This window comes from Chlamydotis macqueenii, chromosome 19 (assembly GCF_036417535.1).
Source record: "Chlamydotis macqueenii isolate bChlMac1 chromosome 19, bChlMac1.mat, whole genome shotgun sequence".
NCBI classification, from domain to species: Eukaryota; Metazoa; Chordata; class Aves; order Otidiformes; family Otididae; genus Chlamydotis; species Chlamydotis macqueenii.
In genome coordinates, this window is record NC_141574.1 from 2,862,523 (window position 1) to 3,006,701 (window position 144,179).

The window sequence follows — 144,179 nt, forward strand, 5'->3', positions numbered from 1 at the left end:
ACCACATTTTTTACAAGAAAGGTGAAGTCTCAATGATTCAGATTCACCAACAGCTACTGCTCATGAAATTCCAGATTTCCTCTTCATGCTCAGAGAACTCAAATACTAAATGAAGAGCTCTTAGTGTGTTCTCTCACTCCGAAGGGCAGGTTTTCCGATCATCCAGTCACAAATCATTATATTAATCTGTGTTTTGAGTGTTTTAAGTTTCTTGGAAGCACTTCCCTCTCTGACTGCAGGGACAATTTCTACCAGGTCAGCTCATCCACAAACAGGATTTGAACCCAAGTCTCACCCTCACAAGCCTTACATCTTCCTTCTAAGAGCAACAGCTCAGCCTCCCAGCACAAAGAGCTGCGCCACCACCTTGACTTTGGCTGGGACTCTTACGCATTCGTACCGTGGAGTCAGACCCAGCCTGCCCTCATCCCCTCCTGCCTGCGCTGGTGGGGCGCAGAGGGGACTGCAGCCGGTCAACTGGAAGGTTGGGAGCAGCTCTGGACTTCCTCCCTTCAGCACATGGTAGGATCATTTGGCTCAGACACACACAAGCTTCTTTAGCCGTCACGTCAGTCCCTCCGAACTTCCCGTGAAGCCCTTTTGGTAGCAGCAGGCTAATGTCAGATCTCATGTGTTTCAGAAACCACGCTGCGGGGAACATCTCCAAAATTTTTACTACTGTGGCTCTCAAGGTCACAAAATAAGTTCAGTTTTCACTGCTTTTGATATTCCCTCTGGTTCTTACCTATTCTGTAGCTGTGGACACAATCGCAATCATTATGCCAGAAAAAACTAGCCCCGAGTTCAGTGATCTGCCATAGACTCCCTGCATAACTTTGAGCTTCTCTGACGAAGATCCGATTTAGGTTCAATGTCCAAAGGTCTTTATGTAAAACCCACCTACAGTGCAATTCCTTTCACAAATCCCCCTAGGTGCAAAGATGCCATCGAGAACTGATAACCAAGCACCTGTCAGGTAAGTTTCTTTAGGAAAAAAAAAATGAGATCATATGATGTCTGTCCTGCTTATTTGGATTACAAACTTTATAAGGAAAGGGAACGTCTTTCCCTGAGGCAGCCGCCACTTTCTATCACAAATAAAAACTTAGTTAACATGACTGGAGTGCAATTTATTACCACTTTAATAATGACAGATTGAAAGGTTTACAAAAGGAAAAAAAAAAAAAGAAAAAAAAACCCCAAAACCAAAACAAACCCAGGAATCCTGAATGTCAAGATCAACATTTCTAACCCTCAGATTTTTCAGTCCTAAATAGAGGGTTTCTAGCAGGCTTTTAGCTTTCCGAGAACTAAACAGTAATAGAGAAAAAAATTAATCAAAGAGCTTTGGTTCAGCTGCCCCACTGAAGACCATCCCCAGAAAAGAAAAAGAGAAAAGCCCGAGAGTAAAACGCCTTGCAGATGCCCTTGAAGGCTGACACCACCTGACACCGCCACGGTCACGCCCCCGTTTCTCTCTACGTGCTCAGCATGCACCTTGCTTAGATAGCTCCACCGAGACTGCCGAGCTAGGAAGTTCAAAAATGCAACAAATTCCCTTATTGTTCTCGTCACTGCAGTAGCTATTTATCTTAGCACCATGTGCTAGGCAAATCATCCTCTGTTCGTGCTTTAATCTGCCTAATCCAGGATGGAAAAACACTACCCAGCAGATCTTCATTGTTGGAACGTTATTTATAGCCATCCTTTTTATGAATAAAAGACTGGCTCAGAAGTCAGCCGTCAGATTTCCCACTGTTATCGCGGGTCCTGATCCCGTGCGACCCTACTACTGACAGTGGAGTGGCCATACTGTTCACCCGGGAGCCCGCAGCTCTTGGTAAAGGCAAGCAGCACTTTCTTGGCTCTTTTTTTTTCTTTTAATTCAGCCCTCGCCGATGGCCAGGCTTGCTCAGTGCAGCCAGGCTAACCCCACTTCACTCTACGCACCCCTTCACGAAGGAGCACTGGGTCAGCCACCCAGCTCCTCTTCTCGCACCCAGCCCAGTACAAGTGTTGTGTTCCCATGGACAGAGGGGTGTTTGGGGAAGGGGAAGGGGAAGAAGTTGCACTCCCTCTTTTTTTTTTTCCTAGGCTGTATCAAAACCCAACCCCAAATGAAAAAATGAAAATCTGTCTAGAATAGAGATCGTAGAGCAAAAAGCAGTAATGCCACTTTTCTGTACACACCTTTGTTTGTTGAACATAAAGCCTGAACTGTCATTGAATCTACTGAATTGCCACATGGAATTAAAGAATTCCGACAGGAAAGCAAAGGAAAGAAAAAAGATCTGCATATATTATATTATAGTACCAGGAGTAGGAAAGTTGAGACAAAGTATTATTAAAAAAAAAAGGACAAAATAACAAACAGACAAACAAGCAGTGCGCTCTCAGTTAATTCACTAAGCATGTATATGCAAAAGCACATATAAGTAAGGTGCTGGTACGCCACCTAATAAGTATTTGCCATTACTGCACGCAGAAGTCCCGGTTTCCAGCCTCACAAACGCACTCCAGTCCTGAGCAGCTCTCTGGAGGGCTGCAGGGTAGGGATGGGGGTGTAAGGGAGTTGGAGCTTTGTTTGTTTCTTCGGGGTTGCTTGAAATAAAACACTAACCTTAACGCACACAGTCACAGTTAATCAAATGTCATGTGGGCTGTCAGAAAAAAAAGCTACCAGTAAATAAAAATGTAGTGTTTTAGTGCTAGGTTACTAAAAGTGCCTGGGTTGCAAAGCATCAGTTACTCACTCTAGGCTACTTGCTTAGTGCTAGAAAGCCTTATTCCTTCTGCCATTCATCTTGGACAAACGAACAAATCTAGGCAAATCAGGAGTAGGGTAAATCTGGAGAAATTACAAAGGGGAGGAGTTCACCTTCCTGGCTATGGCTTTCAGGTCTGGCCAGGACTCCTTACTCCAGTATAAAACTGAGAGCAGAAATATGATCACATACTAAGAAGCCTTATCAATTCTGGTTTCGACACTGACCCTATTTAAAATAGATAATGGAATTGCTGTTCCTTGCGCTCTTCTCTCTGCACATTCTCAAGACAGAGGCAGTAGGTAAGTCCTTGCCTGCTCTTTCTAACCCCATGTATGAAGGTTACTCTTATTTGTATTTGTTTCTGAGTATCAGCACATACAGTACAGACTCTCTAATTCTTCTATATGACAAATGAAAAATGCTTTGTTTATTTCTCTGCCTTTTATTATTTGTGGTAAAATACCAAGTATAGACTTTTCTCATGAATGAATGTGTGTAGGGGGGTTTTCACCTTTAGAGATTCTAGTTGCCTTCCTCCTCCAAGAAAAATCAATGGGGTTTGACTTGCTCTCTATAGTTAATTATGTATGTAAATTTTTTAAATCATACATAATTTCTTTATCTGTAAACTTCTTAAAACTTCAAATAGCTTGTTGTCATTTTCTACTCATACTGCTTTGCCATTTATGATATAAGATGAAATCCTTATGGTTGCCTGCTGGGAGAGAAAGAACAGTGTGTCTTTTGCTGCATTAGCCCAGCAGATCCAGCTACTTCTGCCCTCTGTGCACTCTGTACATAAGTACACTATGCACTTACAATGACTAGATCAAATAGAGATCTATAATTAGTATTGAAAAATGTAGATGGTATTTTTATGCTTCTATTAGATCAGCAATGCTACAACATTAAAAAAATCACCTTTCCTGTGTAAATATCAGCACATAGCCTCAAAATTAAAGATAAACACTGCAGTTCTTAATAGTAATGAAGGGTCTATTGTTTGCACTAAAATAGGCTGGACTGCATTAAGGAAAAAAAAAAAAAAAGAGATACAATATTATCAGAGGTATCAGAGGGAAGCACTGCACCAAGAGCCTGTTAAAGGGACAAGGTTTTAAAGCAGATCAAGATTCAGCTGCCAGACTTAAAGTAACAGAGGTCTGAGGAGCTCAGAAAGCGCCCTAAGGAGCACAGCCTGAGCACTGGGGAAACAGGGGGGGTTTCCCACTTTGCATTTCTCTGTTCGTAATTAATTCTCTGTATCCATGACTCAGTAGCTTGCCTTTTCTAGATTCTTACCTGACAGTTTAAATACCTCCCCTCTTCTTTAGTCTGCATTTTGTAGGTATTCTGTCTCTGGAGGCTTCCCACATGGGGTACAGGTAAACAGAAACACAAAGAACCTTTGCTCTTCCAAAGTCTACAACTAGTGTTTGCTTGATATTGATTGCTGACTGATTAACACTTCGCTAAATTTACTGCTCTATTAAGGGATTTATTACAGGATCTTGAAAGACTATTTAGAAAACCCTTATGAGCTTTATTAGATTAGCGTTAGTAATTAGTGCTTTAGCAGATGGAAGAAAGATAGGGAATGCAAATAAGATTTTTTTGTGGCTATTTTCACGACCATGATTATTTCTACTTTATTCCCTGGGTGTAGAGGCAACCACACAACCATTAACGCATGAGAAACCTGCTCTGCTCCACCTTCTTTCCAAACCTTTTCCTGAGGTAGAAACATTAAGGATACATTATGCTCAGTTACAGGCTAAACATTTCAAGAAAACTCAAGTTTTGAGAGTGAGGCTAAATTATTTTTTTGTTATATTCAGAAGATGTCTTTTTTAAAAATAAGCATTTCATTTCTGTCTTATCACTTTTCAGAACTAGCCTGAGCGCTATCCCCTTATCAGCTCATTTAACATACCTCCTCCAGGGGTGTTTTTCTAATCTGGGCAGTGACATAATTCACCACACTTAGACAGTCAATATGACTGATCGCTAATCTTACAAATTGCTTTCAGCCTTGACCTGCCTTAATATCATAGCACCTATGTTTTTAAATTATTATTAATAGTCCTTACAGGGCTTTATAAAGAAGCAAGCGTCATTTTTCCCCTTCCACAAAAGGAAAACCGAGGCCCGTTGGTGCAGCCACCACCAGGAAGAGAAACCATCCAGCTTGAATATCTGTCCAGTATTTCATCCACTGATTTACGTGGGTCTCAGTCAGCATATTCCATTAATAGCTCCACTGATGCCCCTCAAGTAGCTTGCTTGATTCCTTTGAGAGATCAATGACCTTCTGGTACTGCTATTAGGCAGAAGAGAGGCAAACTGCCTGCAGTGTTCCAACAGGAATGCTCCAAGTCTTTTGAGAGAAAGGTTTTGTTAATGGTAGATTCAGTCTAGCCATCCGGAGAAGAACAATTGTAGGGGACCCTAATATACATCCATCTAGAAGATTTGTGGTGGGGTTACAGCAAGCTCCAAGTGTCACAGAAAAATAATTTTCTTTAAGAGGAATGGAATGAACCCCAGCATGTTTTAACCTTTTTCTTTATCACAGCCCAAGACTCAGCCATGTGAAGACATTCTCCCACAGTCCATGCTCTAGTGCTCCAAAAGATTGATACATGATAGAACACGATTCCTATAATTTTCTGTATTTCTACTTACATACTTCTAACTTTCACAAACATAAAATTTACATAACCATGCTGGCACTGACATTGTCAGCATTCTAGTCTGACGTTTCCTCAGGGCCATTCAAATACAAATATTTATACCTGGAATCTCTATAAACAGCATAAAAAGAGATGCTTTAACATCTTCCATGGTTTAGACTGCACGCATATTTGTAGGTCAAATCCACTTTAGAGTTGGCAAAATTGGGATGCTGCTGCACTTAAGTACACTCTGGAATGAAAAGTTGTGTTTTCAGTTGTTTAAGAAAGAAGAAGAACAACTGCAATGTGAGACTTAGAACACATAGAAAGGGCAGGAAGCCATAGGTGCTTTAGGCGGTACGGTCTGATTGAATTTCCCTCTCTCCACCCACCTAATCTAACACATGATTCAGTGTAACTAACAAGCTGTCACTGACATTATCTCAAAGTAGTTACTCGACTATCTCAGTGCAGACAGACTTCAGAGCTCAAGTTATGATCTTTACGCAGGACACATTGCTTAGAGCTTCCTTCTCTTTCTTCCTTGTAATGATTCAGGCTGCCAAAATAGATGTAAAGGTTTATCTGAGTCTGCCTACCATCATCCCTGCGTATCAGTGTACACCACCGTGTGCTTTCCCCTCTCCACATAGCTACACCCACTGCACAAGCAGCCTTCAGGTAGCAGAGAATTTTCCTGCTTTATCATCTGGGCTGAACCAGTAGCAGCACTTAGTACTTAATAGCTTTGAAACCCTGAAATTTTTTTTACTAATGAACTTTCCCATTAAACATGGATCCTGCAATTAAATTTCAGCGAATGAACTCTCTAAGAGGGACTGTTACGGGGAACAGAGGTTTAGCCACTGTCGTATTCATTGTCATATTTCGCTTACAATTGGAGGGGGTTTATGGCTGAGAGAAGAAGGGACACAGACTGCTGGTCCAGGATATCTAACAATGCAAACCCTGCAATCTCGAGAGTACACTTATTTCCTTCCACAGTTCATGACAAAGGCACAAAGTGGTAAGGCATTGTAACAATTACATTCTCACTCTCTCTTTGACACTAAAATTCAGCAAAAGATAGAAAAGTGCTTGTGGCAGAGCAGCAGATGAGACAATGGAGCCAGAACGTAGCTCTTCAGTTAGCTGGAACAGCCTGTTTATTTTTAGGGGGCAGAGAACCAAGCCCAGCAGGCAAGGAAAGAAGACTCTGTCACTGGAAGACTCCTGAAAGGCAGCTACAAGACAGTATTAGAGTCTGGAATAAACTTTGAAATGTTTTTAACTTCTTATATTTCTGTAGCCTGCCAGGCATGGCATTCAGATATATCTGCATTGCACAAATGAATAAATTTCTGTCAGAACAGGAATGCCGTGCTTCTCTTCACATTAGTCTGTATGTGAAGTTATTCAAGAATACGTGCTGTGCAGTCACACCTTGCTGTAACCTACATTCATCTGCAGAGCCTGACCGCTTCTTAAAGAATTAAACATGTAAGCATTATAAGATTGCCTCTGCTGTCTCTGTCACACCTGAATCCAAGAGCTGCCCCTCATCCCCACTGCTGAGAGTGACTGCATAGAGCATGCAGTGACGAATGACTGGTGTCACAGAAGAGATGAAGCCTGCTTTGTTTTATCTGTGCTGCACCTAAGGCAGCATACATCTATGTGATGTCTTCGTAAGCATCGAGGTTCTTGAGCAGATAGATTTTTTGCTAGGCTGACGCATCCAAGGTCACCACAGCTCCAAGTGCAGAAATCACTGGTCGCTAGTTTGCAGCCTGTTTCTGGTGACACGCAACGAGTGGGCAATTTTCCATGGAGCCAGTGGGCCCGATCACATTATTAATGCTCCATTTAAGGATCAGCCTGACTAGCTTGAGTACACTACATTGTCATCAATTTGCATTAGCTGACTGTTCAGCTGACCTCATGCAGAACTGCAATGTGCTGCATCATCCCGTCCTTCTCCAGCATCCCAGCCAGGGTGCTTTCCTGCTGCTTCACCTCAGCTCTGGAGGAAGGAAAGGAGCATGGTAGAAGCCACACATAGGAGCCGTAGGCAGGTGACAAATGACATTACTTCAGCTTAAAAATTACTCTCCTTTCCCCTATAGCACAAGGTATCAGCATAAGATACCAGCACAAACCTTTAAGTCTTCCAGACTTGCTGCAAGGTCCAGTTCCTCAGCTGTCGCCATGTGAACAGGCTTTTTTTCCTGTTGCAGGAGATGCTTTGCTATGCTGCAGAATATATCTGATGGCCTGTTATTAGATTTTTAGTCACATTTCTAGCCACAGGATCAGTTGTCATAGACCCAGCACAAAAGACCACAAAAGGACAGTAAAGCCACAATTTGCTCGAATTAATTTTAAAAATAATTCTTAAAAAAAGGATTTTTGAATTTTATTTGATGCTGCCTCTGTTGTAAACCAAGCAAGACAAAATATCCTACAGAAGCCAATCACCTTAGCCCTGGATACTCATTTTTTGTTCAAGGCCAGCTTCCGTCTTTGATACAGCAAATTTATGAGGACACACATACACGAGAGGCGACAACAGTATCATAGGTCATGGCTGAGAACATTTTCTCACTCTCTGACACAAAGGAAATAGTTTGCAAGTGTTTAGAGGGAATATCTAGAATTCTCCAATCTCTTTGGATTTTTCCTTTCATTTATATGTGTTACAGATTAAGATCTCACTGAGCATATGATTTATGTATACATGGGCAAATTATAAACACCGTGTCCAGATCAGATGTGGTTATTTGTAATGCTTCACTACTACAGTGAAGTTTATTTTCCAGGCTAACTCCCCATAATAGCTTGGAATGTGCGTACATACAGATGCGTATCATTCTGAAAAATAAAATTTCCGGGTAAAAGTGAATGTAAGAGAGATGAATGATTGCAAACATTTGTTTTCACATGGCTAGAGATACACAAATCTAGAAGTAAACATTTGGAACTGATTTTGCCTGTCAAAGTAGTTGATCGAGACTCCCTAAGGATGTCTAATACTTAAAAACATATAAATAGACATATGTATATATGCTTAGTTTGTGTTCAGCAATCTCATTAACTAGAAAGACAGATTCCAATTGCTTTTAGGTCCTTTGTACTAAAGATAAGAAGTTTCACAAAGCAAGCTAAAAATAGACCGAGTCCAACACAAATCAAAGCTAAAAATACACTGCATGCAAAACTAGCGTTTGTCATTTTTGCAGAATAGGCCAGCCTTCGCTGCGCTGCACAGCCGGCAGTTACCGCAGGCTTTAGGGATGGATTTGAACCGGTGGACGACAGAGCAGGAATGAGAACTGTGACACTGAGGGCAGCCTGGGCTTTCTGAAGAGCAGCAGTGCGGTGGGAGCACCATCAGCTGTGTGTCTCGGAAAACAACAAATTGTCAGTGAGGACACAGATGAAAGAGAGTGACAAGAGATCTAAAGGGACAAAAAAAGGAGTCGGTCAGGGAAAGAGAGAGAAGGGATTTTAGCTAAAAAGCGACAGAGGGTATTCTTACTGTCTCAGTACCTCAAGCTGTTAGAGCCATAAAGGTCATCCATGTGTCGAGAGATTAATAAAAATTAATAAAAATAGCTAACCGTCAACATATCAAATGAACAGATTTCCAACCATTTTATCCAGAAGGATAAAACCTGGGTTAGTAACTCTCTTGTGCGGATGGACAGATTGAAAGGGCAATTTTCAGCTCGCCTGAACACCACCTGCCTCACAGCACTGAGTCAGAGGACATGCGGGCTTCCGAGCGGCAGCTCAGCAGGTCCAAGTAGGGCAGCAAGCGGGGAACAGGCAGAACTAACTAATCTTTAGGAAATTTTATGGAATTCAGGCAGCCTGACCATGGTCCAAAGAGCTTAAGGGTCTTTTCCTAGATCACACAATAGCACACTGGCAAATTGCTAACAGCCTGGCCTCCAGCCAGAAGCACGGCTCTCCATCCAGCTGCCTAGGTGAACAGAAGAGGGAGTTCTCAACTGAAGGAATTTTTTTTTGCCTCAAGTTTCCAAGCTAGGCTTGATAGCTAAAACAATTGAAAACATTTACAATAAAATGAAAACAATACGTAATTGTATTGTTTTCCAGCTATTCTGGTGCCAAGAAACAGCTTTGGTCAGGAAACCAGTTGTAAATTTGACAAGGAAGAAACACAGATAAGTAGGACTGTTTGCCAAGAGAGACTCCCTAAACTTAACTGTCTTGAACTTTCTGAAGGAAGAGGAGGCCTTCAGCCCAGTTCAGACCTGCTCTAAATTAAAACCCAGCAAAGTCAAGGCGACGCCTCGATACGGGGCATTGCCACTTAAATCAAAACTCCGTAACAGTGTCAGAGCCAGATATAGTGAGTAATGTTGTAAGTCCAGGTGTGTATGTGTACTGAACGTGCGTGTATACTGAACGATATTACTTGCAACGGTGAAAACAGTGCAAATATCTCTGTTTAATGCAAACCAGGCAAGGAGGTTTTGGAAAGCTTGGCTATATCTAATACCATCCTGAGCAAAGTGTGGAAGCTCATGGCTTAACCCACCTGTACCAGCAAGGTAAGGGAGTAAGCTATGAAACCCTCCAGGGCAGCTCATATCACAGCAATGGTTTCAGCACCTCAACTACAAAAACAAACCAAAAAACCCAAACCACCAGCCCTCAGTACTGAGTCTCGAAGAAAAGGGCTTCAGAGAAGGAGAGACGAAAGACTTCTTTGAAGAGGAAATGCTGGAAAGGTGAAGGGCACAATGTCAAGAGATGGGACAAAGGATGGATGAAGCCAGAACAGGAATTACAGATTATGAAAGAACTATTTGAATGCTGTAAACACCAGGGAGGGAAAAGAATTGTTTAGGGTGGTTCAGTGTTATTTCTAGGAGTGATGGGATGCAGATAAGCAAGTGGAAAATGTCAGCTATTAAACAGGAAGCATTTCCTGACAGTGAAGGCTAATAGACAGTGGAAAAGTCTCCTAAGGGAAGCGGCAGGAGCCGCTCAGGCAATTAAAACTAGACTAGACAACATACCTCAGGGCATAATCATGGCTAAGACCACAGACAACTGACTGGATGCGACAAGTATCTTTCCTTCTTGCTTCAGAAATAAAGCAAAAAAAAAAAAAAAAAAAAAGGATATGCAAGGTCCCTATACGTAGGGAGGACTCATAGCTGCCTGAAATAAAGTCCAAATACAAATTTTCCTTGTTAGTGACACAGGATATGGCAGTTGGGTTCCTCCTAAGCAGTATCTACACAAAAGAATCTGTTCTCTAATGTTACGTTACTACCAAAAAAAAAAAAAAAAAATCTAATTCACAATAAACATGAATTCATTGTTTGCTCAGGCATTCTGCAGTGTTTAATTAGCTCATTGTTTAAGGTTTAACAGCTTTAAGGATCTTTTTCTTATGAATTGTTGAATTTATATCCTGTTCTTACGTACTTCATTGTATACTTACATACTTCTAACATGCTTCACTGATACCATCCAACTTTCTAAACCACAACTGTGATAAGTACTTGATAGAAAAACACTAATTCTTTGTTAGTTTGTAGACATTAGGGATTCTGCAGAAACCTTGCAAAAATGAGACACTAATTATTTGGTGTACATTGCATTCAAAAGAAGAAGGGAAGAGCAACCTGATCTGGTTGAAGATGAAGTCCCTGCTCCTTGCAGGGGGGCTGGACTTTAAAGGTCCCTTCCAACCCTAACGATTCTATGATTCTAAGAATACTCATGACTACCGGACATAAGGCAGCAGTAGTCACCTGAGGGCTGGATTTTTTTTTTATTTTAATTTTTTAAACTTTTTCTCCTCACTATTTTGATGTACAGGCTGAAAGATTTTTAGTCTGCTTATATGTCGATCTACTACGACATGATTGAAACCCACAAGCTTATTTGAGAGAACCTGCCAAACACCGATCAACTGGTAGAAAGTCAGTGGTTGCTTTGTTTGAGGAGGGTTGGACTCAGACTCAGCAATGAAAGGCTCCATAATCCACTTCCATTTCACAGAAACACCGTATCAGGGCCACTGACAATATGACTTGGTGATATTTACCTTCTCTCAGTGTTTCCTGTGGTTGTCCCTGATTTTTGTGGTTCTATGGTCATGGTCTAAAAGCTCCACAGCCTTGCACCCAATGAACAATTAGCTTGGTGCTCTTACTCCTAATTGTGAATCACATTGACTGTAAAATTTGATTTGCATTACAGTAATGCTTTGATGTCGAAGTCATGATCACACTCCCATTGTGCAAGGCACTATACAAACCCAGAACAGTAGACCTTGTTCCAAGAATTTATGGTAAACAGACCGGAATACCTCAACCAACCTTGATTTCTCACCCAGCAACTTCCTCTCACCCTTAACTCACATCCCAAAGAGTTTCAGACAAAAATCTCTGCAGGTAACTGTCCTCTTATGCCACATAGATGTTAGCAACTTTAAATATTTGTGTCCAGGTTATTCCCACAGTACAACATTTTTTTCTCCTGAAGGTTCGTGCACATGTAACTTCCAAAGTAAGACCACTCCCAACCAACAGCAGTTGTTAAAGCATATACTGACCGCTGGGCTAAAGCAGTCTGCAGTCACTCACCCATGCAAATGCTAACTAATGCTTGATTATATTTTGTATAGACTGCCTTACCTGGTATTAGCTAGGCATTTATTGATTAAAATAGTGATTAAGGCACTTGGTGACATTCTGTGCTTGGAACTTCTGGTTCTGCTGTTTGCCAGAGGAGATGGGAAATCGTTCAGCGCCGCTGGAGGTCTGGCTGCTGTCTTGTGTACTTGGGCCTGAAAAAATGCAACAACCAATTTTACAAATGGCAGGTTCTAAAGCTAAGGTTTGTGTGTGTTTAAAGGTGTGTAAAAAAATAAAACGTTGTTGAAACCAATTTTTTAATAATTGAAAAAAATTAATGGAACAACAGGGTATAAATTACTACAGTTCTTAAAATGTGAATGTTGCAATATTGTTTGCTTTTCTTCTCAATGTTAACTAAACATTTGTTAAACTAGAAAGTGAGTCAACATTATTTATAGTTTACAGCATGAATTTAAATGTTGTGAGAGATGAACTAAAACAGTATCATTTTTTCAAGATTATATTAATTGCCACAAGCTCATCCAAGCCTCCGTTTGTTGTTATAGCCAGCCACATTTTATATCAAGGCTCTATTTATAACTTCTTCTAAATACTTAATAGATGGACGGTATTGCTCTGCAACTGATTTGGAGATAAGGGTGTTAAAAGCAGTTATGAGCCTCCCAGCAGATGTGTTATAAAAGGGCACAAATTACGGTAATTCGCCATGTAATGACAGGACTCCTCCATAATAATCCCTAAAAATGAATTAGCCATTTATTAAAATGTCTATCATTGACTAATCATAGGCAAACAGCGACGATAGGATTAATCAGGATTATAAGAGGTTTTGAATTGCTATTGATGAAAGTTAAATAGCCAAAGAGAACAATTCCTGGTAAAGTCCATTTGATTTTATTGCTGTCATAAACACCCATTGAAGCATGCTGCAATAAACAAAACCGTCCTTGCTCTCCTGACTAGATCAACACACGCGTAAGTTAAACCAGCTCGCTTCCTCTGAATTTCATATTTCTTCTGGCAATGAAAAAGCAAGATTAAAATGTCCTGTTGAAAAATTTTTCAACTATCTCGGTGGGTTCACAGCTGAGTTAGAATGGGGATTCTTCATTTCTTTTGGGAAATGAGATAATTTGTTTCTTAAAATTCCTTATTGCACCACATAATCTTTAAAATAGTTCCTGGAATAGAGTGAGACAACTCAGCTTGCATAAGTGACTTTACGAGTATATGACGGGATGGCAAGCACGGAACTGATAAAAGGAACTTCATTTTAACACTACATGTAATCAGATGTGGGACTTCTGCCTCAAGAAGTTGCTGAAGCCAAAGTTTCAAAACCAAATTATTTAGAACTGCAGCCCATCCAGAGTTCTAATAGTTCATGCTAGCACAGTTTTTGGAAGGAATATTAACAGATGTAAACGGATCCATTAAAGACCAGGAGGAGATCTAGAGAGAGACAGAGCTGCTTACTGCAGGATTTTTATGCTCTCTCCTGAATCATTTGATACTAGAACCCAGCTAGACTCGCTGGAAGGTGTCTCCACACTTTACAGCTAAAGCACTCACTTCTTGCCAACCACTGTTGTTTATATTTTTAAGAAACGAAACATCTCACTCTAGTAGCATTGGGCAGACAAAAATAAGAAATTGTTAAAATGGTGTGGCCAGTCATCTCTCTCTGAGGATCACAGGTTGCAACTCCATGTCCCACCTCCTTTCTCAGGGGACAATTTGTACAGCTTTTCATCCCTCTAATTTTCAATATCTGATTGGTTTTTTTTCAGTTGGAGGCCATTGGTGCTACCAGTCACAGAAGTATGAACAGCCATACTGTGAAGGTACTGCTAAACAATTTATTTTTCCAATCGCATTAGTGATCGGGCCTCTTTACAGAAATAATGCAAAAATCCACACAACTCAGCATTTCATGCTGCACTATCATCTGACATGCAAACAGAAGTGCTACACTGGACACCTAAAGAAGAGTATTAAGATACCAATGTTTGTTCTAACTCTTCCTTTTGTTTCAACCAAGGATAATACTACAAATATCAAAAGAACTCTAAATGTTCCCCAGAGGTAATCACCCCAGCAGCCTGGCTATGGACAGCTATTTAAATTCTTAAGGACAGTTATGAAAAATCCCAATGCTCTACCTACAGCTGCCCCTTTTCTTTTACCAGCAGTGTCCGCCAAGGCTGCCTGCTCCCTTGCTCATCCCTGTGTCCTGCCCAGCTCTCCCTGGAGCTGACGATTCTGGAAAGGGCATCTCACCCCCAGGATCACCACCATCACCGCTTTTTTTTTGTTTGTTTTTGTTATAGTTTCCAAGTTTCTATAGTCCAGCCAACATCAGCAGTAGTTCACTTTCTATTTTACAGCCATTTGCATGTGCACATTTTCTTGTTAAGCTTAACAGGGGACATTTTAAAGGCATATTAATATTTTTAAACTACAAAAAATGACATGCTAAGAAAGTTCCTTTATTACATTTCAGCATCCAAAGACCTTTCTCTCATAGATTTTTCCAATTTCCCAAACAAGAATATATTGACTGTTGGGTGGTTTCATTTTATCAAGGATTTGCGGTCTACAGAAATAAGTTATTTTCTTAATCCTTAAATAGATCCCAGACAATGGCATATAACAGACGTCACTTGCAATGGAAACAAACAGTCACCTATCAATATCATCACCAAAAGCGTCGTTACCGACAAGAGCCTTAAGCCACTGAACTTTGAAGGATATGATGTGAAGGGGTCTTCAAAATGGAACTTAGAAAATAACGGACATACAGGCAAGTACTGCCAAATATGTTGTTATGGGATTTATTTGTTCCTTGTCTTGGAACCATCCACACACTTCTTCCATGTCCTGGACAAAGTGGTATATCACTACTGCTACTTAAAAGCAAGGAAGCAAAAATAAGATAGGACCCCTAGATTTCAGAAGCAAAACTTTCAGGACACCTGAACCAAGGCTTTCTGGGAACTTTGTGAGAATTATCTACTTTTTGGATTCTGGACATGGTTCTTGAGCGTCTCGGCAGAAATTGGTTCTGTGCATGTGCAGAAACAGAGCTCAAGGTGTCTAGGGAACCTCTAAATCGAACAACCCCTAGGACTAGGAGGCGGGTGGCTATAGGGGCTTAGGGTAACAGATTTGGCAGGGGTATGTAATGTCTGTTTGAATGCTCCTATACCCTTCAGTTCTGGGCTTGCCTTTTCTGACCCTCGCTTCTGCACAAAAAAGAATTCTGCTGAAGAACATAACCTGGGAAAGTAATTCAACTAGTGGGTCACAGTGCGTGTGTTTTACTGGTTCTTTAAATATTGAGCTGAAATCTCAGATTTCAACCTGCTTTCTCTGCACGCGGAAGTAATCTAATGTGAGCTTGTTATCAGCTACTGACTGATTCAGTAAACAGTGAATCAGTGATTCAGCACTGTTTCACTTCCTCCCCTTTTCTTCTCTAAAATTCATGGTAATGATAATGCGTCAACAATATCATGTTAAATTTCCTTAATTTTAAAACTAAATCTATTGTCTTTTCTTAAAAACAATCTATAGGTGTTCTTAAAATCTTAAATGAATTGTTTTAACTGCCAAATCCCTAAAATGGAAAGTTGCAAGTGGCAAATATTTTCCTAACTTAAAATGGAAAGGTAGGAAGGTAGACAGCTGGGTAGATTTTCACAGCCAGAGATTCTAGTTTAAAACATCAGTGTTTTGACAGATCATAAGAAAAAGACACGGTTTAATTTTTCACTAGTGTATGGGTTAATGACTTTCCTGTTACAAAATGATATTCTAGAATCTCCATAGAAATATCTTTCACACAAAAATTAATATTCATAATGATTAGTCAGAACTCTCGTATTTCCCAGCAATGCGAAAGGATTGGGTTTTTAATCTGAGCTTTAAAAATTTTTCCTTCCAAGAGTAACCAATTCCTGTGCTACAATGAGTACAACACTGGAATTGTTATTGCTGAAATTACATCTGCAATTAGAAGCTCTTCGTGAGATTAGACAATCATTATATGCGATGATGTGTAGATAGGAAAGGTCAGTGTCTCAAAGGTCCTACAATCGAAATTAAAAAAAGCCAAGGGAGATATGCTACTCATCCATTTAGAGATAAAAAAGCAAAATTACTCACGCAAGCTTCCAGTTCATTTGAAATTCAGAATAGAAATGAAATCTCTGGGGCTTCAATCCAGATCAGAAAAATCTTTCCTATGGAAAGAAAAGTACTATTCTTAACATAGAGGTCTTAAGTGCCTTTGAAAAATACATCCCAAATGTCTCAAGTGACGGTGATTTATAGATAGAAAAATATTCCCTAAGAAAATTCTGGTTTGCTGTTAACAACAGATCAAGCATCACATTAAATAGATACAATGACTTACATGCTTCGGCTTAAGTTGCAATACTATTCTAAATTAAAACATGATATCTTTAAACTCTGCCTAAAACAAACATTACAGTGCAGACAATGGGAGATAAAAACAATGCTTAAAAAACAATTAAGCTGTGATCAAGTTTACTTTTAAGAATCCTTCAAAAAGGTGTTCTCCTAGCCAAAAAAAAAAAAATGAAGGAAGATAGGGTCTTCCAAGAGGTATAAGTAGCTGTGACTCCTGGGGTTATAACGGCAGTAAACAAATCCCTACAAATCCCCGCAGTGCCATCGAGGAAAGGCAGTCCATTACCCTGCTTGCTTCAAAATGCAATTAACCAACGATACTCTAAAGGATATATCAATGGATGCCACAAAAGTCTGTAAGCCCCTTACCCCAGAACAATCCAAAGTGGTACTCTGTCCTTTTCCTCCATTTTAAACAGGGAAACATGTATTTTTTTATTATTATTTATTCAATTGAAGTTATTGGCAGCGCAGCACTCCAACAAGTGAGGCTCTACACGAGTCATTCGAGTTCACAGAGCAAGGTAGAAATGGGAGCAGAAGCTCCAAGGGCTGTGCCACAGACAGATGCCAGATGCTGTTGTATATTTTTGGGAAGTGGGCTAAGGTATTTTTCCCTTTCATTTCCAGTTAGCCTGAGCTAGCATTTGTTCAGCTTCTGCAGAGTTGAACTTCCAGAACACTTGGTATGAAAAACCAAGCCAGAACTTTAGGATAAATTTGAATTTCCAAAACATGCATCTCTCTACTTTCAACTACTATTAATGTACGATTTTCTTTTTAACTACTTATTTGTTTTCCCCAGTTAAAGTAACATTAAGCACATCCTCTAAAATTGGAGGTGGGGGTCTGGGAAGAAAATACAAGGCGATAGAATTTCATTTTCACTGGGGAGTCCAAGATGGGCAGCGTTACTTTCCCGGATCAGAGCACAGCATAGATGGAGAAAAACAAGCCATGGAGGTAGGTGAGACGCTTTGTGGATTACGGCTTTTACTCAAGAACTCTAGCTTTTTAAGACACTATTGCACAAAAACCGTGGGCTAGTTCTCCTGTGAAACCCCAGCAGTGGAAATAAAGAAGCGAGGACACGTTGTGCACTAACCAGAACACGCAGGAAAACACGCTGGTTTTGCATAGCAAAGGCACAGGACAGACCAAATCTGGAGCTGCATAGCCTTTGGGAGGAGAAACATCTCAATGTCTATACAGTCTGATTACACTCTCACACTGCTTATTCAGTGAAGAAAAATATACTCTTCAAGGCAAGACAAGTCACCAGTGCTGATACACACGGACTGGTGGAAGGAAACCACCCCTCTTTCAAACCCTGATGTAAAAATCCACAGGCTGAAAATAGAGGGCTGCAGCAATCCACAGAGCGCTTTCCTTTCTGGGGAGATGTATGAAACTACCATGATTGATGAATGAAGTTTCAAATTATAGTCCACTCACTGCAGAGTTCCTGCCTCAGGTCAAGGGCCTTGAGCGGCTCTGGCCCCACTGCAGAGTAGGTGCCGAGAAGCAGCCAGGCTGCATTTCCAACAACGAAGTGTAGAGGAGAATGAACAAATAATTGGCCTTGACTATTGTCTTACAGCTTCACATCGTCCACATAAGAGAAGACGTTTCGGATATAACAGAAGCGAAGAAAAATGCAGATGGTGTGGCTGTGTTAGCATTCTTTGTAAAGGTAGGTAGCAGCCAAATTTTTAATTGCCAATCTCAAACCTACCAGCAATTTGGCAGAGTAATCAGAGGTGTTAATGTTACAGTAGTCCAAGACCTAAGCCTCCCTATCTTCTGCAGGCACCCAGTGCCAGCACTTAGTTCCTTTGCCCTTTTCTATATTCTGCTTGCTGTTATCTTTCAGCCTTGTGGTTCTTCTCTGTTTTACTGACAATTAATTTAAAGCGACCTGTTGTTGAGAAATTAATGATTTGGAATCAAAGTATTTCCCTTTCAGGTTGAAGAAGAAAATAAAAACTATACCACTTTAATAAATGAATTAGAGAACATTAAACTCAAAGGTAAGACACTTGTGTTGGTCAAAACGTGACATATATTTATTTTGAGCACATATCCTGTAGTTCATGGTCCAGTCCTGTTCTAATACAGTAGAGATTGGATTGTTACTTGAAAGGCAAAGCCAAAAGATAGTTTGTTAAGCACTCAGAACAATGCAGGTGGGAGAAAATCTACTTCTCCATATTTGCAGTGAAGAACCCCCTCAGAACCAGAATGAATATTCCTGCTTCTGCAGGAGGAAGCAAAGTGAGAAGAAAAACACGCAGAGTGCTAACACCAGAGGTGTGCAGAACTTGTGCTCTGTGGGATGCTGTGGCTGGCGGTCAGGGATTTCACAAGCAGGGCAGGGTGGCTGTCCTGGTTAGCACGGGAAGCACGCGTGGGGATGAGGCTTCACAGAGCCACGAGCAGCACCCGCATTTGAAGACAAATGCGAACAACACCTGCAGCTGCGCTTATCACAAGCAATATTTCTACGTGGTTTGTCTAGGGCAATCAGTGCAGATGGAGCCTTTGCCGCTGAGCTCTCTTCTCCCACCTGAGGAAGACCTTGGAAGCTACTATCGGTATCAGGGCTCCCTCACCACTCCCGACTGCCATGAGGGTGTCATCTGGACGGTATTTGAGAAGCCGATTGAGCTCAGCCTGTCTCAGGTAAGTCACAGCGGGATGGCCCGAAAGGTCTGCTTATTCAGCCCCTCCAGTCGCCTGCTCGCTGACATGGTGTAACACAGGTTTGTTAGCTGCTCCGCTGCTTTGTTCCTACGACGCACACGCTCGCTTGGCATTGGCCTATACAGAGTCCCTAGTGCTCGATTTTGACTGTATTAAATCACCTCTCGGAAATGGCAGGAAAGGGGAAGGAAGGGGAAATGACAATGTGAAAACAAAGAAAAAAACCCCACAGGTAAACCCCTAGCTCAGCACTTCGTCAGCAGCATTTCCACTGCAGTCATCTGCTCACCCCAAATTGCACTGCTTTTCTCCTATTGCCATAAGTATTAGGATACTAGAACAGAATACTTCAAAATCCAAAGGTTGAGTCCATCAGCATCAGCTTTAAGCAACCCATTTTTGTCCTACAGAGCGGAACAGGAGACTGAACCATGGCTGCCTCTAAAACGCAGGTTGTTCAGCTGACCGAGTACATGATTAAGAAACTTGGATGTTCTGACCAGCACAGCCTGGCCGAGAGCCAGCGTCTGTGTTTTAGTTTCTTACCTGCAGTGTACTCATGATCACTTCAGTCACAGAACAATGCTCAGCCACCCACGGGTCCACACACCACAGTACACAGGAGGGAGCGTCTGCTTCCTCTGAGCCAGCTTCTTGCTGAAGCAATTAAAAATTTGAAGCGAGGAAAGAAATCCCAGTCCTTTTACTTCGTGTCACTGTGACGCGACGGACAAGGACAGGACGGTGTGCGTCAAGAGGACTGGTGTAACCAGGTCCTTGAGCTGGATAAAGCATTTGGCTCACACAGAAAGGAAGTCTCCATGATTTCCAAGGCTAAAAGAAGTCATCTGTTGGTGACCTCTGGCAGAAGCATCCATCACATTGTTTCCTGCAAGGTTTAGTGCATCCATACAGTTCAAAACAATGCACGGAGTAAGGCACTGCAGATTTATAACATCACAGTTTCCAGTGTTCCATGGAAAAAGAATTTAACTATCTGTTCTTTCTTCAATGTCCACAGATTGCTCAGTTCTCAACAGTTCACTTTGATGGGAAGAACTCAACATACATGACTGAAAATTTCCGTCCGGTGCAGTTTCTGAACGAACGAAAGGTGTACTGGTCCAGTGCCAGCATCCTCCTGCCTCCTGCTAGGGTTTTAGTGTTGGTCCTGACGCTTACGTACATCCTGAGCTCTCTTTTCCAATGAACACTTCTCACTTCATTCGAGGTTCTGGGCTTTTTGGAGGGGCTTTTTTATCGCTGTTTGGTTGGGGTTTTGTATCAAGTATTTGCTCTAACTACCAACTCATGAATCATATCTACAGAAAATGATACAAAATACAGAATTTAACCTTCTCCTCCAGAAACTAACCAAGGACTGCTGCTGCTGCTCTTATATAAAATGAAACCCATTGCACTAAATTACAATAATGCAAGGGAACAGTAAGACAAAGCTATGAAGATTTGAACTTAAAAAACACTTACAGGAAACATTAGGATGGATTATTTGCAAGCCCATAGTTTTAATACAACACTGGAAGGACACTTCACAAGCTATACAGAGGATCTACAGGAAGAATCTGTCCTTAAGTGCCTATGAAGGATTTTGCTTGGAATATGTTTACATTCAACACTGCAAATCAGGAAGACAGTAACACGTGGAGTAATTCTTATCATCCCTACATGAAGGTACAGCACAAAGCAAGGCAAAAATGCTCACACGCGACTGAGCAACATCTGGGTTATCCTATGTAGTGAAGGATATGTGACAAATTTTGTCTGTACTAACACAATTCCCTCCCCTGCCCTTCTTTCGGAATACCTGAAGTTAATTTTTAGATGAGGATACTGCGTTCCTTTCATCTAATCTGCTGATTCTGGATTTCAAGTTTCTCTATTAAGCCTATTTATTCAGCTTAGTACAGCGTGTTTCTCTGGATGTCCATGCCTGGTATGATGTGCTAAAGAGAAAAAGGAAAGCTCAACCACATGTATCAATTGCACATCTGCGGAAATTCCCTCTCTTCGGAGGGCTGCGTTCGAAGCATACAGCTTTGATGATCCTTTACAGTTTTCATTTGCCTAATAAAATGGGACAGCTCAAGAAATTACTCTTTCCAATATCACATATTAGAAGCTTTTAAATTTCAAATTGAACATTTCAGCGCAAACATTTCCCTACTAATTTTCCCCCTCCTTTATTTTTGTATAACAACATTCACATATGGTTAAGGTTCATAGTTTTTCCAAGATTATGGTGATTTGAACTGATTTCTTCAGATCTTACCTAATTACTTACAGAAAAGCTCAATAGATTGGGAAATGGGATTTCCGTATATTATTCCAGTTCTTTCTCTGAAGACAGATAACTGTTTTCTTTGGCTAATGCCATATAACATGTACAGCTTCTTTTAGAATTTTAGATTTTGGCCAAACCAAAATAGGATTTCATATTAGCACAGCTGTATTTTTTTCTTTAGGACAATGCTTGCAGAGATAAATTTACGCTACAGCTATAAGGCCATTTTCAAGAAAATCATGGCAGTGAGACTAACCACAGCTCACCAACGGAGAAAAAGCAGGGGGAAAATTATTTTAATACTTAACAATTAATAATACAAGCTTTAAAAAAATTCACATGGGAAAGCAAATCCACCTTTTGAAGTTTAGAGGAATGATTAAGACTTTAACTGTATTTTTAGCTAACTGAAAGACTTCCGAAAAGCAAACATAAATGAAAGATTAAAGTTGAACAGAGACCTATATTTTCATTGCCTTGAGTTTTTATTTCTTTCGTCCTTGCAGAAGGAGAATCCACACAACCCTCATTCAGAAAGGGAATGTGTCTTTTTTCCCCTCTTTTCTTCACAGTGTTTAGGGTTGGGCTTGCTTTTTTTTTTTTTTTTTTTTTTGTGGCGGGGGGAAGAAGGGAGGGATTTGCAGTACATTTGGACATTTCTGATATTAGGAGGCTTTTGGAGCTTTTATTTCACATGGGTCATCAGGGTCTTATTTACACATAGCAAAATTGCTTGGAGTCCGGCACCTTGCTCAGCAGAGCCGGTGCACACACCTAGCCCATCAGGTAGAGGAGAGGGAGATTTCTTACAAAGAAGGAAAGGGTTTACCATGGATTTACCCAGTGTAACTTCACCTCTGCACAAACCCTTGGCTAGTCAGCCAGGATAAGCGGTTGCCTGCTTACCCTTCTGCTGAACACCTCTGTGTTTGCTATTTCCATTACATCCCTCAACATCCCATAAGCAGGGAATGCATCAAGAAATTAAAAAGACAGACGTTTTGTTTTCAGGCTATTTTACAAGATGCAATAAATGGAATGATTCTGAAAAGGCTCACGTGTTATTGCTCTTCCAAGATTTACAGGCAATGTAGTAAACAGCACAATCACACACAAAAGTCCTGTAGGACTGGGAGCTCCCATTTTAAGGACCGACAATGCAAATACATCACACTAACAATGCCCTCCCCACACCCCCCCGCCACCTTCTCCCCGCATCTGCTGGGAATATGTATGAGAGCACACCACCCCTCTCCAATCAGATTGTTCACTGAATTCATGAAGTGATTCTCATTTCATAGGCAGCTTGCTTAAGGACGATTGGAAGAAACTATGGAGGATCTGTGTCAACTGTCAGTTACTGCTAGTGACAAATGATAAATCACAGGGGCAACTTTTCACTAGGTTGTGCCTCAGTTTACCATGTGGTTAGAGAGGAGCATTTGCAGCAATTAGTTATGATGTGGGAGGATCTTACTTACTATGAAATACATTAAAACATAACTAAGAGGAAGAAACAAAAAATTCTGAAAATATGGTTAAGTCCTCTGTAAGTACTATTCTGCACAAACCTCAGCATGAATAAAATCTGAATAGAGAAGTATGACCATTTTTACAGAGTGAATTTGAATTTTATGCCAGTGAGGAAAAGGGAAACGCTACAATCTGCCCCTGTGTCGATGATCTGGTTCAATCTGATCTTTGTCAGAGGCACCTCTTTGCAACCAGGCAGACACATTCTGTTCCAGTGCAGGACGTGACAATTAGCGGGCTAGTATTAATGCAGTAAATAAACACAAATCTACAGCAAAAGCTATTCAATTAAAAAAACAATAGAAGACAGGAAGGCTTGAAGTAGGACACTTGGTTTTCTTTTGGGAAGACAGTTACGGCAAAGTAATTTGCTATTCTACAGGTAGCTTCAGGCATGGATTTTCAAGAATTGTGTCTATGCTGCATTTGGCATGAAACTTCTCATATTGCGAAGGCGCTGGGCAACGACAGTCGCTCCTGAAGAACCAATAGCCAAGATGTGATAATACAGGAAAGGGTGGGGGAGAGAACAGAGGTCTTCAGAAAGACCCAGGAAGAACAGTATTTTCCCACGCACAGAAAAGTTAACACAGAGCTTTGCTAATACATTTTACATATGCTGGAACCTGAGCTGAAGACTGCTCAGCTTCTGCAACTGCAAACTGGAGTGCAATAGAAAACAAAACAACACTGGGAACTGAAATTCACTACAGATGCACTCCTCGGGTTTAAAACAAAAAAGACAAGCAGGGCCTCTGTCAGACTGAATCAAGTCAGAGGCAGACTAGCATTTGAATTGTAGAAAACCAGACGTATGAACTGATCGTGTTCAAGAGTGCAAAGACCAAAACATTCTGGGAGATTATCAAAGTTTGGATGTGGCTTTGTTTATGACAACTCTGTCCTTCGGAAGCAGCTTGCTTTTCGGTTTAGGGGTGTCGTGGTTTAGTAAGGGGCTAAACCATCACAAGGGGTCACCTCTACCGGCTGTGCTGGTACAGTGCTTTCCCCATAAGGTCGAACAGCAATTAGGGACTCACCAGACTTCAGTGGGTCCTTCCCATTTCTAAAAGTTCTAAAAATTCTAAAAAACCACCAAGCTGAGATTACAAGGTGTTGCGTAATGCATCCAAAAAGCAATCCTTTTCCAGTTTTGCACCAGAGCTTGATTTGAGTGCAAGCTTTTGGAGATCTGAGAGGTGAAGGAGCAGATCTGCCATAGGAACACAGGCCCAGCTTCACTCCTATCACAACCATCTCACAATCACCCGGGGGAGCCGGGGGGACAACAGGAGGAGGCAAGCACAAAAAAAAAAAATTCCTAATACAATATGTTTTCAGCAAAGCATTTTGTCAGGAAGCAGAAAGAGACAAGGAAATCTAGCGATTACTCACAAGAAATATATTTACATTATCCACAAAGAATTTCAACAAACTTGCCAGTTTCATTGTACGGTCAGCTCCTCCTGCTGACAAACACAAGCTCAAAATGCACTTTTCATCCATACAGAACTATTTTTCCATGACTGCTTGGAGAAAATGATAAAGCTTTTTACTTTTTCCTTTCCTCCCTTGCCCATCCAGAATTAGATTTCACAGGGAAGACAGCATTTGCCGGCGCAGTCAGAAGCCTTTCTGTTAAAGAGATATCATATACCAAATTCATATAAAATATCCCTCCGTTCACCTGTAGAAAAGGATACAGAGAAGCCTACCTAGATTCCAAGTCTTATTTTGGAGTTAGCACCAGGTGTAATGTCAGCCACCTCTGATCCAGAGACGGGGAGGCCCATTGCACAGGAGATGACACTCACCACAAAAATAATTATACTTTGAGACAAACGGCTCTTTTAAATAGAGTTTAAAGTGTGCTTGGTGATTTTCTTCCACTAAGCACTACAAATGACATGGGATTTAGAGATGTTTCAATGACAGAAGCAAATGTCATGGTAGCTCTGCGCAGGCAGAGGAGGCTGTGCAAAACATTTCATATAGGAGAAAATAATAAATAAATTAAAAAAAAAAGGAAATGTAGGATTTACTAGTAAATTAATGTTTATCTGTGGAAAAGCCAATAAAACTCTAGCTGAGATGTGTTGAAGAAATACATGAGGAAATCGAGACTGGTAGCTTCCTGCCATCCTGCCCAGCCTGACAGGCTGCTCCCCACAGACACATGGACAACAGGGCTGACCCAATCCTGCGGAATTCTCCCACAGGAACCATCTAAACCCCACTTCGTTCACACAACACATCTCTCACTTGCTGCTTTCAGAGCCTTATGAAAGTGTCTGTTTCAACACTAAGTGATGCACCCACAAAGGAAAGAGAAGAGGCACCTGGGGGGCCCATCTGAGGCGTCCCATACCTCGGGGCACCGCCCAGTTTGGCAAGTCTTTGTGCATCTTGTTTTTCCCAGTGTTATTTCTCTGTCTGTGATCTCCCTTACAGACAGGACAGACTCACCGTTTGGCCATTCACAGGTTGTGGGAAGCGGCAGCACGGCCGGGCCAGGGCCCCTCTGTGGTAGGCATGGCAGCAACATGGCGGGCGGGCTGCAGCACCCGCTGTCACCAAAGCCGGGTTTAAACGCCAGGCAGGACAGCCCTGACACTTAAATTTGAACTGAAAGGAAAAAAGCAGGGAGTGGGGAAGAAAAAAGAAGGGGAGAAAGGAGAAAAAGACCCTCTCAGCAGGGCAGGGGTGGCAGGCCAGGGGCTGGGCACCCGCAGACCTCACCTGCTGCTGGCCGCCATTTTGTGAGGGTCCCTTTCAGTCAGGCTGAGGGGAGCCCAACCGGCCCCGCAACCCCCTTGCTGCGGGCGCCTGCCAGGGGCTCGTCTCGGAGAACAAAACAGCCAGGTGCTGCATTCCCCAACGTGTTTCAGGTACCCCAGGGCTTCAGGTGGCAGAGAAACAGCAGTAAACGTGGCACCTGAAGAAAAACCCCCAGAAGCAGTGTTGCTTTGGGGTGACATGGAGGAGGAGGCCCAGACCTCAGGGCCACCGACGCAGAGTGGTGCCCATCGCAGGATAAGAAACAATCAAAGAATTTGGGAGCATGAGCAAGGGAGCAGTATCCTCATGGCCACAGTGACCTCCTCAGCCAGGCTGGATACAGCCAGGGAAGTTTTTCTTGACGCCCTCCAAACTCTTTCTGAACACAGACACAGCTCATTCAAGCCAACTGCCAAGAATGGGAACTCGCAGTTTTCATTATGAAGTTTAAATGTATTTCCTAAAAATAGCCTGCTGTTTGGGACTTTTAGTATCAGAAATAAATCCATATACACCCATAAAACCTGATTATAATTAGTCACACAAGTAAAATTATGAGTGTAATTAACTACAGCAATTAATTGAAATGCCTTTGGGACATTATTTCCCTTCTTGCAATTGGATGCAATTTGCATTTAAAGTTATATTAGAAAAGGTATAAGACTGCAGTAAATCTGGGCTATGTTTTTATCTTTTACCTATCAATATCTTCTGAAAAGATTTAGACATCTAATACTCAAACACAGTTCTGATAAAAAAAAAAAAGAAAACCAGCTGACACTATTTAAGTAACTATGGGTTTTGTTTTCTTATAATCTGCCTCCTCCTAGCTAAACTTTTCCATGCCCTTTCTTTTTATCGTATGAAGAGAACCTCGCAAAAATATATTATTCTCCACCTCCTGAAATTACCTTCATAATGTCAACACCCATTCCCTTCCCACGTTACCAAGACTACTCACTGTTCCCAGCACGTAGGAGAAAGATCTTGATTGATTAGTTTCCAGGTACATGTGGTTATGGAGAATTTATGAGAGAGAAAGGAAAGCAGAAGTTTTACATTTAGCTGATTGTGCTGATGTTGAGATTAAGCCCTAAATAAATCCTAGTTATTTTCTATCAAGAATGCTATATCTCTTGACAATCTAGAATAATTTGATTTTGTTGTACATGAAATGCTCAGCGTTACACAAAATGCGTTCTTACATGTGGTAAAACATAACGTTTTATGTCCTGGAACCCAATAGTCACTGCCGAACCTATGAATAATGCTGTGAGAAAAACAGTAGACTCTGTAAGGTAAAGGAAAGCTGCTGCTTGAAAGATCAGGATAAAAACACAAAGCCAGTCACCGAGGTGCTGAAGTTTTCCTCCAGCCCCTTCAGCTGAAATCCACTGCAACTGCCGGCTACTCGGCTTTCTGTGCAGCACTTCATCCCAAACACATACAAAGGGAAGATTCACCATTAATTTCCATCTCCTCAGAGAACGTCACTGCTCCAAATCATTGACGTAGCTCAAACATTTTGGGAACAGGGTGTAGGGGCAGTCCCAGTGCAAGGAGTGTGCCCTGCGCAGAGCGCTCCGATAAAGTCTGCAAAGCAGGTTGTAAGCGGAAAAACTGCCAAACTCCATTTACTTTAATGGTTTTACAACAGTTTGATTGGCAGAGAACACAGTGTATTATCAAGCACTGGAAAAAAGACTCCAGTGTCACTCATATTAAAAAAACCCGAAATGGGTTTCTATTGTCCTAGTTGTTAATATTGCGGTGCCAGAGCACAAACGGGAAGTTCAGGTTTATGATCCCACAGATATGAATGCACATGTTATGGAACAAGACTGATTTATTTTAAAAAACAGCTATTAAAGCTTATAAAACACAAATATTCCGATTACATGGAAATACATTTTAAAATTCAGTGCAATTTCTACTGCAACCGAGGGAATGTTCTGAGATCGTGACAGAGAAGAGCTGGTAGGACAACAGGTAATCCACAGCTCGTGATCTTCAAATGCCTCATATAAAGGTTATTAAAAAGAAAAATCACACCTGACCATTTCTCAGAGAGTACCGAAGGACCTCAGTAACAGATTCAGCCTCCAGAAAGAGATATCAGCGTGATGAAACCTGCTGGCTTGTTTTACCAGTACGAGGAAACAGACATCAGAAGTTTATGAAAGGGCTGTGCAAGAGAAGCATACACAGAAGCACCTCTGACAGTTAAAATTAATTTACAAAAGAAAAAGAGCCTGCACAGTAAGCTACAGAAGATGGAATTAACACTTCCAATAGCTCCTTTCTCCCACTTTAACTAAAACATATATGGCTAAGTTTTAACTTCTCCAGAAGACAGAGCTGCCTGGAGTTTTCAACTTTCTGGCTAAACAGTCTAAATAAAGGTTTAAGTAAAATAATAAAAACTGAGATAAGGGTAAAAAAAAGCCCAACACGTGAGAACGCAAAAGTTTACCATAGTTATTTTGTAACAGTTGCCCCCAGCAGAGCCTATAGAAGTGATAGTGTAACTTGCTTCTCATTTAGAAAATCAGGAAGAACAGTACAACAATAACATCTACCGGTCGCATGGGCAGCGGTGATAAAAACCTCAGTATCAGTGCCTGCTTCGCCGGAACTTGCTGCCAAGTTCCTGACAAGAAAGTTGAAATAGAATGATTAACACATCCTGTGCCCTCATTACGGAGCGTTCAATTATCCCAGTACAACGCTGCACCACGCTCTCTGCGCAGCACCCTCTGGAATAGCTTGGCCAGCGGCAGTCTGCTTTTCTGCACCTGATCCTAATCCTGGGGCTCTGTATGGTTGTTCTTCTTGTCCTCAAACTTACCTGAAAGGGAATAAGTGCTCTTGTACCCAGGTTCTTAACGCTCCTGGGTTAGAATTTGTATTTAGTAATTTTTATAAGACATTCAGCAGCACATTCTCGATCAAGAGCACCGTTTGTTCTTGTTAAGAGGAATTTGATTGTCACTGATGACTTCTAAGAGTACTCTACCATCAGTAACATTATTTCTAATACTGGGAGGACAGTAGTTTACTCTCCACCCATCCCTTGCTCCTTTTCTCCCTTTCATTTTTTAAAACCATCCCAGTATGATAAATGGCACCAAGCACAACGCACCATCACATATGAGTAAACCAGCACCATAAAACAATCTTTGACTCCTAGAATCATGCCTTTCCTGACCGGTTGGAGGCGTTACAGAAACCAAGATGACACGAACAATTGTAAGAGCCGAGATTTCTGTATGCACCTATGTACAGACACAGCCACACGTACAGACACGTCAGTGGAAGCAGTAACACGTGAAATCAAAGGAAATGGCAAGGACATTTCTAAAATGTGGAAGGATACAAGATATAGGGAGGATATTGTAATATACAGCTACATTGTACACAAGAAGGAAGGGTTGAGTTTTAGGAATAGGTAGCTACCTTCACCTACAGCTGCAAGACTCAATCACATATAAATAAGCTTTTAATAAAAGCATTTACTAGATGCAAAGTGTAAATCAGAATGCCAGCAGCACTCCACAACCCAGTCTGCTGCTCCTGCGCGCCATGTCACGTGGGTACAATAAAGTGCGTTCATCGTATGTCATTTTATTGACTCTCTGCAAGATGCTCTGGGACAGGGAGTTGGAGAAGTGGGGCAAAAATTGACCCAAATCAAAATTTTGTTCAAAAAGATGAAGATAAATAGCAACCCAGCCTAAAAGAAATTATCCTCTACACAAACTACTATAATAGCAAATTTTTAAACTGATCTGTAACAATTTCCAATAGAAATTATTTTAAGTTAATATTTAAGTTTCATTCTTCACTGGGGCAGAAGACAGGGAATCCAAACCCTCCCAGCTAGCGAGACTTACTGTTGTGATGGGAGTCTGACTTTTTTACCAGCATGTATTATTGCGCACTGGACTCCCGGCGGTGGGTTCCTAACACCTCTACCAGAGACTGGCAGAAAACCCAGGAATTCAAAGGCAGGTCTGTAAATCCCACCCAAAGGCACTGCTCCCCCCAGCCACCTCTTTTCTAGAAAGCTGCTGCCACCGTTCACGTTCCCAGCATCCTGCATTTGGGCTCAAGGCATCACCCCACTTTAACCCAGATCAGTCTGGAACACTGTTTGTTAAAACAGGATGGTTTTTAACAAATTAAGTCAGTGATTTATGGTGTGAATCTGCAGCCCTGGCAGGATTCTCTGTGTAAAGGCCAAAGGTCCAAAGCCGATAGACTGAAGCGCCCGGCCAGGGAATAACCTGCCACATGAGGCTCTCTCCAGCAGATAACTGCAAAGACTAGACTAAAAAACTAATATTCTGAAATAAAAGTTCTATTAGGGCCCTAACTAAAGAAATAAAGTCCCATACAGGGCACAGCACCCAGAAGTTAACACGGTCGTGTAGCAAGCGAATGGCATGAACTGCAAAGCAGAGAGCAGAGCTTTCCTGCCACCCTGCTAGCGACCGCATCGCGTGCTGTGACAGTTAAAATATCAAACGCATTTTTCAGACTGAACTTAAAACATTTATCAGAGTGCTCTGAGGAAAGACACAGGCGAATCGCAAGGCTTGCAGTCTAACCTTGAGAACAGATAGCACCAACCCTTTGAAGAACCCTGGCAGCAATAAAGGCTGGGAGGACGCCTGAAAACTGGTTCACTCGGAATCTATTCACCCCGAGCCAGGGTGTACAACTGTGGACGTGGAAAAACTGCAAATCATACCACTGACCTGCCCATAACACACTCTATTTTTGCTTTTTGTATCCCAATTATTTGGGGGATGTGAGTAGTAAAATTACTGGAAAAATATTTGGTACAGCTTGCACTGTCAGCATAAGTCAGCTCAGCGAGGGCAGGTATTCTACATTAAAAGTAATTGTGGTGAAGACAACTGTGAGCAGGTTGAAGGTCTCTGTAAATTGTGTGGATTGGTCTCTGGTCAACAGACCAGAGCAGCCAGCCAAAATAAATCTGGCCTCTCTCTGCAAGTGTTCTTCCTCAAATACCTTCCTTTGGAGTAATCTTTTATTTTAAGCAAAATACATAAACAAAAGAAAATAATGTCACTGTTTTACTATTGTACACATGAATCCGAAATACCCACTATAATCATCAACAAAATAAAAAAAAAAATATTGTACAAATCTGAAACGGTGGGGAAAGTCAGTTTTCCTTTCATTCAGATGGAGAACGTTTTCTAGCAGTGCATTCCTCTGCAACAGTATACACTTTCACAGATCCAGATAAAAGTTATCATATATTTTTTCATATCAAGGCTACGTCCATGACATTCAGTACTCTGGGAAACAGAAAAAGAGCCTGATGAGAATCTTAAATGATCATTTTTATGCAAGAAAAATAAGCAATTCCATTTCCAATGGCTCTTGCAAGAGCCCCCTAAAACAACAACTTTCCACAGATATCTGAAAACTAAATAGCAGGTATTTGTGCAAAGAATCTGTTTTAAGATTTGAATGGCTGTAGTCTCTTTCTGTAGGCTACTAACTCTGGGCAGCATTTTTTTCAGGAAGCAATTTACTTTCAGTAAGCTGAATTATAAGACAGAGAACTCAGCTAAGAAAACACTCCCCTGTCCCCCTTTTTCCTTCTTTTTTTTTTTTCCTTTTTTTTTTTTTTTTAACCACAGACCAAAGAAAAAGAAGGTTTGTTTAACGGACTGGAGCGATCTGAAAAATCAGAGCTCAGGTTGCGTACGTGTCAGCTTTTCCATCACTGATACTGTTTCCTTCAGCTATTCTGCATTTATTTTTAAAAGGTCATTAAGCAGGATACAAAAGGTGAAGTGCCACGTTACAGATTTATAACCTGCCTGAGCACTTGGTAGACAAAGGGTCAGTGCTGCCGTGAGCACAAAAGCGTAGGTAAAATCAGCGTCTGCTTCCTACCCTGAAACATCAAAGCCCAGCAAAACCAAACTCAGTTAAGAGGGAAAATATATTAGGAGGGGATATTCACATCTGTGTTTTATCCCGTACCTTCCTTTAATCAACTTTTAATATATTTTATTTATTTGAACTCTACCCTTCTTCACACTCAACTTGTCTTTCGCTGTATTAGACTGCCTGCCACTCACATGAAAGAGCAGGCAATTTTAAAATACAGCTAGCATTTTTGTCCCAGTTAAATCAAATAGGTTAAATGACAGTTCAAGTTTCTTTTCCCTACAGATTTTGTGCTAAAAGCTAATCATTCTTCAGGTCACTCCTAATTCTTACTACTTTAAACTGCTGCTAGTTTGCCTTGTGTCTGATTAAGCAGGCAAATCTCTGGATTATGCTAAAAGCAAAACTTCCTGACTTCTTTAATTGAGTCACTATTTGAAAATAACATAGCCACTGAAGGCAATCATACTCTAGCATCTATTTCATTCCTCATCATTTAAAGAAACATAATCAGAGGGAAAGGTAAGAAGTTTAAACACCCATTGTGACATCTTTGTTCACATCTCACGGTCAAATTTGTCCTCTGATATGCTGCCAATCTTTCATCAAAAAGCTTCCACTAAAATTCTCTTTGTTACAAGTTAAATGCTGGAGCTGCCTATGCTCTAAGAGGCTGCGGGCCCAAAGATTTATTCCCCTGCGTATGTCTTTTAAACAGGAACATTTTTATAATCACAACTGGAGATAAAAAGGCAAGACCTCACGGCAAGCAAACATTTACAATTCACTTGCTCGTGAGCAAGTCATAAACAGGAGCGTGCGCTAACGATCAGAGCACATCGTTTGGGCCTTCCTGTGTGGAATCCCTTCCTGCCCCTGGAAGAACGAGGCTGACACAACGTGAATGGTTTTGATTGAAAACCCTCCAACGGGGTTTTATTCCCTGTCAAGAGGAAAACATGACCTAACAAAAATTAATCTAACTTTCTGTTGTGTTTACTGGTGGATCACAAAAGAAAACCTCCACTATCTAGATGAAGCACTGAGCCATGATTTAAATTGCTGCACGACTATCTTGAACATCAGAGCTTTAAAATTCAGCCAGTACTACCCCTGTGAGTTTGGAAACCAGTTCAAATCATAGGAGAATTCAGGCTGGAAAGGCCCTCAGGTGTCCAGTCTGGCCTCCTGCTCAGAGCAGGGCCGCTGTGCAGTCAGACCAGGCAGCTGAGGGTTCTTGGAAACCTCCAGCGATGGAAATTCACTGCTGCTGTGTCAGCCTGTCCCGCTGCTGCACTGCCCTCTTGGTGAACAAGCCTGTCCTTGTATCAGGTCAGAACCGCTCTCGCTTAAACTTGTGTCTGCTGCCTCCATCCTCCTGTCTCACACCGCTGAAGGGGCTGCTGGCACCTCTGCCATCACCTCCTTGTCTGGCTGGCACCGGAGGGGCTCAGGGAAGCACGCGCTGGGCTCTAGATGTGGCCTGCCCAGTGCTGACCAGAGGGGGATAATCACTTCCCTCAATCCACTGGCCAGGCTCCTGCTAACGAGGCTCCAGGTGCTTTTCACCTTCCTTGCTGGCAGGACACACCGCTGGCTCCTGCCGAGCTTGCTGTCCCAATCTTTAGTTTAATTTGAGGCTGCATCGCATCAGTCACTCAGCTCTTCCTCCCTACTCATCCTCCCCACCTCGGGCGAGCCCTCACGCACAAATCCCGTGTACTTTGTTCTCCCCGTGCTGCGCTCCCGCACGGCGCTGGCACCGACCACCGCACACGGGGGCAATTGTCAGAACGTCGATGGAGCGCTTCGGAGGAGGGACCTAACAACGCAAGGGCCAGATCTCCGTAATCACAGTGTTCCTTGCATTGTCTCAGTACTCCAAACATCGTAATACAAACATCGTTTGTGAGGCTTGCTTAATTTGCCACTGGTGGTGTTGGATCCTGTTTCTGGCTCTGCAGCAGCAGTCTTCCTTTGTTGTTACCCAGTTCTCAACTAATGTGCGCTCTGCAGTTTTCCTGCAGTTTCTCATTCAGAAGCCAACGTTTATTTATAATACATATAAATATTTTCTCTATCAAAATGCTGCTATTAAGTGAAGGGACAATTTTTAAACTGCAAACCCTCTCTGCCATTGTATGCTAAACATAAAGAAGGTTTAGATGAATATTGTGCTTTCTAGATCATATTTCAGCAAATTTTAAAGATTACCCCTGTACCCAGAGCTACTGAAATACCTGGCCAAACTTCTTGATGTTGCGTTAAACCTGTTGCCTCAAACTATTTGACTCCAAACACAGCCAGCACATAATCCACCACCTTTCCAATTTCTTTGTCAGTCTAGTTCCTTTCTTCTACCTCCGTTTGACCAAAATATGCTCAAATGGATGCTGTAAAGACAATATGAGTTGCAAGATAATCTGAGGAAATAAAAAGCTGTAGAAGGGTCAGTAAGAAGACATGTATTTGCAGACAAGATCTGAAAGTCTAGGTAAGATGACCTCGCTGTTACAGAATACTGACAAAGCAAAGCAAAAAGAAGGTATTTCAGAAAATAAAATATCTTCATTTAACTTTTCTTTTAAAAAATTTCTTAAAATCAGCTGTATCTGCAAGCATTAGGGCATGCCCAACTTGAGGAACGACACTGCTTGAGCAGAAGGCTGGACTGGGAAGTTCCTTCCAACCTGAATTATTTTATGATTCAAAATTTGCAAAGTTATACACTGTGCTATTATTTAATTTGTATTAAGTGTGCTACACACTGTGGAAAAGGCAGATGGTATAAAACAACCCCGATCCCTTCAGTTTGAGTAAAAGGGAAATGCATCTGTTTCTTTCACGAGAGAAAATGAAATCTGCCTTGGTAAGGCCCCCAGGAGCTCCCCGCACTTCCCACTTTCTGGAAAAGGGAGAAGCGCGTTGTTTTAGCCTGTGACAGAGAACTGAGAAATGACTTACTGAGAAACGCTCAAAGCAGTAATGTGCAGAGCAGCTTGGCTATACTATTTCCAAAAATCCAGAAAGCACAGTCATCTCACCCAAGAGCTCTATGAGCTCTCTCATTTATACTTTGCGCCCAGTAAAAACCTAATGCTGAAAAAAGTTTCAGCAGTACAAAGATAAACAACATTGCTTCAGCGAGTACAAGGAGTCCTGTATTTTTGGAGCTCAGACAAACACTTATCGAAGGCTGTGAAGCATCTGCTGCTGTATTTATTTTTTTGCAGGGGATGGAACTACATGAACTCTGATAAACAAAAGCAGCATGCGACCCACCTAGGGACATCTGCTTGCTCTGCAGTCATGATTTTTAAATAGTGTTCAAAGTTAGACGGCGAGGTTCAGTACGTCAGGTGACGCGAGGCAGAAGACTCAGCTGCCCTGGCTCTGTTTTTACAGTTTTATATTGACAAGAGACATGAATGGCTGGAACCAGCACGGAGGCGATGGTTTATAGCTAAAGATTAAGGAGGACATCGGAACTGGAGAGTTTTCAAGAACTGCTGTTAGGGATCACACACAGCGCTAGCAGCCGGGAAAACCACACGCCGATCCTTGAAACCGCGTGATCCCTTTGTCTGGCCCCAGACGCTGACAGGAGAGCAAGGCAGGACTTTGTTGGGAGCCTATGCCATGGGAATGAGACTGGAAACCCGTGGTAGGATGGCAGCTTCAAATCCATCCAAAGGAAGCACTTAATTGTTAGAGATCTGTCTGGGATGATCCCAAGTGAAAACAAAAGTTGGATTTTGCCATTATTTTTCCTCGTTTGTTTTCTACGCTAACAATTAACAGAGAGAGCCTGCTGGATGTGCTTTTGTACAAACGGATGTTCTTCTCGTACTTGCTTGTTTATCTTTTTTTTCAGTTTTAAAATGAGTATCCATACATGCTTTTGTGGTATCTGCACCTCTCACAGACTGGAATAAACACAGGAAAGCAGCTTGGGTTGGTTTCACCCCTGTGCCTGTTCCGGGAGCATCACCAACCACGCTGCCACGCAAGATTCAAATGCTGCCAGCAACCAACTGCATTAAAGCACAACGATTACCTGCATATAGAAATTTTCCTTGTGATTTTCAGTCTCGAAGGCACATTTCATGAAATGTGAATAAAAGACTAAACTTGATTTTCCAGTATCTTTCAATTATGCCTTTAGATGAACAATTGCATGAGCCTACGACATTTCCTATGGACGGCCCGATGTCCTGCTCAGTTATCGTTCCTGAGAGCCTACCGGTTTTGTTTGCCCAGACAAAAGGACTAAATTGCAAAAGCTATGAAAACTGCTGAAGTCTGTCTCAATTATAAACATTACTTAATCCCCCAAAGTCAAGAATCTTGAATTTGTGTGTCTATATGATAAAATAGCCATCAGTTTTCCTTTCTTTGTGAGCTACCAAGACTTGTGAAGTGAGCAACCAGCAGCAAGAGCAGCATTTCTATGTTCTACAAATGTGCTCAGAAAATTTTGATTTATATTAAATCCAGAAGTATCCCAAATATATTTTCTAGTTAGTGGCTGATTTTGTGAAAGCGAAACATTGCTTTTAATTCTACCAAACAGGAAATCTTTTACACATGAACAAGGAAGTTGGAGGCTTGTCCCAAACAAAAGGCACAATCTTCCAAGCTTCTGTCAAGTTTTTATTTTCCTGAAACGATAAATCAGCAGGCATGGATGACCGCATTTTACTAACTTCTTGCTTCAATTTACTGGACCTAAGGGAAAAAGTGTAACAAAAGCTGCAATTAATACATACGCTGATCCTCCGGGCCCTGGGCCAGCCAGGGCAGCTGTGCCCGCAGTTCGTGTGCTTTCTCAGGGCGCTCAATGGCCCCGATCCATAGAGAAAGAGAGATACGGTCTGGTCATAATAGCACCTCCAGAACTGATGTAAAGAACAGGATGAAGATGAAAACTACTTTTGGATTTGGGCTTTTAAGATTTAAGGAGAAGTGACAGCGGCCAACTCCTTTTGGTAGCAGAGCATTTGCTGGAGTTGGTGCATCCATGCTTCCCATCCCGCTGGGGGAAATAAGAGTTTTTTGCATAAGACGGTACTTTCTCTGCTTTGTCTTTCCCTCCCAGGAGAAAGACCAAGCACCATTCGGTTGATGGATTTCAGGCAAGGTTTAAAGGAGGGCTACCGAAGCACCTTCAGTGTCATGCCATGTATTTTTAGCACTTCAGCCACACAGAAAGGTAGGTGGGCAAAATTCCAGCACAGCTCATTTCACAATTGCTCCTATCTTACAGAATGGGCTCTGCTCATTTCAGATAGTCCTCGTCCGAGACTGGTACAGTTCTGATCCAGGAAGTAAAAGGCATTCAACAGCAGAAAATGGCCACAGTTTTTCAGCAGTGATATGATCCCTTCATCTATTTAATAGCCCTTGGTACGCTGCTGAATCAATAAAAGCTTCACTACTGAAAACAGCACGTATGAACATCTTTGGTAACTAGAATTTTTAATTTTTTTAAATTGCACTTTCAATACCTAAAAGCCTTAACAGAGGGAATTCATTATAGGAACAACTATAGATCATGTTCTTTGATTAAAATTAAATTTTTAATATTGGAAATGCACAAATTACTTAAATGACTGGAATTATCTCACTCGTGAAGAACAACCACTGTGAATGCTCTAAAAATTTATCACTAGGCAGTAAAGATGACTGCACTGAGCAAGTGTCATCATTCATTGCTGCAGAAACACTCCAATGGCAGCTGATAAACATCACAAGAGATGACTTTATTTCCAGAGACACTAGCTTCTCTGGCATCAGCCTTGGTGACACGAATGCGTGCGAGTCTTTGGTTAAATATCCATTTAGTGTCTTCAAGGGCCATAAAATAAGAACAATAGTTCATTTTGAGCTACACATAACAACACTGTTTTTGGAAACATTCAAAAAACAAACAACCCCAAGCGATAGGCGACTCCTGATAGACTGGCTTACTGTGGACTTCGGTCCAGTTGCCAACTCAACCAGATTCACTTCCTTTTTGGAAAAAAAAGCATGATTGTCATAGCAGCGAGTCTCACAGTCAATGTCTGCTCAGAGGAAATGTCTCAACGCTATATACAATCACGAAAAAACTACGTGAGCAAGCACTCATAGATGCAGAAGCAGCAGGAACAGTATCAGTACACCAAGACTGTACGTAAAGTACCTTCAGATCCTCCTTTCAAAGGCACTGCCTCCAAGAGCAAAACCTTCATGTGCGTAAGGGAACACTTCACTTTTGAAACTGATTACATTCTAAAAATAAGTATCATTATTATTAATAGTAATACTGAACAAAGGATTCAACTGAAAATATCAAACTTACCTTTTGTGAACAATAGAAGAGTTTCAGATGAAAATATAGTTCAGGTACAGTCTGCTTATGAGAGCTGGAGTTACTGTTTCTTCTCAGAAATTCCATGAACAAACAACTGGATTCACCTTCTGAAGTTTTATTTTACTTCTAAACTGCAATCTATCTGCAAGTGCACATGTCCAAGCAACAGCAAGATCAATCTTACTCCTGTATGTTTGTCTCAGAGTTGTTTCCCCTCCAGTGACCAAGATTTTCACTTTTGACTTTCCACTTTGTTGGCCTTAAGCCTGGCATCAACTAAAACCTAGCAGTAGGACACATATAAAATACACTGGCATACGTTAAAATAATACCAACAAACATGCATCATGAGTGGAAAAGATTCCAGAAGAAATCTTATATTCAACTGTGGGTAAAAATCTGAAATATTTTCTCCACTAGAACATACTTTCTTCCTTTCCTTTTCAGATCTTGGTGTTACGACCTGACACACGCAGGGAGTGCTTCCTCTAGCAATAACGTATCAAACAAGCCAGATCTCCAGTAGAACTTACCTTGCTAAACTCAGTTTGTATCTTGTGCAAAATTTTCCCCAAGGGCTTTTTGCCATCAGCACTAATCTCACAGTTATTTGAATTCGTGATGAAGTGTATCTTCATAAAAAGCCATTCATGTCTCTGTTTATATGAAACTCCATCTTATTTCTGCAGGTAGTACCAGGAAGTGGGTTCAGGATGGCTTCAAGTTTTTTCCTCCCTGCTTAAAGAAATTCCTTGGAAAAGAAAGCAATCTAGTGATTAATTTACCTTCACTTGTAAAGAAAAATAAAATGTAACCGAACACATCACCCTCTGCATTGACCACCACAACACAGCGAACGGTTACAACACGTGAACTGAGGCATACTTTCAACAGTTAGATAGAATACCTCCTTTTTTTCCAGCCCAAGTTATTTTGTGATTTTACAGACTCAACAGGTTACAAAACAACATCAGAGGAAACTACGACGGCCTGTTCTATAGCCTGTGACTCTTCCTTTTGCTACAGAAAAGAATTTCCTTTGCTGGTGAATGCAGCAATTTCACTCTCCACCTTTTCAAACCGCTGTCTGGAGATGACCAGGCATCTCCACGGAAGCAGCACAGACACAATTTCTTGGCCTGTTATTATGAGCTATATTTATTTAACTTACATCTTTCTCTTTGCTTCTGTGTCTTTCACATGAATCATATGTTGAGAGAGCTGGTTCTAGCTGATGACAACAGATACTCTGTTTGACCTAAGACCAGAACAATTAAACAAATTCTTACGCACAGAATTACAAAGTGTCATTTACTTCAGATTCTATTAGAACACAAAAAATTTTAACTTCAGAAATTTCTCCCCCTGCTGATGCAAAACTCTGCGCTACTAAGCAATATGCTGAAGATGCCCACTGCAGGTAAGCTTTTATTTTCTCACTTGAACAGGTTAAAATCAAGTTATTTCGTGAGAGTGCATTACGACACGTGAACTGGGGCTCCTGCTGGAGAGCGGCCAGAGCAGGCGGCGCTGCCGCCGTGCGGCTGGGAGCACCCTTGCACTGCCCCAGGCCCAGCTGCAAGCAGGAATTCAGCACATGCTATTAAAAGATTTGCCTCATAACTTCCTATCAAACCCTCCCCAATGATGGAAAATGTTGCATGATTTTCTTAAAATCCCAGTATTTCTGGGACATTTCGAAGCAAAGCCTTATTTACCTACTTTTCTCTTCAATTCAAAAGCAGCTTTACTTACCACAGCATTATTCAGCTTGAATTTTAATTGCCCAAGTACACATACAAAAATTAATCAACTAAATATTAAAAAAAGACTTCTCTTTTTTTTTTTCTTTTCACTTTAAAACCTGCAGAAGGATTCTCAAGGCAGGTAAGTAGGAAACCCTGCGCAGCCACTGTGCTCTAAGTCAGCACTGATCTCACTTCAGACCTATCATAGTCACACTACAGAAAAACCTGAGAAGCATTGAATTTATGTGGTTCAGTGCACTAGTTCTTCAGACTGAGCTGCAAGAAGAAAAAGGTCTCACTCTCATGTATAGAGGCACACATTTTAAATAGGATTAAATGGACTAATTCTAAAAGACTGAACAGTATGTTCTCAAAAGGAAAACTAAAATAACTTAAAAACGAAACTTAGAAGAGTTGAAATATTTTGGTACTTACATCTAAGTCCTACGCTGGATAAAGTGCAAAGAATTGCCGTGTGCTTGCTCACATGTTTCAATTTTTTTGGACTGACAAATACATTTAAGCTTAATGAAAACAGTACAGAAGCTTCAAAGCAGGAAAACAGCTAACAAAAGTTATCTGACAAGAAGTGACACTTCATCTGCATCCACAGTATTTAATTTGTTTGAATAATATAGTTACAGATAAACAGGTTCACTCCATATACAATTACCGATACCTTTTTTTAATACAGCTCATATTCCAGTACATCAACACTATTTTATTTACAAGGTATTTATGTACATTAACATCTTTCTAAAGTCAGTGCATTGTCAATAAGTTTTATACAATAATTTACAAAGTGAATGTAGTTAATAGTTAACTTAATAAATTTACTGCTAATTTATGAATTAATTTAATTTAAAAAATTAATTACAACCAATGTAGCAAACACAGAAGATCAAATAACATTAGTAGATTGTGCTACCTGCTTAAATAAAACTTTTTAAAGTAAAGCAGTTGAAAATCTTTCACTTTTTAAGGAGTTTTCGTAGGGAGGAGTAGACAAATGGGTACTGAAATTCACAAGTCATGTTTGCTTTTCTCCAGTCTCAATGTTTAGACCACTTTAAAGATAAAAGACCATCTAGGATAGGGAGCAACGCTTTACAAGTCAGACAACACTTATTTTGGAACCGATCTGCTGTCCTCGAAGAGGCACATCCTCCAGCAAAGGCAGGGAGGTTTTTGCCTGAGTAAAGGCAGCAAGATCAGCTGATATAATTTCTTAAAGTGATAAAACTCAGATGTTCCTGGAAATTATAAACTTACTGGTAGGTTTGGCATTCTTGTAAAACATATTAAAATGAACCCAAACATTTATTTCAGAGATCAACCGTGTAAGTAGCAATTTTGTTAGTGAAGACAGAAAATCTAAAGAATTTGGAAGATGACACGTAAGAAAATTAGTAAGCTCCTTAGACTCAGTTGAAGAATAAAAGGCCAAAAGAGTGAAATTTTTATCTTCATTCAGATATGCAAACCATTTAACACTGAAAATGTTTAAAGAAATGCCTACTCAAAAAATAACCATCTTTTTTCCAGTCACTGCTGAGACTCAGTCATGCTTTCCTTCATGCAATAAGCCCGTTGACTGAAAAGAGCATGTTGCAAGGGCACGGAAAGCAATTCTGGTTTAATTGCAAGTATGTGTATAACCTGTTGCAAAAAAGAAAATTTGAAAAGGCAACCAAATTTTGAAAAAAAGAAACTCCATTAAATTATGAAACCAATAGAAAACCCATCCATGAATGCTACGATAGCTACCTGACAGCCACAGCTCCTTATTTGTTTGAAATACACAGTGGATAATTCACAGCCATTCACTCCAGAGCCCTTACAACAACAAAAACAAACTATGTTTTTGAATTTAACTATACAAAATTTTAAAAGTGCAAATTTAAAAGCAACACCAGTCATGAAACATAAGCTCAAGCATCTTTCCTTCCACAAGCTGGGAACATTTTGTGCAATGTGCACATTTTAAGATGCCATGTGTGTAATCACAACCATTCTCTTCAACCTGAAGTTTCTTCTGGAGGCATCTCAAAAGTTTGAGATAGCACTCTTCAGGCAGAAAAGCCATTCCTGAAACATGTTGATCTGCACAGCCATCACATGGAAAAAACACAATTATAATAAACCATTCAAGTGTAGAAATTAATCTCTTCTCAAATTATGTTTTGGTTGTGCTCCCAACATACAGAAAGAAAGCAACTGACACATATTAGTGGAGGCAAAACTAGAAACTTCTCTTACTCTTGATGATAATTCTTTAAATTTGTGCACTTTTCATTCGCTTGCTTTCCCTGTTTTGCCAATAAAATGCAATAAAATTGCAGGAAAAAGGAGGTAGCAATATCATGTTGTCTAAAGACAACACTACAATTTTTTTTCCCCATTATCTTAAACCTAGCCTTAGGGAGTTGTTAGAACGGTTGGTAAACTCTACACTACTTCGTTTAGCTCTTACGTGGACTATTTAATTTAGCTCTTATTTGGTCCTAGTCGGCTTTTCTCAAACCATTTTATTTAAAGGCCAATGGCAGTCTCAGTCTGATGTCTAACATCAGAAATGTTTAGAGCATGTAGTGAGATAACAGAACAAAACAATACTATCTTTATATTAACTGTTATTTAATTAGGGTTTTCTTTTTGTGCTTTCAGATCACAGGGTACAATAACTACACTTAGGTCATCTGCTTCAGTAACATTTTCGCCAAATGTAAGTTTCAGGATGTTATCCCTCACGTTCTCAAAACAGTCCATGGAAGATCACCTGCTTACTGTAAAACACAGTACTTCTTGTAATCTGACTCAAAATCTTCATCCATGCTGCTCGTGTCTGCCATCTTTTTGCCATCTATCTTTGGCAGAAATTGTGCATAGTCTACCCCCTGCTGCTCGTAGAAAAGAATGTAGGCAGAGTCGGTGTCGATCTCATCAGGATGCAATTCCTGCATAAGGGAAAAACATCGTCTGAAATACGCAGTGGGACAATTGTGTTACTGTCACTGAACTTAAAATGCATGCAATTGCCCTAGAAACAGTACTTTAAACTGTTTACAACAAGCAGAATCCCATTTTCTGTCTCCCTTTTTATAGTCACCAGGCTCCATTATTTACTTGAGAAGTATGACAAATCTTATAGTGATAATTGCAAATACTTAGAAACGTTGCAACGTCATTATTCAGTAATTGAGTGCAAAACTGCTAGCAGCACGAGAAAAATATTCTTGGGCTTCCATTTTTAGTAATTCTTCCATCTTTGTACAAAACAAGCATCTTTCTTTAGCCATGGTAGCAGCTGATGAACAGATGTTAACTTGAAAAAACCTCATGTATAATTTCAGTTAACAATTTTAATATTCATCTGATGCAACTTCTGAGAGGCTCATGATTTCCAAAAGCAGTTCTCATCAAATGTAAATTTATTGGCCTCTAGGTAATCCAGACAAAAAATTATTTACTACAAAAATAAATTATTTACCTTACAGCTACTGTCATTGTAGCAGTACCACTTGTTGTTCGGGTTTTTGGCATAAGTGACATAATGACCCCCTCCCATAATTCCTGAATGGCACTGAAGGAAAAGAAGAAGAAAATAAGTTCCCGATCAAATATCAGAATTCAGAGAATAAATGATTCACAAATTCATTATGTTTAAGTAAGTAACAACGGTTCATGACAATCTATACATCTGCAGCTGACTAAGCTTACACACTCCAGCAGAAAAAAACATTACGCAGAGATACACTTTTCAGTTGTACTCAGTTTTATGGCAGATTTGTTTTGCTGACAATGGCTCTACTTTGTTCTCCTTCTCAACAGATCCCTCCTTTTGTAATGAAAACAACAGAGGAAATACATTTAGTCAAAACAATGCCACATAAAGATGGTTTACTTATATTAAAAAACCCAACTTACCGAAATTGCATATAGATTGTAAATAGGGTTATCACACACGTCTTCTCTTTGGTCGTCTGCAATATCGTCCTCGCTGTGGTTATCAAGCTGACCGTTGATACTGCCATTGCTATAGGCATTCTGCTCACAGATGTATCCGTTGGCCAGAGCCATCTCATTGTCCTGAGCAGTATACAGTTCACTCTGGCTACCACCCAAAACCTGCCCTCTAGTAAGAGCATCACCTTGATCAGAAGTAAATCTCTGCTCCTGGTCAGTACCGTTCTCTTTACTTGCATCCAGATTTTCTTTGCTACTTGACAGTTTGTTTTTACCCAGTTGTGGTAGCCGCAGACGTCCTTTACCTCTTCCTAAAGTCCTTGGGCTACTATTTGGGCTACTGTTTTTACTTGAAGGACAGCTGGTTCCACTTTTCCTCCCCAAAGACGGAGACGCTAAAACAGAAAACAAGCGGACTACTAAGATAAGTAAACACATACTCTAGATTTTTTTTTTTTTAAAATAACCAAACATTAAAAAACACTGTTTCATTGCAACTAACGAGTAGTATATAAAACTACCTTTGTGCTCACACATACATGCACCTATAAACCGAAATATAGCTCTTTCATGCAGGAGCACATTCCTCACTCTTAATCCAGCCCACTTACACAAGTAGACAGTGCCAATATCTGTTGTCATTGAGTAACTTTTTTTCTTTTTTTTTTTGTCATGGTAAAGCTTCACTAAGCTTTCAAGGGAAAACAACAACAGAAATGAGTGCTTCAAATTAAGTGTAGTGCTTTGGCCAAAGAAACATTAACATTTTGTTCATAATATTTCTTTTTTCCCTCCTCCAAATACCAGCATTAACTGGACTTTTCCCTAATTAATACCTACCTTTGATATTATTCAGGACAGTCGTGTTAAGGGAGGATGGACTTCTGTTCAGTGTATCTCCTTCTCCTGGTGTACAAGTGATCTGCAGATCTGTTTTTCTGGACTCCCCTTGCAGAGTCCGTGGTTCAGGAAGGCTGTCAACCTGGAGCGTTAGCTGCTTTCTTTGAAAATTATTTGGATCCCTTTGTACCAAAAAGGCACTTGGGTCAAAATTTTCTCTGGGAAATTTAACAATTTTCTGAGATTTTATCCAGCGGCCATTTACGAACTGAAATCTTTTCAGGTGAATGATCTAAGGAGAAGCACGTTAAAGAAAATTAAAGGAGGACAAGTATAGTACAGTGAGCAATTTCACTGTTTAAAAATTGTTTTTCACAAAACAGACACATTTTATCATATGCTAATAAAAAACAGTAACAATGCTGTATATGACAATTTGGATTTTTGACATCTATGGTAAAATATGGAACTAATATTTTAATGAGGAACTGACAGAAAAGGTTGCTTCAATTCAGCGACCAGCACTGTGTGTTTTGAATAACCTACCCAATTTGAAAAGTGACAAATGCAGGTGTTACACAACCAGACAAAAGATCATGTTACTGGAAAGACTGCCTAAGCCTGAATGCTATGTCAGAACAGATGACACTGAATGCAAACCACCACCATTTCCTGCAATGTATCAGTTAAAAAGATTCAGAAGGATTTGAGGTTTATTTGCCTGCTTTACAGACGTGTATGAAGCAAACTAAGTAAATGTCCCTCCTGAGACTGTGAACAAAAGCAAATCTTCTTAGTCAGAGCAAGCAGACATACCTAGCCATTCAAATTAGTGATCAATGTACTTTGGTTTTGTTGCTGTAGAGGAAAATTACACAAGATCATACCAAAATGGGGGGAAGTCTCCAAAGATCCAGTTTTTTGGTGGCCAAACAATGGGTCTTGCATTTGGAACAGTAGTACATCTCATCCTCCCCCAGTTCTTCCTCACTGGTAAAGGCTCTAAGACAGCTATCCAGATTGATGGGCTCTGCTTGAGCTCGTCGGCTCTGTTCGACACTTTCATGTTCCTCTACAATCTAAAGTGAGATAAAACTGCATCTGACTTGGAAACACACACAAACTGCTCAGAGGAAGGCTCTAGTCACAGTATCACATAAATAACATCATGCAGTTATTTAGGATTAAAGAGAAAAACTTGATGTACTAAGCTTTAGCAGAAATTTTATTTCAAATGTGAAGAGGCAGACATAAAAATAATGCACTGTCCTTGAGTTCCGCTTACAAAATTATCCATAAAGCACAAGTTTATAGATTCAGTTCACAAGTTTGAACAGCTATTCTAGATTAAGTCAACTACAGGCTTACCTTCAAATGTGTTTTGTTGACTCAATGAGGAAAACAGGTTTACTCACATGCGTAACTGTTTATAGCATTGGTGTGCTCAGAAAATTTATCAAATTAACATATTTTGTAATATATTGTGGAGACTAGATCAAAAGCAACTCACAACAGACAGAAGATACACTGCTGTGATTTCTTAGAAGCTTACCTTCCACATTATGGTCATGTAAGAGGTTTAACATTAAGACATTAATTTATCCAAAATATACTGTTCAATGATTACTGACTTGAGTTTAACAGAAAATGGACTAAAGAAGCATAAAAAAAAATTGGTGAAATGGGTTGTGCTTCAAAGCTATTAACTGACAACAAAGGGTTGATATTTTACCCGTTCTTGCGACGTCTGGTAGCGCAGATGGAGTGCTGTTGGATCCCAGTCTACAGCAATGTAAGCATTCCCAACACAAGCTCTATCTTCTGTGCACTCAATTTTACAGCCACGGCAAAATCTAAATCAGAAAGTTAGATGTGGTATGTAAATTGTCCAATAACTCAGTTCTACGTTACTTCACACTCCAATTCTTCTCCTTGTTTTGTAACATATGCACTCTCGAAGTCTCAGGCCTTGCTTTCAGTGTAAAAGGGAGGCATTTTTATAAACCAATAAACAGTGTCAGTTTGCTGTTTTGCCACAAAACATTAATAAGAGATGAGAAATTGAAGCAGTTGGGTGAGCTCAACCATCTAACTGCATATAATGCTGACCAAGCCTACCTATGACACCAAAAAACTACAACGCTTTGTTTCCACAGGTATTTTACATGACAGCTAATGTACTTTACTCATCTAGCTGTAAGAGATTACTTTTTTAAAAATGAGTATATGGTCTGAATACCTTCCAGCAAGGGTCTGGAATTTTCATTAGCATGTCTTTGTTTAGGGAGAATTCCAAGCGTGCTTCCAGGGTGAATGTCTTATTGACTGTTTTAGTTCTTACTCTTCAAACGGCACAGGAGTTAGCGAGAGTAGATGATTTACATCTAAAAGCTTGACTTTGTATGAAACCCCCACAAATCATCCAAATATGTACACATATGTGTCTGCATATGCACATGCACACAGAATACTGTAAGGGGTTAAGAGGTTTTTGATAATCTCATGTCTGTCTCCTAATTTAAAGTTTCTATGTTAGCAGAGCTTTCAGCTCTCCACATCATAAAAGCTATTCTACAGTGAAAGTCTGCCATGTGAGAGTTTTGGTTAAATTAGATTCTAGATTCTTAGTGTTTTATATTCCCTCTGAAGTCTGAAATGTATCCAAATTTGTTACCACAAATCACCTTTCTGCTGGAGTGATTCCCTTCCTTAGAGCTAAAAAGGACAATTTACCTGTACCACGGACACCAGGCACAAGAATTTCCATCCTTCTGAACAACCCTTAAGGTGAATGGATACTGATATCCCATGCTATCATCACTGAAACAGAAGAGAATGGAACATGAAACACAAGCATCCACTCAGACTGCCAATTACCTTCCTTCACTATGCTTCCTAGTGAAAAAATTATAATCTTGATTAGATTAAGCTATTAAAACGAGACTCGCCTTTACATCGCCTAGACTTGTCAGATACAATTAATTACCAAACACTGGATGAGAACAAATCAATTTGTGTAAAGTCAACCTTCAAGAGCAGCTAGAAGGTATGCTACATTTAAGAGTATTAAAAAAGATTAGAAGTTATTTTTAAGCATTGCCATTATTAAACTGCAGGACTCTTATAAAAATAACCCACTAAATGGAATCTTCAGGCAGAAACCATTTGGGGTAGATGCGCACACAATTGTTCCTAAAGTTGTTGACATTTAAAGCTCAATTGCGCACAAAAAAGCCTGTGTTTATTCAACAGAAGTATTATGAGAAGTCAAAATCAATAAAGATGAGGATTAATATAGTTTTAAATCTTGCAAGCAAGTCTAAGCCACTATATTATATAATTCAAGCCGAAGACCGAGACGCCAAACTCACCAGTCCTGTGCATGATTACTGGCTTCCTGAGGTGGGAGAGGGCTAGCAAGCCTGGAAACCTGGATCCACACTGCATCATACAGGTCCTTTTTCCGTGTATGAACTGTACACGGAACAATCAGTGGCATTCCAAAGAGACTAGGACGATTCTTCTGAGATGAAAGAAAATATAATTCTGTCCGCATCTGCGTATTTAGAAAAAAAAAGGAATTACTCAGATAGAAGTATGCATTAACTCATGTGACCATAATTACCAGGATGCTGAACTTGTTACTTATTTCAGGCTTTGGCAATTAAAAAACCCCATTAATTTTATTAAAAGTATTCTATTTCAGCAATTTTTTCCAATATTAAATACTGTAAATTTTGATCATTGACTCAAAAACCTTTTTGTATTTTATGATATTATGGCAATGTTATTGAGGCATTAGACCACACCAAACACAAATCGGTATTTCAACCACGTACAATATTTTATATTTCATCTGATGTATATTTCCTACTTTTCCCACCATATGGTAATATTGTAATGCAGACATGCACTTAATGATGCTATTACCTGTCCCAAAACGACCTCTACGCTAAGCAAACTAATGTCTGCTAGAGAATGAAAACCTTGACATCTAAAGGAGGCACCACAGACTTGTACAGAACTTATTCCAAGCAGATAAACTGACCTTCATACTACATCTCTCATTTGTAAGAAAGATTTAGCACACTGACATAATGACACTGAGGTACAGCAGACTACCACCTTACTTAAGTTTTACACAATTAACCCTTTCCATTGATAAGATTTTTGACAACAAGTGTGGATTCCTGGAACAGCTTCCACAAACAACTTTTCTGGGTTTTTAAACTGTATAACTAGCAGCTTGTCACGGCTTAAATGCATTATACCAGTCACCTATGAGATTCTGCAAAATTTGAACCAAGGTAACAGTAATGACAGTGGTTAGCAGCCACTACCTGAGAGAATAAAGCAAAAAAGCCTCATACAAACACACAGTAACGGCCTCCTGGCCCACAGCCACCAGGCTCTAAACATCAACAGACTAAAGTCTGGACACTGCACACACAGAACACGTGGCTATTTCAGGTGTTCAGTCATCCAGCTCTGACATTTAGAGTTCAACTTCACTACAGATCCGTTTACAAAGAGTAGTTCACGCTAACAGGACAATCCAGGAATGAACTATGTATCTTCACTCTGTTTTCATATAAGAAACAAGCCTTCTCCATGTAATAGGAAAGAAATGCATTTCCAGTAGCTTGTTGTGGTTTTGTTTAGTGAGGGGGGGCCTAATTACGTTTTTTTCTTCTCAAAGAACCTGGAATGTTTAATCATGGAGTTAGCAAATGCCCAAGGATGCACTGCAGCATTAAAGAACTGGGAAGCATGCCAGTACTAGGGAAAGAAAAATAGACTGACATTAGACACTACGATTTAAATTTACAAGAGCTGTGTTTCTGTAGAGCTTCGTGCTCACTTAAGAGGGAAATGTATCCACGTTCCCTCTTCTTAAGAAATAAAGATTAATTTATCATTTGGACATCACTGACTCTCTCAAATGCAAAATCTACTAACCATTTTTCTGTGGACTGCAATTATATACCCTGTACACGGACTATCAGGAAGCAAGGGCACATGACCGTTGAGAGTCCAGTTGGCAAGGTTACGCTCCGTTCCGCATGGCACTACAGTATTTGGCATTCCGTTTGGAATTAGGGTTGGTTTAGGAAGGTCCCCGTTCATCATTATGTTGGGTGCTCCGTTAGCTGATGGCCCAGTTGAGACATCTGCAGATAGACAATTACATTCTCCATTATCTACAGTAACAAGAACTGATGACAAGGTTTTTATTCTTTACATTCTGTTCAATGCATTTCATGAAATTTCTTCTCCTCTCCTGAAGACCAACATCTAACCTTTTATTCGCCTACAACTTTGCAAAATTAGAGCATGCAAGAGCAAAGAATAACAGAGGTGTTTACAACCCAAACATGAAACCACAAACAATGAACCCAAAACCTAACACCGTGCTTCCCATTTTTTACACGTCCTGCCTTAGAGCCAATCCATAAGTAATAAAATATTTTGCTTGTTTCTTGTGTCTTTAACTAAAATAAGTATATAGTGACCTTCAGACTGCTGTCATGGGCACGATCCTAAAAAGGATCACAGGCCATCAGCAGACACTGAGACTGCTCACAGCTTCTTTGTGGATCAGATCTCTAACTTCTTTGTCTGTTCTTTAATCCTCACTTTTCAGTTAGTACTAAGAAGTAACGTTTTCTCTTTAATTTCTCCAGGACCTAAGCATTGTGTATTTTAAATGAACAGGGTAATACATATGTTTTCTTTTACCTGTCTGCACAGGACTTGATGCTGATGTAGGGGACCCTGGAATTGGTATTTCAAATGCACACAAAAACCCACTCACTGATAACCGGACTTTCTGGTTGTCCTGAGGAAAGTTCTTCAGTAAAAAAAGGGAAAGTTAGTCAGACATGTGTATACTTCTGTCTGTGACTCCGAACACGCTTTGTTCTTTTGAAAACAGTGTATCTATCAGCTCATCTCTCCCCTCCCATCAGCTTTCTTACACCTTTCTAGGAGCCAAAAAGGGAGCCAACAAGCACACTCCTTTGCAGAGCTCTGTGGCAAGACCCGGGAGGGTTATTAATGGTTCTCTGAACAGACCGAGAGCACCTAGTTTCAAGTAGTTTTAATCCTATTCAATGACAGCAAAATTAATTTATATCTATATATACACACATGTACATACACACTAAAGCCAGTCATTACTTACGCCTCCAACGTCTTGACAGTGTTTAAACTCAAAGCACTCTAACTTGAGATTTATTACCTCAAGATGATTTTATGTCTTTTTTTTTTCCTAAAAATATCATTAGTAATCACTTCAATTAAACTTCTGCAAGCTTCTACATCACTATTAATTTTGTTTACAAGTGGTTTATTTTGGTTCAGTTTACTCTGAATTTAAATCTATTTAAAGCAAGCCAAATTGTGCTTTAAGAACGAAATAGAAGTTCATACAGGGATATAACTAAGCTGACTTTTTTTACTACACGTTTAGTTAAATTATTTCATAGTTCTTGTAAGCAAAGCTTAACATCAAGATCTTAAGAAGTATGCTGCTGTACACAAATAACAAACAAAAATACCAAAAGTATGTTGCAGCAATGATTAACTTTTTTTTCTTCTTACCTTTATATTTGAGCTATGCACTTCAGCAAGTAGAATCTGTTCTGGTTTTAGCGCACAGAGTTCGCTTAACTGTTTTTTCAAACCTGTATACTTTTCATCCATGTTCAATCTCAGACCATATCGAACAGGAGTAGTACCATCTAATTTAATTACTTTAAAGGGGAAAAGAAACACATTGGTCAGAAAACCAGTGAAGTTTTGATGAGAATAATACATTACAGCTACATATTTATTAGAAAGTATGATTTTCCCCACTTGAAGATATAACACTTTTTTTTTTTTTTGCCAGCCAATTTTCAAGGTCTGCAGACAAATGTCAGAAAATCTCTTGCTGCATAGGCAGTAGAAAATGGTTTCAAAATTTGTTTCCCTTCTTTATCATTTTTCCTTTGGCCTCTTTTCCAACAATACATGGGTTCTTCATAGTATAGCTCATGACCCAGAAAGTATTTTTTTGTTTGTACACTACCCCCAATCCTTCTTTTTTGCTCTAGGCAGATTTAGGACAACCTCAGAATCTGCACTTTACATGGTTCTGTACTAAGTCTTTTAGTCAAGACTTAAACCAGGCCGTTTACACTCTGGTTTTAACGGTTTTATTTTGGTTTAACCGTATGCCAATGCCAATTCTTGCACTCTACTATACTAAAACTGTTCTACTACTTTTAAGCGTTAAGTGCTAACATGAAGAAAATGTGGATGTTTTACAGTTGTTGAAAATCTGTTCTGCATAAACAATTTTTATTTTAGCACTGACAAGTTGATAGGGAGTCAAATACTACTACTCACCTGTAATTTCTAGGTGCATGTAGCTATCCATTGGCAAAGGCAAGGATAAAAAATTAAAAGGGTCAAATCGAACACTTATATGTCCACAAGTTTTACATTTTACTTGTGACTTCAGCTGCCCATGAAATAAATCTACGACAATGGATCTGTTTCTTCGCAAATGGTTTTCCCAGGCCTAAAATGAAGTACAAAAAAGCAATATAAAGTTAGAAACTGAAGACTACTTGCTTGAATTACAGGAAGGAGGATATGCTGTAAGACTTCCAAAGTTTCATTGGCCTATGGAAGTCAAATTATTTCTACGAAAGTTGTTTAACAGTTTCTAATAAAAAGGAAGCACTTAGTTTCAACAGGAGCAAAAAAATGTTATTTCAATTAACACAATAATCAAGGTATGATATCATTTAAAGTACTTCTGAAAGGATCCTCAGGCATCTTGAAAATTTTTTATACTCCATATTCTGAGGAGCTGTTCAAAATGATTGTTAAGTATCATCTTTGTACATTTATTATAATACTTTAAAGTAATTTTCAGTTCAAAGGTAAAGTTGACTCCTTAAATCACACATCTAACAAGTTTCAAAAGATGGTACAGACCTGAAAGAGAATTGCCACAGTCAGCCTCATCAACAACTTAGCAGCTTAGTACTATAAGGAAAAAAAAACAACCAGCAAACAAACACACACCAAATAAAAAAATTTTAACCATACCTCTGCTGCAACTTCCCAGTCTGGTCGACCATCACTGTCTTTCAGTTCAACATATGGCTTATCATGAACTCTGTTCAAATCCTCATGAAGACCATCCAAAAGAAAAGCCAGAAGCTCCTGTGAGTCTTGCTGTTGAAAGCCATTAAATCTTGGAGCATATTTTGCTATTGTCCACTATAAAAAAAAACCAAAAAAAACCCCCAGAAAGTTATTTAACATCGTGTAACAAAAGTTGTAACAATAAATCAAAATACTGTTGACAAGATGCATTGGTCACTAGCTTCACAGACAACTTCTAACACTTGTAACATACGCCCACGTTTCCTTCCCTTTCTCTAGGGGAGGTACTGGTTTCAGTCCCAGAACCATTACAATACAGGTAGCGTCAGGAAAAAGTGCATTAGAAGATTTCTACTATCCAGCAAAGTTCTTGCTTCCTACCTCTAAACAACACTCAGACTCACCCGCAGCTTTAACGGTGCTATATTCTTCTGAGTTCCACTCCACAACTCCTGAACCAAATCCCCGTAGCACTTGGCCATGTGTCCTTTCATTCCTATCGGATTTGTCCTAGAAATCACAAAGCAATTAATACCATGCTAAAATTTAAACATGGGGATAAACAAGGAAGTGTAAAGGCTTCTTGCTGAACTGTTTTACCTCAGAAACAAAAGAGGTTATACTCCCATGTATCTAATCTGGTAACTGCTGTATAGCTGACGGTTGATAACACTGAACTTAAAAGGATTTATTCATACTGTCTGCTTCTGAAAGTTGAACTTCATTTTAAAGAAATGTTACAGCATCTAAAATGTCAATGGTCTCAAACAGAAAATTACCTGTTAAGTTCATAAAGATGTCTTCCTGAGATGAAATACCGTGTTAGAGGTTGTGTATTACTGACACACTGGATACTGGAGTTCATGAAGCATGTGTTACCCAGATTGCTTAATCCAGTAGCACCCTTTTCAGTAGGAACTGAGAAAAAGAAAATATCATTATACCAATTGTGCAGATATGAAAAATTCAGAATAGTGTACCAGTAAAGTTAAGAACATGACCTTTTCACAGTAACCAATTCAATTCAAGCTGCTGCCAATTATGAGACTGCAGCTAGCATAGATGCAACAGAGGACCAGCCTCTTCAAAACATCTGCTCTCCCAACTCTACTTAAGCTAACAGAAATGGAGGTATTTTGTTGGATCCGATCCACCACGGACATCAGTACAATCCATACAAACTAGGTAAATTTCTGGATTAATTTGTTAAAAACTTAACTATTCCTTACCTTAAAAAAATTCAAGATAACGAGCACAAAATCCAGAATTCATTATGTACAGCTACTGCTGCATCTGAACATCTACAAATTTATCTATCTATACATCCAACTCTCCTAATTTCCAGCGTCTAAGTTATAAAACAGAAAGAATCACCAAAGCAGCACAGGCATAAAAGACCTTTTCCAATGTTAAGAGCACTTACACTAAAAGGAATTGTATAGCCTCTTGGATTTTTCTTCTCATCATAATTCAGTCACCATGCTGAAACACTCACCTTTATGTCTGTCTATTTTACTGCTGTTTGCTATAAAAGACATCTCTTCTGGCCAGCTCATGTCTTTGTTTCGAACTAGAAAGAGATACGGTATAAAGATTTTTTTAAAAATTGTTACTTATTCAAGAGACCTTATACAGCTGAAGAGGTTTAATTAAATTTTTCTAATATTTAATTGAGATTAGAAATTTGCTTATGTTATTTTTGCTACTTTTCATTTCAATTTTTCCAATAATTATTGGAAATTATTCTAATACTGGCATCATTCCAACCATGCCAGTAACATCTTTAGAAAGCAGCCTTGAGATATCTTTCCTGTTGGTTAACGAATTTTACAGTACTTTTTTCTAATATTTAATAAGATCCTTCAGATTTGAACAAATCTGTTCACTTTGCAACCAACCACGAATATTTGTTGCTGTTGCAAACCACCAAAAGATTCAAATGTATTTCAGAACAGGGACAAATTACACATGTTTCAAGATAAAGCGTGACAAAATAATGCAAGTTCCTCAACTAGCTTTACCATCACCTCCCCACAGGACCCCTCTGTAAACCTGTAAACGGAACGACACCCTCGGGGTTCTGTTTCCCTCGCTACAGAAAGTTGCAGTCCCTCTCTTGTGTCTAGTGGTTAACAGCGAACTGCGTTAGTCACTCAGCCAATTTTAAACAGAATAAATAGGAGCTGAGTCAAGTGGCAAAAAGGATGAGTCCATCCAGCACACCACCCCGAGGTAAGGGAAACTCATACAGAAACAACGCAAGACCCAGATTTCGCCTCTGTGACATAACGACAAGAGCAGAGTGGATTAAGTATGTACACTTCTGTTTCTCATATTAAAAAATTAGCCAAAAAGGCCAAACTAGTTGAAAACTCAGCTGATCCACGCACCCTGAACCTTTAACAAAGGCTCCACTTATTTGTGACTGACAGCTCTGCCTAGCATAGCCGCGCACGGCAGGAGGATGAGACACAACGGACATAAATTGAAACAGGAAAGGTTGAGATTGATCGTGATGCCTTTTCACTGTCAAAGCAGTCAAGTCCAAATGTGCCAGGTTCTCTCCAGAAGTGTAAATAAAAGCAGCTTGTAATGAAAATCTTAGAAATGAACCTGACGTGGACCGAAATGTGCAGTTTTCTTCACCTTTTGCTTTGCAAGTAAGAATATGTGCATGCAAATATCATAACATGAACTCTTGTAAAATTAATGAAAGAAAAAACAGATAATGAAAAAGCCTCAGATGTCTCCCACTGTTTTTTTTTTTTTTTTAAATCTCTAGCATTTTAGTTAGTACTGTAGGGGCAGTGGATTATTTGAAGCTTTGGTATTACCCCCTGTATTTCTTTCAGTGTGTACATAAATAGAGACAGACATCTATTTACACAGGCTCTTCCTTCTCAAAACATTTCCAAAATTAACTATTTGGGCAGTAGGCTTGTATATTTGTGTAGTTTGCGCAGTTAGAGAAATGGATACTACACACATTTTATTAACCATATATACTTATACAAAACAATTCCGTTTTACTGTGTAAACAAATTACAGGCCCTTTTTTACCTTCTATTACTAAATGCTGCTCATCTTGGATTTTAAGATACTCCAGTCTGTGATCTTCATCATCCAGCAAAGTAAGGTAGTTCTGCAGAGAAAAAAAAACTTCATATATTTATTACTTCTAGATTTAACATTCTCTGAGGATATTTTAATCTCAAAGCAATGAAATTAAAACAGTATTAACAATTTCTTCACAAGAATGAGAGCACCAGTTTCCTACCTATGTTAATTAAATACAATAGTTCACTGATCTCCAGAAGCATCCAGTTCAATGCTTTAATTTTATGTGGCATTTCTTTAGAATGAGAGAATTACATGCACTTAATGATTTGGAGGAATACATTCTGCTTCTTCATTGTGCTTTGTTCACATACACATTTGAAAAGGATCCTGGATGGCTGCTGGCCTCTGTGCCAACAGAAGCCTACAGTATCACGCATGTCAATGAAAGAATATATTTGGATTTCCATTTAAAACAGTTTCTATAAAACTTCCTATCAAGCCTTTCAATAGGTCAATCAATTTTCATCTTTAAAATATATGACAGAATAATCTAATGTTTATCAGGCTACTAGGAAAACAGAAGCTTTCTAGGTCATCAACACCACAATCTAAATTTCACTGCCCGGAGTGCACAAAAAACCTCTACAAAATAAGTGGCAAGTGTTTTCCAACCTGGGCAGTTAAACTGCAAAGGAAACTTAGGTCCACTTTTTTTTTCCTGTGCATGTGTATTTAATAGTTTCTAGAAAAGAGTAAGATACACAATATCCAGCAGCTGATTAAAAAAAAAAAAAAAAAAAAAGATAAATAGAAAAAAAGACCAACATTACCTCACTATTGTATAACCACAGGCGCATATCTTCCTCTTTTATACGCAGCCTCTGGGAGAGATATTCATGTATCTCTTTAATTGTCTGCATTCGGCTAAAGCAGCCAGTGTAAGCCAACACCCTCTTTAACGGAGCATTCGGTGACGGTACGTTCCCTGGATTCACAATCACAAGGAAAGGGTAAGAGATAATGTATCTACCCACACGCCAACTGAAATCAGATTGAGAACTTAGCCACTGCATACACCGTAAGCACTTTTTTTGAAGAAGAAGTACACAGGTCTACTCCTTTTGTTTAGGGATAAAACAATGAGTTAGACTGAAAGCTGGTTGTTACTAACCCTCTGGGACAACACACTTGCTATCACAAAGCAGATAAATTTATCTCCCTTCTTACCAAAACCTATTAGAAAATTGCTCCCCTAAGATTCTCACAGGAAATAAATAATTTAAAAGAAGTTTTAGAAGACTGGACTATTCTTTTTTTTCTCTTAAGTACAGAGTATTGGAGACAATAATAATTTTCAAAATAAAAGACTCCAAAATTTCATCAGAATTTTATTTTTGAGAGAGCACTGTAAGTAAAAAAACAAGGTAAAAAAAATCAGTCTGACTATTTTTGGAAATAATATTACTTTCCTTCACCTCCTCTATGGAGATGAATGCTGATCTGTGAAGATGAAATCAGCCTTGCAAGTTCCATAATGAAAGCATTCTTAATAATTGCATTCCTCAAAACATCTTCTGTGAAGATGCCTAGGATTGTCACCAGAATTTCTCAACAATCTCATGTTTGCAACACAAATTAATTCTATCAGTTGAGAGTGTCACTCCCTTCTACAATATGAGCTCATCTTTAAAGAAAACATATGCACAAGAGAGGAGACCAATTTTACATGCTTTTTTTTTTTTTGAGCTTCTTGAGTTTAAACTTCGGAAGTTCCTCACTCTTTGCAGAGACAGGTCTGTAACATATTCATTAAAAGCTTTTATTTACAGTCAAACCCAACTGGGCAACTGCATTGCTTCAGTAACCAAAGAAGTGACATTGTTCTACTTTCACTGTCAAAAGACTAAAATAAATAGTATCACAATGAAAGACACAATATTAGATGCAATTTGACAAGAGAGTATAACTATCCTGTAATCATCTTATAAGTCAGCAAAGCATCAGTTTTGCTTCAGTATACCAAGCAAAGTACTCATTTTTTAAAAGAAAACGAAAAGGCATTTTCTGAGATTAGAGATCAGAGGATTAGTTGTAAGATTACAGCAAGAAAGCATATTCAAAAACTCAAAAAGATTAATAACTGATTGGACAAATGAATTAGTGCAGAGCAAAATAATTCCAAATCAAGATCAAATCTGCCACATCAGAAGATTGTCTTTACTTGAGTTTGGGTGTTTTAGGATGTTCAAACAGAGCAGTTTCCATTTTATTAGGTCAAGTAGGAAAAATGAATTTGGGTAGCAGGCAGTTTCTGTAGTGGAACTTGATCAAGCAGGCAGCCACTATCTACGTGTTAAGTTTGAGATTCTGCTAAAGCAGTGAAAAACTGAGCATCTGCATGAGACTTTTAAACACAGGCTAAGAATTGTACGGCTAAAGGATTTAATTTTCAGTAGCCAGGGGAGCCCATTTCTGGACCTGCTTTACTGTGGATGCGTATGTATATCTGTGTGCATCCAAACACACTTGCATGTGAACAGCAGGTATTTCTTGAAACCTATTGCTTACGTATATTTGATATATATGTAATATATTTGGCACATATATTTTGGTTGATGTTTACACTTTCTACGGCATTGTCTTTCTGAACTGCATCAAATAACAGCCTTCATATTCCATTAATCCAATCCCTCTCTAAAGAGTATTAAGATATTTCAGGCGTTAAAGTCTAGCTGCCCAAGTAACTCAGAATCAGTTCGCTCAACAATAATGTAATTTATTATACCACTGTACTGTGAGATACACACACCCATCCCAACGCACAGATGCATGTATTCTATAGCTACAAAATTAACTACCAACAGGCTTAACCAGATCTGCCCTTCTTTGCTGTCTAGCTTACGCAGTGCTCATTTCTCACTTCCATCTCACCAATCTATTTGCAGTAACTATGCGATTTAACCGACTTCACTGAAAACGCTCCCTCATGCCTCTTCCTTTCGAGAGAAGACAGGAGGAAAGCCTTTACATCTTTACCAAACGCTGATTGTGCCTTACAGTTGATTAGCTGGTGTACAAGCACAGTGGCAGCAAGCTTCTACAGCTGCGGTCTCGCTTTCTTAGAAACTGCGCGCTTGTATTCTTGCTGCATTCTTAAGTTACCTCTAGGTAAATGCTGAGGAAACATTCTCAGGCTCATCATACCCATATTCACCCAGATGTTTGACTGCTGCGTTCGCGTGGCGGGCTGCTGTCTCAGGAAGAGCAGATAGCGAGGAAATAACTCTAGTTCAGGCACATTTGTTTTGCTGTTTTTGATCACCTAGTAAAGACGTTTAAAATACATTTTAGAGACTGCTGTTCCAAACGTGTAGGAAATCCCAACAGGAAGAGGAAGCAATGATTAAAGCAGATGGTTACAAAATAAGCTATGTTTCACTAGGGGATGAGAAATCCTCTGAACTTCTTACGGGGTCTTAGGCAAATATCCACAAGAATAAGAATTTACGGATTTCTAAGCACTTTTTGAAACTTATCAGTTGCAGATTGTCAAAAGCACCTTATTTAGTGGAGCACAGCTTCCTGTACAACACCATGGAGAGAACATTTTTCTAATTCCTGAAATACATGTGAATTTACAATGAACCTGATTAATTCTACTCAGTGCATACTTCAACAGAAAAGTTTCACAACTGTTGAAAAAAAGCCTCACATATGCTGAAAAATACATTTGTTCTGCACTTTTTGAACGTTAGGGTTAATTAAAACCTTCATATTGTAAAAACAGACCGAAACTTACTTTTGATGCATTTCAATATGTTGACAGAAAAAGCTGAAATTACCCCAGAACATGAGTTGCAGCTTTTCAGTCACCATTTCTACAAAGATTTTGCTCTCTAGATCCACCCAAACGTAGACATACAGAAATGGCAGGAACGGTCACTAGTTTTGTGACCATGTGAAGCAGAAGATAATGCTCAGTCGAACTTGTGAGAAGCAAGATATTGCACTGAAGTGGCAGGGTATTAAACTTCAGTTAGATCAAAAACAGCAGTGATGCCATTTTCTGGAAAGAAAGCATAATAGTCCCTCCTGTGGGGTGGCAGACTGGGACTGTAAGTGTCTTTATACTGGCTTGCAAGTAATCAAAGGGTCTTCAAGAATTCAAGTGTTCCAATAACTAAGTGTTCAAAATATTCCTTAATTATGGACTGAAAAGCTGAAATTTATACATACATTATTTATACTGTTTTGCAGACAGGATACCCAAACGAAAACTCTCTCGTTCTGAAGAGAAGTCTCTTTTCTAATGACCCTATCACAAAAATACCAAGCACATTAGTTTGTGCTGTGTGTAAGTGATGTGGCCTTTTCTGGATCATGAAAGGTGTTTTGTTTCCATGGAGAATGTGTGGGAGAAGGGTAACAGAAGCCAGTGATTTTTCACTGAAAAGTAATTGCCAGTACTAGAGCTAACAGACCAAATCACCAAAAATCATACAGCCAATTCTCTCCCATTTGTGACACTGGATTTTTGTGACACCAGCCACGTAATCTCTATTGCTGCCATCACAAAAAAAAAAAAAAATCCCCTCACTTGCTTCTTAGGTGTAGCTCCTAGAAGACACTACCTGACACAGAATAAACCAACCACTATATGGAATAAATATACTCAACAGAAATTAAATAGAGTTTCCCATGACTCCAAGTGAACAGAGCAAATTACTTCAATTTATCTTGCCTCTACCATCAGCCTACCTTGGAATAAATTCAATATTAATAATTTAAGGCATGCCAGCTTTAGCTTCAAATGATTATGACCTGTTAATCATCTTGCAATATTACACACTGAGAAACAGAGCAATAGCTCAATAAATTGTGAGTATATTATATGATTTAACAATGACTATTGATATATAATTACTGCTCCTCTTTCAGAAATACTGTTGCTGTTTTAACTGCAACCAAAAAAACTTCATTGGAATAACACAGACTAATTATTAGTCCACTTGGCCAATTCCATTTAATATATAGCACTTTCACATTTGAAAATTATATTCTGCAATACATTCTGTATTGTGCCCAAAATTAAATTTAATTCAAGATATTACGGCTTTAATACAGAAAATACTAGTGTTAGTTACAGAAAGTGAATTTCAGTTATTCAAGGTTTTTTTTCTTTTAACAAAACTTTTATGCAAACAAGTACAACTATCACCTTTCCTTTGACAGGCTATTTCTGATTAGCTAATTTCATTTCCAGGTTTAAAGTGACTACAGGCAACTAGATAACAGTTGATACAAGAACACAGTTTGAAAATACATTTTTATTACACATTGGAAACACGTTAATTGTTTGTAAAACTATTTCACAATTTTATTGTGACTCATTGGCTTTTCTGCTTACTGTCAAATGTAAGAAAAACTCCCTACGTAGGAATTATTTGCTGGCAAATGAGTATTCCATACTTTTGGAGGAGTGTTACTGACTTTGTGCTGAAGAATGAGAATGATCATCACTTGCCTCACCAGTAAGATTTTTAGTTACTCATTAGAGAAAATAAACGCAATTATTGTAATACTAGAAGAATGACACAGAAGAACTATTTATGTTGAATGTGTGATCTGCTCAAAATAACAATTGGTACACCCACAGCCATGACACATAATACTTGCAACAAAAATCCAAACTGAAGAATTAAAACAAGAAGGGCCTGACCAGATGAGAGTATCAGGCGAGGTTACCGGTCTCTGCTTTTAGCACAGAACACGGTTAACCAGAATCATGCTGATTCAGCCTTAGACAGTAGATGCCAACTCAGTTTTAGCACCTATATCTTGAGCACTTGCTTACGATAAACGCTTTATTGAAAAACCTTTGACTAGAGGCTGAACACCTTAACCTGTCTGCGCATAGCAGAAAAGCTGATACGCCTACACGCAAATTCTCAGTAGGAATTCCTGCTCCTGCTGCTTTTTAGATATTCACCAAACCTTGAGCGTTGCATTTTCTATGATGCTGAACTTGAAGGACAGGAATTGTTACCTTCCCCTCACTTCACGAAATTGTAAGCTGCAGGTGTACCAGCTATCATTTTATTGGTTTTGCAGACCAGTTGAAAAATTATCTTGTCTTTTAAAGATGGGTGTTTTCATGCCAAATCTTTTTAACTGATCTCAAGTTTACTTTTGTCTGCTTTAGCAATCACAATCAGTTGAGCAGCACTTCTGCCCTTTTCCAGTATCTCCTGGGGTTTGTGCTGCAAACCTCCTCGTAAATATCCAAAACCTTCCATGCAAATCCATTTCCGAGACTGCTTTTTCCCCAGTTTGCTCTTCAAGACTTCTCACTTAAACTATCCCTTTGGGATGAAGTGGGACATGACCATAAAATATTATCTTATGCAACTGGCAGAAGGTTGGACACATTAGGTTGTTTGTATTATCTTGGTGGTTACGGCAGGTAAGCAGTGTCTATAATCACAACTTACCGGCCTGGGCAAGGACAGGTTTGCTCCATACCAATGGTAAAGTGCTCTCCAAACTGGTTCTGGTACCATTATGTAGTCCTTTCCTTCAATCAGTTGTGGAGATCGCTTTAATCTTCCACCCTCCATGGTTAACGATGCAGCCTTCAAACAAAAAGGGATTTTGTCAAGTCTCAAGTGGAAAAAATAGTATACAGCTACAACAATTTTAGTTGATTAACACAGAAGAATTTTTAATTATTAAAAAACTTTTAAATAGTAATCAGCAATTGCTTTTCATACTGAAAGATGGTATTTAAATATAACAATAATTAATGTTCAAGTTTCACTATATACTATTTCTCTAAAAGGCTGTCCAGTACAAAATTCATGTTTCTCTCGTGTCACCTACTCTGACAATTTCAGATATCATATAGAGAAATCCAATCCATGCTCATCACTGATGGTGCTAGTCTGTGTTTTACGTGTTGTTTGCATGAACAACCTGATCTAGTTGGGGATGTCCCTGCTCCTTGCAGGGGGGTTGGACTAGATGACCTTTGAAGGTCCCTTCCAACCCTAACCATTCTATGATTCTATAATACTGGAAGAACTGTCAGCTTTTTAGTTAACTATTTTCTGGTTTTATGCAACAGCAATAAACTCTTATATTTAGATTGAAAACACTCAATTATTTATTTAAATATTCTACACTTAATGCTGAAAGTTGCATTTTCATAAATGTCTTTTTAATTTGTAAGTTTTGTTTAAGAACATTTTGAACGTTTTTCTTCTCACAAAACACTCAATAGTAGCCTCAGAAGTAGAAATCATTTTTTTCCTCTTCAAATAAGAGTAAGAAAGCCAAATTTTTATATAACAAAGCAGTGTTAACTTAGAATTAAGCCATTAGCTGGAAAAAAACCAACACATAAAAAGCTGTGATAAAAGTATGCTAAACGATACTTTTCCTAGATTGACATGACTCATTTACCTTCACTGGTTCCTGTGTTACTAGGGGTTGGTTATCAATAGCTCCTGGCTTCTGAGGATTAAGCTGTAGCAAAGCATTGCCATTGGTTCCGAGGAAACACTGGTTATTATTGTCTGAAGTATTATGCTGCCTAGCAAAATACACATCAGTCCCTGGTGTACCAGGGTAAAGAGCATCTGTAACAGGAAAATAAAAATTAAAAAAAAAAAAAAAAAATCCAGTTTAGTTCATGAGTCCATATTATAAATAAACTAGTTAAAGTGTTGTCTCCTTTTTTGTTGTCGTTTTTAAAAAAGGTTGTTGAAGAAGTTTGCTATCCTTCGCACTTCCGGAATACATGCAACTCTTCCAAACTACAGAGTGACAAATATACTGGTACTTTCAAAAAGATAAAGTGGGTAAATGAGATCCAAACACCAAAGCAGACACTTACACAAATGCTATTTTGAAAATAGCCTAACTAGGTTTGCGTGAGCAAATGTGTTTGGCATTTGCTTATTATCTGGATGTTCAAATACCAAAGTCTGGAAAAATTTATATACAAAACTGAGTATATATGCAAATAATGCCTTTTTTAATTTTTTTCCTCTTAAAACAGCAAATATTTTTATTCTTACAGAACCTCCTTTTGTTATGTAGAACACCACATCTAAATTTCAGCTATAAAAAAAGAAAGAACATTTAAATCTAAAATTTGCCTCCCTTCCCATCCTTCCTCTATTCTCTAACCACCACCCCAAAAATGATCACAGGAATTTATCTGCTTTAAATTGAAGTTACAGTTTTAAGACACAGATTTTAAAATACCAGATGCAACATTCAGCTGTCTTATAAGGAAAAAAAATATAATCTCAAATTCTCACAAGAACTGACTAAAAATCATGAGTAAAATCTTTTCTTTCACAAAGATGGCTCCTAGAATCTGCATAAATTCACTTAAATCACATGCCCTGTAAAACTCAGTACGATTTTCCTTTTTTTTTTTTCTGCTCCTTCCCTGTTTGTAGTATCTGAGATCATCTCACTGCAAAACATAGAAACACACCAAGTAGGAATGAGCTAGAAACAACTCAATGTGAAGCGGGGGAAATCCGCTCAGAAAATAAGTGACAGGACAAAAACTATCTTGAAAACAATTCTGGACACTAATCTTAGCATAAAAGACAAACTGCTGTTTAAATAAGATTGTTTCTCATTTATCCACCGAGACTAAAAAATCCCAGTAATTCACCCGCATCCACAGGTAGGCCACCTCTGCAACTGAAACTGCGTTATCTTCTCGCCTGGAGGAATCCATGCGGCACCTTGTTTTCTCAAACCTGTTCTACATTAAACCTCCAAGGAAATAAGACGTTATGCTTACTGCTGCTAGTAGTCTCTGAGGCTTCTGATGCAGTAGAAATATTATCTGAAAACTTTTCTTCTGTTGCACTGAAGTAATTAAGACCTCCCATTTTGTCTTCTCCCTGTTCTGAAGTATTGGCTGCAGCAGCTACGAGTGCATTCTTACCTCCACTCAAGACAGATGAAGGCTCTATCACAACAGGGTTTGCATCCTAAAATTGGCAGGCAAGTAGAAAAGTTAACGACAAGCCAGTATCAAAGAAGTTTAGCATCAGCCAACTCAATCACCAAAATTAACACCTCCAGATCACTTTTGCGTATCACAATAAGCTTTATGGAAAAACAAAACTATGCAAAATCTGCAGAAACAGTCCAAATTGTTAAACCAAAGAAATAATCTCTTCTGCACAATATAAAAATTGTGAAATATCAGAATTATTTTCTCTATCTAGAAACATAAAATTTGACCATTTTGGACAGCTACAATTACAGACTACAAATATTTGCAGATTTGTCCTTATTGAACTTCATATAGTTAAATGAGAACAGAAAGCACAAGAACAAAACAACCATCCTTTCCTCAAACCTGCAACATTTTAGTCTTTCCTAACTTTGTTTTGAAACAAAGTTCTTCTCTTTCCTTTGGAGGAACAGCATTGCAAAGGCAATCTGGCTCACACTTAGGCAAGATAAAGGTGGAGAGAAAAAAAATTTGCATCCCCCCCAAAGCATAACTTGTCTGCCCAGTACAGACAAGATGTAAGAAGAATCCTACCCAATTTACAGCACCAATCACAACAAGAAATGGCAATAAATGAGAAAATAGGAAAAAAAAGGTAATTAATTGAGCCTTAAAGAAGAATGAACATCACTGTAACAACAGTGGAAAAAGAGGTATTGCCTGTTTTACTTTGTCCCCTATTTATCACATCACTAAACATAGTATCTTGTCAAATAACGGAACCGTGCAGTAAAGCTGAAAGGATGAAAATAAGACCAAAATGTATGTTGGAATTACAGTAATAATTTAGAGTTTCATGAAAATTCCAAGTGTTCTTTTCGCTCAAGAGGTAGACAGTGACTAATGGCACCGTGCTATTATGCAAAGGATTAGGTGGGAAATCGCGGCACGTCTGAGTACCTCCACTCTGACAAGGATCAAATTACCCAGCGTTTCAGGCATTTAAGCCATCATTTGTCCAATTCATTGTGCACAAAGAATAACTGTAATTACATGGTTAGTTAATGTATACTTGCAGTTTTCTGAGTGTTTTTAGTTATTTGCATTTATAAAACACTCAAATACTTGTACGATTACTTATCACTATATAAAACTCTTCTGAGAAATAGTTTATTTCACTTATTCTACATACTTGGTTCTGTAACCTGCAAACAGTATTTATCTCCACTTGAATTTAATTTTATTAAATTTAATTTTATTAAATATACTTTCTTTTGTAAAATTCATAGTGGTGCTTTAACTTGAATATTTTAGTTGGAGCGTATTAAAAGAGTACCCTGTAACTACAAGGTTTTAGCACTCCGACAAACGCCATCAGATACTGAACTACTTTTTGTCATTTCCTATCAATCAAATTATACCCATTCCCAACGTATTTGTCCAGAAAACACAGAGTGTATTTGTGGCCCAAGCAAAGTCAAAATCAAAACAGGCAGCTTTATTAGCAAATGGATCAAAAGACTTGAGGGAAGTACTATTGTGAGAGTGTGCTTTTATTCAAAGAAGTATTCTGACACTCAGGAATGATGAAACAAAGTACAGAAAGTGGTGACATCTTAAGGAAATTATAGTCAAAAGCTCACCATGTGACAATGATTCAGCACAACAATTACTTTCCACTAAGAGACAGAAGATGCTTAAGCTTCAAGCATTATTGGTTAAGCAGTCTCCCCAGTTTTTTTTCATCAACACATTCACAAATAAAAAGAATTAACTTATTTGGTACAGATCACTATTATACTTACGTATTTGACATATTCCTTCCACTGGTGCCACCATGGCATTGCAATAAGAAACCAGTTGTGCCCTGGCTGAAGGCCATACCTGCTTTCTCTTTCTAACCAGCCTCTGCATATAAAGAATGAACAACATGAAGTATTAGTTGAAAAGGGGTTATTGCAGTCCTTCTCCAGAAAATATTAAAAGGTGATTCTGTAACCCATTCAAGATTCTGAGCAAAACACACACCTAATAATCTGTCCTTCCTCTTCTGGAGTGGCAGGTCTGAGCCCCAAAACTATATGACACACCTGGAAAAATAAAGTAATTCTTATTAAGAACTACACCACTATGAAACAAGCATTGGGCAAACAAAACAAGAGAATAACTGTAATGGGAATTTTCAGAAAATTATTTTTAATTATGCAGCAAGATTACCTAAAAGAGGAAAAAAAAAAAATCACTAAAAAAAAATAAGTATTTTGAGCTATGAGATTCACAACCTGTTCCCACTGTTAAGACAGAGACACCAGGAATGTCAAATGCCCCAAGACAAATTAAGGTGAACAGAAAATGAATTTTCATTATTTTCATGTCTGAAGCACACACTACGGAAGAACACAGTAACTGAGATGCCTATGAAGATGTCTATATGTACTGGAGAGAAGGAATGAGGAATTGGGAGAATGCAAGTTGTTGGAAGAGGATAAGCTAAAGGTTAAAAAAAAAAAGGAAAAGGGAAAAACGGGGAGAAGTGGTTGTATAAAGGGACTGAAAGGAAAACGAGCACATGAAGAGACTGAAGGAGAAGCTTAAAGCAGTCCAACCAACCAGTTACCACTGAAAATGCTCTCAAAATTGAAGAACATTATCTGAATGTCTGATGCTTTTTTTTTTCCTTTTCGAAACAGACACAGAAGAAAACGGCACTATCCCCTAGCTGGCTGCCCGATTTGGGTGGGGTTTTATTCCGAGTACAAGACAGCAGTCCCAGATGGCTCATCTTTTACTCCTCTCTTCCCAGTAAAACCATCCCGGCCCTGGCTGCAGTGAGGGCTCTGGCTGGGTTCTCCCAGCAGCTCCCCAGGCACAGGGCACACAGCAGGGAGTCAGGAGCAGGGGGAACCTTTGTTTCCATCGCGGGGAGGAGGGTCAGCTGTCTCCTCTCCCAGGCGGTTTTCAAATTGGTTGCTACTCATAACATGATTTATAGTCTTTTCCTTACGTGTCTTTTGAGGCTATCAATTTGCATCTCAGCTGGAGATTTCTAATGACTGGTGAGATGTCTTATTTAAATATATATTACAGTGTGAGAGACCATTCCACATTCTGAATAAAACAAAGGCTGCTGGGAAGCAGCAGATTTTCCAGCACACACAACACAGCTGGCTCTGATGTTTCTTTTTAAACTCATGTAACACTGTGCTAGTATCAGATTCTTCATATAAACTAACCTCACTGCAAGGAAACCAATTTGTTGACAAGCTTTCTGAGGCGCTCCACTCAAGACTACTTAGCTTTTCTGCCCACAGAGGAGACACACAAGCTCATGACAGGTCAAATAAATGCCCAGACAAATCAATGGCAGACTCTGTTCTGTGCAAGTACACTGTTAAGCCTGCAGCATCGGATGAGGGTGCCTCATATGATAGTTATCAAAGGAAACAGAAATAAAAATCTAAACCAAAAACGTAGCAACCCTGTCAGGAGAAAAAAAATATTGTAAATGAGATCTCCAATGAGCAACGTGTAACAATGGTGTTGTGTAATAATCATCAAGACAAATATATTAAATGTTGATTCACTCTACTTCAATGCATAGGCATTTGTTAGTTAATCACTATTAAGTTATGATAGGATATTTGATGCTAGACAGTCCAAAAACAAAGACAGTCCTTCCTGAGAAGGTTGCAATGTAAGCAAAACCTGATGCAACTAGAGATAAAAAGAATTTGCAGAACTTTCTGATTTTATTCTTTTCAGCTGTGATATAGCTGACGGCCGACTACTCTCACTCAGTTGTCCTGAAGTTCTTGGAAAAGTACAGTTCAAAATACAATTTGTAAAGTAGTCGAGGGTCATAAAAACAGGAGAATCAGTAGTATGCTATTCAGGTAGCCTCTCACAATCTTTTTTTTTTTTTTAAAACCACACAGCTTCTCTCTGATTAAATATTTTTCTGTCACAATCTGACCCTGTAACTGATAGAGCTTCACCGGTAAGATGAGAACGGAGCCAACTGGTTCTCCCCGGCTCTCCCTGGAAGAGCTGAGACTGTCACATGGAGCTGGAGGTGAATAGTACATTAGGGAAAATCTTCAAGGCTCCATTAGGATTATCATTATTTTAAAAGTATCAACCTCTATGGAAAATGGGTGAAGAACAAACTGCAGTGAATGAAAATACTCTTGGGGGTTATTTCCTGCACAAGGTGAGCCAGTGCTAAAATATTACTGTTTTAAGGATTTATAAAAATCCAATTCAAACTCAATTAAAAACAAATTTCAGTACACACTTAATCCTCACCTTCTGCAACACAACAGTGATACGATATCACAGCTTTGAAGGACTGCTTCATTAAGAAAGCAATGAAAGGTTCCTTAGACAGCCTTAACAACAAATGTAAAGTGAAAGTGGTTGCAAAGAGTTAGCAATACCTTTTCTCATTTCCTGTGTCGCTTCCTTGGCCAACATTTGCAATAACAACTGTTTAAGAACATCGTCTTTTTCTAGTGGAAAATATAACTGCTGATATACTTGAAATGTATTTTCATTTTATAAACAGTACACTACCTTCACTTTAATAAATTATGCTTTAGGCATCTCCATACACTGAAAAGAATAATAATCAAATAGAGAAACATTCCGTGAAGGTAATGCACAATCACAAACACACGTAACATTGCAACAGACAAAACTAAACATGTTGGCACAAATGCTGATGCTGCACTTTGCGGCCATGCAAAATGCTCATGAGTTAATTACCATAATTTTCAAGTTAAAATTTCCTCTAAACATACCTGAAAAAGAAGATTTAAAAATTCATTGGCAAGTGCACTCTTCACGCTCCATATCTGGTAGTCCTCCAGAGTGAGATGTCCAAGCTTAGTTAAAGGGAGAAGGAAAGGGGAAGGAAAAAAAAAAAAATCATTGAACCGTTAACCTATTTCCATTAAAATGCTCATTAAATGTGTCATACAAGGCATGACAAAGCTAGTGATTTGACAAAAACCAGCATCTACCACTCTGATAAGAAAATTTGATCCCATGAAAGAGGAAAAATCCAGTTTTCACATAACATATGCAACCTAGAGAACCAAAAAGCTCTGGGAGTACAGAGGCCAAGCTATGCACAGCATGTAAACTTTGCTCCTGCTCTCCAGCACTCAGATTGAGTATTCATGCTCAACTGCAGTGGTTCCGCTTTATCAAACCATGAAACCAGCAGACACAGTATGCGACTGGTCAGGGCAATCACTCTGTAGGAAACAAAACAAGACTAAGAGGATCTAAGACTTTGATCATCCAAATAAGCCCTGCAGGTATAGATACTTGCACCCATTCAGAAACCCACCATCTTCCTTTGCGGGGTGGGAAAATCTATTTTGGATCATCAAACCCTTATGATCTTACCTTACAACACAAGTCCTATTAATTCTTAATCACTTCAAAGTTACAGTAGCATAACACTGACCAATGTTAGAGGACCTTCTGATTTTCATCGATCTGAATTTTTTATTTTGTAATACAATTCACAGCCATTTTTACAGCAGTGGCAGTTACTCCATCTCTTCTGACAAACCATTTTATCCAGAGTTCACAAAGGAGACAGCTAACGTATGAAAACGGGTTAAGTAATTTATGTAATTACTGCACCACCAGCTCTTTCCAGCACTACATTCATGCTCAACTATGAAAGGTATTTTGAAGGCAGTGTGGAAACGAGCCTGCTACACACTTGCTTATAAACTACCCTTTTAAGAAAGCACGCTGCAAAACCCTCAAAGGTTGAAAGAAAGAGCTCACTGAAGCTGTATTTTCTACTGCTTTGGTAATTAAAGAATTATTTTTAAAATATCTGCCTACCACTTTGTTGAAGTACAAGCAGGCAAGACAACTATTCAAGTAAGTAATTAAGCATTTCTAGACATTCTTTATAGTTTTTTTTAAATTATTTATAGTTTCTAGATACTCTTCCTAATTAGTGAAGCAAAGGAAGAAATATTGGAAACAACTTCCCCTATATTGTTCGCAGGTGACAGTGCCTATCTCGAAAAAGCAAGAACTTAATTAAAGATTTACACACAGCTAATTATAAGCACACTATAACCTATTAAGACTTATTGCTGTGTGTCATGACAGTCACGACAGATGCCTCCATATTTTCACAGATACTTAGCTCTGAAACAATACCGCTGTATATAGTTCACTGGTTGTATATAATGTTATTGCAAACAAAGTAGTTTGATAACGATAATGCGTAAGTTACTACTGAATTAACGTGGATCTCTTCCAGCATAGCAGGATAATGTATCTTTACATAGCATAAAATATAGGATACACTAACATCCCTTTTTTCCTAAGTTCATTTTTAACCTGAAACAAAAGAACAGTTTCTCCAGAACAAAAGCCAAGCATGAGATTTAAAACTGGTGTTAATTATACATAGTAAAGCCTTGCAAACAGTAGATGTTTCAAATTAATCTGGTTATGTATTTTTGGTTTAGTTTCATATATAAAAATTACTTAGAATATGTTTGAATTTTATTTCTCTCACAGAACAATGTGGAAAATTTTAAATGGAAACCTGACATTTTTTGAAAAAGATTCTTTTATTCACACATCTCTGCTTTAAAGAAAGCACAAGATTTTACTTCCTTTCTTATAAATAAACCAAAGATACTAGGGTATAAAAATGACAAGGAAAGAACAGCAAATTCCTACCTTTGTGGTATCATGCATATTCAAAATATCTTCTACAATTTCAGACAAATCCATGTCCAATTCCTTAACAAACAAAAGGATTAGAAAACAGTTAAATTCTCACAGCACCGCTGGAGCTGCACGTGTTCAGAATAAAAAACAGAATGGTAAGAAATGTTCATGAGAGCTCTATGTAATTCACAGCTGAGTGCTTCCAGAACGCTGTACTTTTGTACCTAAGGTTTCTTTAGGTGAAACAGCATACATTCTAGTCAAATCATCCTGCTTTGGTCAGTGGAAGTCAGAGTTACGCAAGGTAAGTTACTTCCAGTTATCAATACTCCTCGGCCAAAGGTAGTTCAAGGAAGCCTGTATTTTACTGAAACCATGTTCAAACAACATTCACATTCCCGCTTTTGAAGGATGACTTCAAGAAACAGGAGCAAACTAATCAAAACCCACATAGAACTTACGGGTATTTTATCAGTACGGTTATCTTTCCAGACCTCTAAAAGTGCAACCACCATTTCTTTAAGTTCAGTGCGAGACAACACACCATCCCGGTCAATGTCAAAAACCTTGAAGCAAACTGAGACAAAAGGAAATTACTTTTCTGTGTTAGAACTACTCAACTTTTTTTTTTTTTTTCCCTTGCAGAATGCAAGTCTGCAGAGTCACAAGAACATGAATTAGTGCTGACAGTTTTGATGAGGCAGGATGCATGGCTGGTAGAGAGGAAATGGAGCAGCTGTGTTTAATAAACCGAAATCTAGACTCCTGCAATTCTGTCCTGTGTTTTCTGATGTGACATAGCAGAGAACATATGTGCGTCCAGAAATCTCCAGTGAATGACAGCTTTTAAGTTGCACCAATACGGCTCTCGAAAAGTACTGAACAAAGGTACTTCAAAACACAAGAACCTTCCGGGGAAAGAGCTGAAAACTGGACAGTAAACAAGCCAGAAAGTGCTATTTACCACAAGACAATCAAATAGGACATTTGTTTTATATATTATGAATAGGTAAGTGGTTGTACTTTCTATCTTGAGATATACACTTCTGCATCATAATGCAGAACACTGCAAAACTTCTGAAATTTTTTTTCCCAAACAGCTGATATATGAAGCTATGGATAAGTTATAAAATACAAAGAATTATGTTTAACAATCCTTCATAAAAAGAAGCCTTGATATTTAAAATTCCTTTATTTTTTTTAACTTCTGAACTCTGTTACTTTTCACAGACACATGTGTTCAGTGGAAACAGCTAAACTTCATTGCTCAAACTGAAAAACTTCTCCAAAATTAATAGTTTGCATACTTACACTTCTGTCTTTCTGCCAAGGGTCCCCTGCAACATGCTGAGAGCCCACAGGAAATTTCTTTAAAATCTATGTGATTGTCTCGGTTTTCATCAAAAGCATTAAACAAACCTGCAAACCACAAAAGCATTTCCTGTTACAGCATCTAGCTGAAACAGCTGACAATCATACTTCACATTTGCATGAAGGTTTAATGGTTAACAACTGCAAGAAGTACAAAACACTTTTAACTAATTCCTACTAATTGTAATAAAAATAATTTAGCACTACTAAGACCATTTTAAAGGTGAATTAGATCACTCTTGTACGGCTAGACAAAGCTAGAGGTGGGGGGATCAAGAATTCTGAACAGCAGCCTTATTCTCAAGCCTTCCTTGTAATGATTCATTTCTAGAAGGACAAGTATTTTCACAAAAGCTAAAGGACCAATATAGTAAAGGTGCTCAGATGCAAAATACTTTGGCTTTTCCAAAGTGCCTGACAGAAACTCCTATGAAAATCACTGAATATCTTAGCAAGTTTGGCCCTAAGTGAGTCAGGAGTTTTAGGTGCTTGCTCTCAAAGGATTTAAGAGCTCTATTCGTTCAGCACAGGTCATTCTTTTTGTCCCATAAAAAATTTTTAGTGACAATGACTCTGTTGCACTAGCCACAGAAGACATAAAATGATCAGAAACCATTCAAGTTTCCCCATAGCAGCTGTGTAAATTTGTATCACTGAGTAGATAAAACACACTTAAAAGCAAAAGGATACGGGGATATATCCCTATTGGACTCAACAGAAGTTCTGGTGCTCTAACAGCTCGCATCCACTGCAGATAAATTTCCCATTTTCTACTTACTGCTGCCACTTGTCAGTAAAGCTGATCGTTTAGTGATAAAAAATTGCCACTCTAGGACTGCAGACAAAAACTAGCATTTTAGTAGAATGTTACTTAATGACCTTCCGTTGTGCAGTAAATGGCAATCAGAAAATCGCAACCTCCAGCTATTACTAGAGTGGCTTCAACTTGAAAGACCTGCTTGGTTACCAATGTGTCTGCATTGGAACATACAAACCTTCTGACCAAGTCTTCTGAACAAAATCTTCCTTAACTTACACTACCAGGGAAGACAGTTTCACCGATTGCATGGTACAACCTCTGACTTGCATGCTGAATTGTCATTTAACAGATGAAATTCACATTTGTCACTTAAAAAATGGCCTTCTGTTTTATCTCATTCAGGGACAGCAGTGTATTTTATCATCACAGAATCTTAAGGAACTCAACAAAAAAAATTTTAAGCAACTCCAAGGAAAATTATACCAAATGTTTGCCATATTTCCTGACATCTAATAAGAATGCAACCCACAGGAGCATCACTTCCTGTGTAACTCCAGATTTCCCAACAAAGAGATTTCTCAGGCATATTTTCTCAGTTTCAAACATCCAGAACTCAGTGGAATGAATCTCTGTAATTTAAGTTTAAAATACCTTTTAAAATAGGCTCCCCTTTAAAGCCCTAAAATCTGTACGTCAGTAGACCACCAGGTACTGAACACCACAGCAACATCACTTCCTTGCACATTTGACCCAAGTTCCATACCTTCACTCAGAGATGGATGAATAGGAGGGGAAACTAACGGGGCAAATGTTTCTAAATCAAAACGTCCAGTTCTTGATTGAGCTTTTAGCAGCCAGTATCGTTTTTCCAGATCGATGATGTCAGACTCTTCCACTGTAAAAACAACAAATATTAAAGAAATTTTTGGTAATATCTAGACCATGTTAGAATTCAGCACCAAATAAAAACACAGCATTATTTTGTCACAAAGAAAAATTATGTTAATTTTTTTATGACTGACCCCTGCATATAAAAATTAAAAATACAAGCAATAAAGAAATAAAGGTCCTATTTTACTTTCTTTATCTACAGAATCATCTTACCTATTCACCATCTAGGAGTTCAACATCAATAATACATCATCATAAGTGTTTAGAAACACAGAAATGAACTGCTAAAGGCTCCAGCAGTCTCTTCATTTTCACATATTTCCTCTCGGTGAACTGAACAGGTAGACTGTATGTGCAGTACCTTATTTTCCCACGGTATGCAGCACTTAAATCCTCTAAAAGAATGCGATGTAGCATTTAAAAAAAAATTCCAAAACTTTTATGGAAAGAAAAAAAAAATTAGTACTTGACTGCTCTTGAAAATTCCTACATGAAATTTTTAGCCTTCTTATACAGTAATAAGGCTAAAATTTAATGTGACATTTAAAACATTACCTCTGCATTAATTTTTCAAAATATAAAATACTTTGTTTCGCTCTATTATTTATACTATGGATGCACTTCGAAACCCAGTCAACATTGCAGAGTGATTATACAAACCTAGAAGATACTTCATATTGAGGAACTTACAAGTTAATTTAAAGATGATGAAAAAAAACCAAAACCTCAAAACCAAAAGTGAGTAAAACAAGGTGCTAGACAAAGACAGATAAAAATAGCTAGGGGAGGAACTTGTGTTTTCAAAACATTATACACAAATGTCAATCTCCTCGTGTTTTATCCTTGAAATTAAATATATACATAAAAATACTAAGTTTCTGCACAACAATACTTTTAACATTTTACATATGCAAGTGTGTCACAGCACTGCTTTAGGTCAGTGCAAATTAATTGGTTCTCAAAGAGATCTGTAATGACAAAGCTGTCTATATTAAGAACCACTACGCTGATCCCATTCCCAGATGGTTCTGAGCCTTTAAATCCACGCCAGCTTTCTAATAGGTTTAACTTGAGCTATTTGGCCTGGTTTAGTCTACAGAAACAATAATAATCCTGTAAGGCTTAAGAACAGAAGAGACCCAAAAAAAGTTACATGTCAAATTGAAATTTTATTGATTTGTTTCCCTATTTCTGTCATTAGGAGCAGTAGGTAACCTACCATACACGAGGCAGTTGTAACTATTCAGCAAGCACATCATACAATGCATCACAAACTACACAATATCTTACCCTGATCAGCAGAAAGTTGGGAAAAACTTTAACAAAATATTAATATCTGAGGTAGAGTTGGAGGAGTGGAAGGGGTTTGCATCTTCCTGTAAAGTATTTTTAGACAGCCTAACTAGAAAAGTACCACCAGTGAAAACATCTCCTCCTCCTCCGCACATTCAGGACAATCGCTACACAGACCATACACCGGCACGCGGAACAGCCACGCCTAAGCTGCAGCTCCTAGGTCACATTCAGCCCACGTAACTCCAGGCTGAACAGAGAAAGTTTACCTTCCCCCGTAACTCCGGGCACGTGCTGCAGCAGCCTTGCTTGCATTATCATTAGCTATCGTGTATTTACATAGTAAGTGAGAGAAGAAAATGGATTCAGAAGAAAAACTGAACTGATTTCCTTTCTCCTCTCCCCTGCGTTCCTGGATGAATCAATTCCCTTATCCCAGCTCTTGGCTGTGTTGTAATCATAGAATCAAACATTTTGGGTTGGAAGGGACCTGAAAGGCCACCCAGTCCAACCCCCCTGCCAGGAGCAGGGACATCTCCAACCAGATCAGGTTGCTCAGAGCCCCGTCCAACCTGACCTGGAATGTTTCCAGGGATGGGGCATCCACCGCCTCTCTGGGCAACCTGGGCCAGTGCTTCACCATCCTCAGTGTAAAAAATTTCTTCCTTACATGCTGTCTAAATCTCCCCTTTTTTGTTTAAAACCATTATCCCTTGTCCTCTCGCAACAGGTCCTATGAAACAGTCTGTCCCTAGGACATAAGGAAACAGTAGCCTGAACATGTAAAGGAACATTATCTACCAGAAATCAAGGAAGAGGAATAGAGCAGTTACTTTTTGAAGATCGGCATAGAGAAACGGCATAGATGCTTGGGACTGCCACAGATGTAAGCAGCTTCGTGATCGTAAGCAGAGCAGTCAGGTGATGTTGAACTGCACCTGGTATGTTCCAGGAAATACAGGGATGTTCCACAACAGTCAGCATATCAACAGATGAGGGAAAATCTACCAAATAAAATACACGTGCCCTCAAAATTGTTGCCCCTACAGTTATCAGGGGACTATAGTAGTGGTAACAAAGAGCTCGCAAGACTTGACATTAGGACTAGAGTACCATCATTCTGCAGAAATAATTAAAGTAGTATATTCATGGAGTTTCAAGAAGAGAAATAAACAAAAACTAAAGTAACAAATTAAAGGTAAAAGCCACTTCATGAGACAGAACCTTAAGTACACGAAGAGAATCACAGTCCTATTACACCACCTAACAGCTGCACGCAAAGGGCAAGTTCGTACTGTCATCTAGAAGAAGTGCACATCCAGATTACTGCTCTCATTAGCAAATACAAAAGCATTATGCTAACCCCCTTGGGCACGAGTATGTAAATCATTTTGTTTCCTTTTCATCTACATTTGCGACTAGGAAGAACACCAACCGTGCTAGTTGCACTTCATTTTTGAAATGGTGCCACACTAAGACTACCCAAAACACGTAAAGCAGCTCATGTAATCTTTACCAAAGAGTAAATCTGCAGAAATCTGCATGGTTGTTTAAAAGATAAAGGATTTTCAAATAATTATCTTCAAAAGAATAGCTGATAAGTATTAGCATATGTGCTACACTGATATTATAGCCTAGGCAGGTCCAGCGTGTTGACTTGTCACAGAGGAGCTGAACATTTTAGAAAGTAAAACTGACAAAGTAGTAAATAACGTTCTTTGTACTGATTACACTTACACAACTTACACCGAATACAAGTAAAAATATGACCAAAGAATATTTTTCATTCATAGTAACAACGAATTGTGGCCCGCTGCAGTAGTTTCAGTTACATAAAACACAGAAAGCTTTACTGGATTACAGCACACGTGAAAGTTTAACTCTGCGGTTGAAAAGCCAGCTGTTACATAATTTGATTTCTCCAGAGTGATTTTTCTGCACGTAATCTTGTAAATCAATCTCAGTACACACAGTGCACCATCTATTCCTCAATAAATGCAAACGAAAAGGAATCTCTTGCAATTTATGACATATAAACATATTTTTTACTGAAATTTAAATGAAGCATAATACAAGCAGACTGCACTCACTATCCAAACGTCCTAATGTTAATGAAGAAATGCCATCTTCTTCTAAAGAGGTTTTCTATGGATAAGGTATTGTACCTTCTCAAAGTATAAAATTGTGTTCCTAATGCCTGCTCAAATCACACCAGGAAGCGTGAACTGGACTTTCATTCAGTAGTGCAAATTTTAAATAACTTAAGATTATTTTTTCAAATTAACTTATAAATACAATATAGTCCAAAACATCAAAACAGACTGGCTTTCTAGGCCAAGTATTTGTTTTTCCTCAATCAAATCTAGGATACGGTTATTTGAGGTCACATGGATATATTATGCACACGTGAAATTTCAGCATATACTACCAGTTTACTACCATATGCTATTTAATGTCTCACTCAATATTTGTCCATTAAAAATAGGAAAGACTTTCAGATCTGTAAAATTATGAATAGTGTTTCATGGTTCAATTCTCTACAAATTAGACTGATAACGTCAAGCACACCTCAAGCCAGAGTCTTCATATAGTAAAGAAAGAACAGGTAACTAAAACATTTTCAGCAAAAATATGCATCTGAGAAACTGTAAATCTACTAAAATTGAGTTAATTTAAAGCCAGCTGCCACACCGTGATTGACAGTCAGGCTGCACAACTGTGATAAACACTAAAAAAAGCATCCTTCATTTTAATGCAATTTTCATTAAACGTGTGCCCTTCTTAAATATTACACAGGTAGCAAGCCATGCGTATTATTCTGTCTTAGATAAAAATTTAAAAACGTGTTTTCATTTCAGGCACTATTTATTAAACTCTTTATAGCACCCAAATTAACTACGTATTTCAATATATTTGAAAACTTTAATTTTTACCCACCTAGTGGTACAATCCTCGCTGGTTCACAGCAGTAGAAGCATACCATATTCCCAACATTTTAAATCAAACTTGGTTTGTTTTACTGTTTACCACGATATCCTCCACGCAAAACCCAGTCCCCAGTCGCAGAGAGAACTCTTCATGGCACAACGACCGAGTCAGAACCAAAGACCAAACACCAAAGAGCGCTCCTGACCAAACACGCTTGTTTGTCGCTCTCAAATTAACACTCTGAAGACTCTGGGACCTGGGCACAGAGCGCTGCGTTGCAAGACATAAAATAGCCTGGGAACTAAGAGGATAACAAAGTGACAAGATGCAGATTAGGTGACACTGAGGTTTTTTCTTATTGGCCTAGTCTGCTGTAATACTTTCATCTTTTTTTTTTCCTAATTAAAAACTGGACACACAGAGAAGGGAATATTGTAACTTTAACTAGGATCCCTGTGTGTGTCAGACACGACTGTCCAGGTGTTTATCCAGCAGAATATAGTGTATCACTGCCCTGAGGTGGGAACCCATACAGAAGAGGTGTTAAACATCACTTCTTCTCAAAGCGTAAGTGTTCACACATTTGGAAAAAAATAGCATGGAACGAAATATGCTCTTAAAGGCACTAAATCCAAAATCTTCAGAATTGTCTTCTGGTGGCCTTCCACACATCATCAGGAGACGGTGTCTCAAGAGTGGGTACCACAACTGAACTGGGCAAGCTACAGGACATGTATTTACATCCAGACAGCCTTTAATGGGAGCAAAGTTAAGTATAACTTCATTTCACTTTCCTTTTAAGAACTCCAATCTTCATCTTACCATAAAGCCCTACAGGATTATAGGCTCATCTCTGACAGAAGAGGTTACTTCCACAACATTCAGTTTCAATTTTATACTGTTTCAAAAACTCACTCTTCCATGTCACCCATGCCATCTGGTTATCCAGGGCTCCTCTCATTTATTACGTTAAATTAGCAGTAACTGCATGCTCCAAAATACCATTATTATACTGATTACACACTGTCTTGCTGTGTAAGAGCACGTAAGAGCTGTCAGAAAAAGCAGGAGCATTTTGATGACTTTTTCTGATGACAGAAGAGAGTCTCTTCAATCCAAAGGAGAATTAGGATGCTATTTAATAAGAACCAGATAACAAAAAAGTACAAATTACATGGTCTGTCAGTTTGAAACCAGTAACCCCTCTGATTAATGAGAATATTCTCCCCACAGAAAAGGACTGAAAATCTGAGTGTATAAGCACATCACATGACATTGAGAAACACCAAAAATGGCAGAGTCATGAAAAAGGCAACCATCATCTATGTTGCAGAAGAACTATTTCCAGCCAAGCGAAGGAAACCAATGAGGTCCCACCTGGAGTCAGTGTGACAGCAACGTACCGCGCAAGCCAGAGAGGGCACAATGGACGGAGCACCTGGTCTGAATCAGACCTGAACTGGGCTCATTTTACTCTGAAAACTTAACAGTCACTTGCATTTATACTGAATGGTAAAAAGGAAGGAGAGCAGAGACTGTCTGAAACCAAGGACAACGTTGACAGAAAATGCCCACAAATACATGCAGAAGATGTTCTGGAATAATTCTCCCCAGCTGGATAGAAAAAACCCAGACCAGTAAGCCTCAGTATCTTATGAAAGGAGTGACACAGTGACACCCAGGGTCTGCATGTGGTGGGACAGGAGACCCTTCCCTGTTTCTCAAGTTCCTGTACATCTGTGAAAGCTGCACTTTGCAGGCAGGATGGAGTCAGTTCCATTCTCATACTCACAAGAGTGCAAACCAGCCACAGCAGGCAACAAAACAACATCCTCCAGTGGCCCAGGACGGCTGTATTATTGAATTACTGCTTTTGGACTTAGAGTACCAGAGAAAATTACGTGTTTAATTTGTAATTACTAAGGATGTGCAATGATTTGGGGGAATATGCTGCTACAGAGAATTTTAGTGGTAGCAGTAGTCTCTGAAAGGATTTAGCTCTGATTTACATACTCCACTACAATGTTATTCAATATGACAGTTTAAAAAAAAAAAAAAAAAAAAAAAGAAGAAAAATCGAAATATACCGGACCATACTATGAAACTGAGAAAATCCAAACTACTGCTAGCTGGTGAGTACTCAGGTGTAGGAGAGAATCATACCCCTGAAACTCGTTTTTAGGAAATGTAAGTTGTTTTTGTAGCTTTCAAATGAAACGATTCATATTTATGATTTAAGTGAAATGGAACAAAATTTGATTAAAAGCAGCAAGTGTGTGCAAATTCACAAATTAGTTTTCATTTTACAGGAGACGACATTTTAAAGTCTTCACTCTTTCACTGTATTCTGCTAACAGTGTTTGCCTAAACATTATTTCAGTTACTTGTTCTCCCAAAAGGCAGCCATTATCCTCGGTAAAAGTACTAAAAAGAAGAAAGAAAAGGAACTGTCATAACAGGTCTGTTTTACACATTCAGCTGTGTTAACAATACTTCTGTACTAAATTTCTCGTTCTTTAGACTGACCTAATTAGACTGCAATTATTAAACTTAAAAAAAACCAAAAGAGCAAGGCCCCAAGTATTCATACTTTACTGCAACTACTTCCAAGTGCTCAGGCACTTGTATTTTCCTTACTTTTGTATGAGATCCTATACTGTCTCAAATCACAAGGGAAATCATCAGATACGTTGTAAAGAAAGTATTTCTCCAGACCTGGGGAAGCCTGGTTAGTTCACCAGTTCATCTTGCTGCTCTCTGAAACTCTTGACAGTTTTTCACGTCTGTCATTTGAAAGATAATGAGCTGCAGGCATTGTAACACAGCACAACTACTTTCTGTTTTTCTTATCACAACATTTAACTGAAAAATAACAAAAATACAGTAAAATGTAATTTTATCTAGAGGCCTAAACATAACTGTGGAAAACTTAACTTTTCACTGAGCTCCACCTTCATTATGCTCAGCCAATGGCTTATAAAAGTAAGCTCTCTGTAAAGAAACAGAGACCACCACCAACTACCAGAAAACGCCGAATTTCTCAGCAGTCTGACGCAATATATAGCAACAGAAATGGCCTTTTTTTTTTTTTTTAAGAAGTTACATTTTTTTCCCCTGAGAACACAGGTTGTGTTGAAACACCCAGCAGAGACCCAGAACTTGGCAAACATATTTCATGACGCTTTAAAAATCCGGTAACTTTTCTAACAGAACATGCAGCCATATGAACTAGCGCATGTAAAAAAGCAACTACGTACGCATTTTCCTAGAAAAGAAAGATGCCTAAAAACTTTCTTCTGGAATTCAGTGTACAGTATCAGATGCCACAATATACAAGAGTGTTACAAACTTATTACAAACCAACTTGACCACAGAAACATTAAAACCAAATACAGGAACATTACTTAAACTTTTAACTTTAAAATATGAGGAATTACAAGATACAGCTAAGAGGCAGAGTAAGTTGACTTTGGGACTGACATTTTCAACCAAGACGATGGCTACGCTGAGGTAGGATCACCGAGTCTACTACGAGAATTTAAACAGAGAGTTGCTTCGTGAAGGAGTCAGTCTACATAAGAGCAAATAAGCAAGATTTAAGATTGCAGAGTTGAAGATGTCAAAGGGGTAACTGGAAGTTAGATGGGACAATAGTAATTGAATGGAAAACAGATTAGACTCCTGCAAAAGCTGGGCTCAGGAAAGTACTGTAAGGCTGAAATGGCAGCAGAGACACCGGGATTATTCGATAGGTCCTGCAATCAAAAAGGCTCAAAAGAACACCGACGTACTTGAGGCAATTTGATTAGATAGAGAATGATTAAGTAACTGGGATTCTGTTAAGACAAAGGTTGAGAAATTTGAGATGAGAAAATGAAAATACTCTCTCCACAAAACAAAAAGAAGAAGTAGTAACTACTACAGTAGAAACAAATATGACATGAAAACACCTCAACATTTTTTTTCCAAGAATCAGAAGAGATTTCATCCTCATTCATTTTTTTCTAAGCTGCTTCTCATTCAGTGTCCTTAATTTTGTTTTTAGTTTCAGTACTTCAGTCTTAATTTCTCTAATACTTTGTTTAAAACTGAAAAAATCTCGTTGAAAAAAGAAAGGCTTTCCTCTTGATACCAGAACGTAGATGCGGGTTGGCTAAAGTAGAATATTATGCTCTTCAGATTCTTTCTTGAATCATTTATTTTGCACATCTGAAATAGCTGGGAATGCAGTTGAGGGCCTGGCTGCAGATGGTAACAATGACAGGTATATAAAAAAACAGAAGAAGTGAGAACAACATTAAATATTAAATAGAACCTATTAAAACAGTAGTTTTGAAAATTTTTTTTTTCATTATCAACCTCAGCTTCAGTAGAAATAAACTTTCCTCAGAAAGCATAGTAAAAATTGGTTGGAAAAAGTTTCAATTTTCAAAGCATGAAAAAAAATTTAAAAAATCGAAGTAAGCTCCAAGATAACATCCAGAGGCCTTGGGTAAAGCTTTCTTTGAACACTTAGGGCAAAGGAGACTTGACAAGGTTGGAGGCATGGTAGATCTCAGTTTGATACAGCTTGAGAGATTGTTCCCAGGGCTGAAGTCTATCGAATTCAAAGACGATGTTTTTTGGGTTTTTTTAAGCATACCTCTTTCTCTACTTTGTCTATTAGACCTCAGAGTATTTAGCGGTCTTCTGTAACCCCAATGTCTACTGCAGTCTCTCATGTAATGCAAATAAATTACCCGTCTATAAACTTCTAATTTTATTATGCATTTTCATTTCAGATGGTCAGAACAGAATTTTAGTGCCTATATTTAAAACCAAGAGAAAAAAGCTGTATATTCCTTTATTCAAGTAACGCACCCATTAAAGAGATTAAATGTCATGCTGACACCAACAAAGAAAATCTAGGAGAGTACATAAATCACAACCAGATTGCTCAAATCGCTGACATCTCAATAGCAAACACCTTTCTCCTAGGGATACCAAAGTCCCTTAGATGCTTTACTGTAATGTATGCTTACATTATACTTGCACATCAAGTATAATTTATCAGCCTTTTGTTTCTACATTTAATTTAAAAACCAGCTGCTCCTTCTTTCACATTAATACAGACATAAGGAAGCATTTGTTCTTTGGAGATTATTCCTAAAAGCAAATCCCAAAGAGGCTTCTCTTTAGTTAATTTAGTTCCCTGGCTACATCACATACCAGGAATATTACTTATTTTACTGCAGAAAGCAAATTAAGATGCAATACTTATTTTTGAAACAAGCATTATTTTCAGAACTCTCTCAATAGTTCTACAATCCGCTGTATCTGAAAGACCAAATATAAAACCAGTATTAACGTCAAGTCACTTCAGATAAACGTATTTGCCAGCGAGAAGATATTTTTATACTTTTTTACTTCTCCCAGTAGCAAACTTCTACTATAAGAAGTGTTGTAATCTCAGCATTGCTCTCTCAAAAATAATGACCCACAGTGTCCTCGTATATAACAATGTTCTACATGTCACAGTACCAAAAAAGCAGAGAACAAATTAGTACGGAGAAGAAATTTATCTCACTGAGCAGAACTGCGTGTATCTCCTCAGAGTAGTGAGATTTAATGAACAACTACAGCAAGGCAACAGTTCACACTTGTGAAGTTTTAAAAACTGTGCATAGTAACAAAGCATCATTTTCTTACAGTGTGTGACTCCAGCCAGGGTTTGGTAGAAGGTGGGGGTGTCACTGTCATCAGTGAGTGTCACGTACACACCTCCAGACAGCAGCCAACGGGAAAACGTGAAAGCATCTTTGTTGTGCAACAGCCAAACCCTGAACTTCTCATAGTTTACCTTTTCACTCTGTAAGAAAAATAAGAAAGTGTAAGCTGCTTTTCTTGGCTTTCTCAGTACAAGTAAACAGCAACCATCCAGCTATATGAACAAGACGAACAAGAATTAAGACAATCTCCTACAAAAATGAGTACTAAAATATTTTTTTCCTTTGGAGTCATGTCTGTTTTTCCATTTCATTCTGAAATACAGCACTGGGAGGGAAATTGGACTCCTCAGCACCCTCTGCATTTCAACCACCTACTCAACGTGGCCTTCGGAAAGTCATTTACTCTGAACCTCAGGTTAATGGGATTAGAAGAAAAATGGTTACTAACAACTCAAAATAACAGAAGTTATGTTTATGAATTTAAATTTATTATGATAGATAAAAGCTCCTATGTGCCAAGTAACAGGTGCTATAAAATCATAAACATTATGTCATATCTGCACAAGTATACAAACACTTAACATAGAAAAATTAGATTTGTGACTAACAGTATGATTAATCACTGCAGCAGCACGCCAATTTTTTGCCTCTAAGGACCAAGACCCACTTTAGAGCATACATGTAAACATGACATTCACAGCATCTCCTAACTCAGCCCCTTTTGCTGGATGTCTCATGGAACTGCCTGCTCAGGAATACAGAAAAACTATAGATTCACAGAGTTTAAATGCCGGAGAGGCTGTTTAAACCATTTATTTGAGTGGTTTCCAAGCTGAGGCCATGAAACCATAGGGCTCAGCAAACTAATTTCTTCTGGACCTACAAAACTAACTAAAAGAAAAGCAAACCTATTATCAGCAGACAAACTCATTACATGGAGATCCTAATCTCCATAGGAAATAAACAGGGTCTGCAAAGTGAAAGAGGTTTCAAGTCATTGATTATTTAAACTTCCCTAATATCATAGACCATTAAACTCCCCTGAACTACACCTCTGCAGAATCCACCAATGTGCATTTGGCCGTGGACTATCTGCAACTGCCAACTGCAGAAAACTCAAAATCCACTATTTCCTTTGCCAGGTTGCTCAAATGGTTAATCACCAGCAGTGCTAAAACATTCCCTTCATATTACAATTCTCATGGATGGTTTCAGGTTCCAGATGCTCACTGTTTTTATGCCTCTTTTTCCTAAAGAGTGTTACATTTTTCTCTAACAAATACATGCAGAAATACTCCAGTACTTACAGCTACTCTCACAGACCTCCACATGGTTAGAATTCAAGGAAGTCAAGAGGCTACATTGCTATTCCATCACCAGATTAATCTGTAGATATCCACACCACTGACTGACAGTACGTCCCAACCTTCCTCCTACCAACCCTGTTTCTGATCCTTCGTCCCTTCTCTTTTGCGACCGCAGTCACATTAGTGCGGTCACGTGGCAAAGCAGATCTAGCTGAAAAATAACCTACAGGATGAGGAGCTGCAGAAAAAGGGCTTACTTCTCAGCCAGATCAGTTTCCCAATCCAGTTCATCAAGGCACCATATAAACACTTGAGCCAGCACAAAGGTAGGAGAATGAACAACAGTCAGGAAAACGGTAACTTAACAACGTGAACTTTGCAGGATTTAACCCATTATGGAACCGCTTGCTTAAGTCAAAAAATTCTACTGTTGAGTTAACAGAGATGAGAAAAAAAGCAGCTCACAATTTATTTTTTTTTAATTTCTCTAACAGTCTGGATCAGAGACAAGACAATTTTCCAAGGAATAAGAGGGACAAGAAAACTTTGGATGGGGGGGAAAAAGCATTTGAAGTAATGTTTACAGCTGAGCCATGATGGAACTTGAGCAACTAGAGCAATACAGGTATCACTGAATGTGTTTCCTGTATTTCAGAAACAAGAGCGAGGAAAACTCGGATGTATTTTAAAGCTTATATTTCCAGATGAGCGCAGGCAATAATTTCGAAGAACAGAAGTGCCTATAAACATCATCCTTGAAAGCATAAACTCATCCGCCATACGGCAGGAAGGAAGGCCCAGAGCAGGAACAGTAAGCTTTCTCACTCTCCAGCAGTGACCTAGTATGATTAACAGGCCAGTAAATACTGCTGAGTGGGTTATCACACTATTTTCATTTTAAAAGAAAAATCAATATACAGCATTTTCTTGAACAGGAAAACGGTATGAAGCCAGATTGATATTTCTCTTCCTGCAAGTCTTCATAAAGTATTTCTGGATTTCTTGGATAGTGTGCAATTAACTTTTAGGGTATAAATTTATCACCCTATATTGACGGGAAATTATAAATAGAAAATACTTAAATGGTCAGCTCCAGAACCTGGACTGCAGTATACATATGATTTATGAGCCCAGCCAAGAATGAAGAATGTAATCATTACCTACAAAGTCAACGTGGTACCACCGCCAGATTAAACGAGCCTGCCTCGGCCACTGCCCACAACCAAAGTTATCTTCAATACAGTACAATAAAATTTAAGGTAATTAAGTAATCTGATATCCACAAATAAAACTTAGAGTCAATCAGTTTTTCAGTGGAATGTATAATGATGACTGATAAGACCTCTGATAACAAATGAAGCAACCAAAGCACAAAAATCTGACAATTCATCAGGTTCACTAGTGCCAGAGGAGTATCTGTGGATATTTAAAAGTAACAGTCGCCTGGTTTAGACAAGGACTTCAGAAGCTTCATAAAGATTACATCTGCCAAACAACCTAAAGCATAAACAAATGTTGTAGCTCCTGGTAGGCACAGTGAGACAAAAGTATTATGATAAAATGATTCTTTTTAAGCAACCACTGCTGGCAGGCATTTTTAAATCCAGGATGCAGATTTTCTTTCCTCTCTCATATCTGTGTTCTAGATTTCTTATCTGACTGCAAAAAATGTCCACACTAATGAATAAATTTCGACTAGCAATATCAGTATTTAAATTTACCTGATAACGTGATTACCCTTGGGAAATTACATCTTTCAAACTAGCACAGTAAGTAAAGCAGCCCAGAGAATGCCTACATTTATATACAAAGCTGCTATTCACATCAATGCAAACTAAATGTAATATTACAACATAAAAAACTATGAGCTTTTACTCAATTGAAACAAGGTCAGTTTGTTCCTATACATCCACAAGCATGTACGTGTCAGAGAAAAACAAACTACTCAATGGAATTTTCCCTGTCTTATAAATGCAATAGGATAAAACCCGTATGAAATACCTCAGAGAAACATTTCTTGAGTGACTCTGGGACTTTCCCATCAACCACATGCAGCATCTTCTCCATCTCTTCACGAACAACATAACTCCCAGATTCATTAGAAAAGAGACTGAAAATGTCTGAGGAAATAGAGATATGTTTGAGCAACTATGGTAGCTATATTTTTCAAATATTAAGTTTACAACTGGCTGAGAATGCCAAAGGCTCTGCAACAACTAAAGGACTAAAAACTGAGGTTGATTTAATTTCAGTATAGCTCAACAAGGTTTACGTCAAGAAGTATCTCCTTTTTATTTTACCATTGTCCACTAATTAAAAGGAAAATAAATATCATCAAGTCAGATTAACAGGGAAGACAAACCAACAGAAGTCAGTAGGCAGATGTTTTCATTTGTTTTGAAAAATATCAATGCCGTCCTCCTTCCTCTGCCCACACACAGTGATCAACAGCCTTTCTGTAGGATCCTAACATTTACATTTAGGATGACTTATCAAATATTTAATTTGAGTGAGTATATCAAATAAAAATGCACTGAATTTCAAAATATACAGCTAAAAATGTCTAAAAAAATACTATCTTTATTGGCAAATGTATGCCCTGGTTACATATAAAAACGGGAACTTAAAATACCACAACTGATGTTTGCTTTACACAACTGTATTGCACACTCGCTACCCACTATCCTGTTGTTACTGTTACAAGTTACATTACTTACATTTTGCCTTCTCTTCCTCTTTGCCTCTTGTAAGTAGAACCAATCCAACTATCAAGTTATTGAAGTGCAGCCCTTTGGATATTCCTCCAAATGAACAGTAGATAACCTAGAAGAATAAAACAGAGAAGTTAACCAAAAACTTAACAGCCAGAACAGAGATGTCAGAACTAAAAGCAATAACTTACACAGAGGCTCTGCCTTCTGTGGTTTTTAGGCTAGTCACCTCACATTCAGCTAAACAGACTTCTAATATTAATCCCGTTACACTTTTGTAGCTCTTCCAGTACCTATAAAATAGCTTTTTGCAGGATCTTTTATTTAATGAAACGCAGCTACTTTTCATGAACAGTAATAAAAAAAATGTTAGAATCCTCCAACAAAGACAGTTTCTTGCTTGCTGACTTGGTGCTATTTCCCCAAGCTGCAATGAGGATGAAATCTCCTCCAGACTAGGCTTTGATAGCCTCAAAGCCATGAAGAAGTTGTTGGAGCATCAAGTGTTTCATTGCTTCAATCACAGGAGATGCACTTCAGTAAGCCATCAAAAACTACTGCTTTGAAAAGACTTGACACATTAAAAACCCTTCTATCAACTATACCTTAACTACCTTAACACTGCAAGTCTTGCTACGACTGTTCCAGTTTAGTAGCCTGCTCTAACAGCATATTTAAATCTTTGTTCCATCAGAAAGCAACAGAAATCAAGACTTTTATCCAGAAGTTCCTCAAAGACCCACAGAGTGGCCACCAGGAACAACGCAGTCGACGGAAGGGCTGAAGCATTTACCTTTCTCATGACAAGTCTGTACACTGCAGCTTAACTTGCTCAACAGCAGCTTAACAATGATTCAACACTGATACAGGAGATATGAAGGAAGTCAGTCATTTTAGGACAAACAGCAACTACTTTTAGTAAACAAGAATTACCAACTCACTTATTGCAATATATCACTTCACCTTGCCTCTAATACTACAGAGCGCAAATGAAAATACGTATGCTGTGCTGCTCTTCAAACGTGGACTCCTCCTGTAATCCCAAATCTATTCCTACAAGCAGCAGTATTTCATCAGTACCACAAGACAGAACTCTGCATTAGATAAATTTAAAGCAGTCAGAACTTATAAATTATTCTTACACAGAAGAATTATTTCAGTACCTCTGTCTTTTAATTTGATTTTCTTACAGGTATCACACTGCGCATCTAACCGTAAAGAGCAAGTATTAAGCCTGGCTGACGGGGAGCTATTACTGTGAAAGACCAGAACAAAGCGATTTGTCATTGATCATGGTTTGGATAGCAGACTTATTTGCTGAACTTGGTTTTTTAAGTACAACTTCTTCAGAGAGAAAGTTAAAGGAACAGAGATCAACTTCTATTAAGAAAAGCATTGTGTAGACTTTAAATAGTATTTTCTTTGCTTGCATCTGAATTACTTCCTAAATAAACAATAACACCAGGATGCATACATGCAGTGATGTACTGTTTTTTTGTTCTTTTTCAGTAAAGCCTTGGGTATATTCTTTATAGGAGAACTTAGCCAAATAGCAGCAGCAGACCTTCAGAACTATTCTGGACAGATTCACTATTTTGGGTATTACCCACAGAGCAGAGTGAATCATTAGTAAATCACAGAATGAAACACATAGAACTTAACATCTGTATCCCTTCCCCCTGTTTTTTGTTTGTTCTTAAACATATGAACTACAATCAGATACAATTCCAAACAGCTAAAGCAACATTAACTTTTTTTGACCTACTAAGATCTGTTTATCTGTTGTTGGGTTTTTTCCCCTTTGAAACTACAAATGCTTGCATAGTAAATTTTAGCCTTTTTTGCAAGAGTAGCGAAGAGGTCATGACACGTTGGGGCACACAGACAAAAATGCACCTACAACTACAAAAAGAAAATACTTTTAACTTATTTAAAACTCCCACCATAACCATCAGGAAACGTTCACACTCACAGCTGATTAGAAAACAACAGTGAGAGACAGTACGCACAACTGGAGTGACACTCATCTTCTAGACTACCAGCAGTTCTGGAAAAAAACGTACGTCCCTACCAGTATCTTAAGTGGGCATCCTCAAGCAGAAGGAAAGGGTGGAAGAGCAGGGTTGAATACCAGAACCGTGTGAGTGAGTCACTACTCTTACTATCTCAGGTGTGGTTTCCATCTGAAGACTGGGAGTGACTAAGCAAAACCAGCCACGGGCCTGGCAAGGGCACTGGACAGATCTGGCTAAGCCACAGAGCGCTGTAGTGGCAAAAAGAAGCAAAGGAAATACCTAAGACAGATTAACTGCATTACATTTCCTACTCTGACTGCTCCGTACGCTTTGCGTATAACAAGGTTAGGAAAATCTACCACTGCTGCCTTTCCAGCAACAGGAAGCAGACCAGCAGAATTCGTTTGCAGAATGTGTTCTAGACAACCTCCAAAGCAGTACTGGCACCAAGGTAGTAAAAAATTCTAAAATTTTGTTCACTTCGCTATCACAGTTATTACCAGACATCATGCTGAAGCAAATTCCCTGAAGACACCGACCTTGATGTAGTTTTATGCGTTACCTTCAGTAATTCCTCTCCTTGTCCATTCATCAAGCTATCACTTTCCATTGCTATCCACTTAAGACTTTTAAAAGATGTCTGAAGGCAAGTAAATGTAAACGAGGCCAACAATACAGAAGGATCTAATTCTACAGAAAATATCATGTAGAACCTGCAGTTTCATTCCCCTGTAAGACACAGCGCTACCCAAACACGTTAACTTCCCATAGGGTGCTCAGATCATCCTCTTCTATTACTTAAGTTTATTTCATTTACAAGTGCTTGAAGGGCTAAATTATGAAAACTAAATTCGTGCTCTGTTTGGACATAACGATTGTATATGCTTCAGGGACAACATCACAGCAGAGATTTGAATTCCACACCTTTTACTTCTAATCATTCTGATTTCACAAGATGCCTTCAAGGTTACCCTGCATATGTGAGCAATTTACCTGTATATTACATTGGAAGCATTACTTCTTTCAAAATATCCAGTTAGCTCTGCTGAACACTATCGTTTAAGTCTTAATATAACTATTTTTTGTTAAAAAAAAAAAAAACAACCCAAGACACAAAAAACCCAGAATTCCTACATTTCAGATCAACAGGATTTCCAAGACAAAAAAATACATATATGAACAAATGAGAAGTCATTGTTTTTCTTTCACAAATTTTCATAAAATACCATCTTTTCTTTGCATTTTATTCTCCATTACTCAAATTTAACCTTTCTGTGCTTTTAGACTTTTTAAGGACAAAGCTGTCTCCTCCCTCCATCCATCCGAAAGCGTATTTCTAATTCACACCCATTTCTGTGTTTTTCCATGCACTTCTGCGGAACTTGGTACATCTCAGTTGTGATATCAGCTGAATGCCAAATGTAACTTTTACATATTATTTCAACATAACACATTGACTATTCGTGATATAAACACAAAAAAGGAATCCTATGGAAAACGTCCCATGTATTTATGTATTTAGCATACATAATTACAACCATTGGCAGCTGATATTACTTTGAGTTTAGCTGCTTACTCATTGTCTGGGAAGAGTTTTTAAACACTGGGTAGTTATGTAACAATATATAACAGAGGTTAGTTTGCATTTCTAAGGAAGGAGCTCCACAATTTCCAACATTAATGTGCTATTTGGAAAATTTCTTCTAATAAGATGCACCATCAAAATATGTTGCAATTTTGTATCTTCCAAATTTTCTTAATTTTGTTGCAGCTTTACTTCAAATAGCCACATCCAGGCAGTATCATAGCAATTTATATTTCAGAATGTAAATTTAGTATAATTTTATGGTACATAGTCATATTTTAAAATAAAATTTAAGTTTGACATGTTATGTTTCATGGACAACTGAAGAGTATAACAATATGGCTTCTTTTCTGTTAAAAAAGCCTCTCAGTCTATAGAAACAGTTCCCTTCATGTCCAAATCCCTGACCCTGTGCCCATACACTCTATCAAGCCTGCTGGAAGAGTAGGAGAGGATGCTCAAGGCATTCTTTTGGCTCCTTTCTCTAGAGAGTATAAAATGTCCTGGATTCTTTCCGATTTTATCCTTATGACCTTTCTTCTCTCTCAGTCCTTGAGAAGCCTGTGTTCTTGTTCTTTTGGCAGCCCCCTCAACATGTTCTTCATGTCTCTCTTAGCATCATGCCTCTTCTCTTTGCGTTACTTGGACTGCAGCTTAACCAGTTAGTCACATTTGCAGAAAAAGATGCACTGACACTTAACTACTTAGTAAGTATCACTTACGCTGTGTATAAACCACCTCACAATCACAATATATGTAGGCATACATAAAAGGTATAACCTAATTAGTCACTGAAATGTCACTGAAAAGTTTTCTTTGCACGACAATCATACAAATTGTTTGACCAAAGTTCCACGGCCTTCAGTTCTCTTTTTTATGTCCCTGCTGTAAAACCCTGTGTTTTTAATACAATAAATCCCTGAAGGCCTATCACTACTCAGATATTAAAAACTATTATTTAAAATATGCAGAGAAGACAGCCCAGCTAATCTGAAGCTCAATATAATACATTTTAACGATTGAAAGGCTGAAAACTCAGAACAAGGCTTTAAGCTGTCTAATGACTTTGCCTGCCTTTCCACATCCTGAAGCCAGGAATTGCAAAGCATCCCTTTATAATATGAGCACAATAAAATCCAAATTTTGTCCAGATTTACAGTATTCAAGTTCACAGATACGACTACTGCATTGCCTGAATATGAATGCTAGAAGTACACAGTAATTTGTACTAGAATTTTTAGATGTCTGTGTGCCAGTTTTCATGACATTACATCAAAAAACAATTATGTTTCTTCCATTAATTTTACTCCACCAACTGGAAACCAAGGACTGCAGTATAACCATAACGAGTGTTAAAAGAGATAATCATTCCAAAACTGTGTCTTTAAGGATATATTGTTAAAAAATAAAGTAGAATGTAGCCAGCAGACATTTGAAAACCTGGAGTCTCTATTTGTGACCAAATGTTTACTTCATCCAAATCAGTAATCTAATCCTTAATACTGGCACAAAAGGGATAGAAAAGTGCAAGTTAACTCATAATGTACAATTCCTAAGAGTTTCTGTTATTCCAAACCAATTGTATGCAGTGTAGGCTACATTTTTTGTCTAATTGTAGGGGCTACTACAAGTCAAAGCATCCAGACAACAGAAATTCATACAGAAGATGCTTCAAGCTACGGGCAAATAACAAACTTTCTTTTAATCTGACAGTGCTAACATATTGCAATTTTTCCTGTTAAGTGCTTCAACACCCACATAAAAATCGAACTGTTAACTATATTACAGAAGCAAATAATACCATCCTCTTTGTCAACAATTAGGAAAAATAGCAAAAAGAATAGAGAAAAGATGAAGCTTAGAAAGAAAAAAACTCTACCACAGTGTTAAACCTTCTGCAATGCACACTTCACTGCACACATTATCTAAATAAAACTGGAAGACTTGTACGCTGCCTATGAGGTCAATAACACTGAAGATGCCAGAAATAGAAGCTGTAATTAGAAATGACACGGAGCAAGAGAGATCATTTGAAAGGTCTGGCTAATCTTTTTCTTCTCTACCAACAATATATTAATTTCTCTCTCAAGACAGGGGCAACACTGTGAAAGAGAATAATTTTTTTAAACATGCACATGTGCAGGATGGTATTACTACTTTTTTAGATACATACACATACAATATTTATATCCATGTAGCATATTTGGATTTGAGCTGTCAGTTCATTTATACATTTATTACATATAAAATTATTTTTAAGAACTTGTAAAGACAAATCTGCACTTCAGAAAACAAAGTAAAAGCCAATGGAATCTCAGAGGAACCAACAGCAAGTACATCTCCAGAGTAAATAAAATCCTTTGTTATAATGGGCTATGTACAGTGTTAAAACTTCCCAAGCTTTTGCTTTCCCAAATCTATACCTGGATATTCAGGTTTACTTCCAAGCCATCTACCACCTATTAGTTGGGCTGGAACCAGTAGCTCAGTCAAGCACACACCAGTGACAACCCATGATCCAAGACTGGATTATTACCTTCAGATAGCACATACATTGTGATATTGTACGAAAAACAGAAAGAAACTAAATTATGCCAGTACCTGTACGGGCATATTTGTGTGCACATATCTATAAGTGTACATTATCAACCGCATATGCCTCTGCAGAAAAACAGCAAGTTCAGAGATTACCTCAGCAACTTTTGGAGGGACACCATCACCGAGAACTTCCCTGATGAAGCACTGTTGAGTCATATAATAGGAGAGTCCACAAGTTCTCTTGAAAGCATCTTTCAGTCGCTTTAGCTCTATGTCTGTAACTGTATTGAGTGAGAAGAGAGGAGAAAAAAAAAAGGATTTTAGTCAATAAAGATGTCGTAGAAATGCAAGAGTTAAAGGACTCTCAAAATCCTATACACCTTACATTTACCTTTCCAATAAAAAGATAGGAAGAAATGAAATGCATTATTTCATCTACATAGAGGGAAAATCTGACTACTAGAAAATAAGACCTAATAATCTAATCATTCCCCAAAAAGTGAAGTAGACCTGAAGTTAACATCAATGATTATAACAGTTCACTAAGTTTTCTCTGACTGCAATAGCGTATTAGAATTTGTTCGAAATTAAGCACCATTACTGTCACACAAAAGGAAAATAAACTAACTCTAAGATAAATTTTACATTGCATGTACTCCAGACAAATGATCTGTAACCAACAGTGGTGAATATTACTAAAAGCAGCTTCAGCAGCAATTCTTCAAGTTGTTTAATCTAGCAATCAGTTTATTTTCTGTATCAAAAAATAAAAAAAATCACCACTAACATCCTCATAAAATAGTACAGTGGAGCTTGAATTTAACAGGAACACTACAGTTAAACTTTGGATTAAACGTAATTCTTCGCCTAAGATTTTCTTGCACAGTCAAAATCTCATTGCCAGCTAAAACCTGTTCAAACTTGTTCACAATCTGTAAACGCAAAGTTTGATAACATCTCGCTTACACTTGCACGAGCTTCCTGAAAAGCAGTCCCTGCTTTCAGATTTTACAAGCATAAAGTAACTTTCTAACAAAGTGTTTAAGAAGTAAAGTATCTCACTGAACAAAACAAGTTTTTGGTAAAAAATCTAGCTGCAGAGAATAACACACCACGACCTGGATCACACGTAAGTTATCAGGCAGTGCAGAAAGAGCTAGTCACCATCTAGAAGCCAAAAGAAATGACACTGTACATAACCGTTTCACTGTATTTATAGTAAAGCATTGTCCTTCCCTGATATAACAAGCCAGACAGAAACAACACTGACATGGCCAAAAGCTTGTCAAGCTTTTTGTCAGCCAAAATAAAACCCAACACTTGAAAGCTTAATCCAGCCGTCTCTCTAAAGCTTCTGCATTTCAATTAATTCATTCTTCAAAAGAAAAAAAAACCTCTTAGAAGTAAATCACATTGAAACATTTCTCCTTAATTTTAATCTTAGCCAACGTTGAAACAGACTAGTGACTTCACTTAACAATTGTGTGTAAAAACAGAAATTGGGTCATGTTTCTTTTTGAATTTTATTATAGATTCTGGGTACTTCTGACCAGAAAAAAAAATTCAAAGGATCTAAGAAATAAACCTGAACTGTGACCCACACAGCACTGGTGCTATCAATTAACATGGATTTGGCAAAAGACATAGTCAAGTTACCATTACCACATATCCTGTTTTAATCAAACAAGCACAGTCTAATTACATGCCAGCAGAACGTTGGTATAATACCGTTACTTGGCTTACACGGCATTAAAATGTCACTATTTCCTATTCCTTTCTATCCAGAGAGTCATTTGCTTTGTGTCTTTACACGTCATGCTTTAACGAATGCTCAAATACTGTTAGGCACACCAGTTAAAGTTTTCCTCCAAGATTTTCCCTAGCTAACTGGAAACAGTCTCAGATATGATATTTGCAACCTGAAGCAGGACTCTCCAAACTCCTCAGCTCTTCTGAATGATGAGAACAGGAAGCAAAATAAAGATTCTGCAAAGAAAAAGACCCTCACGCTATAGCCTTTCCCCCAAACATGTGCAAGAAATTAACAGAAGTGCTTCACATCTGAGGGATGCTCCACCTCTCCTATGCACAACGCAATCACAGCAATTTTTGAGCCAACAGGAACAACTCCCCACCACGTTTGATCAGTAAAAGCTAGGGATTGCTATGGGGACATAAAAAGGGGAAGCTACCAGCTTCGTTATTTTGGCAAGGTAAAGCAAATAACCCAGATCCTAGACAAAACCTAGCAACCATTCTTTGATTAAAATACTTTTAATTTATTGGATTTTTATACGCAGAAGCACACACACATTTTAATAAAAATAGTTACTTCATTCTGTTTTTTTCTCTCCCTCAGTTAATGTTTTTTTTAACTCCTCACCAGTTAACCCAATCCAGTTTGCGGTCATTTGGCAAAAAAGTTCACACACACACAAAGCACGAACTAACCAGATGCTTAAGGCCTACATATTATACTGGACTTCCAAGTGACCTAATCATTGCTCACCGCAAAAATAAGGTTGAAACATACACAGCACATACAGCCACTTAATACAGCATTGGGTCCTTATCGATATTTTCGGGTTTAGTTTCCTGGCTGCACAGAAGATTCAAATACTTTTCATTAAAAATTACAAAGGAAATATCTTTTTCCCCAGCATTGATTTCTAACTACTGATTGTGCGTCCTATGTTCCAGTTTGTTAAAGTTTCTCCCCAGCATGGCAGCACGGTGGGGAGGAGGGTTTGATCGCAGCTGCGCACCAGCACAGTGCTGCGTTCCTGCTGCACCGACAATCCCCACAATTTCGGGGCAGCACGCTTTCACACAACTCCAGTTACCTTCCAGCTGCTGTCACCGCTGAGCCCACTGACTGCAGAGGCGTTTCTCAACACAAACACAAGTACAATCTTGCTGACTTATACTTTTGCATTATTTTCTTGCTAAACTTTAATTAAAAGAAATATAACAGCCCATAGCCACGTAAAACTTCCAATTACTGTTTTAATAGAAAATGTTATTAATCAAATGAACGTGAACTCACTATATGTAATAAGCTAGAATATAAAGTTATTTCAGTCAGTCAGGTACTTTGATAATCATAAAATTTACTGGCCATTTCTTTATGAGATTTACCTGTATTAACAGAAATTAAAGCAATTTGCAATCTGACAACCTTAACTGCAGACCACACCAGTACTCCAGAGATTTTATGTATCACCTTACATCCCTAAGTGCACAAAACAAGTTACATGTTTCCAGGAGTCACCAAAACACAACCACCTCTCCGTGACAGAACTGCACAGAGCAGCGTTTCTTGTGCTAAACTCTTGATGTAACAAAGAGCAGTGAATTAATTTCACCTTGGCAGAGTTGCTGTTCTGCACTTTCACGGGACAGGGAAGCCCTCTACTCTAAGCAAACAGGGCTCACCGTATCACAAGTTAAGACAGCGAGCACGGTGATGAAGCTTAGGCCAAACACATCTTGGAGATACACAGCGCACAAGAGCACTGCATACAGCAGTTTTTGGTATTGCCTTGAGCACCCACGACTGCCAGGAGTGTATTTCAGGCAGTGCTCAGGAACAGGAAAATCCCATCCACACATATCTGCCATGAAACAGAAGTGACTGAGGTCCTACCAAAAGATGGGTTGGCGAGGAGAAGATCGGGGAAAAAAAAAAAAAAAAACAACAACTTACCAATCAGTACTGCTAACACCTTCAAAAAGAACTGTCACTACATCATTTAATAGGAGATGATAAGTTGATACTGCCAGTCCATGTTACATTTCAAAAGCAAGTTATTAGTGTTAGAGACCATGCAATATTAGTGTTTGCAGGCAGAAATGACAAAACAGGTCATGGAATTACAGGAAAGGTAATTACTCCCATTCCTTCCCGAGGACACATTAAAATGACAGATGCTGCCCATTTAAAATAATCTGTAAAGCCTTGTAAAAATAAGTTCATTATAAATTTAGATCCAGGCACATGAAAGTACTACTGAAATGAACAAAGTATTAATCAAAGATACTACCAAGGTTTACTATGAGTCTGGAAGACAAATGAAATATTTGAATACAAAATCCCGATTTCTCAACATAGAGATACGTATGTTGAGAGGAAATAAAACAGAGTCTCAAATTATGAAAGTTCCAGAAGCAATACATCTATTACTATAACATGAAAAATTAGAACACTTACACACCCACAAGCTATCTTTTTTCTCTCAGTTCCAAAAGTCCTATGCAGCCAGCATCAGAGATTGTAGAGATATTTTTAATCCCACCTTTAGACATAAATGTAGTTAACAACCCTGTTTCCTACACTGACTTAAGTTCCTTCATTAAGTATATTCACCTTTTCCAAAGGCATAGTCTTAGCAAACACTTTCAGGAGACAATTGCCTACAAACACCTAAGAAAAGGCCATTCACGAGCTTTCATTAGACAGACAGACGCTACAGTATCACTTACTCTGTTGCTGCACTCATAACCTGACAGTGCAAACAGACCACGTGAGACTTCCCAAAATAAGTTTATGGTAGCCACCACAGCAAAAACCATCTCCACACTGCTCCTACCAATACAGGTGGCACAACCTCAATATTACGGCAGAGAAACCAATGCAATTGGAACTGCAGACCTAATTCTTTACACCTCAAGATTACAGAAGCTAACTTTTTATTGTTAGTTTCTAATTCAAAATTATAAAAACTATTTTCAGTAGTTAGATACCGTATTCTAATTCTTAAAATTGTATCTGCCAAAAACCACCATTGAAACAAATGGTTTCTTCCGCAACAGGAAAAGTCTCAAACTATATCATTCTGTCTAGGGAACTTTTACTAAGGCAAACTTCCTCACTGCTACCTTGGCTGGATGGTTTCCAGTAGTTAAAGACAGTTTAACAGAAAAGTAGTGCTGCTTCCAAGTCCCCAGGGAATATCTGAGCTCTAGTTTGTTTAATAAAGTTTAAATGAAACCACGCAACCTCAGCTAAAAATGTCACCGCAACTTACAGTAATTGTAACAAACCTTCAGCTCATTCAACTGCCGAGGATATTCTTAGTTTAATAGTGTTACTTAAACTTAATGCTCTTTCTATGGATTTATGCCTCTACTACTTTTTTAAACTCACATCTGTCTAGGTAATGGTTTGTGTAGCACCTTCCAAAACAATCCCGTGCTGGAAACCACCCTCTTTCCACTGCTTTCACTCCACGCATTTATCACCAAGCCATCTTGGAGTTTTCCTTTTAGAATAAAACTGTGTATGAAGGTCAAACTATGCAAGTCTAGATGCCCAGCTCCAGACTTAAAACTTTATTTTCCCACCCACGTAAAGCTGACCTGAATTTCAGAGGTGATTCCCGTCAGCTGTGTCACTGATATAAAAGGGAGCTGCAGGGAATCTGCCTCAGAAAATAATAAAAAAAAAAAGCTGCATTTATGTAGAAGTCTAATATTGGATATCAACACTCTGGACGTTAGATACATAGCATTCCATTTGAAAAAGGAAGGCAGGGAACACAGCTAGGTTACTCCCCTTCTCCTCACCCTACTTACAACTCACAGGGTGTGCAAAAACAAGGTTAATTATCTGAAGTATTTACTGTCTAATACTCAAATTCTGTAACATTTACAATCAGCTACTCTCAAATTTAAAGTTTGTATAAAAAATGGAGTCCAAATAGTGTACATAAAACAACAATTTATGTATCAAAATTTCTCTTCAGGCAGCAGATGCTATTCTTTTTGCTTACCCACTCTGCAACATTAAAGTACATCTTTAGATGTACCTCAAGTCCAGTTTAACTAAACTAAGGTGGAGGAAATCAACCCTTACAGTGGTTGCAGACACATTCTCTGTTCATTTTAGTAACTTTTCTATTTCCACATTCTGTTGCACTAATCCCACTCTCACTTTCTTGTCTTCATCTTGGAAAGTTTTAAAATGAATTGTGAGTAATGTATGGCTCAACGTACAGCACAACCTCTGTCACTTCAAGACCAAGGTCATACTGAAAAGCACAGGGTAACTTTATACCACAAACGCCTGTGCAAAACTCAGTAAGCTAGGAAGGAAATACCTGTCTCAGCAAAAGTTACTCTGCTGCTACAAGACTGCTAGTGAAATTTTTTAAGAGTCATCATAAAAATCACAGAATCATGATAGAATCATCATATAGTTTGGGTTGGAAGGGACCTGTAAAGGCCACCCAGTCCAGCCCCCCTGCCAGGAGCAGGGACATCTCCAACCAGATCAGGTTGCTCAGAGCCTCGTCCAGCCTGGCCTTGAACGTTTCCAGGGCTGGGGCGTCCACCACCTCTCTGGGCAACCTGGGCCAGTGTGCCACCACCCTCAGCGTAAAAAATCTCTTCCTTATGTCTAATCTAAATCTACAAATATGACTACATAACTAAAAACACCTAATATTGATACTTTTGCTTGTTCACTTCATATCCTGCAAAAAGAAATAGAAGAAAATGGTTCTATCAAGGCCAATTCTTCACTAATAGAAGTACCTACTTTGCATACTCTGTCACTTCCTTAGAGACTAATGAATCTAATCCAACATTTGTACAAGTTCTCTGAATAGTGTGTTTTACTCAAATACTGTAAGAAAGTCGTTAAAACCTGCCCGAATCTTTTTTTTTTTTTTTCCCCTCTAAAGATGCAACACTAGGAGTGCTATTGAGGTCAAGAACTAAGAACTGCCACGCACCACGGTCTCTGCTTGGCAGGAGTAACTGACTACCACCTAAAGCAAGAACTAACAGAGTAACTCACCCTCCCATCTTTCCAACGCCCTTGCTAAGAAGTTTAAAGATTTACAGATGCACTGAAGAGAAGCAACACCAAAATTTGCAAGCAAGGACTGCTGCTTAAGACGCAACAGTTCACACGTGAATGTTAAGCATTATAAGAAACAAATATTTATTTTGAAGTGACCCTGCCTAAAGGTTAAAAGAAGTGGTCAGTCAGGCTTAATGGATTTATCACAGCTTATATAACATAATTACCATATACCTTGTCTGTGAAACCTGCTATGAGAGTGAGCACAGTAAATGCATTTTAAAATTCCTACTTAATGTTTCCTAGGAAAGTCAGGCCAGACACAAAAAAATACCTTCCTTTATAATGCTTCTTCCCCTACCCTTCAAAATTCAAGCTCAATTATGTAAAATGCTGTGGTGATACAGAATGAGATATAAAATGCAGCTTTCAAAAGCAAACAGTTGTCTGTTGCAGTAAAGGAGAAGAACAAAAGCCTATCATTTGAACTTTTTTTAATACTGCCAGAGACAGTCAGGCGAGAGCCACTTAACCTCTCCATGTCTTAGTTATCTCAGCACTAAAATGAGTATGAATTCTAGTCTATAGCAGACAGATGTTTGATAAATGGTCTAAGATACTCCGTAAAAGTACCATAAGCTACTACTAAGGAGCTGCTTTAATCAGTGAAAAGGACAGCATTCCAATAGTTTAACTGAGGGGATGTGGAGTTAATCCGCCGTGGCTACTGTAAGCTGACAGCCAATTAACGTAATTATAACAGACTGGACACAGAAACAACACACATATCTGTTTTCTTGCCTCTTGTTAGAGAAAAGTAGCGACTGCTGAAAACAAATCTGTGATTTGCTAACCTCTGTTTACACCAGAATCACAAAAGTAGCATGCAAATCATCACTGCCATTAGCTTGAGTAGCAGTTAAAGCACAAAAAAACTGCTAAAATCTTTGTCTCAAAAGCCTCATTTGGCTACATAAAAAGAAATTATTTATTCAAGTCTACAAGTGAACAGCAAAAAAAAAAAAAGCCAAATCGAGGCATCAGACCACAAAGTATCGACAATGCTGAAAATCAAAACAGGAAACAAATTACCACATAAGCAGGAAGGAAAAACCAGGGGATAAGAAGGTCAGCTAAGGTGAAGGGTCAAGAAACTTAGCGCTCATCTGACCAAGGTGTCTCACCACGTATCTAGTAGGGCTGGCACTTTTTCCCAGAATTGTAAGCATCAAAATGACCACAACACTCTACAAAACACCAACAGACACACACACAAAAAAAAAAATTCTGAATTTCTAATGTCACTACTGGATGAAAAGCAGCTTGCTACGTCAGTTCCTTAAAAAAAAAAGAAAAAAAAAGCCCACAAAAAAATCAGCCCTGCACATCTCAAGTATACAAAGCAAGCAATAATTTGCAACCATCAGCATAAAATTGCATTTATTCTTTACTAAAAATAACCAAACCTGAATTTTCATAAACCAGACGGCTTGATCATCCACCAGAAAGCAAGCAAACTTCACCTACCTCAAGCTCTTCCTGACTTACAGCTCGGGTACTAATAATTCTAATATTTTGATTTTTTAAGTGACAATTTTACAGGTTCAATATCAAACTCAGAGGGCATATAATTCTCTAACCAGACAATTATCTTCCCTGTAATCACTTGCTCAATATTTCCCCCAGGAATCTTCATCCTAGTTATACATGGAAATTTTATTACTTTTTTCATTAGCCTTTATTGTGACTTAATGGCTGCTGTTATGAAGTTGTCAAGAACCAAAGCAATTACTAAAAAGCTTCAAAGAGGTAAAACACACAAGTGAACACAAAGCATGTTTGGGAACAACCTCAAATAAGAACAAACTGCAAAATACAACTGAGATAAATGAACCAGCTACGACTAAAAAGAAAACCTCCACGCCCACCCGCTCCTGCCAAAAAGGAATCCACTTGAGAATATTTTGGGGGAAAACATAGACAAAAAAAATCCTGCCTCCCCTAATGAAAAATTTAATCCACTCTTAAGGAATCTTCCATAAACAGAGCATCAAAAATGGCACCATTCAAATCAAACAGTGCATCTCACTAAAAACTTAACAGCCTTACCATGACATTTACCACTAACAGGAATTTAATGATCACAGCAACACAGTTTTGGTATTTAAAAGAGTAAATAAATCAAATTATTCGGTCCATTTGTATTTTTTCCTGCTGCTTATTGTTTGGGTTTTGGTAGCAAGGGGGCTCATCCTGGGGATAAAGCTGTTCTTGGTTCCATCAGACCTTACCATGACACGTATCAAAGGTTTAACATCTTGTGTGTGGAGAGCGGAAGAAGATTTAGTTATTACAATAGGATTTGCCAATTTTCTGTAACATGAATACTTAGCATTTATGCAACGCTTTTAATCTTCAAAGAGCTTACTTCTCACAGTTACCATCCTCAAAAAGAATGCCATTAAGTATTATTAGCCTCCTTTACCCATCTGTAAAGTATCTCCGTCGGGGCACGCACTGTCACATTGCTATTTGGATTATGTTTGCTCCAAGCAAAGCTAATCAGCACAGGTTCTGTGACAACCCTCCCCATAAGACTAGTGTGGATAGGAATCGCTACATAATAGCCCCAGTAGTGAAATAATCCTCCCACCATCCGAGCACTTAAATCTTATTGGCTATATTTTATATCCTCAGGATATAAAATATAAAGGAGCCTAGTTTTATATGCCTACCAGTCCAACCCTGTCAGCCACAGAAGAAAATTGAAAGAATCTGAAAATTCAGAAACCTCTGCAGATTATTAAAATGACTTTTACCATACCTATGACTACAAATTTAAGTGCAACAGACTGTAATTCTAGGGACAAAAGTAATTATTGTTATCAATTAAAAAAAAAAAAAAATGGTAAACTCATTCCCAGTGACTGATCAAGAAACCGCGTCTGGGATGCTGACCTTCACCTGAGCAGAGTCATCGCTCTTTGCCTGGTTTCTAACCCCTTCATTCCTCATTTTTCTTTCATTTTCCACTACTGTTTTCTTCTGATGCTTCTTCATAGTTTACGTAGTTTGTACATGACTTCCTAGGATGACGGTTTTAGCTCTGAATCTTCTCAGGATTTAGAATGGATATGTAGTTCCATTTAGATTAGAAACAAAAGTCTGCTCTTCTGACCTGGCCCATCATCAGTTTTCCTGGCAAATGCACTGGAAGTTTGTACTGTCACAGGTGACCAGAACAGCTTCTGTCACAATTCAGAAAAGATGCTTCCGCTTTATTATCACCATGAAAACCATTCAGACATTTATGCTTGTTAAGATAAACAAAATTACATTATATAACTCATTTCCAAGAAATAAACAGCCTATTAAAATGAAAGGGAAAGGCAAATGCCAACTATGTAAATGCAAACACCACATAAGGACCTTGCAACAAAATTAATTCTTATATAACAAATATTTCATATCCTGTCTCCCAACAGTGTCAAAGAACTAAGTGCAGCTATACTATGAACTGTTCTTTAATTTCAAAAATATCATCTAAACCTGAAAGTTAAGCATAATCTGCAACCTGTGCATAGGAAGGCAGTGTTTTCCTATAGCCTTTGGTGAGGACTAAGGGTAAGGAGTCCTAATTTGCGATTGCTGGTATAGTTCTGATCAAGTATTTACTCAAGTGTTAGTCTCTGGCAGCTAAAAGAACCAACTCCAGGTAAGCATAGTACTTAAATACTATAAGTAAAGAATAATAAAAGATCTAGATAATGTTTACACACTGCTAAATCTTCATTTCTAAAGTTAGAAGAAAAATATTACTTGCTTGCAAATCCAGTGTCTTGGCAGAAACGCATTACACACATGTATGTACACATACAGCTGACGGACAATAAAAGGCGCTCTATGTTGTTAAGCCTTCCTACTCTCAACTTCTGGGGATACATTTGTTTAAAATACACTCTGAAACTCAGATGGAAAGTGAGCTATTTCAGTGTCAGGTCACAAACTTACATCCTGTGTGACACTGTTACAAATACATGGTAACAAGTTTGCTATACAATCTGTGAATGGCTGAAAAACAAAAGCAAACTCACAAGCAGAGACTCTAGCCTATATAGTCAAGAAATGAAATCAAAATTAGCATGTGGTTTGTTCTAAGACCCTATTACATGTTTGGTAGAACACCAAGAACTGAATCAGAGATGTTTTCTAACAGACAAGAGCAAAAAAATTAGCATCACTGTCTCCAAAGTCCATTTCCACTGCTGCATCTCCTATTAAGAGGATTCTCCACAAACATGCAATGATTCATATTTTGAAGAACTATCCTGAACTCCTCTGTTACAAGATTCATCTCTGAAAATATTCATCAGTAGATGCACACTATTCCTAAGGTCCTACATTTAGAAGAATAAAACAGTGTATTTAGATATCCTATGTAACAGCTGTACGGGAAACCGCCTTACAGTAATTTTACTGCCACTGACCAGGTTAGATCGATGTGATGACTCAAATGTCAGAGTTCCATATAAACACATTGTCTCACAGAAAATATAGAAACAGAAAAGGTATTAGAATAACTTAACGTCAAAGAGCTACAATGCCCTGAACAGCGTCAGCAGTTGGAATCTCTCCCTGAATCCCTGAAGAGACTCACAAGACACCCCCAAGGACATTACAGTCTCTATTAGAAGTAGTACATTTACATAATAAATTATGAATATTTTATATGAAGATACATTTATAAAATATTTTCTATTCTGCTTTTTAACCTCTGTTGTTCTAATACCCTGGCTTCCGCAGGTATTTAGCCAGTGCTCTATATTAGAATTAGTGTATAATGTGGTTCCTTCCTCCTTTAACCTACCTACATTTCAACCTACTCGTTATTTAAAGAACAAGATTAGTTCATATGAGACATTTACCCAACTCTTCTTTAAGCAAAGTGATTAGAAGACAACATTAAATTGCAGGTAACACAAAAAGTGGGGAATTTGTTAACGGCAAAAAGATAGACTATAATTCTTTAGGAAAAGAAAAATCACGTTGTTAACTGCAAGACTGGAAAATGGGGACCAAAACATTCTTACATTACTTTTCCACTGATAAGAACCTTCGTTAACATCCTCACAGAATACAGAGCAGGCTATATCAACTACTCTAACTGCTGAAGATGATTTTTCTTAAAACAATGCTGCTTCAGCTATGCAAAGTGCAAATCCACTTTTCTAATTTTTAAACTAAAATCCAGGATTCAACTGTATCACATTGTTAGGAAAAACATGGTAAAAATCTTCTTTAAAAGACAAAGCAATTTCCAGTGCAGAATAAGATTTTGTTTCTGGATAACACCTAATAACCAGAAATGTGGATTGAAAGGAAGTGCTTCTTCAGCCCAAAATAGACTCATGATGCCATATTCAAGTTCATTTTTAGAACATATTTAATCTGCAAAACTGAAGTTCTCATAATTACTAACCCAATACTTCCAGTTCTTTTTCTTTACATCCACAGACTTATTAAATCTGGCACTTCCTGTTCTGCTTAGGTTTCTGAGTTTCTTCCACATTTTTTTCATTCAAAGTTTCAGAATTTTAAAAGAACAATTTTCCAAACTAATGTAATGAGATTGATCATTTAAAATAGTCAAAAAAGCCAACTAAATCAGTCTTGTGATCACTTGTACAGTTCCACTGAGACCATAGCATGTACCTGTTAAGTATTTCATTTCACGACGTGCTGCCAAAGCAGTCTGCCACCAGACAAAACCTGGGCATTTCCATTATCACTATAAATTCAGATAAGCAATATCAATTCAAAATACAAAAGAAATGTAAGCATACATTCTATATTAAATACTTAACATGAAATTAAATGGTATGAGTGGATGACAACGGAAAGACCAGCTAACAAAAACATAGATACAATGTGAATAAAAAGCGCAGCTTATGAGGAAGAATTCAAAAGGGCTGCTAATAGCTTTTATTTTTAAAGGATGAAGAATACATTTCTATGCAGAATGCAATTATCTCTTATTTTGGCCTGGTGACATTGCCTTGCATAACCGGGTCCAAATCACACTTTAAACTAAGCGAAACAGCTTCAAAGGATTTGGACATCACCAAAAAACCATCAAAATAAGTTTTGTACAAGGCACTGGAAAGTACAGCTTGTATTTCCCTTTGTAGTTGATGGTTGGAAGCACATACGGCACACTGATAAGTGATGTGGCTGCCTCGCTCCAGACCAGTTCCACACTGCCTTTCTCCGCAGCTCACGAGATGCACCTGCAGAGAACCTGAGCAGAAGAGAAGCCAAATCCCTTTTTAAGGTACAGAATGTCTCACTGACTGCTTAAAACCATTCTACAAGTCAAACCTGAAGTGTAAAAACCAAACCAAACCAATGTGTAAAGCCAGATGGTATTTCTGCCCATCTTCCCAGTTTGGCCAAAGTTACCCATTACAAGTAAGAGGCTGTCCTGCGAGCTTCAACGGCATCCTTGTCCCAGAAACTCGGGACGGTGTGGAGCACATTCCCCCTTAATAAACTGGTGAACACGTTAACCTATGCACCTCACGAATACCATTCTAGAAAAGAGATAGTTATTTTGCCCCAAACACACCACATGGGAAGCACGGTGCGTTATTAGCCTCATCAGCACATTTCCATGTGATAGGAGAGGCTTGTCACGTGTTGTGATAGGCTAAAAGGAGAAGGGAGAGGAGGACTGAAACACCCTGGAGATCATGGCATGTCACTCGATACGCCAGCTCACCCTGCCTGTGATAGCTAATCACTTCAGCGGAGGTAATGATTCAGGTAAGTAACAATTTCACTGCTCTCGTCATTTTTAAATTAAGTAACGTATACAATGGTAAATAAACCCCGGTCAGTACAAACTGCCTTGATTATTACTTGTCCAGGCGTGTCTCAGGCATATCCTATTTTGCCTCAAAATCAAATAAAGGCCTTGTTGCAAATGTTAGCCGATTTTTAAAAGAAAGTAATGTTGTTAAACTAACGGATTATTTAACCAATAAACCCACATCTCCAGCCACATGTCAGTATTACACCAAAATAATGAAGGAATTAATTTTTTGTCGTTATAATGAACGACTTAATGGTCTACACAGAAAAATGCTGTGATTGATTGTAACCTGCATCAGTTTTTAAACAGATTTGGTGAACCACTACAAAGACTATATGCAGACACATTTTGTTTCAAACCAAGATCTGAACTCAGCTTATATCCATTAAAAATCCAGAACAGCTTTTAGACCACTTTAATAAAAATGCAGTTAAGAGATGCATTCTTTCCAAACATGTTGCCACCTATAAAGAATATGCTCAATTGTAAACACAAGCTTATTAAAAACCCTCCACTTCTCAGAGGTGTTAAAATAAATCATGTAAAAAAGAAATGCTAAGTATTATTACACAGCTAAGCTGAAAACACTAGAGCTATACAGACACAGTCATCACTAACAAAAGTAAGATGACCCTGAAGAAATCACAAAAGACAACCTGCATTAGGATTTTGCCACTCTTTAGGCAGCAGGGTATTTTTATTCCAGTAAGTGCTAGCAATAATATAGTATTCAAAGTTTCATGAATTAGACCCTTTCAAACTCTGAGGCAGAATCTACCTTAATGGATTTTTCTCCTACATTCATCTTTGCCCAAAGACTTCATTGTCTCATTATGTAAATAACCTTTTCATATGAAAATTAAATGTTAAAGATGCTTTTTGTAGTTCTTCAATACTGCAGATATCACATGGACATTCACAGCAATTCAGACTAAGTATAACTTCAAGGAAAAGCAACTCCTTCAAGCAATATAACAAATTAAGAAATAACTTGTTTTTAAAATAATTAAAAATTGAAAGTCTTATTTAGAGTTCATGTCCAGAGCTTTCCTTCCTATACAGAAATTTAAACTAGGGAATCATCAGTTTCATTATGAAAAACACTGACTAGATTGTAAAATGTAGTTCTGAAAATAGCATGCAGAACTCAAAGACCTGCCCCTATACCTTCACTACACTCTCCAGCTCATTGGATGTTCCTTGGAGAAGTCAGCTAGCTGTCAACACCCATCTGGAGCTCATCTAAAGAGAGGCTGGGCAGTTTGAATCAAACACTGTGTGCTCCTGAGCACCCTCCAGTGAACACCAATTCCCATGTGTTATTCAAAATAATTCTGTACGTTACCACCAAATAGTTCAGTACTGCTAACTACTGCTAACTACCCAGGATGCAGTACAAAGCTGATAGCAAACACAACATTCATTACAAAGGCAAAGACTCAGCAGTCAAGGATGGGCAGAACAAGCCTCATGCTGCTTCTACTCATCAAGAACACAACTTCACTTCACAGGTGTCCGTAAGTACCTTACTCTGTCAGGTTCCATGGTGAGACACCAAACACTTCTTGGTGCACTCCCAGTCCCTCAGTCAGCAGGAGTGAAACAACACCACAGCTCCCAACCCAAGGAGGAACACAGCATCTGCTCAGCCCAGGAGAACTCAAGTGGACGCACAGCTCCCCACTGAGCAAATCCTTAAAATTAATACATTACTGTTAATAACCCAGGAGGCCCTAAAAAACCCAACTGGGCAACTCTCATTTACAACAGTCCTTAAAATAACTCAGTCAGTTGACAGAAATAATTCCGGTATTTGAAAATGCAACACTTGTTCTACCCCTCCTCCATTTCTTTTCTGTAAGCTCACTGTATTTTTAATTTCTTCTTGGACCAAAACAAACCAGGATTATTTTTAAAGTAATTAGTAGCTAAGCCATACAGATGCCATGATAAGAGCTCAAGGTCATACAACTCATTAGACCTAGCTGGCACTCCCCATATCCCAAATTATTTAAAACAAATCTATGAATTCACAATCTAGCCAAAATTGTACTTAATCTTCAGAAGATATTCTGTCATTTTTTAAACTACAGACATTAGTAACATCTGTTTTTTTCAAATACAGAAAAATCATAATGAATCCTATCACAAAGCAGTTGTAAAATAATCTTAATTTATAGAATTAAATAGACATAGCATGCCTCACGTAATCACATTACGTGCTAACGCTATGTCCTTTTTTATTCTCACAAAGCTTGTCATCCCTTCCCAGGCCCATTTTTTGAATGTGATTTCATTTTTTTGAGTACTAAAGAACTGAATGCCGTACTTATTTTATGAAATGAGACAGTAGGATGGCTTCCCTTTGCACAGAAGAAAGGGGGTGAGGGTTGTTTTACTCATTTCTGCCATAGTGCCAGCAGCCAGAAAGCCTAATACTGTAACAGGTCAAGTACAACAGGACTCAAGTAGCCTCCTCTTTTTTTTTTCCCTTTCACATTTCATTAGAGATACTTCACATCATTTTGAAAAGCTTTCTAGTTTCTATTTTTGTCTTATTTTATTTTCTCTGTAGCATACTGTCAGGTAGATTCAGGACCCTGATGTTATATTTCATAAAAACAAAGCTTTACAAAATTCAAGATGAACAGAAATATTCCACAGAATCTAGCAGGTTGCAAGTATCTCGGGAGGTCATCCAGTTCAACCTTGTGCTTGAAACTGGGTCAACGCTGAACTCAAACCAGTTTGCAGAGGGCTTTATCCAGGCAGGTCTTGAAAACCTCTAAGGATAAAAGTTCAACAACTTTCTCTGGGCATGTATATATATTTTTTTTTTAAAAAAAAAAAAAGGCCCGCTACTACAGGAGTTAAAAACTAGAAACTGATAGGAAAGAGGCAACCATGAAAATAACTGACTTCATTGATTAAAATACAAGAAATAAAGCAGAACAAGCAAGAGTTATATGAGCTGTGAGATATATAGGCATATAATCTATAAAACAAATGTTTGGAGTACTCAATTTTAGTTTATATCAATATAATAAAATACATTATATATACAATAGCCTGATAGTGTACTTTTAGCTTATATCAAGATGTTTAACTCTCAAAATGAGGATTTGTTCAGCTTATCCTTTAACTTCCATCCACGACGACTGGAATGATGTTATCTATTTACGCTCATTTGGCAGCTTTCCTGACCGCTTTGATTCGAATCTCTAGTAACATGCTGCCAGGACAAAAAATGCATCTATTATGAGACTACTATTACTTAGAGAGACAATTCACCTGTTGAAGTGAGAAACTAGAGGACTCCCAACATTCACTGAATCATATTTCAAGGTTTTGAGGGCTTTTTGCTTTAAGGTGTTCAATTGCTTCTTGTTTATGAAATGCCTATATTCTTAAATCCTCTCTTATCAGACTTAAATCACAGTGTGCACATCCAACATTTGAGCACTCGCTCACCAAGTTACTGCCATGCGTGGTACAGCTGGACTTGGGAGCCATCTAAGAATTACTAAAAACCTACTAAAAGGTACGCAATCAGCTCCCTCAGAACATGGCACCCACAAAAGCCTAAGCAAAAGGCAACGTTTTCATCTTAACTCGTAAGTCTTCAACTGGTGTTTCGTAAAGAACTTCTAAAGACCGCAAAAGGCATCTCAGGAAAGGAAACTTACTGTTAGTTGACTTAAGTTCACTATACAAATGTTCCTCATTTCCAATAGGAAATAACTTGGGCAGTTATAAGTAAGAAGAGGTTGAAAACCACTGAGTACACTTCTCTAAACTTGGAACCTGAAGTAAAAGAAGAGAAAGTGGTCACTGCATCTCAGCAGATGAAGAATTAAAGATAAATAACCTCTCTTCTAATAGTAGCCTCTTTTTCATCAGTTCATGGAAGTTTAAGTAGAATTCCCCAAGTCACTTGCGCGTTGTAGTACACATTTAGCAGAGAGTACTGAGGTATCCTCCCAAAACAAGCATCAGAACTGAATGCCAAAGTTGTGAAATAATTACTGCTCTGTGAATTTGAGTGGCTGCTTGTAGCTCTACAGATTTATAAACAGGAAGTGTGAAGCTATGCATTCATACCTGCTTTAATCATATGACAGAGCCCTAAAGCCATCAAATACTGGCTGACATGACAAGTCTCGCTGTACAATCCAGACCGTCTCAACAGTGGCTCCTATTCATTCTGATAACTAAAGAGAAAAAGAAGGCTGAGATAGATCTAGGCATTTTCATCACACGCATCTGAAAACTCAAAGCTCCTTTAAAAAAGGATACAGGTTTACAGCCCTCAAAAACAACATATCTTGAAGAAGGTTCACCTACCTATGGTGTTCAAGCACTGTTTGGGTGTTTTTTTCCACAGATATGAGAGAAAAGAAAGTAGAACAATTGCCTTTGTGGGATATAGAAAGAAGAGAATAAACCACTAAAATGGTTCCCGAATCATTTTTCCTAAAAATGCATCTGGGATTTTAGAAGTTAATTTCATAGTCTGGAGTAATAAAAAGTAGTCGTCTAAGGGCTCAAGGGCTGAGTCCATGGATTCTGTCACCAGCTTGAAATCAAGACAACCTCAAACAGATGATTATATATTTGCACAAGTTCTCCATCATCCTTTTGTCAGATTTATTACATCTGTACGCTTGAGGATGTTAATGATCAGACACCAGATATATATGCCTTGATTTAAATAAAACAAATGTAGCTATTTTTCAAATTCAATCAAGAGACAAAAGGTCATTAGCAAGATTTATCCCCTGTCCATCACATAACATTAGTCATCACTGGAAAGCATACTAACTAACCTTCTCATGGATGAAAGAAGGTTTTCATCGCTTTGAAGGGCTTCCTGTTCTCCAGTTGGTAGCATCTTTGAGATACACAAACAGGAAAGAAAACTGTCTTCAAAAACTACTATTTCACAACCTCTCCAGAGGCAAATCCTGTGACACCAATATATCTGCAAGTTTTGCCTCAGCGTTAGCCGGCATTTTAATTGCATGTACATTTTTGAAAGAGAGCACTATTTTTGTTCTTTCATTTTGCTCCTTTACTCAGAGATCATAGTGCACAAAAAAAAACCCCACAGTGAAAGGGATCTATCAGCAGCCACTCATTTCTCCAAACAGCATACTCACTGACCATGCTGACGTTGTGGTAGTTCCCCCTTCTTCCATCCCAGTATACATGCAACAAAAATGTTACCTTGCTCTAAGCAGAAAGAAAACCTCGCCTTCCTCTCTGGCACAAACCGACAGATCCATGATTACTCACTGACATTTCTTTTGTTTAAGTGGTTACCTGACTGAATATTTAGCATACATAAGCTGAAAATGGCCTCAGTTAGCATGACCTGCTCTAAGTAGCATTCACAGAAACTTAGATTATAGATTCTATAATCTCATAATTTTCAAGTATCTTCATAAATTTATGTTCAGTCCACGATTATATTCTGAAAGTCACTTAAGCAGAATACATTAACAGTCACTGGAAAATACAGTCCTCGAGGATCTGAAATCAATTGGCCATCAATACCATGTAGCCATCTCCTTCCTGGGAACCCTTATTAAAATATTCTATACACAACAAGCATAGTGCAGGAGTTGCTATACTACAGCTAATATAACAGTAATAGAAAGTTATCCCTTCCATCATGTTTTATTGGCTCAAAGAGAGCCCTTTAAGGAACCGTGTGTCAAGGCAGCCAGCAGAACAAGTAAAAGATGAGGCAGACTTCAGAGCGCTACCTCCTTGGCATAAGGCAAGGCCCACGCCGGGTAACTCTCAGAGCCAGCAGCCTGATGAACAGAACGGTAATAGAGGAGTCAGAAATCAGAGGCACACACTGGAAAAAGCACCAAACCAAAAAGGGGCACTGACTGAGCCAGGGAAGCCTGTCTGACCTGTAGCACTGCCCTAGGAAGAAAACTGCTGATGGAGTTTAGGGCCAAGAAAAAAAAAAAAAAAAAGCAACTCAAGAGCCACATTACCAGTTTATGCCATCCCAAACTTAGTTTGATAAAATAACCACTATTCTTATGCCCAGTTTGGAATTAAGCACTTCTTTTACTTCACCTATAGTGACCTGTCCATGAATTTCACTTCCTCACAAAGAAGTCATCCTCAGAAGGAGGTCTACAGGGTCAGGAAGGGCTCTCACACAAGTTCAGAACCCATACCTTCTCCACAGCAACAGGCAAAGTAGTGCTTCTGGCTGCTATAAATAAAACGACCATAATTTGGCAATATTCACAAGAAGAGAAGAGATGTCTAAAATAGCATCCTTTACTTTCCACTCCCAAACTTCACAACCAGACACAGACTTTACAGAGCATGAGGGGAAAAAAGGAGACTAACAAGACACAGTGTGACCTGCACTGGTGGACACAAGACAACTTAATCATGCACATCCACACAGCCTCGTCATCCACAGCACAGTCAGCTGTCTGTGCCAACAAGCAGGAAAAAAAAAAAAAAAATTGCAGTACTATCTCATGTTCAAGGGTGAAAAAGGCCATTAGCACTAGATCGCTCTCACATTTTCATCTCCTTGAATAGAAGTTACATTTTAGCTACAGTTATTTATATTGTGAGTGTTTAACCACAAAAACTCTCCTCACCTTCACAACCTTTGGTTACTCCCAAAACGGAACTGCAGAAATAAAAATGCAGGCACTCAAAACTTAAAAGTCAGCCTTATTTTCTGAAGCTTACAGAACCAGCAGCACTCATTGCATTTTTCCAGATATTCTGAACAACCGAAATTAAAACTAGTGTCTCAAAAATATGATCGCCACGTTCGGAATGATGACTACTTCTATTGATTGTTAACCACTATTGATTGCGTATGAAAAAAATCACAGTTGGAGAATTTGTACAATATTACCTAATATAAAACCTTCTCAGCGCTTAACGACGAGGACACGTTACAGAAGGTAGATCTAATTGGACATAAAAAGACATGGCTTGCTTTCTTTATGCTTATGTTTATCCACTATCACCATTTGCTGTTTGTGTCCACATAAATGCCACAAGTACCAGCATGGCTCTGTGCAAGTAACAATGGCCTAACAAACACTGTTTTGATAACTAGCCTGTTTTATACATACAATGATTCACTGGTTAAGTAAACAACATAGTTATTTAGCAAAACATCGATTTATATTAGAGAGCCTAAAACAACCTTTCCTTTCTCCTACAGAAAAACAGTATTAAATGCCTCATACAGATAGAATAACATCAAAGAAAAATATTCCATTCACTGTGCAAGAAATAATTTTTAATAACCTAAAAAAAAAAAAAAATCAATCTTATTTCTACATCAAGTAAACTTTTAATTAGGAAACATCCAGATCAACTTCCTAGATTTTAAAGCAGCATATGAGTTTAAATCTAATTTTAAATTTCAAAATATTTGTTTTTTCTTATAAATTTTAGAATATACATCTTGACCAAATGAATATATGTTCCACTAAAGAGCTTATTTCAAACATTCCCTGTTATATTCAACTTCACACTTCTACCAAGCTAAATTTATAACTCCAGCTCATCTAAAAATACATATACCAATGCTTCCAAAGACTTCCTATACTTTCACTAAAAGTGAAATTCTTCAAGACTGTTACATTTAAAATCTGTAATGAAAGGGAGTTTGAATCACATATTTGTTTCCTCTGCTTGGCAGTATGTTGCTTCATTTCCTATTTGACATGGCACCCCTCAGGGGCTCCACCACTAAAAAAAAAAAAATTAAAGATATTAAATTCTGTTTCACATTCATTTGTTTCTCCTCCTTCAATTAACCCTCAATGTTTCCTCCCAGTTTTCTCTTATCAATCATTACATGCTTCTCAGATATAAGTAGAAATAAAAAGGGTGGCCATGTATTGGTTTGAGTCTACGAATTTTATCCATGCCTTAAATATCAAACAGGTGAACTGCTCTAACAGTCTGTTCCACATCACAGGAATCAGATCAACAATTATAAAAAACTATGCTCCCTGCAAACCATTTACTGTTGAAAATTGCTGTCCCTCTTTGTCCTTGGACTTGGATATCAGTTCTAGAGCAAGGTAGCTGATAGGGTGTAGCTTGCCTGTCGCCTTGGAGCCCTGCAGCTGCAAGTATTCAGCATTTAGCTTGTTTATGTTTTCCCTTCGCTAGTTCCTCTTTTAAAATCTCCAGGAGGAATCTAGAAACGGGTTAAAAAAAAAGCAACATATAGCACAGACCACGCAAGCTACATCCACCTCTCAGCCCCGAGATGCAGATGCGTGCTCCCTATCACGGCCAGCAGCAAGTAAACACGAGGAGCCGGTCGGCAGGAGAGAGCCGTGAGCTGACAGGCGGGGCGGGGAGAGGAGCAGCGCGGCGAGCCCTGTCACATCGGGATGGCAGGGTTTTTCCCCACGCCGTTTTCCCGGGTAGCCGGGAGAGCCGGCAAGCCGCAGGGGAAAGGCAAGGCCGAAGGCCGCCAGACAGCGGGAGGGTCTGGCGGCACCAGCGCCCGCCGGGTGCCTCTGCCCCTCGCCTGAGCGGCGGGAGCGGGACGGCAGCGCCGAGGGCCGCCGGCCGCTGCTGCCAAGGCGAGGGGGCGGCTGGGAGAGGCGATCCTGCCCGCGGCTGCTGCCCGGGCCCCATTATTAAGACAGGGGAGATAAATAAATAAAGGGGGGGGGAGGAGAGGAAGGGGGCGGGGAAGGAGCCTGAGGGAGAGGAACGGCGCAAGTGCCTCCCCGCCGGGGTCCGTCATGGTGGTGCGAGGAGCCACCAGACACCGCCTCGCCGCGCCGCACGCTGACAGGGGCAGAGAGGAGCCCCCTCCCGCCGCCCCCCGCCGGACCTCCCCCTCACCCCTTCGCAGGGCCTCGTCGTAGCTGAGGAAGCCGATGCGGGACTCCTTGGCGCCCATGATGCCCCTCAGTCCATGGCCTCCCCCGCCGCCGACCGGCTCGGCGCCGCGGAGCCCGGGTTGCGCCGCTAGCGACTCAGGAGCACAGGGCGCGGGAGGGGGGAGGCGGGGCGGGCCGGGGCGACCGGGGGGGGAAGGAGGAGGCGGCCGCTCGCCCTCCCCGCCGCCGCCTCCATGACGGGTCACGTGACGAGCCCGCCCGCCGCCCCGCGTCACGTGACGGGGGAGGGCTGTCATGGCCCGGCACCGCCGCCCTTGGCGCCGCCTAACGGACGCGGCGGAGGGGCCCGGCTCCCCTCCCGCCACAGGGGAGAGCCCCGCGTCACGTGACGCGGCCCCACCCGCCTCCCCCCCGCGCTGCCTGCCAGCGGCGCCGGCGCGTGCTTCCCGCCCTGCCTTCAGCTGTTGGCGGGGAGGGGGCGGCTGGCGGGAGCGGCGCCGGGGCGACCGGTGGCCCGGGCAAAGCGAGGCCTTTCTCTGGGGATAGCGAGGGGCGGCGGGGCTCGGAAGAGGCCGACTGGGGCTGTGGAAGCGGGGCCGGGCTCTCGGGCCTTGTCTCAGGCGCCTAGCCGTGCCACACAGGGTACGGAGAGGAAGGGCCTGTGAGGAAGACGTCTCCCTCCACACATACGCTTCGAAATTTGGCCCTTGCGAAGCCGTCCACGCTTTCCGTAGGTGTGCACACAGGCGACGGAGCGAAACGGCCTTTCCTCACTATGCCAGTGCAACAGTCACAGAGCCCTGGGTCTGCACCGTGTGCCTCTGCCCTTCAGCCCCCCTCATACCTCTGAAAGCCCTCCAAGGAGAAGGACGGCAAGCGTAGGGCTGCAGGAGGAAGTTCCTGTTCCATTAAAATGTCTTTTCAATGTCTCATACAGAAACACAGACTGAATTGTAAAAGGATCAAAAAATACTTCTGTCCTTCACTGTTCTTCAGCATGTTTGCTTTCAGTATGCAGTCCAATACTTGGACAGAACGGGAGGATTTCCCAAATGGCTTTGTTACAACATCAAGCCTGGTAACATACTCTGGGTCACTCCCAAGCAGAAAATAAGGAGGCTGAAAGAAAACAGTGATTTCCAAGGGCACTTAATTCCAAGGATTGTTCCTGCACAGAAACAAAGCCTGTGAAAACACCAGTTGCAAGTCATTCCTTAACTTACAGTTTCCGTGCTGAATGATCTTACCGCATCGGAGCTGGAGAAAGGTCAGGCTGAATTTACTTGCTCGCTGATGTAAGTTCACACGTAGGTATTTTTATAGCAAACATTCCAAACAAATTTCATATCTGATATGCAAGGCCAGGAATGCTGCTCACAAAGAAGCTGGCTTGAAGGCCACGTTTCTCCTCACATAACACTACTCAAATGCAAAACCACTACGAATGAATTAAGCTTTATAAAGCCTCCTTACATTTTTTTTTCTGCCGTCATCTGAATTGTTTATTATCTTAGATTTGTGACAAAGAGTACAATTATTACACTCAAGCATAAAATCTGCCACAAAGGACCTTTTGCCTGTCTGGAATATAGACTATGGAGGTGAGGAGGGAGCTTAAGTGCTTTTTAAAAATGTAAGTGAACTTGTTGGAAACATACTTCACCCACCAGCCACTTGTTACATACTTATCTTTTAAAGAGGATGTAAGCTCCCTTATAGCCTTTTATTCCTGTGCTACCTTTACATGTCTCTTTTCAATATAGTCCCTCACCCAAGGAGCTTTCAATTTAGATACAATATAAACTCTTTAAAATTTTTGAGAGAATGAATTCAACAAAGGTGGCAACATGTCAATCAAAAGCATAAGTTAGCAGTATTAGAAACAGCTGGAAAAGTCAGTTTATCTTGTGATTAAATGAAGTATTCCAGCCCCTACCAATGACATTCCTTGTGCCGTGCTCCATTTGTGATGGATAACTTTTTTTAAAAGTATTAAATCGCAGCTGAGGAGACAGGGTTTAATTCCTGACTTCACTGTGGTATTACTGTGTGACTTTATGTCTAGTAATAATCTTGTAACGTTTTGGTTGCTCCTCTGAATTACAAAGGTAACGATACACAGAGCGTCCCGTTTTGCTTGGAACAAGCTGCACTTGGATACAGCCAGACCCGAACTGGCAGAGCACTTACAGAAAGCAATTAGAGCAGGAAGCCACTACAACGGTATTGTAAGACAGCTTCACACCAATTTATTCTGGTTTTCACGCCAATTTCTCCGTGACTATTTATCTTTGCCTCACCTCCCTTAAGTCTCTTACTTTCAGTAAGTTACGTTATTAAACAGCAACAACAAAACCCCAGGTACCAAGGCACAGCACAGCACTGACATAACACTCCCAGGCCTGTTTCATCTAGACACACAGGAGTGAAGGCACCTGCCAGGGCAACAATTCCCATCCAGTGCTATTGCAACCACCACAGTGTAACTGCTGTGGTTCAAAACAACCCTCAAATTAAGCTCTTCTAGTTGCCCCTCTCTAAAGTAGTACATAATTCCAGCAATTCTTATCAGACTCCGTCTATGCCAGCTTCAGATCACTTTTTTGTGTACGGATAACCAGACTTTTATTCCATTTTCAGCTGAGGCCTCACCAGCATTTTGTGAAACTATTCCATTTTCATCTGTTATATCTTGACAGAACTTTATCTGTTACGTCTTGACCTTCACTTGTAGCACATCCTGATGTCAGGCAGGAGAGATTATTAGGCACTATCAGGTTTTTAATGACAACTGGTTCACTTTTGAATTCATGAAAAAAAATGAATATCTAAAATTATATTTACAAGTCAGATCCTGCCACCAGCTGAAAGTTTAGTCACAAACAGCTTGATTGGTATTTGATGCAAATGAGGAAGCAGAAACCTCTAGTGAAGAGGTCCTTCCTCTAGAGGAAGGAAAATGGATTGGAATGATGGTTAATAACAATGGTTAACAAGTCACATTTTAAAAAATGCTCTTTCCAAAAATGGTTAAAAATATGTATTACCTTAAAGCTTGCTGCTTTTTCGCAGCTGACTAAGTTGTTCCTACTTATACTGCATTTTTGTATGACATTTTAAGAAATCGAAACTGAAGTGACATCTCTTTTATGTCTCAGAGATACGAACGATGCCTGACAAGCAGTAGAACTTTGTTTGAAGAGTGCTTTAAAATAATTTACTTGATCCATTGTGTGCACCGTGGCCTGCACCAAATTTAATAACAAAGATATTCTAGATTGGAAAAATCAGACTGGAGGCTGATGATGGCAGTGTCTTTGTTCAGATTAAATTAAGCATGTTCTCAAAGGCATTGAAGCGGGAACCTAGAGATAAGACTTTGTACGCTAACCATGGATTAGATCTGGCAGCAAGTTTTTAATGAAGACTTATTAGGGAGCATAAGATTATAGATGTTGCTACTATTTGAATGTAATGTCAAAGGTAAATCAAATTAAGATGCACTGAATCTACTTGTAGTAGATGAATTGAGCTCCTCTCATCTGGTGGAAAAGTGCTATATATGCAAATCTAACTGTAACTGGCCTTGTGTCTTTTTGATTGCTATGATTTATTTGATTATTCACTAATCACAAATTAATTCATAAGCACTTAGGCAAATATCTTTAAGTGTCTTTGCATCATTGTCAAGTATCTGTGGAAAACCAGACATTATAGCTGCACAAAGGCAGCAGGAGGCTTGCAGCATCACTATCTTCTTGGCAGAACAGCTGTCAGTCACCAGCAGGGTGGTTGCCAGTCCAACCAGCTACCAGGGATAGCGGGGGAGGAGGGGGAAAAAAAAAAAAAAAAAAAAAAAAAAAAAAAATCACCCAGGCTGAAGTGGGCATCTGCTAAGGAGGTGGTGTTTTGAATTGCAGTGAAAAGGCCTGAACTCAAAAGAGATAAGCCAAGTAATTGTGGGACTGCTGTGGTGAATCAAAAACAATTCTGAGAAGAGTGGTATAAGTCCCTAGGATTTCCTGGTTTAAAATTCGCTGAAAACAGGAAGCAAAAATGCAAGTTCTAGGCCCTGCCTCTAAATCTCTGCCTCTCTTTCCCCAATATCTATCTTCTCCCCTACCCTGAAATATTATTCATTTTTCTAACAATCAGTTGATTTTTGCAAACTACTTCAAAATACATAAATGTATTATGCCATTCTATGTAAATGCCACACTCTATTATCCAGAATAGTCGCAATCTTTATGTTTAGGATTACACAAAAATATAAAACATTAAACTAGTCTTTAGTATTTGTATTTAATATGTGATTAGGAAGTAGGGCTGAAGGGGTTTTCAGCACAAAGATGAATTCATGTCAAAGGACTTAGGTCAAATAGAGCAAAAGGGATCTCAGATTTTGTACTTCCACAGAATAGCATCTCATAGCACCAAAGATTCTCTGATTGTCCATATCTCAAATATTTCCCTGTAATTATTACTTAGATGAATTTTTTTTTTTTTAAAGTAGCTTCATATTATTTTTAAGCATTATTTACAAAAAGCAGAATTCTGCTAAAACATGCTGTGGGTCATCTTTAGGAATTTGTATATTAGAAACCCAGTAAGGGAGTTTTCAGTGTTCTTACTACTCCAGTAAGTGGACTTCTGGTCATCAAAATAAAATTTGTGACTAGGAAAATATGTGAGCATTGCTAATGTTCACACAATTATTCAGGGCTTAAACTTTTACATGTCAAAAAGTCAGCTTTTCAGTCTGTCTTCTATTTAAGAAGAAGACCATTCCTTGTCTATCCTGATCTGCTCCAAGCAACTGGAGGCAGGGAGGGGAACTCCACCCCAGGCATTTAAACTTGATAAAACATTTTTTTGTTTTGTTTTTAAGGAAAAAGAAAAAACCTCAACAAAACCAGTCTCACAGTAGAAGCATGCAGAAAACTTCGTTTTCCTAAATGGTCACAGAGCAGAAACCCAAGAGTAGAATTTGTAATTGCATTTAATGGATTCTGGTCAGACAAGTCCTACTCACTGCAGTCGGGTTTATTATTTTAAGACATTTATGTACCTTTGAAATGTAGATCCCGAATCTCCAACACAGACACAGCTGACAGAGCTATCTTCACCCCTCAGTCTGGAAGGAAACTGGTAAGGGACTATAGGAGCCGATTATCATCTGCAATTTGCATTTATTGCCACCAGTGAGGATTTGAGACACACTGTACTAGGCACAGTACAAACATGAGACAACTTCTACCCCTTGTTGCTTTACAGCCACCCCTGAATGGAGTGCAGCAGAGCACATCTCAGGTATTTGAAAAGAGCAGAAGGTGGGAGAGATATCAAAGGTGCAATAAGTGTATTTGTTCACCGTAGGCTTGCAGTGTTTAGAGCTAAATGGATTAATATCTTTCTAATTATACTGAACTGATAAATGAGAAAAATACCTTGAATCATTATCTGCCAGTCTACTTCTGATGCTATCAGAAGCAGAGGGGAAAATACAAAAGGCTTCCTCAAACAACAACAGAACTACATATGTAAATTGCAACTTTCATCACATCCCACATTTTCTAGGAAAGAAGTGCTTTAGAGTAGTAGTCAGAGGGTGACATTTGCTAGACTTCTGTGAAGTAGAAAAAAAAAAAAAAGGAACGGATTTGTACCAGGACCCTCCTATGTCACGTTGTTATTGTATAAGCTGTACTCCCACACTATTGCCAGCATCAACTTTGTAGCAGAACATTGCAGGGGAAAAGGCCATGGCTTTTGTGGTCAAAGCTGAATTTTAAAACAAACAAACAAACAAACAACAAAAAACCCTAACAAACAGAAAAAAGCCCCACAGATGTAATTCTTGTAGAATTCAGTTATTCAGTTTGAATAAGTTCACTGTAACTAGCAGCAGCAGATAAGAAAATTAAGTCTTAACATTATCTTCTCTCAGGAAGCCCCACCCTATTTTTAATAAATGTTGTGTTTATTTTTTAACCATAAATACTCAAACAGGATTTCTACAAGCCCAGTAATCATTCCCCTTGTTGAGGGGACATGTTAATGAATGCAGGGCTCACCAGGGCTGCAGTGTAGTGTAGCCAGGAGACTCTCAGAGTAAGATGATTTGGATTTTTCCCCATTATTTTCAGCATGAGGGCACTTCTCTCTTTACACCTGCCCTATAGATCCCCACTTCCCAGCACTCTCCTGCCTTGGTCAGGCAGTTCCCTTTCCCCACCCACCCTGACACTGCTGCCTCTGCCGGAACAGCCAGGTGCTTCACCCCTGGGCTGGCAGTCGTCCCCTGCTACTTCCCAGCAGCAGCAGATGACACTTCATACTTTCCTCTTTCCTGATGAGTCCATATAGATATATATGGTATGTACTCCTGATGAGTCCATACCATATAGGCAGGAGAGAACAGTGTGTCCCTCTGCCCCAAAGGGCTGAGCTCTAGTGACAGCACAGCGTGGAGGTGACAACTTCTGCTACACAGCCAATAGTGACAGGAGACCTGTGCACACCCACGTGTGGCAAACACCACACCTGTGTGTCAGGTTGTGGCAGATATGGGAAGAGGGGTTTGGACAACAGGTCCCAGTCCTCTCCAGGAAAAGACAGCAAGGGAAGTGGAAGAATCCCACAGGCCTTATTTGGGCTGTGGTCTACCTCTGTTTAACTTTGCCACCCCTTTATAAGAGAATTAACTAATATTTCTGCTGAGCCTCTTCCCTCTGCTTGTTTTTGTTCAGGGAGTTCATAACAAGTTTAAAGCCACTCAGAACTGTTGCTCATATTAGTACTTAATACGTAATTTCAGCTCATGTTATTAATAGTGTTATCTACACAACCAAAGAAAATGAGGTACGTCACCCGCATTCTTAGCTATTTTAAGATTTGTGAGTAAGTGATCCCCTACTTTTACTGCAGTTGCCTTTGAAACACACAGAAGCAAAAACCATAAGGCACCCTCCACTCATGTTATTCTCTTAAAAGTAAAGCTTCCTTGTGCGTGGAAGGGTGACACAATCACACTTGAGGCCCACAAAGAACAGTAAAACCCCTTTTTTTTCTTGGCAGACTTTGCTGACATTCCTCCAACCCAGAAGAAACGAGGTGCCACAACTAACGAGAGTCACAAGGTAAGTGTAATGCATTAGAAATGTTTATAAATATCACGTCCTTCCTGATTTTCTATCAACTTGTTTGATTACGCCGTATACAGGGAAAAGTGTGATAGAATTAATCAGCCTGCTGGAGCGAACGCTAAAGGAACAGATGAGCTTTGGCAAGTCTGTTGCTAGCATTGAAAAACTCTAACAAGAAAAAAAAAAAAAAGGCAGACCTAAATCCAGAAGCATGTCATTCAGAGAGCAAGACATGCTATGATTTATCAACGTAACAAAAATTGATGGGAACATAGATCTCCCATCTCTAAGTATTGTCTCTGTCTAGATTAAGAGCAGTATCTGTCATCAAAAAACAATAGGAAAAGAAATATGTTTGATAAAAGCAATTCTGTACCCTTTTGTAGACAGAAAACCACTGTGTCATTGGAATGGAAGTAAAGGATTTCTCTGCAGTTCCATCCTCAGCAGCAAAAGAAAGAGTGTTGTGACAAGAATAAGTGCAAATAATTAAGAACAGAAGATCAAATGAAAGAAGTGGCTTTGCAAGAAGTGACTAATGTTTACTCCATTTCAGAAAAGTCCAAACTGCATTGTAGAAAGAGGATGCTTGCATTGCCCCCAGAGCGCAACAGCAAACCCGGTGCACAGCAGGCAGTGACTTACCACTGTGGCACAACAGGGCAACTTTCCCTTTCAAAGAAAGAGCTGCTTTCTTCTCAGCTCAACAGCTGCTGCACACAGGGCCTCCAACATCTTAGCAGTTTGATTGTTGTGTATAGAAAAAGCAATACCAAGGCATAAAACATGTAACAACTTCATGAACGTTTTGCCAGCAGCTGATAGAATGGAAAGCGCATCTCAAAACAGCAGGGCAGCGGAGTAAAACAAAAACCACGGAGCCAGTACTGTCATGTCATTTGGCACATCCTTGCACTTCCTTTAATTCCGTTTCAGATCTTGGAAGGGAAGGCCAAAGCATCTTATTTGCTAATTAAGGTTTCACGCGATTCAAACACTGAACAAACAAAGAACATCCCCAAATAGAGAAACCTGCCAGCCTTCATGATCTTGCCAACAGACTGATGTCTCGGTTCAGTGCTTTCACAACACAGAGTAAAAGAACGCCGGACAACTGCATATACAAATGTGTATGCACACAAGCACACACACATTTTTATGCTGGTATGCCACACTACCACTGATAGTAATCCAAAAGTTACACTTCCCAGTTTGAGTTAAGGACACTCCAGACACCCTACAGACAGGGATAAAAAAGACATCAAAATAACAGACCTCTATTATGTGGTGGAACAGCTAATGACAGTATTGAAGGATTTTAAAGTTCTTTACCAAGTGGCGTTATCTAAGATAGTATCGTGCTTATAATCTGCTCAGAGTCAACGAAAAACTGCTGATCAAGCCAACAAAGCAACAAAAAAAAAAGTCTGACGGCTTACCATCTGCTCAAACCACTACATCGCACCTCATTCCCCTAAGTACACAATAAGCCACAACAGGATGCAGATGACCAGATTGTTTCGCTGTCATTTCAGCTGAACACGCAGTGGCTGTTGATGTGTTACAGTGGACTCTCAAAACCAAACATGACGTATCGCTGCTGGACAAATAGCTCCTTCAGCGTTCCACCTTGCCATTTCTGTGGATTGATCATACCCATGCAGCAAGGTAAAGCATTAGCAGTTAATCAAAATTTTGCCTACTATATTAAGTATTTGCATGTGTTTCTATTACATAAAACATATTGTTAAATGATCCATAAAAGCCATTGGCACACGCTCTCCCTTTGGTTAGAAGCCCAACTACTCCTATAAGAGAGCTTTTGGCCTAGCAGCTCCTTTCAGCTATTATAATAAAATTTAGGCCTAGAATACTGAGCAGATTCTTGAGGAGTTCTTAGCAGTAGAAGACAAGTTCACAGTAGCTGGAGGCTGCCAAATTGTTGCAGCTTGGAAAAGAAAATTGGTACATTCAAGGAAGGGAGCAATTTGAAGTTGTTATAAAGCATTTGGACACCACGATGATGGGCAAGAGTTTCTCCTCTCATTTCTCTTTCTTTATCACTTCTCAGCTGTTTCTTCCACTTTCTGATAGTTTCAATTTATCCTTCCATTTTTACCCACACAGTTAACTAACAGCCTTCTAGCTGAGATTCTGCTGGTTTTAGTGATGAGGTACCAGCTGTGCATCCCTGCAAGCTGGTGCATGTATGACCTTGAAATTTTCCATGTAGCCAATCAAAAAATGCTTTTAAACAGTGTTTCCTATCCCCCAGAGAGCATCTCTCAATTTTTAGCATTAGATGTATATCACTTCACGGCATCCAAAGCATTGTGCAAACATTAGCCAGCTATATACCCAAAAAAAAAAAAAAAAAATCACTTCTTTCCCAGCCCACACCCTGTTATTGTCTAAGTAACAGTTCCTCCATTTCACTGAAGCCAGCCTAGGGAGTGCTTTTTGCTCCTCTGCCGGAATATTAGAACAGAATGAGAATAAAGATAACTGTTAATTTTATGTCACAGCTAGGAAACTGAAGGTCTTCAGATCACACTTTCTCCTCAGTCTTTTAATTGTGAAATTATACTTCAAGATTTGACACAACTCTCTCACCTTTCTATTTTCAAGCTACCAGCAAGCAAAATCAGACAAAAAAAAATTTTTTTTTCTAATCTGCAGAGTCTGCACAGTGCTTTAACTTCAAATAGGTGAAATACTGCTAATTACTTGCATATTCTACCAGTCCTTGCAATTTTACAGAGAGCTAGACCAAATTATAGGTCAGAATGTGCCATTCTTAATCATTATCACTAATTCCCTTTGTGCTTTATGCCCCCCCAAAACATGTGTCTTACACATTCTTTGAGCCTCTGGCTAGCATTTCTCAGCCGCTCCGTAATTATTCATCACACTAGATCCAGCAACAAGACATTCACAGCATGCTTTTCTCACATTTTGTTTAAACATTAGGTACAATAGCAGATAATAGAAAATCTAGATTTGAGGCAAAAGACACTGGTATTTGGGCAGAATCAGATGACTAGCAATTATTGCTCAAAAAAAAAAAAAGAGGAGGGGAGGAAAAAAAAAATATTCTTGAGCAGGACATAGTGCCTTTCTTCTCTGGGTGAGCACTAATTTAGACCCTTGAATATTCCCAATTCTATATATGATGCTTAGTAATCCATTCCTAATTTCATATTAAATTTTAAATCAAATGGTGGGAATGTCCCCTAAATAGGTTCGATCATGACTTCCTGCAATCTTCTTCCAGATCCCACACTTTTTGTCTTTGCCATTAACTCAGCAGTGCTTCGACCAGCGGTGTCCCAAGATCCTTGCCTGGCATCAAGTCGTTCTGCCCCACCGTTCCCCGTAGCCACCCATAGCCTCTTTCCCCTGCAAGTAGACTCCACCTTCTTAAGACAGAGATGCATGCCCTGCATCTGCACAGCACCTACCACAACAGGATCTTATCATCTAGAGCTCCAGCTGCAAATTACACAAGCAAGAAATCAAACCAAATCTTTTTTTCCTGCAGATTAATGTTATATCGGTTATGCTTGCCATAAAGTATAAACAGCATAAAATGCACCTCTTTGCATTCCAGCATGTTGTGGAAGATCATAAAAGCACTTAATATATTATTTAAGCCAGTTAAGCTAGATAGCACAACTGCAGTAATTAGAAACAATTCTCCAAATCCCCATATGCCAGACAAAGGATCATGTTTAGCATTTTCAGGCTGGTAGGAGGGAATCAGAACATTGCAGAAATTAAATAGCACACACTGCTTTTTTTTTTTTTTCCTTCTGCCTATCTCAGCAGAGCCTATATTTCACTACAGCTACCCCACTGCACTATGAATACAAGAGCCTGAAACCCATTACATAAAGAAGGCTGGCCTTTTTTGGTTTTATTATTTTAAGCATAGCAGGGTGTCAATGCTTTAATAAAGAAAAACAAAACCACTTCTCAATAGCTCCATTCTGTAGGCTGGAGGGGAATTTCCTTTACTTTTTTTTTTTTAAATAAAACCAAAATTAAAAAAATACCCCCAAAACCTGACTTCCTCTGGAAAATCCATGAACTGAAGTACGTGTTAAACAGAAATTTAAAAACACTCCAAGCGCTGGCCACCCTTCTCGTGTACAGGGTCAGGCATGGGGCAGCAAGATGAGAGGCACAGGTATGGGAACAGGGGAAAGACAGGAAATGCAAGGTGGGACATGCAGGAAAAAGTCGTCAGTGACAACACAGGGATGAGACCTGATACTACCAGGAGACTGGACTTGATTACTCCTTGCAACCCTGACACACGTCACGTGCCCAGAAGCCTCATCACGCTGCGTGCCAGTGGGCAGCCAGATCAGCAGCACCGATGGCACTAGGAATCATAGCCAGTCTGACACTCCTGTGCAGAGAACAAGATCACTGGAGGCAGATATCAAAGTCTTCTAAGAGGAGCAGGGAAAAGATGAAAAGAAGATAGTTTTGAGAGCCTCTGCCATAAAGGGAGGCTTTGAAATTGAGGGTGCCATGACTCAGAGAGGGGAGAGACCTGATGCAGACAGTTTCCCGACTCCGAGCCCCAGTTGCTCCGATCAGTTGTTATTTTCCATCCTCTTTGTATGTGCAGATGAAACATGGCAAAAGTTTTTCCCCACTGAGTTGTTCAGAGAAAAGCCTCAAGACTGGGAACAAAAAACAGGACAGGAGAACCCCTTCTGGTGGCCTGACATTTTATTTCTCTATTGCAAAGAGAGGAAAATCCCTTTTTATTCCTCTACAGTTTTTATGATTTTATGATTTATTTTATTGTCTTATTCCTCTCCATTGCAAAGAGAGAAAAAAAATCTCATGGAAGGGCAGCTACTTGCTGAGGAGTGCTCACAGTGTGCCCAGGGCAGAGCTGTGAACGCAGGGCATGCACAGAAGATCTGCAAGCTCCTCGCTCTGTCTCCCTGGCACAAAGCTGTGCACAAGTGGGCTGGCACTTTGCTCTGTGAACCAGCAGGGTTTTTCCCCAGGAGTTTGTTTTCTTTATATCTAAAAAAGCATCACCAAATTCTGTACAGCCTCTCTGAAGACATCCTTGTCTTGATGGGCATTTCTCTCCCAGGTTGTCTCCCTCTCACTCTGCTTCAGGCTGTTTTCTTCCATTTTGAGACCAGGAGAGCTCTTTCCCTGGCTCCCTGGGTTTCCCACTTGGTTATGCCCACCTTTCCGCCTTGCTGTGGCTTTTCAAGCCCTTTCTTCCCTCCCAACCATTGTTTAGTTCTCCCACCTCTCCCTCATTTCTTTTTTATTCCTCCCTACCTCTGCATTGTGGCTCCTATTTGGCTTATATGTTCAGTGCCTCTCTGTACATCTTGCTAATCCCGTGCCACATTCCCTGGCCAGAGCTGACCTTTTGGTGCAGGCATACCAGTCTCGTCATTTTCCAGGCTAAGACAGTGGGTAAATTTGTGAGGGAGGGGGAAGTGAACAAGGCAGATATCGCCTACCGCAGTTTGTATTACATGATCCAAAAGATTAACAAAAAATATAAATTATTTTCAACACTAAGAGATAGCCAACTTGTTATAGATTTAATTTTATAAGCAGCAAAGGGATGGACTTATTAACATCTCACTAACTATACCTGTTTCAGTTTGCACTGAAAGGGAAAGCCTTTAACTATCCTGTTTCTCACAGGCTGCAAGCTGCAAAGTATAGAGGAAGCTGATAATGCTCTTTCAGTTCCTGAGGACTTCAAGCAGCTTAAAAAATAGTTATGTGACATTAGCAAACCTCATTAATAAGTTCACTAACAGCTGGCTGAAAAGATAAAGACAAACATCTCCAAAATTGTTGAAGTGTAAAATAACAGAGAAATGCCTGAAGCTACATCTCTTGAGAAGGAGGTGTCCAGCATGTGAGTTTAGTCACTAGCAGCTTTGGGCACCATGGAAGGTTTGGCTAGCAGTGTCTTCCAGTGTGGCCATGCTTGGACCACATCTGATCAGATTTTGTGAGAAGAGATTAAGTGGATAAAATTAATGCAGATGTATTTGTGGCATCTACACACCACTGGTCACAAATTGTGTTTTTCTTTACCACATCAGTTCAAACCAGTGACTAAATCAGCAACTCCCAACACTTAGCAAAAAGGGACTCCTATGGTATATTAAGATGCCTCTAATAACGCCACATCGAAACAATAACTAGGTCCAAATTCTCTTTCAGATCTTTTCCCTGGTACAAGATTTATTAACTTGAGCTGTATTTATTGGCATCTAACTGCAGGGAGAAGACAAGTCTCCAGTTGGCTGTGAAAGTTTTCGTCATCCTTAAGCACCAGGAATTTCCAGATCCAATTAGCAAAGCCTCCGCCCCTACAGTCGGAGCAGTTGCGCTGAGTATCATTAATCACTCTATCAAATGAAGCGTTCACCACCCTCCTGGTAGGAACAAGTTACTGGAAAACATTCCTTATTACAATTCCTGTTTAGTATTACATTGCAATACATCTGGCATTTACGGTTGGTTTTTATGTTTAACTAAACTACGTGTACATGCAGTTGGTTTAAGTATAAAATATCTGAATATTTATCTGTCTTTATCAGCTCTCCCTCCCCATGACCTACCAGTAAATAAATATTGCATCAGATGCTTGCGTATATTATATGCAGCCTGACTCACACATGGTATTCCTGCTAAATCTGCCTAAACCAGCAAATAACAAAACAGCAGCAAAAACTAAGCGTCTTCACAACCGTTTCATTTTTGACTACACGCCTCCTCTTACACTAGCAGAGCTGCTGTACTAGAGAAGTTGGTTAATGTTTGCACTTGCACAGCTCCTGGAAGACTAAGACATTCAAGGAGTACAAATTAATATTCACAAAAAAAAAGCTGTCAGGGGAAAAGGAAAAGTTTTCCCTAAGGTGCACTGTTACAGTACAGTGTGTTTGACTGGCACTTAGGCTCCCTTTCCTTCACGAGGAGAAATAAGAGATGCATAATCTGTTTGTACTCCTGACTTTTCCCCATCCAATTAGAACATTGTTTCAAAGAATTCCTGCCCTTAAGTAGGCAATATAATCTGATGGATTTACATCGATGTGGTCTGGGTTACGCTATCTTCTGACATGATAGGCTTCAAGGTACGAAGTAATGTTGTCTTCCAGAGGGGTAGCGGGAAGGGATACAACCACAGACTTCTGAGGACTCAAAGGCATGTCTCATGCCTGATCTCGCAGGAGCGAACTCGTCCACGAGACCTTACATGATGAACAAAAAGAACTGAAATTTGACTCAGTGCTACCAAAAAAAGTCAGGAGACAGGGCAGGTTTGTAGCTTCAGTGGTCAGAGCACAGCTTTGAACGTTATTATGTAGTTCAGCAGTGAAGAAAGGCATTTTGTAGCCTCAGCTGTCCAGTCTCCTGCTCTGCAACCGTACCAAGCAATGCCAGAGAAGACTGCCAAGATAGGTGCCAGGTTAATGGACAAGTCCTAAATACAGCAAGATCCTCAGATGAAGACAGGCCGGGGAAGTCCATCTATACCTCCTACTTCTATATTTATGGCTTTGGCTGAGCTCTGAATGTAGCATACACAAAAGGGTAGAAGAACAAAGATTGGGATTTTCAAGGGGAACTGAAGGCCTCCTCCATCCTCTGAAACGGTGAAGTGTACAGATGATAAACCAGGAGAGCCACTCCATGCTGTAGTCACATGCTCCGTGGAAGCTGTAATCTCACAAGGACACAGATATGGCCATGCAAATATGGGTTATGCCTATGCTAACAACTGGCCTATGTCCCTAGAGCTCCTAAATGGCTTTTAATCTAGCTGTCAACGTGTGAAAGCTTGTGCTGAACCAACTTCGTTTCTCTCGTGCTCTTGTTAGCCAGGAACATCCCACCCTTCAATACCCTGACTCAAGAGGTGAGAGCATAAGCTGGAAACGTCTTAGTTTAAACCTCTGAAGGTGAAAAGGAGAGGAGCTGCCTGCCACGCTGGAGACAGATGTCATGATTGCAGGCAGCAGACACAGCAAGAGGGCAGTCAGTAACAGGCACTGAGAAACCAGCTGCATTTTCAGCATCCCCTTCAACCAAATCACCTCTAACAGTCCTCACGACAACCAGGCTGAAGCTAGCATAGGTACGCTTACCCGTGCTGTCACCACTACTTCATTCTGCATAGCTTAGCTTGTGTTAAGATATACTGTAAAATCCTAGTATAGGCTAAGCAAGTTGTAAAATACCTCAGATGGTCAAAGCAAACCTAACGTGCAAAGCGTTAGAAGGTAATTGTCTTTGGATCTCCTCAGCACCAGCTTCTGCAAGGCTCCTGCGTCAGAGAGCAGACAGCAAAATTTCAGACGTGGGGGAGGAAGAAAGCAGACACAGGAGGGAAAATGCCGCAAACATCTTAAGGGGAGGGCTTGTCTTAAAGGATTTCTTTCATTACTGAATTCAATCGTGGGTAAAGGCCAAACTTGCCTAAGACAGCCTGTAAATGAGAACCTGTCCCTGTTTCAGGGCCCACCAGTAGGTACTTCCCCTTGGCTACTACCTGCACCAGGCACTTGGCTCAGAGGGTGCTCAGCATTGCCGGCTGCACAGAGAAACGCTTCACCAAAAGCGTCCAAACTTCTGCCAGGAGCAGTGCTGGTCCCTCCATACAGCCGTGCCTGGGGGGACCTCAGAGAGAGGGAGCCTTTGTACAGCCCTAGAGATGACTCCTGGTGCCAGAAGAGACCTGGCACAGGAGCCCAGCTGAATCACAGCTGCAGCAATTCCACTAATTGTCCAAGGGATGAAACAATTGCACTTGTCTGACTGGTCAGGGCATGACAGGAGCCCGACACATCTTTCTTTGTGAAAGCATTTTGCCTTGAAGTAAATTTCCAAAGCAAAGACCCTTTAACTTCAAGCCTTTCCAGACTTCTTCCTGGCAAGCGGAATTTATTCTTTCTAAAAAGGAGAGCTTTAAAAGAGATGTTACCCAGAAGAGTGAGATCTCACTGCAGTTGGCTTTCAGTGCCGCTCGTGAAGGAGGTAACCCTGAATTTCCATTACACTGCGATGGGAATTGAGGTCTCAACTCCAACCACTTCCCTGAAAAACATCTAGGGTGCATCTCAAGGCCCTTTTTCTGGGTTGTAGCTCTGTTCCCCATCATGTGGGACTGTCTCTGTTTCAGAGGCCAGCCCCCGGCCCACATGAGCCAGGCTGTCTGCCCACTGCCTTGGGGCCAGTGCTTCCCCACAGCACAGCTCAGCAGGTGCAGGGGAAGAGTTGGAGAATGGCCCTTCTTGAACTTGGTGGTGCACAAGCTGTAGATGAAAACTGTGATTGCTCACACCAGGAACTGCACCCACACTTGCAGATAGCAAACACAACACACGCAACCATGCGTGTGACTCAGAAAGAGCTGCACTTTGCACCACCTTCAGAAGCCAAAATAATCTGGACTGATGCACAATCACAAGTGCTGGACTTGCTGCAGGTGCAAAGCCAGCACCAACTCAGGGCCTAAGACTCCAACAAGCTCCCACAAGGGCAAACAAAGCAAAGCAAGGGACCTTTCCTTCCCATTTCCCACAGGAGCCACTGACAGCATTGAACATCCTGACCACTACCAGCAAAGGGAAAATCCAGGAAAATCCAAGAGTTTCTGCCTGTTTCTTTAGCACTACAAATCAGTGACAAAACTGATGGGGAGAGGTGACTCCGCCCAAGAGGGCTGCAGTGTTGTGGGGCTGGAGGACCCCAGCAGTCTCCATGGTTGCCGGAACTTGGAATCAGCACCCCAGTCACCTTGGTCACCCCAGCACATTTTGGTCCCAACACAGTTCCGTGGCAGTTTTCCCTTCCTACCTGGTGTGCGTGAGGCCCCAGGGAAGGGAGAGGGGATCTGTGACCCATGGAGGAGACAGGCTTTAAGGATGAAATGGACAGAGCCAGGGCGAGAGATGGCAGCAGGGACGGCATGGACAGCCAGGTGAGCACGGGCAGGGAGAGCAGCACGTAGCGAGAGCAAAGCAGAGTCCAGCTTCAATTTCACCTCTGCAATGTGGTTTGGGATCAAATTTGCAGAGAATTAATCTTCCAAGGGAGCAGAGCGTGTCAGAAAGAAAAGGACTTTTCTTCCTACACACATCACCATGTTTTAAAAGGCAAAACAAGCTTGTGTTTGTGCCAGTTATATAAGTGTTGCTTTCCAAAAGATGAGTGGAGGAGTTACCTACACAAATATTGACACAGGAAAAACAGCCATTGCCCTCTGCGAGAGGAAATATCCTCCTCCCTGGACCAGGGAGACAAAAGTGCCGTGGCTGAGAATTTTCCTTTGTTTTCAGTCTGGCTTTGCAGCAGGTCAGCCTTGGTACCTTTGCTGTCAATAAAAGCTGCAGCTGGAGCAGCCTGGCATTACAATGAGCCCATTGTAACCACACATTGCCACTTCACAAGTGACTGCCAGCCCATATTTGATTAATGCCATTAGGAGCCAGCGACCATTGTTTACCTTGTAATTTATTAGAGGTAGGATTTCCAAAAGGGACTTCAAGTAGGCACCTAATCTTTATGGTCTTTTAATTATAATTGAATATCCAGCTTCATTAAGCACCTCTGAAAACCTAATCAGAAATTATTTGGCAGAAGGCCTTTGGCTGAGCCTTAGGACAGCGTTTGTCCTTGGCAGTTTTTCTGAAGAGAGGATGAAAGATTTTCATGAACTGGAAGATTAACCTATGGCTTTGGCAATTTGTAGATCACAAAGAAGGATCTGGCTGGGACAGCAAAGGAGGCAGCCTTTGCAACCGGCCGTGAGAGAGCTCTGCTATGCAAGACCCCGCGCATCTGCTGCACCGACAACCTTGATCAGGACACTCTTAAAACCGTGAGATACTGAATAGAATTTAGTAGTAGAAAGTTGGTAGCATCTCAGGTTCTTGAGAGAGAAGGAGCAAATAAAATGCAGGAGTTTGGCAGAGGGAGCAAAACAGCAGGACGAGAGACCTCATTCTGTAGCCTTCTTCCATGTCAGGGTTTTTACCTCATCATTGGTTTCCAGTCATCTGGACCTCACACTTTACAGTTTGGTTTGTTTTTTAAAAAAAAAAAAAAAAAACAACAACAACAAAAAAACAACAAACCACAAAACCAACCCAAAACAACAACAACAAAATAATAACATTTCACATACACTGTTCAGTTTTTCGAAACAAGCACTGCTACATTATCATTTCACACCATGCTGTGTGCTCCCTGGCTACGGTGGTTTGGTTCCTCTGCATCGCTTACACCGCAGCCACAAAGCTCCACTTTGCACTGCTTCTCCACGCCAGGACATGACTTTCCCATTCCTGGTGTGTCATCGCATAACCACACACAGCCCCGGTCACAGCCCACTGCACATAACAGACAAATTTAAAAAAAGAGAGAGAGAGAAAAAGGAGGCCATCCAGATGCAGCATTTGCTCCTGCACCACGTGCAGACGTTTGCAACACATCCCAGGTTTGGCCACAGGAAGCAGCAGTGTGAGAAAAGCAGTAAAGCAGTTCCCTTTCGCCCTCCCTGCAGAACAGCAGCTGTTCTGTAGCCTGACATTTATACCTTTTGCCCAACAATGTTAAAAAGGAATTCCCAGACTTAGAAATCCCTCAATTCCTTTTGCACGTCACATTTGACGTGCTTCGCCCAGGGTATCCCCAACCTTGGGACGTGCAGGAGCGACTCCTGCAGAGCACTGGGAGCACCTGACAGAGGTCCTGCTGAAGACCCCCATCAGCTCCCCCGTGTCCACAGAGAGACACTCACCAAAACACAGTGCTCCTTCAGTGCCTTCCCAGGCAGCTATTTAACCAGTTGATTTAGTGAAAAGGAATGCTAAGACCAGGACTTAAAGTGCTGAACAACTATGCCAACACTTTTTCTTTACAGTGCAAGGAACTTTTGAGACCCTTTAAGAAGTCACTCAGGAAACTGCATTTACCCCAGCACCTCCCCACAGAGAAAAAACTGAAGTACATGAAGGAAAGTTTGACCGTAATTGGGAACCAGATTGATCTGTTTCTCCAGCAGTACTGCAAGTCCTCAGAAGTCAAGCACTGGCAGAAGTAAGGGTCTCCTCTTACTCGGCTCGGGTGGTACCACACCTGCAACGCTCCCAGTGCAGCAGGCTCCTGCCCCTGCTGCTCCCAGTGGGCATTTAGACACCTACTTGACCCTACATTGGGTGTCAATAGGAGACTTGTGTAGCTTGCTCCAACTGCTGAATGCTCACAGATTTTGCAAGTAATTTCAGCAGAGGCTGTGTGGCACTCACTCCTGCCCAGTGCAAGGCCAATTTTGATGTGCTGGCCATCAGCAACATCCCTTTCCAAGTTAAGGGGCTCTTATGTGGCCACCTGAGCTAACAGATAATTCTTCCTGTGCTTAAGGAAGAGCAATTCTTTAGAATTTATAAGCTTTGGGGAGAAAAAAAGTAAAAAATAGAAAGAACAAGGAGGGGGAGGAAAGCTGTGCAAAGGGTATGTCAGTGGTTACAATCAACAAGCCAGAACTAGGGAACAGAACAAGGACGAGGATGAAGTTTGTACTCACATGCACAATTTGTGTGTCTGTCTTTTCCCAAGGGTGTTCTGGCAGTTCGTCTCCCTTTTCTCTGAGATGGATGCAAAGCAGCTGCAGAAGCTGTATAAGTACATCCAGAACAACAAAATGGATAAGTTTCTGGTAAGCAAACAGGAAAATTAATACCCCACAAGGTGCAGCTTACATGGGTTGATCCATGTCAAAGGAGAGACCTGCTGCTGAGGACCCCGTTTATCAAAAGGCCACAAATCCTGCAGATATTGCTAGTTCCCACCGTAACGCAGGCACTGAGCTACCGCAGCAGCCAGCAGCTTTCCCTGGCCAGCTCTGGGAAGCTCAGCTGGTGTCCCCAGCAGTGCTGTTTACAATTTTCAGAGCTCTTCACCGATCTCATGTTTTCAGTCCTGCTTTACAGACCAAATCCGATCCATAGTTTTATGTGATGATATGAAAGTTAAACAAGCAACTAGTTCTGGCAAAGCCTTTGCTTGCCAAAGCTCATTTCTGCACCTGAGCATCAGCTACACAAGGAGACTGTAATGAACAGTATCCCAAGGACACAGACTCCAAGGGGTTAACCCATTTAAGCACACTCATAGCCAACCATAAACGTATCTCCTGAGCAAAGGCTGAGCACACCAGGAAGTTCAAAGGTCCACAAGAAATGCAAACTTTAAGAAGTTTATTAAAAACAAAATAAAAACAGATCTACAATTTTTAAAAAAGTCAACTAGGAAATCATTTTGAGTAAATCACAAAACAGCAGCAGGCGAGATCTTGTTGCGTTCCTGGAGTGCTGCTTGCTTCACATTAAAAAGGGAGCTGTGGTCATCTGATAGCTGGCAGTGATAAGGCCATAAATAAGTTTGAGGTCACAGGTAAACAGCTTTCTCCTTTCCAGTCAGAGAGGAAGGGGGAAGTCGGCCATGTAGTTTTTACTTTTAATTTACAGGGCAGCAAATAATTTATGTCTTTTTAAGACTCTAAAAAGATATTCCAACAATGAGGAATCAAACCTATTGTAAAAAGAAAAAAAAACAAAAACAAACAAACAACAAACACAAATTCCTCTTGCTAGCTTAAGACACCCAAGATTAATTGGGAGAGATTTAAAAAAGCAACTGGCAGCCCCAGGAAGCAGGCGGTGACAGGCGTTCTTGCTCCTTTAAACTCGCGAGTGCCGCAGAGGGTGGATCGAGCTCCATTTCAGCACGGCCCTTCTCAGGGCTCAGCCAAGCCCAGGACACGACCTCAGCTAAGGACAAACCCCGCTGCTCCCACAGGGCACGTGGCTGAGGGTAGCTCCCCATTGCCACCTCAGAAAAGCGAAAAGCAAATAACCCCCCTAAACACCTTCCCATCCTTCTGCTCCCCTAAATAAAAACCACAACCAAACCACATAAGTCCCCATTTTCCTCTCCAAGGAGGAGGGGGAAAAAAAAAAAAAAAAGGAAAAAAAAACAAATGCTGGGTGACAAGCATTAGTCACCCTGCGTCGTGCGCTATCGGGATGCACCAGCGCGTGCCGAGGAGCGTGCGCCAACCTGCAGCCAGCAAGAGCCTGCCGGCTACGGCTGCGCGGCGCTGGGGACGAGGCTGCCTCCAAAGAGGCCGGCAGAAGAAGCGACAAATTCTGCCGTTATGTAACGGTTGACAAATGCCTTTTGTTATGCAAGACAAGTGGGAGAAAAATAAGCATCTTTGCCCTTTGTGGGAAGGGAACAGCAGTCGGCTCCCCGCTAGAGCATAAACAACAGGCTGCGCATCCGGGGGGGCCGGGCACGCTCCGCGCAGAACAAATACATTATTTGGAAACGCCTTGTTATTTAGATGAGTGAGCGTAGAAATACAGAATCAATACTTAATTAGTAAGTGATTGAGGTTGTCAGCACAGTAATTTGATAATTTTGTGAGTTTTGTTAAAGGAGAGAGGCAGCTACCTGTTAGCCTTGCTCACTAGTCACCTTAAAATCGGGGATCTATGTCCCCTTCCCTCATGTTTGCGCTCTTAGGCTTTTTAAAAAAATTGTTATTAAAAAAACATCACCACATTTGAATTTAAACGCTAGTCCTAACTCTCTGGTTTTAGACTTACTGAAAATATCAGAGCAGACCTGCTTCTCAGCTTAGGGCTAGAACAGAGCATCATTTTCCTTTGCGATCCGCTGGCTCCTGTACACTGCCAAAAGGTGCAGAAATCAGCCCTATGTCTCAGTCTGAGAGAGTAAAGTAGTAAGTCTTCTGGGATGAAATGCTGAAAGTTTTTTATTTTGGAAAAAAAAAAAAACCTTAAGAAAAAGTCAAACAGCACAACCATTGGCAAGACAAAAATTGTTTTTTCTCTGGGACAGCCTAGAAGGACGCGCAGCACAGGCGGCTGCTCTCCGTCTGGCTCCCTGGTACTATCCCACCACCCTCAGGATGCTCAGGGCAGGGGCCCTACCGCCGCCCCCAGTCACCCTCCCGGCACACAGCGTGCCATAAAGCGACAGTGACATCCAGTGGCAGCGCGCACCCGTCCGCAGCACCCCCCCGCCCGTGAGAGTGGGATGTGGGTGCTGCCCAGACCCACACCACACGCTTCAGCCTGGGTTCAAACGTAGCCAAATGGCACTGTCAGCTGCTGACCATCTCCCCAGAGTGCCCAAAAAATGACAGTCCTCTCCTCAGTGTACTGAGAGGGGTTCTTGCTTCAAAACACAGATTTGTGAGTGCTTGGGTAGAGTGAGTTGGGTGAGCTGGGCTGCAAAGAGCTGAGCTGGGGGTGAGAAGGGAGACTGCACAGAAAACGGGGCTGTGCAGAGGCCAGCAGGACCCGCTGCTGGGCCAAACGGAGCTTCGGATCTCAACCGCGAGGAACAAACACGTCACAGGGTGGGGAGTTATGCAGACAGCACAGTCATTTCTCAGCTCATCGCTGCTGCCACCCAACAGGACAATGGTTAAGCAAGAGTTATTGCTCAAGCATGAGTCGACATATGGTGTTTGCTCATATAAGTATCTTTTAAAGAATTTTTTTTCTTTTCCTTTTTTTTTTTTTTTTTTTTTAAGCATTTATGCTGTCCTTCAGAAAACCCAAATCCAGCTCTAGGACTTGAAGAAAAGAAATGGAAGCAGCTTGACCTGAGTCGTGGTCTCTGCAGATGTACCAAAGACCTGCAGGAACACCGGGGTCAGCGAGACAGTCGCCACCAACGCCCTCGCAAAGTCACCGCCCAGCAGCGAGGACAGATGAGAGGTATTCGCATAGCCAGTGTCACACTAGCACCAAGCAGGAAAAGCATTTTCCTGGTCAAGTAGAGCCACCTACACCTGGCATTTTTGCAAAAGGATCGGGAGGTGAAGCCGTGATCAGTGGTGGAGCTAGAGGAGCTGGGCATGTTGAACTGCTGTCTCAGAAGAGACATGGCAGTAGGGAAAACAGCAGCATGAGAAGCTGCTATAGCATAAGGCCATCCTTCTCCATAAGGAAGGAGAAGACAGCCCTTTGTTGGCCCACGTCACTTGGCATTAATTAGTGTGTCATTACATAGCAATCTGGATGCTCAAAACAGCTGTGGTTTGCCTTTGGGCCCAGCCTAGCAAAGCCACACGCTTGTCTTCCGGAGCAAAAATGCAGACCGACCTGTAGCAGGCGTGTTTGCTAACCAGCCAGCCTGTTTACTCCAGCCAGAACTTCAGCAGACACACACCCCAACGGAGGAAGGAAAGAGGGACATTAGAAGCAATCGCTGATGAGATGGGCTTTGCCACAAACAGGTGCCACAGTCTGCCTGGGGAAGCAGGATTTGTCCCACACAAGCCTATTTTCAAGCTGCTAAAATGCAATCACATGTCCTGTGGGAGTTCTCATACACTCATAACCATCTCGCTTTTCATCTCTTTTCTCCCCAGTCTCTCTATTTACCTCTGAAAAAGTCCAATCTGGTATGTAACAGCTCTGAGGGAGCCCTTAAAATCCAAATTGATAAACTAAAAGTAAAAAAAACCAAGAGCTAGCTAGACAGCATGATGCAGGAGGCTGAGTAGGAGTCCCACAGTAACCTGCCGGCTGCGTGGCTCCAGGCAATCCTCCTCCGCTTGTCTGCTCCCCTCTAAGGACGGGGAAGATACCACCCAGCCAATTCTTATGGAGATAAAAGCACTAGAGACACAAAGTGCATGAAATACTAAAAATTAATGCAACTGAAGTGTAATGAACATAGCAAGGGTTTGGGATTGCTGGTTGCTTGAGAGCCTGGATGGCGAGCCATCACGAGCAGCCTAGTGTTCCTATGTATTTGTGGGATTGAACCGTACGCAGAACCCACCCAGTAAAGCCCCCGGGGGACAGCCTGGGCACACCAGTATCATCAGCTCCTGTAGCAGATAGAGCTTACACCTTCCATTTACTTTGTGATTTTTTTTTCTTTTGCTTTTAAGGTTCCCAGAAAACTTCCAAGGTCAACAGAAAGACAAAAATCAATTAATACAGTACCATCACCTGAACAAGAAGCAAGGAATAAATGCAGTCTTCATAGTTTCTCAAAACCACAAAATACTGAAATACAGTGTCATAGCAACACGCTTCAACCCAAGCAATATGAAAATTATGCTATTTTAAACCATGTGGTCTTATTTATTATTGTCCTGGAGTTTCCTAACAGCTGTGCACCAGCACTGAGACTTGATCAAGGATGTGTAAGTACCAGACCTACCTTTACTACCTCTTTCTTTTTGTATAAACCCCAACAATGGAACAAGAGGGTTTGTAAGGAAGCAGACTGCTGCTCCTTTCCTCACTATGGCAGAAACCCTCTTCTGAGGAGAGCAGGAACTGTTCCCCATTCATTTCTACTCAAATCATACGCACGCACACACAAAAACCCTCCACATGGTCAGCAGCCGTACTGACTGGGGAGGAGGGAACAAAAGAGGAAGGGAAGAGATTGGTGTAAAGAATATATTCTGGGTAAAAAGGTTCCATAACTTTTACAGATACACTTGCCATTTCTCACTGGTTTAGGCAAATAATGGCCACGAGCCCATACACACATCAGTGTTCTTGGCAGGTGCAGCAGCTGCCATCCATTGATCCAGACGGAGATGGCTGTAGCTGGGTTTGATTCCTGCTGCAGGAGGAGACTCATGTGAGAGCTAATGTTTTGGGATAGGAATAGCGTGAAGAGAAAATAGTAACAAAACTGGCTGCTTTGTTTTAGGGGTGGCTAGATTTGATTTATGGTGGAATCCAGATTTTAAGAAAACATCAGAAACATCAATAGCTTGGCATGCGAATCTTTCAGTCTGACCAGTGAAAAACCCAAAGACCCTTCCTTCCTACATGGTAAAGCCAGATTGTGGGGTAGAGGGTTTAGTTATTGTCTTCAGATCTGCACCCAAGCAAGAAAAATCCCTCCTAGATCCCTTTGGAAGGGCAGATTACACAGGCCATTTTTAGAATCAAGACAACAGATTTTTCTGAAATGGCATCTTGGATCGCATCCCCAGACCTTGGCAGGAGACTGAAGTCCCTGGCTGTGCTGCCCATGGAGGCACCGCTGCCAAGTGCACGCACAAAACCGTTCGTGAGAGGCTGCGAAGGAGGATGCCACGCGTTGCCTTCACTGGGCAACAGATTGAGCTACTTGCATTGGGTTTCATTGTGCGTAAGAGCAGACACTTCCGTGGTGCAGGCCTGGTTCAGCAGCAGAACACGAGGAGTTTTCTTAGAATAACAGAATATTTCTTTCAGCTGAATGTTTTGAACTTTCTCCATAGCACACGCTCTATAAACCAAATGTAGCAGTGCAGGTAGCTGCATGAGAAAATCCCTGCATGCCCTCAAACTGTCACACTGGTTTAGGACAGAACTGAGCAAGATTAAAGCCTGCTCAAGACTTGAATTATTCTACAGTTTTTTCAGTAGGACTTGAGGTGACTTAGAAGTGACAGGAAAGCTCTCAAGGAAGACTGAGATCTGCCAGAAATAATCTCCGTATCCTAACGGACAATGCGGGCAAAGAAAATATTGCACCTTTGGAGGTCCCTGCTCTCAAAGCACAATGAGAAAACTGTTGGTATAAACTACAGGATGCACCAGTGCCACGCACGCAGTATGACTGGGATTGTGTTTTCCTGCTGTTCAGTTTTGGAAGCTGGCGGGCAGCGGGGCTACCACAGCAGGCTTGCACAACTGCACAGCTTGTAGCACTCAATGCACGTTTCCTAACGCAGGCTGTTTGTCTTTTCCATTTAAATGGGGCATCAGGGAATTTATGGAAGTGTGGCATAACCTCGGCTTTGGCTCTTCAGGAAAGTAAGATTTTCATGCAATTTATAAAGTGTCATGTAGAACCAAAGGGAAAAAAAAAAAAAGACAGAAAAAAAAAAAAAGACAAAAACCCCTTTACCCCCAAACTCACAAACCTGAAGAGACACAAGCAGAGGCCACTATTGACAGCTAAGTTCAGGACATTTTGTGCCACAGGAAGCAGAAACTTTGTTCAGAGGAAAACAAAAGATGTCAGGAATAAGCAGAACTTGTGCTGCTCACAGCCCCGCAGCAGAGACGCCTCCTGGCAGCCGGTCACCCTGGGACAGACATCCCCAGGACAGGAGCCGGCCCCATCAGGGACATGCTAGATGTTCTGCCAGCCTGAATGAGCTCCTCATGCTTCAGGAAGTCTAAGGGAGCATTTCTCTTAACGTTTAAAAAAACCCCAACCCCCCACAAACAAACCAGTCTCCCCCCAGCAGCTCGCCTCAGGCCAGTTCGAGGGGATTGTGGTCACGTTTCGTCAGCACAAGGAAGAGTGTGATTCCTGCTGATGTCAGGGTTTTGGACTTTGCTCAGACTAACCAGGGGAAGAAGTCATTACTGAGGGCAGCTTGTACCCAGCTTAGTTTGTTACCGCCCCAAAAATCAGCAGGACAGCCTCATACCTCCATTTTCACCACCAGGTTACTTTTACCTGGGCAGGAACAGTTTGGGATTTTGTTGTTAATTCTTTCTTCGTACGACCTGAAGGAATAGACTTTTTACTGAGTCCCCTGTTGCTGCTGTGTGCTTGGTTGTTTCGTTTCAGCGCTCTCAAAACGTCAACATTCCCCTGGGGAGAAGGGAAGGAATTGAGAAAGTTGTAGGAACACAAGCAGATGCCCAGGGACTTGCATCTTTCACCCATTTAAATTTGCA

General features: G+C 39.8%; 3 protein-coding genes and 1 long non-coding RNA gene across 7 annotated transcripts; 3 read left to right on the top strand and 1 right to left on the bottom strand.

Moving 5' to 3' along the window:
- Nucleotides 1-2,898: 2,898 nt before the first annotated feature.
- Nucleotides 2,899-21,995, top strand: CA4 (carbonic anhydrase 4). The gene is made up of 8 exons (XM_086763311.1): nt 2,899-3,067; nt 13,881-13,934; nt 14,723-14,893; nt 17,330-17,487; nt 18,125-18,217; nt 18,491-18,554; nt 19,043-19,206; nt 20,249-21,995. The coding sequence occupies exons 1-8, from the start codon at nt 3,010-3,012 to the stop codon at nt 20,435-20,437; spliced, it is 951 nt and encodes a 316-aa protein (XP_086619437.1). The 5' UTR covers nt 2,899-3,009; the 3' UTR covers nt 20,438-21,995.
- Nucleotides 21,996-40,467: 18,472 nt separating this feature from the next.
- USP32 (ubiquitin specific peptidase 32) lies at nt 40,468-117,469 on the bottom strand. 4 transcript variants are annotated; one of them, XM_086762928.1, is made up of 35 exons: nt 117,264-117,469; nt 107,641-107,816; nt 94,867-94,994; nt 88,582-88,687; nt 87,866-87,984; nt 84,538-84,697; nt 74,501-74,632; nt 72,918-73,025; nt 72,068-72,183; nt 71,616-71,678; nt 69,692-69,775; nt 66,921-66,982; nt 66,698-66,800; nt 64,731-64,923; nt 63,368-63,543; nt 62,398-62,538; nt 59,069-59,228; nt 56,737-56,891; nt 55,907-55,988; nt 54,342-54,416; nt 53,626-53,764; nt 53,251-53,356; nt 52,787-52,960; nt 52,076-52,250; nt 51,287-51,438; nt 50,423-50,534; nt 49,643-49,854; nt 48,055-48,239; nt 47,417-47,503; nt 46,416-46,536; nt 45,571-45,762; nt 44,684-44,975; nt 43,805-44,238; nt 43,368-43,460; nt 40,468-42,834 (listed from the first exon to the last, which is right to left on the bottom strand). In XM_086762928.1, exons 3-35 carry the CDS (start codon nt 94,927-94,929, stop codon nt 42,661-42,663), a joined length of 4,746 nt encoding a protein of 1,581 aa, XP_086619054.1. In that variant the 5' UTR covers nt 94,930-94,994; nt 107,641-107,816; nt 117,264-117,469; the 3' UTR covers nt 40,468-42,660. The 4 variants fall into 4 exon arrangements, with proteins under 4 accessions (XP_086619054.1, XP_086619055.1, XP_086619052.1 ...); XM_086762929.1 differs by lacking the exon at nt 107,641-107,816 and having other exon boundaries at nt 64,878-64,923; XM_086762926.1 differs by lacking the exon at nt 107,641-107,816 and having other exon boundaries at nt 59,111-59,228.
- Nucleotides 117,470-124,229: 6,760 nt separating this feature from the next.
- On the top strand, nt 124,230-131,042 carry LOC147598310 (uncharacterized). The gene is made up of 3 exons (XR_015260661.1): nt 124,230-124,401; nt 125,943-126,075; nt 130,696-131,042. It is a non-coding gene; the product is annotated as an uncharacterized LOC147598310 (long non-coding RNA).
- Nucleotides 131,043-132,321: 1,279 nt separating this feature from the next.
- On the top strand, nt 132,322-141,600 carry CHCT1 (CHD1 helical C-terminal domain containing 1). The gene is made up of 5 exons (XM_086763159.1): nt 132,322-132,340; nt 136,349-136,524; nt 137,044-137,143; nt 140,054-140,240; nt 141,425-141,600. The coding sequence occupies exons 2-5, from the start codon at nt 136,436-136,438 to the stop codon at nt 141,469-141,471; spliced, it is 423 nt and encodes a 140-aa protein (XP_086619285.1). The 5' UTR covers nt 132,322-132,340; nt 136,349-136,435; the 3' UTR covers nt 141,472-141,600.
- Nucleotides 141,601-144,179: the final 2,579 nt, after the last annotated feature.

Bases quoted from the DNA above. Each gene is read 5' to 3' on its own strand.
- CA4 (XM_086763311.1), top strand. From the start codon at position 3,010: ATGGAATTGCTGTTCCTTGCGCTCTTCTCTCTGCACATTCTCAAGACA. The intron at 13,935-14,722 runs GTACTGCTAAAC...ATCCTTAAATAG, and splicing joins TGAACAGCCATACTGTGAAG to ATCCCAGACAATGGCATATA. The intron at 18,555-19,042 runs GTAAGACACTTG...TGGTTTGTCTAG, and splicing joins AGAGAACATTAAACTCAAAG to GGCAATCAGTGCAGATGGAG.
- USP32 (XM_086762925.1), bottom strand. From the start codon at position 117,321: ATGGGCGCCAAGGAGTCCCGCATCGGCTTCCTCAGCTACGACGAGGCC. The intron at 66,983-69,691 runs GTATGTTTAGAG...TTATTTTTCCAG, and splicing joins TTTTAAATCTTCTTTTTCAG to GTGTGTCATATAGTTTTGGG. The intron at 51,439-52,075 runs GTGAGTAGTAGT...TCCCCTTTAAAG, and splicing joins CATGCACCTAGAAATTACAG to TAATTAAATTAGATGGTACT.
- CHCT1 (XM_086763159.1), top strand. From the start codon at position 136,436: ATGAAGGAAAGTTTGACCGTAATTGGGAACCAGATTGATCTGTTTCTC. The intron at 137,144-140,053 runs GTAAGCAAACAG...TTTTTTTTTAAG, and splicing joins ACAAAATGGATAAGTTTCTG to CATTTATGCTGTCCTTCAGA. The intron at 140,241-141,424 runs GTATTCGCATAG...TTTGCTTTTAAG, and splicing joins GCAGCGAGGACAGATGAGAG to GTTCCCAGAAAACTTCCAAG.